The sequence below is a fragment of the Panthera tigris genome, chromosome D1 (assembly GCF_018350195.1).
Source record: "Panthera tigris isolate Pti1 chromosome D1, P.tigris_Pti1_mat1.1, whole genome shotgun sequence".
NCBI lineage: Eukaryota > Metazoa > Chordata > Mammalia > Carnivora > Felidae > Panthera > Panthera tigris.
This window is the reverse complement of record NC_056669.1, coordinates 110,818,976-110,957,927: the sequence shown is the minus strand read 5'-3', so window position 1 is coordinate 110,957,927 and position 138,952 is coordinate 110,818,976. Positions and strand designations below refer to the sequence as shown.

The following is a 138,952-nucleotide window of genomic DNA, read 5'->3' as shown; positions in this document are numbered from 1 at the left end:
TGCTGTCCTGTGAGCAGAGGCCCTCCGTGCTGGCAGCTCCGGCTCCTTGGAGGAGACGCGTCACACCCCAGATTTCTCCTCCTCCATGCAGCCTCCCTGCTTCACTCCAGCCTGCCTAAAGCAGGAGGGGTCGAGGCCCCTCAGCATTTCCTCAAGGCTAGCACTTTGTGAGTGTTCTTGGTTCGTAATTTGAATCCTACAAGCTTCCTAAAGAACGTGGGAGGGGAGGCCAGGGCCTACAAGGGGGCAGGGAGAGCAGCCCAGCGCTGAGGCCTGGGAGGGAGCCGAAAGGCCACCGGAGCCCCAGGGCCTCAGACGCCCTTGCGGGATGCTGAGATGCCCCCTCCCCACTTGGAGCCTCGGGCACTTTCCGCTTGGGACTGCCGAAGCCACCTCTGCCTCCCCGGGTCCACACCCTAGAAGATCCTCATCCACCGGCCTGCCCAGCTCCTGGGGTCGCCCTCCCGCCCCCACCCACACCCGGCAGACTCCGTCTCACCCCCTCTGAAATCTCAGTCTTCCCACCTCCCTGCCGGCCCCCCACTTGCCCCTGACGACCCATTCTCGGGGCCTGCTCGGCGCCCGTGTCCCAGGCCGCCTCCCCGGGCTGAGCGGCAACCCACAGCCCCCTGTTGCAATGAGAACCAAGATCACGGCCCTTGCTTGGCCTGGCCGCAGCATAACAAGCTACCCCAGAGCTAGCGACTTAAAACAACGGTTTTCTCAAAAACCGTGCACCAGGAATTTGTACAGGACCTGGCAGGGGATTCTGCAGACCAGGGGCCTTACAACAACAGAGACCTGCCGTCTCGCCATCTGGGGGCCAGAAGTCTGAAATCAAGGTGTTGGCGGGCCCGAGCTCCCTCTGGAGGCTCTGGAGAGGTCCTTCCTGCCTGTTCCGGCTTCTGGAGCTTCCAGTTCTGGGCTTGTGGCCCCATCCCTCTGGCCTCTGCCTCTGACTTCACGTGGCCTCTCCTCTGTGTCTCTGTCTGAATTTCCCTCATCTTACGGGGACACTGGTGGTTGGGTTTAGGGCCCATCCTAAGCGGATGAGACCTTATCTGAATTAATTACCTCTGCAAAGCACCTATGTCTAACACTGTCACATTTAGAGGTTCAGAGCGGGCATGAATTTGGCAGGGGAGGGGGGGAGCCCGTAGAAACAAATGAGGGAAGCAGGGCAGGGCCAACAAAGAGGGAAACAAACACGTGATTGCAGTGGAGTCTGGGGTGTGAGCCGTATGCTAGCTCCTTCCCACCTGAAATCACGGGGTCCCTGCTTTTGTACCCCCTTATCGGTCAGTCCCTGCCTACAGACTGCCCGAGGGGACAGCAGATCCTTCCAGGCACAGTCAGGCAAAGTGGCTCCTTTCCAGGAAAGGTAAGGAGCTGGGGGGCTCGGCCGTGAGCAGCCGGGAGGTAGAGACCCCCTGGAAAAGGGATCTGGGTGGGGACCACCAGCATCCACCACACCCACAGATTTTCCTAGCCTTCCAGGCTTATTCATGGAGTAATGAATGACATAATGATGTGTGCGGGGCCAGCTCCCCCTCTCTCCCCAAGACTGGGATCTTCGAGGACAGGGGGGTGTCCCCAAGACCCACCCTGGGTCCCTAGCAGGCAACCTGAGGAGCCTTTGCTGCCCTCGCTAGGTGTGGAAGTTCAGCGTGTGTTCTCCCCCAAGCCTCAAGTTCACACCCCCCAGCCCGTGCTGAACAGAGACCCCGAGCCAGCTGGTCAACCATCTCACAGCGGGACTCACGGAAAGAGAACTTCCCGGTGCCATGGTCAGGGCGCTTAGCCACTGACTCTCCACCCCCCTGCCCCCCGCCCCCCCCCCGGCTTCTCCCACCCCCGGGCACCCGCCACCCTCCCTACTTTCCATCTCTGTGAACCAGAGGACTCTAGGGACGTCGCGTGAACAGGATTTGTCCTTTGGTGTTTGCCCTGCTTGTTTCGCTTCGCATAATGTCCTCAAGGTCCCTTCGTGTTACAGCACAACATCCTTCCTTGTTAAGGCTGAGCAATATCCCCTCGTGTGGATGGACCACGTTTATACGTTCAGATGTCGATGGACACGCGGGATGCCTCCACCTTTTAGCTCTCGAGTTTTCCACAGCCGCTGTACCACGTTCCCTTGCCGTCGACAGGGCACGAGGGGTCCGGTGTCCCTGCGTCCTCGCCCACACTTGTCTTTTCCGTTTTATTGATGGAGCCATCCCGATGGGTGTGAGGCGTATCTCATTGTGGTGTTGATTCGCACTTGCCTGAGGATTAGTGGTGTTGAGCATCTTTTCATGTGCTTATTGGCCTTTTATTCGACCGTCTTCTTTGCAGAACTGTCTATTCAGGCCCTTTGCTTGGGTTTTAATCAGCCTGTTGTCGGGTTTTCGCTCTGTGTGTGTTCTGGGTATTGATCCCCGGTTAGACAGACGAGGTGCTTGGTGCCGGATAAGGGCCCTTGTTCTCACCTGGCAGGTAGCTGACTGGCCTCCAAGCCTCTCTTTCTCAGCGCTCTGGGCCTCTGATGGTGAGCTGGGTTTTCCTGTCGATGGAGAAGCTGGAGGATGGCCCCTGGGATGAGGTGGGGTGTTTCTTGCCAGGCTGGTCCCCCGCGTGGCCGCTCCTTGGTGCTCCTGGGCAGAGACCAGGGTGCCCTGGGTTCACATCCGGGGTGATGTGACGTTTTTCACTTCATGAGCTCGCTTTCACGCCATCGTGCCCAGCCTCCCCCAGGAGCCCCCCGGCGTGTACACGAGGGGTCATGTGGACTGTGGCTGTAGTGCCTTTGAGGGGTGGGTCTCACACTCTGGACGGCCTTCCACACTCCTGGTGCCCGGGACTCGCTGGGGCTGGTGGTGCCATCCTTCTGAGGTGTCCCGAACCCAGACTGGGGACCAAGTCAGCCTCGGTCCGGGTACTCTGCAACCCCTCCTTCCCCTGCACACACACACACGCACACACGCACACGCACACACACACGCACGGTCACACGGTTGACCGGATGACCCTAGGAGCTCCAGGATTTGTACCTATGGGGTCAGCCTTGGGCCCCCGTGGTCAGGTCACCGCCCAGGGGTGCTCTCTCTGGCTCCGGAGCCCCAGTGCCCACACCTTTGCCTCTGGCCTTGGACAGCAACCATCCCCCGAGCTGCCCCCATTGGTCCCGAGATGTCCCTCTGTGTTGTCAGCCCCTGGACTCTCCAGCCGAGGTTGGGGGTGGGGGGTCCAGGCCAGAAGCAGGGGAGGCAGCGGGGGAAAGCCTGGGTCTGGGGTGAGTTTTGAGCAACGAGATTGAACCCCACTGAGTCCTGTGTCTTCAACCGCAGGAGGGAAATAATAGTAATAAGGCCTCCCGGCAGGTCGTTTGGGGGCTAAGGGAGGTGAGACAGTGCTCCCGAAATCTCACACGCTCAGGGGCCACTAGGGCTGCCACGACTCAGCCCCAGGGGGCTGTGTCATCCCGAGCTCTGGGTTCCTCTCGCACGACTTAAAAAAAAATTTTTTAATGTTTATTTATTTTTGAGAGAGAGACAGAGACAGAGACAGAGCTCCGGGGACAGAGCAGCAGAGAGAGAAGGAGACACAGAATCTGAAGCAGGCTCCAGGCTCCGAGCTGTCAGCACAGAGCCCGACGCGGGGCTGGAACCCACGAACCGTGAGATCATGACCTGAGCCGAAGTCGGACGCCCAACCGACTGAGCCACCCAGGGGCCCCCTCCCGTGTGACTTTAACTGCTCCTACAAACCTCGTGTACTTTTACTTGCCTGATATTTTCGTTGCCACCGATCCCTCCGTTACTTAAATAATTTGGAGACTACAGTACCCGCTGAAATGGAAAAACGCTGTCCCTTGCCAGACGCAGGAGGTAGGTAACCCCTGGGAACAAACACAAAATGCAAGATACAGTTACCTGCCCAAAGCTCTGAGCCTGGGGCTCACTATTTCTCTTTCTGTCTCTCTCTCTCTCTCTTTTTTTTAAAGAGGGAGATTTGCAAGTGTTAGAAAAGTGTTAAGAGCTCGCTGTCACCAAACAGAAACTTTCTCCTCTTAAAGAGCATGGCCTAAAGGGACTCTCTCCCTGTGACATTCCAAGTGATTTAATGGCACCCTCGTCCCACCTAAAATCAGCCCTCCTGCTGGGGGCCAGCGGGAGACCCTGCCCTTGGATAACACCCCCTTAACACACACAAAGGGCAAAGACAGCCGAGTCCCTGGGCCGATGGGGAGCGCCCAGGGCGCCCTCTCCACACCGCCCCGCTGGCACCTGCCCCTCCCTGTGCACGCGCCCGCACTCTTGGATCAAATACAAAACGGTAGATGGAGGTTTGAGGATGGTTGTGACTTCTTTGGCTCTCCTCGCAGCGAGTGTCCCCTCCCCTTCTGGCCACCCCCCAGCAGAAGTACACCGTGTGCCTTGTAAGGCTGGGTCACGAGAGGCGGTCCAGCCTCCGTCTAGTTCACGGGCCCCTTGTCCTTGCAACCTGGAGCCACGGCATCTGGAGCCCGGCGACCCGAGGCGGCCATGTTGGGCGGAAGCCCGAGCTGCACGAAGAGGCCTGTGTCCTTGCTGTGCGGCGACGGTCCTCGCTGTGTCTGGAGCTCAGACTCTCGCAGCCCAGGCACGGGACATGGAAAGAAACTTCCAGCCGCTTGCCTTCTGGGCCGAGGCTCCAGGTATCTTGCAGCCAAGACAAGCTACCTCGTGTCGTGTCCAAGTTCCTCACGACAGACTCCGTTAGCCCGGGAAAATGGTTGTTGCCTTATTTTTTTTAATGTTTCTTTATTTTTTAGAGAGAGAGTGAGCACGGGGGTGGGGCGCAGAGAGGGAGACAGGGCATCCAAAGCCGGCTCCAGGCTCTGAGCTGTCAGCCGTGAACCCACTGTGGGGCTCGAACTCACAAACCATGAGATCGTGACCTGAGCCGAAGTCAGACACTCAACCGACTGAGCCCCCCGGGCGCCCCCATTGTCGCCTTCTGCACTAAGTTTTGAGGGAGGGGATACAAGGAGCAGGCTGTGACAGGGCGGGAGGGGCGGCTTGGTCCTTAAGCGTCTGACTTCAGCTCAGGTCGTGATCTCATGGTTCGTGGGTTCGAGCCCCGCATCGGGCTCTGTGCTGACGGGGAGGGGCCTGCCTGGGATCCTCTGTCTGCCTCCCTGTCTCTGCACCGCCCCCCCATTCACGCTCCCTCTCAAAAATAAACAAATAGAAAGGACATTTCTGGAAGAGACGCAGTTAAAGGCACAGGAACCAATCTTAAAAATGAGTTTTAAATGTTCAGTAGACGCATTTTTGTTTTTTTAAAGGATGATGGTTGAGCCTTCTGTCTGCAGGACCACCCAGAAGAAATACCTTCCAACTCGTCTGTCTCGCTGCTTTCCTGTGGTCCTGCCCCTGGGCCTTTGCACACTCGCCCTGCTAGCCCTCGGGTGGGGGGGCACTTCTTCTTTCCACCTGCCCTCTCTGGGCACCAGCTCACTCACAGGCCGCACGGATAAGCCGGTCTCCTTGTCACCCTCCCCTTGAGGCAACTGCGTCTGCTTGGGATTCTCCCTCTCTCTCTGCCCCTCCCCCACTTGTTCTCTCTCTCTTTCAAAAATAAACATTAAAAAAAAATTGTTTTAATTCTACCTTTTGGGAAAAAAAAAAAAAAAAAGACCGGTAGATGTCTAAATTGGCCACAGGCCCTTCCTGTTTCCACGGAGCCTCCTCAGGGTCCGGCTGCAGCTCTCCCGCCAGGGGGTGGAGTCTGTTTCCCCTCCTTGAACCCGGCCGTCCTCCTCCCGCTGAGGTTAACAGAGCAGGAGCCGCACAGGAATCTACACGGAGGCCTGGAGCCCAGAACAAGGTGTGCGAACCGCAACCAGCCTCCGGGCCGGGACAGGCCCCGCTTGCCTGCAGGCCTGTGGTCAGGGCCTCCCCAAACACTCACACTTCCCAGGGAGGCCCCTGGCCTCTTCCCAGCTCCTTGACACGAGCCCAGGAGTCGTGGGCCTTCAACAGAGGAGCAAACAGTGCCTGCCAAGCCCCCCGGCCCTTTGAAACCGGCCTGATTTGTACTTCAGAGCTAATGTGATTAGAAATGAGATTGTCACCAGGATATGTTAATGGGTTCAAACAGCTCCCCGTCACCTTCCTGGGGGGCTGCCCCAGATGACTGGAGCCTGGTGTCTCCAGAGCTCTGGAGGGCGCTGGGGGGCTCCAGGGAGGCTCTGAGGGGCTCTAGGGAGTTCTAGGAGGCTCTAGAGGGAAGTCTGGGGGGCTCTAGGATGCTCTGGGGAAGGTCTGGGGGGCTCTGGAAGGCCCTTGGAGCTCTAGACGGCTTTGGGAAACTCTGGGGGGCTCTGAGGGGCTCTAGGAGTCTTTGGGGGACTCTGAGAGGCTCCGGGCAGAGCCTGGGCTGGGGCTGGGGCCCCCGCTTTGCTGAGATCCTTGCTCCTGGGTCTTATGAGAGGCCCTACAGCCCCGTGTGATGATGGGCACCGTGGGTGTCTCCTCTCGCAGGTGAAGATCAGGCTAAAAAGCCAGAGTTTGCCTGGCCAGTGGGTGGGGGGAGCACACTCGGCCCCCGAATTCCTTTAACCCTGTACTCTCCTTAAGCCCTTCTCCCCATCGAGAGGAAAAGAGAATGTCCAGGCTGGAAAGACAAGGAGGTTCACAGGTGTCGCCTCTTGTCCCTCCCGAGCAAGTGGAAGTCAGAGGGTGCGGTCCTGGGGCAGCTGTAACAAATCGCCATATGCCCTGGGGGCTTAAAACGGCAGAAGGTTCTCTCCTGGTCCGGAGGCCAGAAGTCTGAGATCCAGGTGCCCTGCTCCCTCCGGAGACGCTGGGGGAGGGCCCTTCCTGTTCTTCCAGGTTCTGGGGGCTCCGGCGCTCCTGGGGGCGGCCGCCAGCCTCCAGCCTCTGCCTGCGTCTCCGCTGGCCTTCTCTGTTCTGTCTCTGCTTCTGCTTCTCCTCCCGTGAGGACACCTGCCATTAGGTTTGGGGCCCACTCTAAACCCAGACTGATCTCACCCCAAGATCCTCACCTTAATTACAGCTGCACAGACCCCTTTTCCGAATAAGGTCACACACGCACAGGTACCTTGTGGGGTTAAAACTTGGGCACATCTTTTGGGGGGGGGGCACCGTTCAATGCATTACAGAAAGGGGCCGCAAGCCCAGCCCCACCCCAGCCAGCCTCCTGGACTCCAGGTGGAAGAGACAGGGAGCTGCTGGCTGGCCCCACCCAAGGCCACGGCCCAGACACAGCCGACAGAGGGGCAAGCCCAGGCATGGGTGCCGCGCGCGATTCGAGCAGAGACCGAAGCCGGTCTGGGAGGGCGGGGGCGAAAAGAAACAGCTCTCGTCGCCCAGCCCGCGAGGTCCCTGCCGCCTCCCCAGCCCCATCTGCCCCCCTGTCCTCCATCCTTGTCCAAGAGGCCCCAGGGCCTTTGCACTTGCTCACTCGGCCTGGAGTGTTCTTGCCCCAGATCTTCACAGGCGGGCTCCTCTGAATCCGAAAGCCTCCTCCCTGCCCCCAGCTAAAGCTCCCTCCCACAGCCCCTGCCTCGGTGCCTCCTATCAGCAAACCAAAGCATCAAGTTCGTGTCTGTTGTGCGTCTCCCCTAGACTTGGAGCCCCGCGAGGGCACGTTCCTGCCCACCTCATGTCTCTCCTTCACCACTGCATCCCTGGCGTCGTGGCAGGGGACGTTTTTTGGGCGGAGGAGTGAGCACGGGCACAGGCGGATGCCCCCTCCCCGGCAGCTCTTGTCTGGGGCAGCGGCCCCACGCTCCCCGTCCCCTCCTGTCTCCTCTGCAGGCTCTGGGGACCTTGAGGACAGTCGGGTCCTGGCTCCCAGCAGGCCACTCCCGCCCCGCCCCCGGGATGGCCTGGTCCAGCCAGGTGGGAGCCGGGTAGAGCCCTGGGAGGGCCCAGCTGCCTTCACACCTGGTGTGGCAGGATAATCCTGGCTGCTTGCTGGGGTGTGTGTGCCCGACCCGGAGCCTTTTGGTGACAAATGTGCATTTTTGTGAGCAAGATGGCCTCAGGAAATCTCTACCTATTCATGCGCAAACAGCAGGCCTTGAGCAGCAAGGGTCAGAGGGTGCTGGCCCCTCTCCTGTGGGGCTCTCTCTCATCCAGCTGGGCGTGGGGGACAAGGCCCTGGGTCCCCGAGGTGCCACAGCCTCTGCCTCTGCCTCTAGTCTGTCACTGGACCTTGATCCACACCTTGAATACTCCCAGTGACGGGCGCCTCACTCTCGAGACCAGATGGACTGCGTTCGTGAGACGGAACAGAGCTTAATGTTTCGCCGGTGACCTTGGGGGGTGATACCTCGTCCTCCCTGGGGACACACAAGAGTTATCAGGTAAAATCCCGGCCGGCCAGTTAAATCTGAGTTTCGTCTTTCTAACGTAAGTATATCCCAAAGACGGCACGGTTTACTGGATTTGGGATGTACTTGTATGAACAAATTATTCGATCTTGATCTGAAATTCAAATATGACTGGGCGTCCTGTTTTTTTTTTTTTACTTGCTAAATCTGGCAACTCTGGCCCCCAGTTCTTTTCTCTGGAGCCTTGAGGACTCTTGGATACTCAGGGCGGGTCTTATGGAGGGAATGTGACCCTCTGTGTCAACTGTACTTAAAAAAAAAGAGAGCAGGGCAGAGGGTGAGGCCCCGGGGGACTTTGGGTTCAGCCTACCTGTTGGAGTTCCACTTCTGGGTCCTGCCCACAGGCTGCGCAGAAGCTGTTTTTCTGCTCACTGTAGCATGAGAAGCACGTTTCTCGAGTCCCCTGGGATCACGCATGTCCAGGGATGCTGGTCCCCCCCCCCCGCCGCCCCCCGGGACCCCTCAGGCACAGCAGGGGGGGTCCTCTGCCAACTCCTGGCCCTCTGCCCTCTCGTCTTCTGGAGTCTCCGTCCTTCTGGCTGGATCGTCACCCTCCAGTCCCCGGTGGGGAGGGAGGGGGCCGGCCCACTTGTCCCCCTCCCTTGCCCTGAGGACGATGTTCCGTGCTATCCTGGCTCGAACCCTGGCTCTCGGTTTCTTCCCCGGGGACCTTGCTGGTGCATGATTCCGAGCAAACCGTCCCAAAGCAGACTCTGGACATGTGGCACGTTGAGGGCCTCCCGTGATTGGGCGTCCGCTCAGCTCTTGGCCCAGAGGGGCGCGGGGCTCTCACGATTGAGCGTACATTTCCTGCCGCCGATCTGCCCGGCGCTATTCCGGTGAAGGACCAGACACCCTGGCCCCACGGAGCTCACGTTCTGGTCTGGGGGACAGGCGGTAAAGGAAACAAGAGGGGCGCCTGGGTGGCTCAGTCGGTTAAGCATCTGACTTCGGCTCAGGTCATGATCTCGCGGTTCGTGAGTTCCAGCCCCGCATCGGGCTCTGTGCTGACAGCTGGGAGCCTGAAGATGCGGGGCCTCAGTTTTAATTCAGGAAAGCCCTTGCTGAGAACGAGTGTGGCCTCTGAACATTGGCGTGAGGGCAGAAGCCAGCAGGTGGACCTAGGGGGTGCCAGGCAGAGGGCACGGGGGGACTGAGACTGGGTGGGGCGGGGGGGGAGGGCTACAGGAGCCGGTGAGGGGGCGGGGGGGTGGCCGAGGCAGGCACCCGCCTCTCCTGGGGGTGAAGGGGGAGCCGCTGGGCGGTCTGAGCAGAGCAGGGAGGTGGGAGAGGAGGGCGGGCAGAGTGGGGAGCTAGCTCTTTGCAAACACCGTGCTGTCCCAGCTCGTGGGGACAGCCGGGCCACCTCCCTGCCCTTGACTTTGATGACCAGTGAGCCTTCAGATTGGAAATGCGTTTGTTTTTCCCCTTTTCAGTGAATGACTTATTTTCCGGTTTATAAAATGCACCCACCACACTTGCTCATGAGCTCACAGACCCAGAGAAAGAACGTAAGGAATTTCCCAGCAGCACGGGTGCCAATGTCACCCCCTCCCCACAGCCAGGCATTTCTGCCCGGCCCCCTCACCCCTGCCGGGCCCAGCGCCCAGAGGTCCCAAGCCAGCGGCAACCCCGCGGGGCCCCACAAGCGGGCCCCGTGGGAGCAGATTCCAGGCCTAAAGATCCACCCTCGCCTTGGGCCACCCCATCCCGGAAAGGTCCGCTGCCCGGCTCGCCCGTGGGCTGGCTGCTGGCAAAACAGGGGACAGCATGGGTCTCCAGGGACGTCAGGCCATCAGCTGAGCCCTGGGGCGTGGGGGCGGGGGGGCAGCAGGACGAGACCCAACCAGAAGAGAGGAGGCGGCAGACAGAGGCCGGGAGCGCCCCTGACCCCGGGGAGGGGCGTCCGCCCAGCTCTGCTGTGCAATCTCGGACAAATCGCTTAATCCCTCTGTTCTGTACGTCAGCCAGCTGCGAAACAAGCACTTAGGAGGCTGGGAGCCTTCATTAAGCCGCCCTGGCAAAGGCCTCCGAGGCCGCAGATGAAAGAAGGCCACTACTGAGGCACAAAGTGTGCCTGCCCGTGACCCTCTCGGCCCAAGTGCGAGCGGAGGGAGGAGGCGGCTGACGTCATTCGGCCCCTAGCGCCCACCTGGCCTGCTCTGGGGCGAGGCTGGGCCCCTACAGCCCTGCAGGGTCTCCCTCCCGGCCCTGTCCCCTCCCTGTGCCTCACTGGGCAACACGGCGGGCATGTGGCCTTCAGAGGCGGCTGCTCTCGGGGCCAAACAGGAGGCCAGAGGCCGCAGCAGGTGTTAGGAGACACCTGTCTGGGACCGGTGTTCTCGGCTGTGCCCCGGCCGGCCTGGCCCGCTGTGTCCTCGGCCAGGACTGCCCCCGTGCCTCGGCCCGGATGTCCCCCTTCTCTCCCCTCTCGTAAGCCCTGCTCGTCCTGCAAGGCCCCCCTCTCACCTCCCCCTGCACGGCTGCTGGCCTCTGGCTTCCGTGACCTGGTTCCTGGGTGCTCGGGACCCCTGACGGGCATGTCGGCGTGTGTTTCCCCCATCCCTTGAGCCCGCCCACCTCAGACCCTGGGCTGGCTCCCTTGTCTCCTGGCCTGCCCACATCCCATCAACGTAGAGACTCTGGTGTTCTCGAAGCATCTCTCCAGCCAAAAGCAACCCCATTCCCTCTGGGGTCCTGCGCCCAAAGCCCACGCCGGTGGGGCGTGCGGCCTCGAGGGGTGTGACATGGGGTTCCCACGGGGCCTGGCCGTTCCGCTCTGGGGACGTGCCCACAAGGCTGGAGACACGTGTCCTCGCAAAAACCCGGACATGAACGTTCAGAACGGCACTCTTCACAGCCACCGAAAGACAGAAGCCACCCCCATGTCCAAGCGATGAACGGATAAACAACATGCGATCCGTCCGCACAGCGGAGTAGGACTCAGCCACAAAAAGGCAGAAAGCCCGGATATCTGCTACGGCGTGGACAGACCTGGGAGGCGGTCACTAAGTGAAAGAAGCTGGACAGAAGGCCACGAACTGCATGACTCTGTCTGCACGAGATGTCCCGACTGGGTCAGTCGCAGGGACAGAAAGCAGACTGGTGGTTCCCGGGGTAAGGTGGGGGTGGGGGGACCGGGGATCCCCTGTGCCTGGTGCAGCGTTCATCGTTCGTGTGGGGGGATGAGAACGTTCTGGAATTAGATGATGGTCGCACAGCATGGGGAATGTACTCACTACTCCTGAATTGTGCATGTTGAAACAGTTAAAATGGTAAATCTTTTTTTTTTAATGTTTATTTTTGAGACGGAGAGAGTCAGAGCATGAGCGGGAGAGGGGCAGAGAGAGAGGGAGACACAGAATTCGAAACAGGCTCCAGGCTCCGAGCTGTCAGTACCGAGCCCGATGCGGGGCTCGAACTCATGAACCGTGAGATCATGACCTGAGCCGAAGTCGGACGCTTATCCGGCTGAGCCACCCAGGTGCCCCTAAAATGGTAAATCTTATGTGTACAGGTGTTTTCCACAATAAGCAGAAATGTCACACTTCCAAAAGGAGACACCATCGGTGTGCACTGGAGGGGACAGTTAAGTGACACTCAGTTCACATCCCGCGACGTCAAAATGATGCAGAAAGATGGCCCCGTGATATGGAAAAGAGCAGGTCAGCCACAGTTGGAATACAAAGGGTTTGAAAAGTTTAAGTGTTTGTGATTCTGTGTGGAAGTTCTAGAAGGATCCTCCCCAAACTTCTCAGGCTGATTATCTCTCGGTGATGGGATTCTAGAAAGGCTGTATGTCTCCCGGGTGGCTCACTAGGCTAAGCGTCCGACTTCGGCTCAGGTCACGATCTCACGGTTCGTGGGTTCGAGCCCCGCGTCGGGCTCTGTGCCGACAGCTCAGAGCCCGGAGCCTGCTTGGGATTCTGGGTCTCCCTCTCTCTCTCTCTGCCCCTCCCCGGCTCACATGCTGTCTGTCTGTCTCTCTCAAAAAGCAAACAAATAAACATTTTGTAAAAAAATCTTTAGAAGGGCAGTGTGTGAGCACATTCATTCTATTTCTAAAATGTCCGCAGCAAACTTTTGTAACCAGAAAACGTTTCGGACGCGGACAAAGGAGAAAGCGTCATGATTTCTCTAAAGTCCTGCCAATGCTTCCTGGGGTACAGAGGTGCGGGGGGTCGGCAGGGGACAGTAGGGAGGCCCCTCCCCAGCCCAAGTGACCCACATGTCTCCCCCCACTGTCCCTTCCCGGCCAGGGGGCCCAGAAGCTGAGGAGGGCCCCTGTGGACAGCGGGAGAAGGTGTTTCCTGCCCAGGAAAGGCCAACAACTTTTCTCTGAGGACCAGCGGTATAGCATTCATTCATTCATTCATTCACTCACTCACGCCGCTCTTGGTCCCGACACTCGCTCCGTGCCTGCTCAGGCCCCACGTGAGAGTCTGGGCAGCCGGGAGGCTGGTTGAGGCAGGAAGGATGCAGGGATAGAAGGAAGGGCGGCCAGGCAAGCGTCAGCCCTCGCACCAGCCTCCCGGCAGTTTGCGACAGAGCGCTGGACCACCCACCTGGGCTGAGGGGCGATGCATGGCTGCGGAGGGGAGCCCAGAAAGTTCTCCCAGGGAGGGGCCCCAGACCAGACATATCCTGTTCCCCAAACAGGGGGCCTCAGAGACCACCCCCTAGCCCACCGCCCTGCTCTCCCTTGCAGTGGACTTGACTTTAATCTGGTGAGCGGACAAGCGATGAGGCCCTACTGTGCGCCAGGCCCCGGGTGCCGGGAGTGAGACACGGGGCCTGCTGGGGCCTCTGTTTGACGGTGGCTTTCCGGGAAAGCCATCCGGGAAACTAGATATTCACAGAAAATACCTGTAAAATCTAAGTCACTCCCCTGCCCCGAAACTCCAGCGGCGCCCCACACAAGGTCCACACACCCTGTGGGACTGGGCGTGGCCGTGCTCCCCGACTCCCGTCTGCCCCGCTCCCCTTGTTCGCCACCCTCCAGCCATACTGCCCGTTCAGGCCGATTCTTCAAGGCTCCAAGCTCTTTCTACCCCAGGGCCTTTGCTCTTGCTGTTACCCATCACACGGAACACAGTAGGTGCTCGATAAGTTTTTGTTGAATGCACGGGTGACTAGAAAAAATAGGGTGTTGCTGACCCCCCGAAATACTGCCCGGACTCCTGCGACAGGGCTCTGATCAGGGCAGCCCTCCAGTCTCGACCGCACGTATTTTTTTTTTTTCTTTCTTTTTTTTTTTTTAACCGTGGTGAGAATCCGCAGTCATTGCTCGGCTCGGCACTAATCCTGAATTAGTGAGGCACCACGGTCCTTTGGTGTTAACATTCTCTGAAGTTCGGCTCAGAAAAAAAAAAAGAAAAATGAAAAGGAAGGCCTCCCCCCTCCCCCCCCCCCCCCACCAAAGAAAGGCACAAGTGAGCATCGCAGAGTTGGGGGCGAGTCAAGACCAAAGAAGAAAGCAGAACCTGGCCCCGATGTTTGGCCCAGGCGGCCTTTGAGGGCCAGCTGTGCCCGGTGCGTTTGTAGTGGGGGCGGCACAGCCTGCCAGATGTTCCGCGGGACGACTGGCACTTCAAACGCCCAGGCTCCAGCCCGTTACCTGAGCAGGCTTTGTGCATTTCAAAGGGGAAGCCACTGGAACTTTCCCTGTAATCATTAGGCCCCAACTTGTCTTTCATGGGCCATGCTGCACGGGGAGTCCCGACCGTTACCAGGTTCTGATGGCCTTGGAGCCCACCTGGAGAGCCCCACCCGCGGCTACCTGCCTCGTGAGCTCTCGCGGCCCCGGGGACGCCCAGGACCCCGTCTGGCCGCAGTGTGGACCGGGAGGGCAGAGGCCGCCCGCACCCACCTGCGTGGCCGCGGTGTCAGGCTCCTGGGGCGGGCGTCCCGATTCTACCACCTGCCGGTCGGCAGACCTGGGGCGCGTCCCCGGGCCTCCCCGACCCTCCGTCGGGGGGGTTGCAAAAAATCACGACACGGCCTATGTGGCAGGCGTGCGGGGAGCTGCGAAGCACTGGCATTTTCTAAACAACAGAAGCCGGAACGAACGTGTGGCGGCTTGAATAGTATCTTTGCGAAATTCGTGTCCACTCAGAACCTCAGAACGTGACCTCATTTGGAATAAGGATCTTCCCGGCTTGGGGGGGGCTAAATCCAACGACCGTTGTCCTTCAAGAGGCAGAAGGGAAGAAGGCCCGGAAGAGAAAGCCACGCGTGGGAGGAGATGACGGAGGCGGGGCCGGGGGGGACGTGGTCACAGCCCGGGGACCCCTGGAGCCCCAGGAGCTGGAGAGGCAGGAAGGACCCTCCCCAGAGCCCCCAGACTCTGGCCCGCAGACTGGGAGAGAATACATTTCTGTGCCTTTAAACCTGTAAGCGTGCAATCCTTTATCACAGCCCGGCTGGCAAACGATTCAAAAGGCAAATTGTCGCTACTCTAAGCGATGCTCCGTGCAGCCGAGGCGTCTCAGCGGAACCCCGGGCCCGACGCCCCGCGGTGGCCTCTTTCGACGGGCAGCACTCTCTGCTTCCAAAGCAAGCATAGGAGGAGTAGGCAGCAAGGGAAACAGGTTTGGGGGTGACAGAGCCGGGCTCGAAGCATGGCTCTGACCCCTGCCCGGCCGTGGGACTCTGAGAAGTCACGGCTCCTCTCTGAACCCCAGTCACTTCCCCTGTGACGTGGGGACCGTTACATCCACCCTCAGGGTCTCCGTGATGATGAAACCAGATCAGGATGGGAAGCACTCTGGGCCTAAGCGCTCAGTAAAAGCGTGTATTGGTGACCCGTTAGTTAGCTAATTGTCGCGTAGCAAACAGCCCCAGGAGCAGTGGTAGAAACCAGGGTGAGCGCTGACTGCCTCCCGCAGTGGCCACGCGTCCGAGCGTGGGAGAAGCTTAGCTGCGTGTTTCCGGCTCGAGATCTCTCATGAGGTTGGACCCAAGCAGCTGGCCGGGGCTGCAGTGTCTTCCGAAGGCTGGCCTGGGACTTCGAGACGGCCCACCCGCACGGCTCCTGGCGGGGGACCTCGGTTCCTCGACACGGTGGCCTCTCCCGAAGGCTGCTTGGGTGACCTCACAACATGGCCGCCAGCTTCCCGGAGCAAGTGATCCGAGGGAAGACAAGGTGGAGACGACAGGTCGTCTGCTTGTCGTATACACAGCGCGTCCTTTCTGCCACATTCTACCGGCCACACAGCGCATCAGTGCGGGAGGGGAGGGGACTGCCCAAGGGCACAGATCCCAGAGGCCGGATCCGTGGAGGCCATCTTGGAGGCGGGCTGTCCTGGGGTCTAGGACCAAGATGTTCTCGGGAAGGCGGTGGCCCTATCCTCCAGAGGTGCCTTGCGTCCAGCCTGCCAGGAGCTGGAAGGCTAATCGGGCCCCATGCCCGGCCGCTGGGCTGCAGTTTTATTTGTCTGAATCCCCCCACGTCTCACCGTGTCTCCCTCGCGTGGACGCGCAGGGCCAGCGTCATCGACTCCATTTAGTGGGGTCACAAAGCTCGTTTGGGCAGGACTGCTGGCCCAGAGCCGAGTCAGCCCCCCCCCCAGAGGCGTCCCCCCTCGCTCCCGGGGTTTCAGCCTAAAGACTGAAGTGAAGGTGTATCGGCTCGGGCCCCGGAGCCCCCCCCACGTTCTGGGGGGACAGTGGGCGGGACCGGAGGCCTGTAGCAGCGGCACCTTGGGCCCTCACCAGGGGCCCGACGACAGCCTCTCTGGCCGGTCCCCGGGAGCGTGCGTGTGTGAGTGCCTGCGTGTGAATGCGATTTATACACGGGCCTGGGCACAAGTACGCCCGGAATCTGTTCAATCACCGACACGTACCCAAGACTTGCACGTGATGCACGTGCAGGTGTAAAAACAGCGAAGCAGGCAAATGCCCCGCTGGGAGCGGACACCCTGGTCGGGCGGGGGGGACAAAGAATGAGCAGGGGTTTGAGAACATCAGCGCACCCAATGGTCCTACGCTGGAAAGGAAACTGAGGCCCGGAGGAGGATGGGGACCGTGCGCGCGTTCACGGATGCCGCTGCAACCTCAAGGGCGAAACTGTAGTTTATTTAAGGTTTGATGGGTAAGGAAACTACCCCTCCCCCACTGTGAGGCCCAGGTACATTATGTGACCGGGACCTGGCCAACCAGTGCTTTGAGGTCCTCCGGCTGCAGTGATTGGTTCGGGGACGGCTCGTGACCCAAACTCATCCAATCAGGGGGAAGCCCTGGACTTGGCTTGGCGGGGGAGGGGGGGGGGCGGGTGTTCTGGCTCCCTGCCCGCTGGGGCGGGACCGCCCTGGAGCCAGCCTGGGGGACGTTACCGGGACACCGTGGCCGGCAAACTAGGGCTCAGTGATACCCTTTGAACTCCTGGAACAAACCACACCTGATGGCAGCTCTCCCTGCCTACATCTTCTTTGTTTGAGGCAATAAGCCTCCCCTCCACTTTTTCCCTGAACAACTGGGGTTGAGTTTGCCTTCACCTACGACTCCAGGGGTTCTAGCTAATTCGCCTTCCACATCGGCCACCAGGCCAGTCCGTCTTCCGGAATGAGCTGCTGTCCCTGCTGCCCAGGGTGAAGCAAAATTGCACGGGGTGGGTTCCCCCCCACCCCAGCCTCCTCTGTGGTGGCTCCTACCACATGGGGACCCGGCCACTTAGGAGGGGCTCGGCCTCTGAGGACCAGGACCACAAAGGCTGGGCTCTTCCCCCCACCCCACCCCCACCCCGGGGCACGCGGCCCAGCGTTACGGGTAGGCCACTGGCTCCAGCCGTGGCCGTTGCTAAACTACACACCCACCCTGGGAACCGGTAACACGTGACCCCAGGTGTGGCCACGGGACTCGTCCTGGCCAGCGAAGTGGCCACTCCGGACAGCAGCCCCGAGAGCCGGCCAGTGCTTCACCGCGCCCCTGCCCCCGGCAGGGGTGCAAACCTGGGGTGAGCTGAGCCCGCCATCCGCCCAGCTCCCTGGGCACAACTCGAGGTAGAGCCCCCCTTCCAAACCCGGATGGGCACCGGGCTGGAAGGAGAGACACGGCTTCCTCTCCGAGCTGCTGTGATTTGGGGGGGTGTTTGCTCCTGCGGCCCAGCCCGGGCTTTCCCGACCGGCCACCATCCAGAGGGGGAGAAGCTATAGCCGCCGTCCCCCCGGGAGCCCCGTGACTGCGTCTTGCGGAAGGCATGTCCGTGGGAGAGACACAGGACTCGGAAGCAGGTGTGGGCGTCTTCTCCACCCTCGTGTCCCGTCCTCCAGCTCAGGGTGGGGCGCTCTGTGGCGCTAGGACTGGGGCTGGCCTACCTCGGCCCGCGGACCCGCTTTGGCCGTTCGTGGCGTCGCCTGCGGCCGCTTTCCTGCTGCAGTGGGGGCCTGAGTGGTTTGGATGGAGACGAAGTTAGCCAAAGATGTGTACTATCTGTGTCTTCACAGCAGTTTGCTGATTCCTCTGCCCAGGAGACGGTGGGGCCCAGAGCTAGAGGAATCTGGATCCCTGGACCGGCGCGTGGCCCTCCCCCAGGGGAGCACCCCCATCAAGCGATCGGGTAAGCAGCAGATAAACGTTTACGTGATCACCCCACTGATCTTGGTAGCCCGTTCTAGAAACTGGCATTAGAGTGATCGGTACACGGCAGTCACCACCCGAGGCCAGCAGCCACGGGCCAGTGGGAAGAACACCGGCTTCCGTGTCAGGGACCTGACTTCTGTTCACTCGTTCGTTCGTTCGTTCACTCAGCGAAGAGCCTGAGCTCCGGTTATGACCCCGGCACTACCGGATGCTGGGACAGTGCGGTGACTTGGACAAGATTCCTGTCCACACGTGCGCTTTGCTAAGGCAGCGGAGACCCCGCTCTTGACTCGTTTTGTACGTCCTTTCCCTCCCCTGCCTCAGCTGCACCCCCCACCCCGTGAGATGAGGCATCTCTCCAGAGACCCCGACTCCTGTGATCCCCTGTGACTGTCCAAGGCGCGGGCTTCGGATTGAGTTGTGACCCCCCAAAAGATACGCTCGAGTCCTACCCCTATGCCTTGCATTTGACCTTATTTGGAAACAGGGTCTTTGCAGGTATAATTGGTACATTAAGATGGGGTCACGGTGGATCCGGGTGGGCCCTACTCCAATGACCAGTGTCCTTACAAGAGAAAACGAGACACACAGACGCACAGTGGGAACACCACATGACACGTGAAGACAGGGACAGAGATTGGCTGGACGTCTACGAGCCTAGGGACCCCTAGGGTCACCAGCAACCACCAGAAGCTGGAAGAGGCCAGAAGGTGCCCCCCCCCCCCCATAGCCTTCAGAGAGAGCACGGCCCTGCCTTGATTTTGAACTTCTGCCCTTCAGGACCATGACAGAATACATTTCCATTATTTTAAGCCGCCTAGTTTGTGGTCATTTGTTATGGCCACCCCAGGACACCGATTCAGTGGCTCATGTGAAGGGCCAGCCAGGGTCTGCCTGGGCCCTGAGATCCCAGAGCTGAGCAGGGTTGACGGGTCCCTTGTTCATAACGTCCCTCTGGGAAGGAACCACCCGAAGAGACTGAGATGAGTCACCGTCCAATGTCTGATCTCCTCTTGGGGACCCCTGGATGGAATTCACGGGGCTTATGAACTAGGAGGAGAAAGAGGTGACGTGTTTATTAAATTCACCACTTTCTCCGTTTACGAGGGCGGGCGAACCACGGGACGTCAACACGGCCCTCGACCTTGTGGTCTCGAGGGGTTTCGGGTGTTTCTATGTCATCGTGCAGTGGAATAATCTTAGAGGGTCAATTATCCTCACTGCCCCTCCTCAGTGATGGTGGCTGTTGGATCTCCCACACAATCTTGCTGTTGATGTATCCGGAAAGAGGCACAGAATTCCCTGGGGGGCCCGGGTGGCTCCATCGGTTGAGCGTCCGACTTCGGCTCGGGTCACGATCTCACGGTTCGTGGGTTCGAGCCCCGCGTCGGGCTCTGGGCTGACGGCTCGGAGCCTGGAGCCCGCCTCGGAGTCTGTGTCTCCCTCTCTCTCTGCCCCTCCCCTGCTCGTGTTCTGTGTCTCTCTCAAAAATGAACATTAAACACAAGCACAGAATTTCCTCAATCCCAAAATCATCTTTCAAATGTGTTTTGATAGCTGCCTTTGAGTATAATCGGTTACCACTGTCCGCCTTACGTATCTTACTCTAAACACTTCAAACTATTATTCAGGGAAGGGGTCGTCGTTGGAAATAGGTTGACCGTCTCTGCTGTAAAGGAGTAGAATCCTCAGCCTTGAGCTGGGCGTGTGGCCCCCGGGGTTCAGACGCCCAGGCAGCCACAAGGCCACGGCGAGAGCGGGGAGAAGCCGCGCGTTGTGTCCCGAAGAGGCAGGTGTCCTCGCCGCGAGCTCGCTGCTGTTTGCGCCTCCTGTGGCTTGACCTGCGCTCCTGTGGCTGCACCGTCTCGTAGTGCACAGGTGAGGACAGAATGTCTGGGGAATGGGTGGGTGGTGGGGCGACGAGGTAGAAGGAGCCAGGCCTCTAGGGGTCCCTCGGGGCTCAGACAGTTTCGTGAGGCAGACGCAAACTTCTGACCTGAGTCTTGCTCGTTTTGGAAACTTTTAAAGGACAGAACTGAATCGAAGGCTACTCAGTGCAGAGCCTGAGGCAAGGACCCAACCCACCTTTCAGAAAATGGGTGACGCTGGGATGGGCCCCCCCCCCCCCGCCTGCCAGCTTCTCTGTCCTGCAACCATGCCCAGAGGAGCAGATTCTCCGAAGCCCCACTTTCTTCTGGCCTTTGGACCTTCGAGCTGCGGCCAGGAAGCGGCATTCGGGGGCTCCTGCACATAAGCCTCCTGCTAACCCCTGCGCCATGCAGTGGGGGACATGCCCTTGGGGCCTCCCCAGCATCGGGGAGCGGGAGGCACGGGGCAGTAGCGCTGGCAAAAGCATAAGCCCTCAGCCATGAGATAGAAGGTTCTTGGAAGCAAGTCCCAAACGACAAAAGATCTGCTGCAGCCCCTGCCTTGACTCTGGGCTGGCCTGGGCTTGCTTAGACCAAGAGCATGTGGCAGAAGTGACCGGGGGCCAGTTGCAGGCCCAGGCCTCGAGGGGCCCGCCAGCTTCCGCTAGCCTTCTCTTGGCGACCCGAGCCATCACGCCAAGAGGCTCGGCTGTCCCGCTGGGAGGACCCTGCGGTGAGACAGAGGTGCCCCGGCAACTCCCAGCCTGCACAGCTATAGCCCAGCAGGGGCACCTGCTGTGGAGGTGAAGCCGTCCAGAATGTTCCAGCAGGGGCCCTGGGGAGAGGCGCCCATGGGAGGCGCCCCGCCCACCACGGGGAGTGGAAATGAGCTGTGCCCACTGAGCCCTTCCCAGGCTGCGGAATGGGGAACGAGAAAATGGGGGGCCGGGGGGGGTGACTGGTCGGGGGGGAAGCTCGCCGAAACCCCGGCCGTCCCATAAACACCCCAAAACGCTTGGTTAAGAAATCAGAGAAACCGTGATTTCGCCCTACTGCGGATGCCACCCCTAAGTACATTTGACCCCTCCCCATCCCATTGCCAAGTTCGTCTGCACCCCTCCCTGCAAACACTCCCAGGTGGGCACAGGATGGTGAGCTGCAGAACCAGGTCTGGATTGGACAGAGAGCCTCTCCCGCCCAACTCACACTCCTGGCACATCTCACACTCAAGGGGGGAGACCCCAGAGGGTCCCCGGCACACAGGCCAGCGAGGGGGTCCCCAGACAGAGGCCTTTCCTTCACCGACAGTCCATTTGGAGGAAAAGGAAGTCGCTCCGAGGAAGCCCCTGGAAAAGCCCCAGGGAAGGCCAGGGGAGCCTGGGGCGGAGAAGGGAGAATTTCTTCTGCAAAAGGTCACTGGTCTGCATTCCCTCACTGCTTTTGCAGCCCGCCGGCCTGTGAAAAGGTCTTTATTCTTCTCCCGGCGCTCCCCAAACAGCCGAGCTGTTTGCAATGTGGACTCCGGGGTGCCGGGGGAGCAAGGGGCCCAGCTCTCCGTCGGGTTGTCCTCCGCTTCCTCTTCGGGGGGGGGACCTGGGCAGGCCCTCCCGCCTCTCGGGGCCTCCGCTCCCTCCTCCGTGAAATGGGCACAGCGTCCCCCTGTCTGCTGTGTTGCTGAGAAGATTCAGGAGACTGTTTCAAAGGGCCCGCCCACTTTGGGGGCCTAATGGTGGTCCGTCATCTGCCAAATCCCGGGTGCAGCCTCCGGGGTCCGGTGGTGGCGGCAGGGCGGAAAGCCCCCCAGAGACCCGGGGTTCCCAATTTGTAGGCGTCTGGCCCCATAAGCCACCGAGGCCTCCGCAGGGGCCGGTCACCTGCGTCTGAGGCTCCCGCCACCGCTTAACAACAGCAAGTTCATTGCCGCCCCAGGGGCTCAGCCCTGTCCTAATGGGCTGGTCCCCCGGGGGAGGGTCCTGCCCTTTGAAGAGAGTCTTTATGGTAATTGTGGTAATGGGTAAGTGGCCTGGGGGGGGGGGGCAGGTAGGAACCCCCACCCCCACCCGAAGGATATAATCAAATTAACCCGGAAAACAAATCACTTTCGATCACGGAGCCACTGATCAGACTCCAAGGCCACAAAGCCACTAAAGGCTCAGGAAGAAGGCCAGGGTTGGGGAGGGGGGCGCTTGGCTGGTCCCCAAGCCTTTGGGACATGGGCTGATCACAGGCACAGATGGGGTGGGCCCTGGGCCGCCTTCCCCCCCTCCAGCAGCCAGGCTGTGCTGACCTTGAGCCGCACCCCGCCCCCATCAGCAAGGCGGATGTGGGGGCACCTGTTACACTAATGGAAGAGGGGAAGTTCCTCTGGGGCTCTGTGCGTGCAAGTGTGCATGCGGGGGTACAGGCGGCGTCTACTGGCCGGCTGTCATTTAAGCACAGACTGGGGCATCCTCTGTCAGCGTACAGATGGACTGGGGGCCCCGTCTGCAGATGCAGTGTTTTCCAGGAGGCTCATGGGCACAGCCCTGGCCTCCAGGTCGTGCTCCAGCCCCCCTTTCTCCTGGTCTGTCCCCATGAGCGGCAGACCTGCTCTGAGGTCCCGGGATAAACGCCAACCGGCCCCTTGACCTCACTCCCCCACCAGCACTTTTGCAGCAACCCCCCCCACCCCCGCTGGGGCCTGCGCACCTCCCTCCCGTACTCCGTGGACCCGCCCGGCCCAGGCCAGCGCCCCCCCAGAACCCCGAGCCTGTGTGCTGCCCCTTCTCAGTGCCCAGCTTGATAGACCCTCCTCGTCCCACTGCCATCAGAGCCTCAGTGTCCATCGGTCCGTCTCCCTGTGCCTCCTCCCTGTGGATCCCCTCCTTGGGGCTGTCTTCTGGGCCCCCAGACCCACGGCGTGGAGGAACGACGCCCTCGGGTCCCCGGATGCCCGCACAGCGCCCTCCGGGGGTGACAGCTCCGAGCCAGGTGGGAGGAGGCCTCGCCGTGGGGACAGCCGAGGGCCCCGGGAGGCCCCGGGCTCCTGTGCACAGAGGCCGCCTTGGGGAGCCCAGCAGCCACACGGGCACACGCCGGCCGGGTCCCCCGTTCCTGGGCGCAGGATGTCCAGCGACAGTATGGTTGCTTGAAGCCACTAAGCTCGGGGGGCGACACCGTCTGTGTGTTTCACTTGTTGTGTGTATTTGTTGTTTGTTGCACGCACGTTCACACTCGAACACGCTCTGGCCCACACTCATGCACGTCACACACCACCTCTTACACACCCACACGCACACCCGCACACCCGTGTGCACGCGCACACAGCCTCACGCTGCAGTTGAAGCCACGTGAGGGCAGCCTTCGCTTGGTCGCCGACCAGCCGAGCCCCGGGCGGGCTGGGGGGTCGCTGAGGGCGCCGGGCGAGGGTTCAGGTGATTCAGACCCGCAGAGATCGGAAAGCAAGGCGCCTGCAGCCCTTGGGGCGCCTTGAGCCCCAGGGAACGTTGCCGCCGGGGCCCCGGTTGCCCTCTGCGGCCACAGGAAGGGGCATGACAGGCCTCCGGGCCCCCCCCCCCCATGCCAGGAGAGGAGGCGCCGCCCTCCCCCCGCCGAACCCCGTGACCAGCCCGACGGCCTCATCTGTCTCCTCTGTTCATCTTCTGCTTCTCTGACTCTCAAACGGCCCCTTAATTGGCCATTTGGCCCCTAATTTAGGGACGATGAGGATCAGCCCCCCAAGCAGCATTTCAGACGGCGGCCAGAGGTCTGGAGCCCCTCCTTGGGGTCCCCGGATCTTTCGACTTGGTCACACAAAGGTCAGCCCTGTGTCCTGGCACGGGTGCCTGGGTGGCCTCTGACCTTCAGCTCTTCAACCTGACCCTGGCGATTCAGAGCCGAGGCGCTCAGCGGAAATGGCGAGGAAGGACCCACCCAGTAGTGTGCAGAGAGAGGGCCCTCACGTGCCTGGAGCTTCTAGAACTTCCCTCTGTGGGCACCTGCTGGGCACCGTTTCCTTGTTGGCTCCGGGAGTACAGAAACCGGTACAGACCCACCCCAGCCGGGGTCACCGTGGCTTCGTGGCTGTTCGGCTGAGCCGGCAGGAGGCAGGTGCCGTGGCTGCCGATTCCACCTGTCTCTCGCTTGCTCCTGGGTGTATGTGCACGGTGTGCAAGCCGGCCTCCTGGTCCCCACACCGAGGGTGACCCCAGGACCGTGATTCTGTAGTGCTGCTCTGAAGGATCCTTGGGCACGGGCACGGGCAGGTCCGCCTTGTACAGCTGTGCGGGTTGTGCCCTGCACAAGGGCTCCTCCCGGCTCAAGTCTGGCCTGCCCGCTGAGGCTGCAAGGCTGCGTCTGCCCAGAGCGAGGGGGACCTTTCCCAGTTGCACACGAATGCCTTAGAGGCCGGGGACCAGCTAGCTGTTGGTAGGCCCTCCGAGGGGGCCTTGGGTCCCATGCCCTGCCCGGCTACAACACAGATACGGCCTCAGGGGAGCCAGGCTTGCTCTCTGGGCCTCAGTTTCCCCCTGGGAAACACGCATTTCGCAGCTCCCTCCATCCCTGAAACGCCAGGACGGCCAGGACGCGGCACACAGTAGGGGCCCTGTAGCGTGAACTTGGCCGCTGTGGCTGCCTGTGGCATCGGGACGGGGCTGGATAATCTGTTCGCCCAACAGGCAGGCCGAGCAGGTATTAGCCGGTACCTGCCGGCTTACCTCAGCCTCTCAGACATTCACAGAACCCACGCCCGCGCCAACGCTCCCCGTTGGCTTATCCACACCTGCAAGGCATTGATGTGGCCCGTCTGATGTGTGTGCTCTGAAACCGAAGCCCCCTTCGCTGTGGGCCTGAGGAGCGTCAGCCTGAGGCCCCAGGAAGGGGGGCCCCACCCCACACAGGGCGCCTGGTCCCCCGCGTACCCCCTCGGCGTCGTGCAGCACCCCCCCCCCCATTGCCCTGGCCAGGTCCTCCCCACCTTTGTTCCAGGTCAGCCCCAAGGCCATAGCCCTGTGGAATGCCGCACCTCTGAAGGGTAATAGCCCCCCACGAAGCGGCCAGCATTGTCCCCTTGTCCCCGGGCCTCCCAGCTGCCTCCCACCTCAGGGCAATTTATGGGGTCACGCACCACCTCAAGGGGGCAATTCTCTGCCCTGGTGTAAACGGGCTCTCCCAAAGTGCTTTACAACCTGCTTGTAGCCCCCGGGGACAGCCCGAGGCCCGGTGGCCGTTCCATTTGGCACCCAGGTCGGGGGGCAGGCGGGGAAGGCCAGGTCCTGCCACCGGGAGCCCCAGCCCTCCTGCGCTGCTTTTCTGGTGGTGTTGACAGAAGTCACCTATGGTCATTTTCGAAGCAACACCAGCAGGACAGGAGCGTGAACCCCACCCCTCCAGGTAACACCCTCCACTTCTCTGTGCCTCAGGCTCCTTAGGTGTGGAAAGGGGGTAATCAGAGCTGCTTTTCAAAATTGGTTGGCAGATGTCAAGCACTCGACACTTTATCAGCACGCAAGTGGGAATTGCCCGCAATCTCACCTTCCCGAGGTGCCCTCCGCAGCCCCCCGCCCGCCCAAGTCTCTGCCTCCTTGCATTGTGGGAAATAGCATACGCACCCAACAGTGCAGGCAAGACAGGGCAGGCCCACGAATACTTGCACAGCGGAGACCCACAGAACCCACAGCCAGGCAAGAGGCAGAGCGGCTCTGGGGTCCAGAACCCTCCCTCCTGCCCAGCCCCCCGCCGACCCCAGCCCAGCACCGCCCCCCAGCCCCTACTCGGCATCCTGGACTTTTCTGACTTTTGCAAATCATTTCCTTGCTTCCATCCGGACAAGCCTCTCTCTCTCTCTCTCTCTCTCTGTCTCTCTTTTAAAGGATTCTTTATTTAAAAAAATTTTTTTAATGTTTATTTTTGAGAGACAGAGAGACAGAGCACAAGCGGGGGAGGGGCAGAGAGAGAGGGAGACACAGAATCCGACGCAGGCTCCGGGCTCTGAGCTGTCGGCACAGAGCCTGACGTGGGGTTGAACTCACAAACGGTGAGATCATGACTTGAGCCGAAGTCGGATGCTCAAGCTCAACCGACTGAGCCACCCAGGCGCCCCCAAGGGATTCTTTATTTTAGTTTTTTAAGTCTATTTATGTATTTTGAGAGAGACAGAGACGGCATGAGTGGGTGAGGGACAGAGAGAGAGAGAGCACTGTCAGCACAGAGCCCAATGCGGGGCTCGAACTCACGGACCTGAGTCGGACGCTTAACCGACGGAGCCCCCCAGGCGCCCCCCGAGAGCTTCTGAAAGACAGTCGTTGTCTGCCTGTGTCTTGCCTCCTCCCTCTTCACATTCGTGAGCTGTCGGCAGGCGGCCCCATGACCTTGTAGTTCACCCACTTCCCTTGGCGGTATAATGCGCGAACAGTGCAAACGTGCCCCAGTCCGCGTGTCCGTGCCCTTGCACACGCACTTGGGCTGTTTCAGGCGGCGGCTGTGGGAATGTAGCTGCTCGGGCTGGATGGGTCGGGAGTGAAATTGGGCTCACAGCTCACGGAGAGCTTCAGCTTTACCAGAAGATACCACACGGAGCCAGCATTTTGCTGCAGGAACACGGGGCGCCTGGGTGGCTCAATCGGTTAGGCGTCCGACCTCGGCTCAGGTCACGACGCCACCATTCGTGAGTTCGAGCCCCGCGTCGGGCTCCGTGCGGACGACTCGGAGCCCGGAGCCTGCTTCGGATTCTGCGTCTCCCTCCCTCTCTGCCCCTCCCCTGCTCACGCTCTGTCTCTGTCCCAAAAATGAAGACACATGAAAACAAATCAAGACGGGCAGCGGTGGGGGCAGTGCGTGCCCACACAGAGGTACAACCGAAAGGCTTTCCTGTGAACGCTTATGTGCGCAGAGAACATTCCAGAAAGGAGACAGCCTACAGCCCGGCCTGTCAGCAAGGAGACCGCTGAGAAGCGAGGGGGCTACTTTCGCGATTCACTTCATTCGCTTCTTTACCGTCGGCTCCTGGCGCCGTGGGCACGTAGGCGCTGTCGTGGAGCCTGGTTTTACTAAGTGCCGTGAACCCCCACCGCACCCCCGACGCCCTCCTCTCCCCTCCTGCCACGCGGGGCTGTGCTCACGCTGAGCTCGAGGCCCTCCCGCATACATTTCTGCACTGAGGGGCCGTGTTTCGGGTCCCTGGCTGCCCAGGGCCCAGGCACAGAGAGAGAGGTTCTGGAAAACAGCGCACTCGGCTCACCGCTTTGCTCCCGGTTCGAGGCAGGCCCTCGGTGCGTCATCCCTGATGACGCGGCCCCCTCGCCCCTTGCTGCCTGCCCCCCTCCACTTGCTTGACAGGTGGGAGAGCCAGGACAGGGCCACACGGTCGAGGCGGGGTGCCCGCCACTCCTCCTGGGGAGGAGCTACCCCGGCCTCGGCAAAGGTCCTCTCTCTCCAGCTTCCTTCCCCAGCGCACCCCTCTGCCCGGCCCCCGAGTTATCGAGGCAGGCTGCCCATCTCGCGTCACCTCGCCGCGCACCGCGGCCTTGCGCCAGGGTCCCTGAGCCCCAGGGACCGAGAGAGACGCGGTTTTGATGGACAGAACCTCCCGAGGCCCGGGTGTCTTGCCAGTACGGCCCCCGCCCCCTCCTAAAAGTGTCCGCATCACGACGGAAGCCCCCAAGGAGGGCCGTGATTTGCTCCCCAGTGGCCGGGTTGGGCGGCCGGGAGGCACGGCTGGAAAGTTCCGGCGTCCGTTGTGTGCCAAGCACGGGGCCGGAGACTTCCACATCTCGCCTCGGTGGTTACCCTTGAGCGCAGCCCTGTTGTACCGTAGGGGAAACCGAGGCTCGGGGTCCAGGGAGCCTCACACCGCAGGTCAATATCAGACCCAGGAGCACACAGAGTGAGCCCGCCCCTGAGCCGTAAGGGGCTCCCCCTCCCTCCCCCTGGAAGGATCACAGGTGCAGCCCCCAATTTGTTCCCTGTCCATTAACAACCCCGACCTCTGAACCATACTGGGCGTCAAGGAATTAGGGCAGAGATATGCCACCTTTTGGGAGCTGACACCCCTATTCTTATTTAATTCCACCCCGCCTCCGTCAGTCCCTCCAAGTGTGAGCTGGCAAACATCTGTCCTGTAAATCAAAGCGCCCACAAGGGACTCGCTGGCTTTGACGGGCCTCTGAGAATTTCACGGAGCCCTTTGGAGAAGGCACCGTCGGGAGCTGCGAAAGCATTTGAAAAAGTTAAAAGCCTTCTTGGGTAGCGCAACGTGGCCCGGGGAGCCTGGCTCTGCGCGGGGGTCACAGCCTCAGGCAGCCAGGCGAGGACAGGTCCCCTGACCCCCCTGCCCCCCCCCCCCCCGGGGAAAACCTGGGGACGGTTCCGGCTGGAGAAGCCTGAGTGGAAGGCCATTGTGCCGGCCTCTCGGGTTTTGTTTGGGAGGAAGGGGACACCCGGGGACCCGTGAGACGGTGCCGTCTGCGTGCCTTTGACCACTGGAGCCGCACGGACGTCCCCGTATGTGGTCACTCGCCGTTGACGTGGCGTTTCAGTGACCGGTTGGAGTCGCTCAGCCGTGCCACAGGAATCCTTTGTCCGCCGGCCCCGAGGGAATAGCTAAACAGTATTGCTGACTGATCTAGTGACTTCTGTGTTGTGACTATAGAAGGGATCCATGGCAGGGGCGCCTGGGGGGCTCGGACTGTTAAGCCTCCGACTTCGGCTCAGGTCGCGATCTCGCGGTTCGTGGGTTCGAGCCCCGCGTCGGGCTCTGCGCGGACAGCTCGGAGCCCGGAGCCTGCTTCGGGTTCTGTGTCTGCCTCTCTCTCTGCCCCTCCTCCACTCGTGCTCGATCTCTCTCTCAAAACTAAATTAGGAAGAGCAGAGGGGTACAAAAATCAGAAATGAAATAGGCGAATTCTATCGCTTTCTAAAACTGTACCTCGGGGCATGTTTTGGGGTTCTTTTCTTGCTCTCACACAATCAAATTCTACTGTGTATTTAGTTTGGTGCCGTTTTCTTCACGCGGCCTTGTACGGTGGCAATTTGAGGTGGGGGCCCAGTGTTTGCACGTACCCCCATTCATCTGACCGGTTCATTGAGCCCTTGCCTTTTCCAATCCGCTTCAGACCCACGGATTCCCTCCCTCAGCCTTGCCTGCGAGGGGAAACCAAGGCCCAGGTTCCACACAAACCGTCCGGAAGCATCCCTGCCCCCTGCCAGGACGAGCATCCGAGGCCAGCCTCAGGGGCGTCTGGGCCTGCTTAGCTCTCTGCCGGCTGGCTTCCGCCCCGAGGACTCCCATCACGCCCCCCACCACGCCCCTACCCGGGAGCGAGCGTGTTCCCCTGTCTCTGCGGGAGGCCTCTCCGGTACCACCCCTCTCCCGGGGCGAAGGAGCCACCTCAGCTGGGGCTCGGCGTGCTGTAGTGGGACAAGCATTGACCGATGGAGCCTGCAACGTGTCCCCAGTAGGTGGGTCCCCCTGAATCCTGTGGGTGTGACCTTATTTGGACAAAGGGTCTTTGTACATGTACTCAAGTGAAGGATCCCAAGATGAGATCATCCCGGATTATCCGGGAGGGGGGGCCCTAAGTCCAGTGACAAGTGTCCCTGTAAGGAAGGAGCCAGGAGTGGGAGATGTGAGACACAGGTGGCGGGGCGGGAGGGGGAGGGGTGCGCGGGACGGAGCAGAGGGCTGCGGCCACAAGCCCGGGGACACCCGGAGCCCCAGCAGCTGGAGTTACAGGAAGGACCCTGCCCCTCAGAGCATCTGGGAGGATCAGCCCAGTCTCCATTCTCATCTGGGAGTTCCGGCCTCCGGAGCGAAGACCGAATCGGTTGCTGCTGCCCAGGGAGGGGGCCTTTGTTCCCACAGCCCCAGGACGCTAACGCAGGGGTCCGCGGGTTCTGACCTGGAATCCCAGCCCCCGTGCTTGCGGGCTGTGCGGCCGTGGGTGGGAGTCCCCACGGCCCTCCCGGTAGGTGTGAGACTCCAGGTGAAACAGAGCCTGGCACAGAGTAGGTGCCCAGGGAATGGCCGCCGGTGTTCTCGCAGATGCTGACTGTCGGTGGGCTGGGCCATTTCGAGTTAAAGAGCACCGAACGCCATGTCCCTACCCCTCGGGAGCGTCCCACGTGAGCTGGTGGGAGGCAGGTCGTAGTGATGCCTGGGGCACGGGTGGTCCTGGGGCCGCTCAGGGGCTGTGTGAGGTGCCTCTGCCGTGGCCCCCCCACCCCCCACCCCGCCTGGCATCAGACTCCACACCAGTAAGGGACAGAGGAGTCGGAGCTGGCCACCCCTCGCCGGGGCATCACATAAGCACATTCCGGGCCACTGGTCCTGAGTGCAAGACAGACGGATGCCATGAGTCCAACTGTCTTGTGAGGAGGCCTCCAGAAGGAACCCTGAAGACAAACAAAATCATGGGACTCAGACGCTGATGATGAGAGCGAAGTTTCGCCCACGAGGGGCCAGGCTTTCCACGCTGATGACGTGGTCACATCACTGCCTGGCCGGTGTCTGAGGGGCACACCCTGCCCCCCCCATTACTGACACCCTCGGGGACGCAGGCCGGCCCAGCCTGCTGAGCCATGATCATCCAGAGGCAGGGCAGAAATCGAGTTCGTGTCTGCCCCTAGCCATTGACCGTGGGGAGTGAGCCCGTGGCTCTGCTTGAAGATCGAGGTACGGCCACCTTCCTGGGGCCACGGAGCGGCCACTGCCAGGGTCAGGCGCCGGCATTCCTGTCCAAGGACCACCAGGCACTTACTGAGGCTGGTGATGAGCTGTGCCTGGTGAGGAGAGGCCTGTGCGTGGAGGGCACAATGCCTGACCGCCTCCAAGGCCAGGCTTGGGCTCCCAGGACCCGGTCCCTCCACAGGGCTGATTCCTGGCCTCCCGGGGTCATGAGCCTCTTGGAGAAGGTGTTGAGAACTGTCCGTAGGACATGAGATACCAAGGGTTCACGGGTCCGAATTAACACGGGGGTGCCGTCGAGACTTGAACAGGGCTTACGGGTGGATATTTGTGGGAGAGGAGAATGGAGGCAGGTGTGTAGACAAAAGGGGACATGGGGGGGGGGTTGGAAAGAAGAAGAGAAAGGGGGTAGAGCTGGAGGAGGGGCGTGGGTTGGGGGCCCCTCCGATCTCTACTGGTGAGGACCATCTGGGTGACTGTCCCCAGGCCTCAGTCTCCCCGTCTGTAGAGTGGGGCTGGGTCAGGCCCTTGCACACACACACTGCATTCTATAGACGGTGGGGAAACAGGAATCAGACCGGAAACAAGGGGGTCAGGGGGAGGGGTGTCACCCGAGAGTTGACGGGTCAGCCCGGGAATGACAGGTAAGGCTGGAACAACCCCGGGGTGGGGGGGGACCCAGAGGCAAGGGCTGGCGGCGGCTGAGTCCAGACCGGCCCTGGGCAAGGCTTCGGGAAGAGGTCCCTTCTTGTCACAGCTGAAGCACGAGGGGTCTGGGTTGGGGCTCCCGCCCCCCCCCCAGAGGTGCCTGGCGAGGAGCCCAGCCCGCCTCGGGGGACCCCTCGAGCCTTTGCTAAGCCTCTCCTCACACAGCCCTCTGCAGGGTCTCGTCCCATTTCCTAGATGGGGAAACCGGGTCAAGTGCTTGTCCCAAGGCACACGGCAGGAGCCTCTGGAAGGAATCTCCGGCCCCCTTCGTCTGTGGTATGTGCGGCCAGAAACCCTAGCCGGAACTGAGCCCCGAGCATCTGTTTAAATGCCTCAAAACAGAAATACCTCTGTTGTCCGCTGACCTGCTGGGAAGGCAGGCCCGGAAGCCCAGGAGGCCGAAGCCACCGCTCTCCTGTCCTTCCTCCCTTCCTTCTCTCCTCCTTCCTTAAGCCATGTTTATCGTGCAACTATACGCCAGGGCTGTGCGGGGCTGAGGGGCGACGGCCGTGACCGAGACCTCCACGGCCCCAGCCACGGCGCCTGCCGAACAGACTGCGGGCGTCAGGTCACCCGCGCACTCACGAACACACACTCGGGCAGGCACGCTCATCCACGGGCACGCACTCGGGCATCTGCTCACGCTCAGGCCCAGGCCCGGGAGGGTTCGCGCGTGTGCCCGCGCACAGGGTCTGGTGGCGCCGGTCACCGGCAATCGGACCGTGCAGAATGCTCTGGAACTGGACTTCTGAAGGTCTCTTTTCTCCCTAAAAGGGCTGTTGCCTGGGACCTGGGTGCAGATTTGCTTCTGAGATCTTACACGAGAGAAACCACTTCAAACAAGGTGCTGAGTTCCCAGTACAGAGTAAGACCCCCAAAATCGTTTCCCATTAAAGAAGAAGAAGAGGGGGGAAAAAAAAAGGCATTACTTATAACCAAGTGACAGAAGACTGAGTCACTATCTACTTGCACAGAGTAGGATGGGGTGGGGTGGAGAGAGGGTTCCTGAGGGAATGACAAGACTTTGGGGTCATTCTCCAGGGAATGGCTGCCTCGGAAACTATGTCCTCTGCCTGTGACATCAGGGACGCAACACGACTCCCGTTTATCTAGGAGACATGCCCCAAAGGACCCAAAATAGCCACACTTCTTCTCCACACCCCACTTGGTGCTGCCACTATGGGTGGGCCCCGTGGCTTCCCAAGCCTTGGTTTCCTGCTCTGGAAAATGGGACGTACGACAGTGGCCACACGCATTCATGGCACTCTTGTAGAGCCCCCCGGGGACGGTGGCTGGGAACCGGGTGCGTGGGCTGCAAACTGCGACCCAAGCAAGGCCTGCCACAAACTGGTACCAGGCAGGTGGGGTGGGTTTCCCCCTCCGTTTTTTTTTTTTTTTTTTTTTTTTGAGAAAGTCCACACCTCCAGAGAAGTTTCTAGAGCGGTGTAAAGAACGCCCATCCCCCTTTCGCCTGTATCACGGCCCTTCCTGCCACAGTGGCATTCTCACTGCCTCGTACACACGCATTTATTTTCCTGAACCGTCGGAACGCGAGTCGTGGCCAGGACTACGCGAGAGGACTCTGGCACGGGGCTCTGGAACGCAAGGACACTGTGTACATAACCAGGATGTGAGCGCCCGACCCAGGACGCCTAACCACGCAGGTGCTAACTAACCAATGAGAGTCCGTATCCAAAGGTCCCCAGGGGTCTCAGCGGTGCCCTTTACGGCAACTTACTTCCCGGTTACTTTCCAAAAATTGAGGGGAAAGTCACGTAACATAGTGTGAGCCGTTTCATTTACTTATCTATTTTAAGATTTTTTAAGTAACATTTTAAGTAACCTCTACACTCAATGCGGAGCTCGAACTCACAACCCTGAGGCCAAGAGTCACACACTCCACTGAATAAGCCAGCCAGGTGCCCCCAGGGTCAACCATTTTAAAGTGTAATATTTGTTTATTTTTATTTATTTTTATGTTTTTATTTACTTTTGAGACAGAGGGAGACGGAGCATGAACATGGGAGGGGCAGAGAGAGAGGGAGACACAGAATCGGAAGCAGGCTCCAGGCTCCGAGCTGTCAGCACAGAGCCAGACGTGGGGCTCGAACTCACGGAGTGCGAGATCATGACCTGAGCCGAAGTCAGACGCTTAACCACTGAGCCACCCAGGCGCCCCCAAAGTGTAATATTTAGGGGCATGTGGGTAGCTCAGCCAGTTAAGCATCTGACTCTTAATTTCGACTCAAGTCATGGTCTCGTGGTTCATGAGATCGAAACCTGTCTTGGGCTAGATCGTGGACAACATGGAACCTACTTAGGATTCTCATTCTCTCTCTCTCAAAATAAATAAGTAAACTTAAAAAAAAATAAAGTGTAAAATTCAAGGGCACCTGGCTGGCTAAGTCACAGGAGCACACGACTCTTGATCTCAGGGTTGTGGGTTCAAGCCCTGCGCTGGGTATAGAGATAACTTAAAAATAAAATCTTAAAAAAATAATGGGTTAAGCGTAAAATCCAGCATTGCATTTACTGCCTTCACAGCCACCAGAAAAGGACACTCCTGACCCGCCAGTCAGTCGGCCAGTCCCCGGGGCACCTCCTCCCCAACCCCCTGGAATGACCAGTCTGCTCAAGCAGGTGTCTTAAAATATTTTTTAAAATGTTTATTTAGTTATCGTGAGAGAGAGAGGGAGGGGGGGGGGAGGAAGAGAGAGAAAGAGAGAGAGAGAATCTCAAGCAGGATCCACACTCTCAGCTCAGGAGCCTGACACAGGGCTCGATCTCATGAATCGTGAGACCATGAGCCAAGACCAAGAGTTGGATGCTCCGCTGACTGAGCCACCCAGGCGCCCCTCAAGCAGGTGTTTTTTTTTTTTTTAATTTTTAAATGTTTATTTATTTTTGAGAGAGAGAGAGAGCAAGCAGGGGAGGAGCAGAGAGAGAGAGAGAGAGAGAGAGAGAGAGATGGGGACAGAATCCGAAGCAGGCTCCAGGCCCTGAGCTGTCAGCACAGAGCCCGATGCGGGGCTCGAACCCACGAACCACGAGATCATGACCTGAGCCAAGTCAGAGGCTTCACCGACTGAGCCACCCAGGCGCCCCATCCCAAGCAGGTGTTTTTAAGAAGGAGCCATCAGCACGTGGGGTTTTTCTTTTTTAAAAAGACTTTATTACAAATCAAATGTCACACTGGAGTCTGGGTGTGCTCCGGGAGGGAAGGGACGTTGCGGTGATAGAGTGTGTTTCTGGTCCCTTCTCTGCTGCCCACACGCCGAACGTCTTTGGGCAAATCTTTCCTCCTCTCTGGTTCTTAATTCTGTTCATTTGCTGATCCGGGGCTTCTAAGAAATTGTCTTAAAGGTCCCATCCAACCCTTGAATGAATCACGTGACCAGGCATCGCGCTTCAGTGCCCCTAGCCTCCGGGAATATCTGTCCTGCTCGAGGGTCTCCTCCCAGGCCTGGGGGAAAGGGCCAAGTGCGCAGAAGTGCTGTCCTTGGGTGGGGGGGGGGGTGGGATCTCACTCGGGCCTTCTCTCTCTCTCTCTCTCTCTCTCTCTCTCTCTCTCTCTCTCTCTCTCGGAGCCTGGCTTTGCGCCTCGGTGTTTCACCTGCCAGATGGGTCAACAGCTGACTCCTGGTGCTACCGCAGGAACTCTGTGAGAAATGGCTTTGCAAAGCAGACCCCTCCCCGGAGGTGAGGACTTCTAGGTCGGCGAGGCAGGCGGACTGGCTCCGGTCCCGGGTGAAAGTCGCTGCCCGTCCTCCTCCTGCCCCAGTGGGTTTCTTTCTCTCATGGACGCCTCTCCAAGAGGCCTTCCGGCATTCCCAAGGTCATGGGGAAAACGAGAGTGGGTAGGGCAGTGTCCGAAACAGCTCCTGAAATGTACTTATGGTGCAGGGGACAGTCTCCGGGATGGGTCCACTGCTGGGGACTTCTGGGGAAAGTTCCTGTTTGCGCTACTCCCGCTGGCCCCAACAATCCTGCAACAGAAATGTCAACCTTCACCCACATGGGGCCCCCCTGCTTGCATCACTGGGTGCCCCAAGCACATGCCCTCCGGCTGGGTTAGGAGCCCTGCCTCTGGGGTGACATGGGGCAAGGGAAGGTCTGATGCCTGAGGTCTGACCCATCAGGAGTGCCCAGAAAGTGTTGGCAGATCAACGAACAATCAGTACAGGGAGGGAAGCCAGGGATGGGTGGAAGGAAGGACGGACAGAATGAGCAAGGAAAGGATAGACAAACGGAGAGGCCAATGCATTCATAGCCGCATCGACGCCTCCTGGTTCCTTTAAGTGATTCGGGCACTATTTCTTGACCCCCAACGACACGTCAGCTTCTGCTCAAGTCACCGAGGGGCAAGGCTGTGTCAGGAGCGGAGCCGACTGAACCGGGGCGGGGGTGGGGTGGCCTCTTGCGGTCCTGCCGGCCAGGGGGCCCACTGCGTCAGGAGGGCTTCCGCTCAGCGGCTCCGGGGCTCTCCGGTGTCCGTATTTTAATGCTATGGCTTTTGGAGGCATCACTGTTGGCACAGTTCAAGTTTTCTCACGAAGCTACTTTTTGTTTTCTTTCACTCGGTGACATTTACCACGTTCTCGCGTTGCTCAGATATCGATACACCGACAGGTCCAAACATTTTCCATTGAACGCGCTTTGACGAATAGAATCCACGTACAGAAATCAGCTTTGCAGCCACGTTGGCCAGAATTCCTTGGTCCCAGGAAAGAGTGCCGGCTCCTGTATCACAGATGAGAAAGGAAGGCCCAACCACACCCAGGTCCTGCCCGACAGGGGAGCTGGGCCAGTGGGTGGGTCTCGGGCCCTGGGGTGGCATGGGGGGTCTGAATCGGCGGCAAAAGAGGCTTCCGGTCCCAGGACCTGTGGTACTTGCTGTGGCTGTGACTTCAACACAGTCTCAGACTGGGGGAGGTCGTGCCTTCCTTTAGGTGTGGATAGAGCAGAGTAGCTTCTCGAATTCCAGGAGAAAGCTGCCACATCCCACCCCACTCCAGTGTTTGTACATGGGCAGGGTCCTACCTGGGAAGAAAGACCATGTGACCCAGTCATTCCCCTCCTGAAAGTGCACAGGTGGGATAGATGTCTCTCTGGATTTCGTCCCGCACGTGACGTGAGAGGGGAGACTGGAAACAACCTAAATGTCCAACGGTAGGGGACAGACTACACACTCACGGCACCCCACTGAGATCTGCCAGTGTCGAAGGGGGCTGTAAAAGAGGTTTAATGCCCTGGGAGACGTTCACAATAAGAGGGAGAAAGGAGGATATAATTCAAATGCTGTTTCTTTTTAAAATTCTTTTAATGTTTTTATTTATTTTCAAGACAGAGAGAGACAGAGCATGAGCAGGGGAGGGGCAGAGAGAGAGGGAGACACAGAATCCGAAGCAGGCTCCAGGCTCCGAGCTGTCAGCACAGAGCCCAACGCAGGGCTCGAACTCACAGACCGTGAGATCGTGACCTGAGCCAAAGTCGGATGCTCAACCAACTGAGCCACCCAGGCGCCCCTGTTTTCTTTTTCTTTTCTTTTTTTTTTAAGATAAATATATACTTTTTAAAAGTCTGAGGAAGACATTCACCCAAATAGAAGCAGCTCACAATGCGGTCATGATATGCTAGGTTTCAGACTTGTCCCTGGTGTGTTTTTCTGTACTTTTCAAATTCGCAACCACAAGCGAGTGCTACTTTTGCAGAAAATATCCAAACTCCACTGAGGCATAACTTAAAACGCACGCTAATTTTAAGGGCACCATTCAGTGAATTTTGACCGATGTCATTGTCTGTTACCACCCCGGTCAAGAAAAAGGACATTCCCATCATCCCAGAAAGCTTCCTCCTGCCCCTTTCTGGTCAATCCCAACCCCCATCTCCTGCCTCAGGCAACTACCGATCAGCTCTTTGTCACCATAGATTAGACTGGTTTTTTCCCAGTGTGTCCACTACATTTTAAAATAAGCACTAAACGTGAGGCAAAGAGAGCCAGAGAGCAGCCTTCAAATAAATAACAACAGCTACCCCTTCTTCTGCACCCACATATGCTAGGCGGTTTCTACATAGGTATTTATCTCTCCTTCGCTAACGATATCTTTGCCAGTCCTCACATTAACTCATTTGGAGCTTACAGCGTTCCTTTTGCTGTTTACAAATAAGGAAACTGAGGCTCAAAGAAGGCTTCCCTTTTCCACTCTGATAATGGCCTCTGCCAATCTCCCAAAAAGGGGCTGAGAGGTACCCCTTTTTCGGAATAACGATGGAAATAGGGGAAAAAACGGGTCTCGATGATGCAGAATGCTTTGGGGGGGGGGATGATGCGTGTTCTAGCATATTCTAACAAAAGTATTGAACTGTCTCAGGTGTCCCTGAGTTCCAGTCTTGGCTCGGCCAGGAACCAGTGGCTTCCCCCAACCCGAGTATTCACAGCCCTTCCTGTCCCGGGTTTGTTATGGCAGCTTTTACTTTCTAAGGAAGATTTTTACCACCACCCAGAAGTTTCTGTAATTACAAAGAACTCAACAGCGGGGAGGGGGCAGGGGATTTGGGAGGGGCATGAGGAGGTACTTATGTACTTAAGAAGGCATGTTTGACATTGTAACGTAAATTTCTACCCATAAAGTGAAAAGAAAAACAGCTATTTTCATAGTGTAAAGACTGGAAGTGAACGAGAACAAGATTTTTCTTGGCCGTTGGGACGCGCGCGTTTAGAAACAACGAAAATCTCTCATTTGCCACAGGAGCAGTTCGGACAAGCCAAGGGCGTCCCCAGAAAAAGCGTTTAGGGCAGTTGAAACGATCCCAGTTAACATCACAAGCCAAGCTCTGCTGGTCACCTGGGCCCGAGACCCCTGGGGCCTGGGCGGCCTGGGCACCGTGGCGAGGACGCCTCAGACTCTTGCCCCTCCCCTCGGCGAATGAAATCTCAGCCAGGGTGGGTCACCTGGTTCAGTCACCACCAGAAGAATCCGCATCATCCCATCCCAGCATATTGGGGGCTGCGTGGTGTCCCCAGCAGGGGGACCGACCTCACCTTCTCCCGGCCCCTCTCACCTGGAGCGTTGGCCGCAGCGCCCCCTGCTGGCCAGCACCGCCTTCCCTCTGCCCCTCTTGGCTTCCTCCCACCAGAACACCAGGGGTTCCCCCGCAGACCTGCCGGGGCTCCCGCCTAGCCCACCTGGGTGCAAACACTTGCGACCTGTCTGGACAAGCCTCAGTTTCCCCAGATGCAGCGTGGGCTCGTCACCCAAACTTTCCGATGAACTGCGTGGTGCACAGCAGACACTTGGTGGGTGGCCGCCACTCTTCACGAACCACGTCCTCTGTACTTTATGTCCACTCTCCCAGGCGACCCCGGGACAAAGCTCAGAGCGGCCACGAGGAGGCAACAGGCCCAGCAGGTCCCTGACCAGTCCAGGGAGTGGCCGGGCACGGATCTGTGGCGAAGAGGGTCCCACCCTGGAGCCCACACCCCCACTCTCAGAGGCCACAGCACCTCTCAGAGACCAGGCCTGGCCCGGATTTACAAGCTTAATGGCCTGGGTTCCAATTCCAGGTCCACTACTCACCGGATGCCTGCCACTTTTCTGAGGCTCTCGTCTCCTATCTGTTCCAGGAGGCGGGGACAGAATACCGTGGACGCTCTTCGAGGGGGTTAAGCCGAGATCGCCCGCACTGTGCTTCGAGCAGGGCCTGGGCATAGGAAGCTGATGCCTCGACCGCCTTCCTGAACTCCGTGATCACTGTGGCCAGTCTTCCCACCGTGGCCCTAGGAGGGGCAGCAGAGGAGTGGGGGGTGGAGCCAGAGGCTGGTACCCCCCCCAGACCGATTTGGGGGGCACCCCCCCCCAACGCAGCCTCTGCCGTCCTCCTCTCTGCCGCGCATTTATCCAGGATCTTTAAAACGAAAGCTGCAGGGGAGGGCAATTAAGTTTCATAGGGGCCGCTGTCGATTTAAAGCCACAGGGGGGAAGTAATTAGATTTAACAGAAGCCGTGGCTTTCTGAACCAAGGCACGCAGCGTGGGGGTCCTGGTCTAGAGAGCCTTTGAGATGATGTCTTCTTGCAAAGCCTCTCCTGGTGACATTTTCTGCGCGCTCCGTCATTAACGCCAGTCATTGGGGATTGAACATGGCCTTTACTCATTGAAATTCATTAAGCCTGGCATGGCTTTGCCTCCCCGTGTCTCTACCGTTTGCCCGCCCATTGCCCTGGTGCTGAGACAGCCCGGCCTCTCCCCAAAACTGGCGTCCTGGGGCCCCACACCCAGGAGCGTGGGGGTTTGGAGAGGAAACCGGGAAACATGTGCGGAAGGGTCCCCAAGAGCACCCTCTCCTTCCCGCCGTGGCATTCTCTGGACGCTGTTGTCCTTTCTGCAAGCATCGTTAGAGAAAGTCTGCGTTGTGCAGGAACCACTTAACCAAGTGGCCCCAATTTCCCCTTCTGGTGCGCGCTCCCGTCCCAGCAGCGCCCCGCACCGCTGTTCTCCCCCCTCCCCTTCCTCCGACCGCGTTGTTCTCCCCTGGCCCCCCAAGACAGCGCGCCCTGGCACCGGAGAAGAGCTCGGGGACCCGAGGACCGGATCAAGGACAAAAGGCACCCCAAACGCAGAGGGGCCTCCCTGCGCGGCGCCTGGCCCGAGCCGGGAAGCCCGCGTTTCCCCGCCCGCAGCTGGCAGGCCCCCGCGGAGGCGCCTCCGCGGCGACCGCTTCAGCTCGGGGCACCGCCGCCGCCGCCGGCCCAGAGGCCGAAACCGGGCCCGAAGCGCCATCTAGCGCTCGCCGCGCGCCACTCCCCCATTGTTCCTCCCGGGACTCGAGCCCGGCCCCCCGTCGGGGGGCAATTTACCGGGGTAAAAGGGGGCGGGAGGGGGGCAGGGATCGCGAGAACATAAAACCAGGAAAACGTGAGCTAGTCCGAGCTGCAGGGGGAAATTCTAATGGACAGCTTTACATCTGGAGATATGACGGCTAGGACCGTCGCGGGAGGGAGCGGAGAGCAGGCTTTTAAGGGGAGAGCGCTCCACAGCCCAGGCGAGGCTGCTCCAGACCGGGAGCGAGGGATGCAAAACTCAGCTGGTCACGGGGTTCGGGCTCCCCGCTCCTGCTAACGCCCCGAGACGAGCGCATTCCCCGGGGGAGCCGGGGGCCCGGGGGCGGGGCCGGGGGTCTCCTTTATTGCTTTATAAAACCAAACTCGCCCAGCCAAGAGCGACCTGGCCCCCGGCCCCGCCATCGCGCTGCGAGGAGGAGCTCCCCCGAACCCTCCGGTGAAGCGGGGCTACTCCTCCCCCCGGTCCGGGAGGCCTGGGCGGGGTCACCCGGGCGGGGTCCGGGGAGGGGCTGGGGCAGGAGGCGGGGTGTGAGTGGGTGTGTGCGGGGGGCGGAGGGCTGATGCAATCCTGATAAGAAATGCTCGGGAGTCGCGGGCACCCACCCGCCGGGCGGGTAAGACGCGCTATATAAGGTCGCTGGCCTGGAGCCACCGCGCCGTCGGAGCAGGAGCGCTGAGCGCCCAGGCGCCCGGAGCGCACCGTTGCTCGAGGGACGCACCCCGTCTCGGCACGCACAGCCCTGCTACCGCCCAGCCTCCCGCACCCTCGCCGCCAGAACTGCGCCCCGAGCCCGAGGGAGGTGCCATGCGGAGCGCGCCGAGCCAGTGCGCGGTAACCCGCGCCCTGGTCCTAGCCGGTCTCTGGCTGGCAGCAGCCGGGCGCCCCCTAGCCTTCTCGGACGCGGGGCCTCACGTGCACTACGGCTGGGGTGAGCCCATCCGCCTGCGGCACCTGTACACCGCCGGCCCCCACGGCCTCTCCAGCTGCTTCCTGCGCATCCGAGCCGACGGGGGGGTTGACTGCGCGCGGAGCCAGAGCGCGCACAGTGAGTGCCCACCCGCCCCGGTGCCCCTTCTTCCCTTTACGTCCTGCGGGAACCCTACATCGTGGCGCCTCTGCGTTTTGCTCCCTGCCCGGGGTCCCTGACGGCGCGGGGAGGTGGGGGATGAGGGCACCGGCACGTGGACCCAGCGCAGCCACGCGTTATCCTTCACTCGCCACCTTCGGTTCCCGCACACCCCCCGCTCCCAGGAACCTGGGTGCTCCATTCCCTCCCCAGGGTCCCAGCCTGCACGCGGAGGTGGAGCGGGGAGGGCGTGGGCCCGCGCGCCGACCGCATCCACGTGCTGTGGGCCCAGAGGGTCCCGGCTGCAGCCTCTGCTTCCCTCACGCGCAGGTTTGGTGGAGATCAGGGCAGTCGCTCTGCGGACCGTGGCCATCAAGGGCGTGCACAGCGTCCGGTACCTCTGCATGGGCGCCGACGGCAGGATGCAAGGGCTGGTACGTGTCTCCCCCCGGGGGTACGCGCTGGGGCGCGGGACCTGCACCGGGCCCCAGGCCAAGCCTGGCTGGGAGAGGGGGGCGGTGCGCGCCGAATCGAATCCGGGGTTTCCTCGCTCTCGCCGCCGGTCCGGCACGGTGCTCGGAAGGGAAGACGGCAAAGGGCCAGATTAATGTAAAGTGCGACTTCTTTTCCACGGAGGCTTCCGGTCCTGGCTGGTGGCCACAGGGCGGACGAGAGCTGCCTTTGCATTTGCAATTGAGCCGCAGGCCGGCCCAGTGGGACAGAGGAAACGCGGGACCCGGCTTGCTTTGATATTAAACAGGGAAACCCACCTCGGGCCTTTGCAGTCTCGGCCTGCGCGTGGGTGGTCCTCGCCTCCGTTTCCTTCCCTAGGCTGAAAAATGAAAGGAAAGAACGAGAAAGGATATTCACAACTTGGATCTTTTTTAAAAAGGCAATCTTCAAATGAGTCAGGAATAAAAAAAAAAAAAATCACATCTGGGATTGGGAAGGTTTTCAGCTAATTAGTTTTTATCTGCTACCAGTGTGGTTTCGGCAGACGCCTTGGAATCCCGTTCCAGTGGCGTGTTGGCCCCGGTGTGGGTCACCTGTACTGCAGAGGCTTTGCGGGGAGGGCGCTGGGGGGAACGGGCTGGGAAGGCCCAGGTGACCATCGAGGTCTCGGGGCAGGAAGTGTGCGTTTGCTGGGTCCTGGTCTCTGGGAACAAAGGCGGGGGAGTTCAAAGGGAGCCCGCGCCCCTCCCGCGCCCCCGGGCGCACAGAAGAGGCTGTGTGAGGTCCCGGCCCGGCGCTGGGCCTCAATGCAGCCCCGCTGGGCCGGGGCCTCGGACGCTGGAGGGGGACGGAGGGGGGCGGGGAGGCCGCGCCTCCCGGGATGCCCCCGCCCCCCAGAAAAGATGCAGAGGCCGGGCCTCCCCCGCAGCGCGAATCTTTCTGGTGTCCGCCTTGTTTTGTGGCCCCGAGGCCAGTGTATTCGATCTACACCCAGAGTGCCTGCTTCAGGTTTTATGGCGGAGTCCTGCGGGAAAGGACAAGAGTGGAGGGAAAGAAGGGAGGTGGTCGCTTGCTGAAAGCTGACACCCACTCCAAACCCGCAGTTGCAACTTTTGTTATTGCGACAGTTGGGGGGCGGGGGGTGGGGGGGGTGGGGGGGAGTTGTGGCCGGAGGACCCGGGGGCGCAGATGGGTCCACCCACCATTCAGTCCAAGCTGGGGGGGGGGGGAGGGATGTCCCTTAACCGAAAATCCTGTTCTGCCTCTTGATCCCTTGTTTTTGTTTTATTTTTATTATTTTTTAAGACAAATTCCGCTTTCTCCAAGAAACTTGAAGTCATTTCATTTTCTGTGCGGAGTAGAGTGTGGGGCGCGAGTTCCGCCCAAAGGCCCAGCAGCGTTCGCTTTTCCTTCCCTTGTTTATTTATCGGTTTGCATTTCCCCGACGTCTGGTGGCTCTGTCCCAGTGCACGGGTCAGGGGGGGCCAGGACCTGTTGCTTCATTAGACTTGAGCCTTATCAGCGCCTTATCAGCATCGCACTCACTCACCTGCAGTTCAGCGACCTTTGTAGGCTTGGGCACGAAGGAGACTGGGTGCCTCCCGGGGTTGTTTACAGCCCAGCCCTCCTGGCTCCCCGCCTGGGGCTGTCCTCTGTGTCCCCCACGGGGTAATGACCTTCCCCCAGCTTGGCACAGGACTTGGCCCACCGCTGCCTCTCAGCTACCAGGGTTCTGGGACCCCGGGGGCTGCTTTCTGCCCTTCCGGTGGCATTTCCGGCCACCCGCTGGGTGCAGGCTCCGTCTTGGGCCAGGGGGGAGGGGGCTGCCTTTATCCTGATAATCCTGGCAGGCTGCCTGGAAGGCCCTCCGCCTCTGAATGAGGGAGCCCTGATGTTTCCTACCAGGGCATCAGACAAAAAGGCCTCTGGGTCGCCCGCTGTTACTCAGGCCTCAATGGGGAGTAGATGCTTTAACCTGGGCCCCAGGTTGGATTGGGACAGCACACCTAGTTTAACAGTGTCTCCCAAAGTGCCGGTGGGTGCCAGGAACCTCTTGATGTCAATAGTTGTGCATTTAACGGAAAGGGTGAGGGGCCCAGTATACATATCGCACCTCCGATTTTGTGCATATCAGAACAAGACCAAGTTTAAGTGACGTGATTTAGAGAGAGACCCAAAAGACCCATGTAACGTGTATACAGATATTGAGTATATACGTGACAAGTATTCCTGAAGTCTACGTGTGTCGAAAGGTTATAAAGGTATATAAAACATCTATATGTATAAATTTATAAAGTATATATGATATGTTCTATATTTAACATTTATTGTTATAATTGTTCACATTTATTTTTTTTTTTAATTTTTTTAGTGTTTATTATTTTGAGGGGAGGGAGACACAGAATCCGAAGCGGGCTCCAGATTCCGAGCTGTCAGCCCAGAGCCCGACGCGGGGCTCGAACTCACAAGCCGTGAGATCACGACCTGAGCCGAAGTCGGACGCTTAACCGACTGAGCCACCCAGAGGCCCCTGATTTTTCACATTTATATATTAGTACACGCTCACTGTGTATAGTCATTAGTGTAATGCATACCTTAATAATACAAGAATATATTTGCATACATAACCATGGACTTTAGACACCTTCATGCTTTATAGAACCTCTAACTCTATGTGCAGATACATATGACCATCACACAGACCCAAGTGGAAGTATGCACCACAGGTGCTCGCCTGTGCCCGGTTTCCCTGCTCCTTCTGGGGGGGGGCACCCCCAGGGGGCACCCACAGGTGCTCACGGCTGTCTCTTTTCTCCCCAGCTTCAGTACTCTGCTGGGGACTGTGCCTTCCAAGAGGAGATCCGCCCCGACGGCTACAACGTGTACTGGTCCGAGAAGCACCGTCTCCCCGTCTCTTTGAGTAGTGCCATACAGAGGCAGCTGTACAAGGGCAGAGGGTTTTTGCCCCTGTCCCATTTCTTGCCCATGCTGCCCGGCAGCCCAGCAGAGCCCAGGGACCTCCAGGACCACGTGGAGTCGGAGAGGTTTTCTTCACCCCTGGAAACAGACAGCATGGACCCTTTTGGGATTGCCACCAAAATGGGGCTAGTGAAGAGTCCCAGCTTCCAAAAGTAACTGAGGCTCTGGCCTCCCTCCCTCCCTCCCCCACCTGTAGAGGCCAGGACCCCAGACCTGGCGTGTTTGCAAAGTGGGTTCCGGCTGTGGTTCCACAAGTACAACCCTGTTCCTTTTAGCTTTAGGAAGAAACGTAGAGAATTTGTACGTAAACAGAGTTTTACATTGGCTGTGCCAGCTCTTAGCGGATAGACTTGTATGATCGTGAGATTGTAAGCCCTCCCGCACCCAGCACCTTCACCATTGCTGGATGATTGGCTGTGGGGCCCTGATACTGCTTGAATATCTCCACTGACCCGGGAGCTCACTACCTTTGGGAAGGTACTTACCGCCAAGCTGAAATTTCCTGCAGTTCTCCGTCGTCTCCAGCGGGGTGGGGGTGGGGGGGCAGCCGGAAGACAAGACGTCATTCTTGTACGGCTGATAGCTTTGTGGAACCTTGGGTAACTTGGACTCCAGCCACAGGAGAATTGATGGAAGGTGGCAACTCCAAGGAGGTTCATTGACTCTCCCCAACCCCCCCCCCCCCCCCCCCCCCCCCCCCCAGGACAGAACCGACCGACGACCCGCCAGGCTTCAGGAACAGGGAGAGCCCACAGGCCGCCTCCAGCCTGGGTAAATCTTGAGAACTCCCTACTACAGCTGGTTCTGGGACAGATCACCGTCACCAGACTCCTTGGCAATCTGCCCAGGGCACACTGGGAAGTCACTTGCTGCCCCCCGGACGGCCAGCGCCCTGCACGAACCCACCGCGTGCCGGGGCTCAGACTGGTTCCCCCGAGTGCACGGCCACCTTGCCACCTGCTCAGAGGGACGGGACGCGAGGACAGTGCCGGCAGCCCTTGCCTTGACGATGCGGGTTTCCGCGGGATCCCATGTGCTTGGGTCACGTGGGTTTCCCACGAGCGCCCCTCGGGACGGAAACCCACAGGCCTACCCCCTTCCCGCTCCCACACACGATGCTGTGGCTCCAGCGTTCTCTGCCCCCTTAAGCGCCGTGGGTACGGACCAGAGAGGAGCCCGCACCATCTTCTGGGGCTGCTTCCATTTCCCCAGCCCCGTGCCGGCACCACGTCTTGCCGTGCCACGGGACTCGACGTGCCACGGGACTCGACGGCCTCCCTCCTTAGGCAGACCGGAGCATTTCATTCAAAGAGCCAGAGGAGGTTGGACTCACAGCCCCAGATCTCGGCCAGTCACTTGCAGAAGCAGCCGGGGAGAGGGGGCCTTTTCCCCAGCACTTAGTTTCCCACGCGGTATTTATGAGTAATTTATTTTGTTTGATATGTACATCTCTTTATTTTCTTACTTTATTTATACCGCCCCCCGAGTTGTATTTATGACGTACGTGAGTTTTGTTTTCTACATTAAAGCACAATTTGTACCAGAAGCTGCATTTCGTTAGCCACCTGGGTGTCTGTGAGGAAGAGCGGGGGGGCCGGGAAGGGAAGCGATCCCGGCGCTGGGCTCAGAGGACACGCTTCGTGCGCAGGCTACGTTTAAAACTGCACTTTGTATGGGAGCTCCTGGGTCATTGTCACCGTCCCCTAAGCTGAGGCTCGGGTGGGTTGAACAATAGATTAGGTTAAACCCAGAGGTGGAGGCTGGTTGGAGCCGGCTTCCCTTCCTGCCTGGGTGCCAGCCTCCTACACGTTAGGGCAGCCACGGCATTGGAGTGTGTGTGTGTGTGTGTGTGTGTGTGTGTGTTCGTTCAGATGCCGGAAACAAGCCCCAACTAGCAGTGGCCTGACTGTCTCACCCGCAGCATACTGACATTCGTGGCCACAGTATTCTCTGTCGGGGGCGGGGGCTCCTGAGTGCTTAGATGACGAACAGGGACCCTGGTCTCCAGCCACTAGATGTCAGCAGCAACCCCTCATTAGACAGCCAAAAACTGAAAGCAGTTGGCGGCATGTTTGGGGGCAAAATTCCCCTACTAGCCGTTCATCCTGGAGCAAATCCTCGACCTCTCTGAGCCTCGATTTCCCCACGAGGAGGGGAACGGCCACGTGGTGCCTGGTGGGGACAAGGGTCCAGTTACTGGGCGGGTTATGTCAGCCGTTGCTGCCATGAAGATCGTAGTTAAAGACTACCGACGCCTCTCACGCCCCTGGCGAAGGGTCCTCACTCTTGAATGCCTCGTCACGCGACAATGTGGGCTGGACGACGCCCGCTGTGACCAGCAGGTAGCATCGTCTACCCCCTTGTTCCACAGGTGAGGGAGGACAGGACCAGCGAGGGAGGGCACTCATCCGAAGTCGCACAGTCCAGAAGCAGCATGGCAGAAGGGCTGTGGGGTCAGGCCATGAGCCCCCCCTGTGTCACCTCCAGGAAGTCAGGCCAACCCTCAGCCTGCCTCCTGGTGTGGCCGGTGAGATGAACCACGTCTGCACCGCGGGACTGTTGGGAGAATCGAATGGAATTATGTCTGCAAGACGCCTGGTATACAAGCAGCCCTCGCCAGGACTAGAACTCTTGGCCCTGGACGATGATTTCCACTGGCTCTTAAATCTGGTTGCACGTTGAAATCACCTAGGGAAAAATACGACAGCTAGGCCCCGTCCTCAGAGGTCCTGGTTTAACTGGAATGGGTGTGGCCTGGACATTAGGACTTTGTAAAGCTCCCCGTGATTCAAATGTGCAGCGGAGGATGAGAGCCACAGGAAGACAGTTTCCATTTGATCCTTTGTGCTCTGGAGACCAATGCTTCAGGGGGAAAATGATGTGGCGTTTCCTCCCTGCAGCACAGCTGACAATAATGAGTAAATGCACAGCTTTGTAAACTAATTCACACTAGAGTGTTGATGGTTGGTACATTTTCACTGTCTCTGTGGAGGACCGTCCATCCATACGAATGGATGACGTGGGCCCTCTGGCAGGAGATGAGGATTATTTTTCAAGGCTGCACCCTTGTACTCACCCCCCCCCCCACCCGCCTCTGCTCCACATTCAGGAAGGAGGGTTTGCCTTTTTGCCGCATCTCCCTTCCCTGCCTCGGACAACGTTGTCAAAATTTAGCAAATAAAAACACAGCAGCGCCCGGTTCCATTTGAATTTCAGGCAAGCAACACATTTTTTAGTATAAGTCCGTCCCACGCAGTAGGAGATATACTTACACTAAGAAACGATTCACCGCTCACCTGAAATTCGGATTTAACTGGGCGCCCTGGATCGTACCCAGCAGCTTTAGACCCACCGCACCGAAAGGGGGTCAAATGGCGAGAGAGTCGCGGGGGCAGTTCAATTGGATAAGCCTGTCCAGGGGTGAGAGCCCAGAAGCAGAATCCAGAAGAGTTCTTCCTTTGGGCCGTTTCCCCACCTGTGAAGGGAGGATCCTTAGGTTATGTCACTCTTGGGGGTGACGCGCCTTACTGAACGGCCCCACCTGGCTTCGGGCGTGCTGCAGGGGGGTGGCCGGTGGGGGGGTGGGTGGCGGGAACTGCTCGGCTTTTGGCGTCTCCTCCCCTGGAAACGACAGATGGTCCCCAGCGGCTCCAGGCTTTTCTATCCTCCTGCACCCTCAGCAGGAATGACAGACGTCCTGTCCCAGCGACAGCTCCTACCAGGGTCCCAGAACCCTTCTGCTGTCCCGAGTTTATTTATTCCCCACCAGATCTCTGCGGCCCAGGGCCCGGGGGGCTCGTATTGGCCAGCCCTGCACCCTCCCCGACGGTCCTTCAAGAGAAAGGAGCCTCGTGGCCTAACACGCTTAGCCCTGGCTTCACCAGTCTGATGGCCGCCGTTCCTTTCTGAGGTTCCGAGTCTTTTTCTGCTATTATTTCTTCAGAGAACCCAACTTTGCCGCCCTTTGGAGGCCAGGATGGCAACACCTTGTCCCGATTTCCCCTCCGTCTGGGCCGGGCTGTGTTTCTCCTTCATTCCAGCCTGTCTGTGGAGGAAGGCTGGACTCCACCACTTTCCTTGTCCTCCAGCACCCCAAAATGTGACCGGATTTGGAGATGGGACCTTTAAACGAGGTGATGAAGGGGGCACCTGGGTGGCTCGGTCGGTGAAGCATCTGACTTCGGCTCAGGTCACGATCTCATGGTTCATGCGTTCGAGCCCCTGTCGGGCTCCGGGCTGACGGCTCGGAGCCTGGAGCCGGCTTCGGATCCTCTCTCTCCCCCTCTCTCTGCCCCTCCCCCGCTCACGCTCTGTCTCTCTCTCTCTCTCTCTCTCTCTCTCAAAAGTAAAGAAACATGTAAAAAAAATTAACATAAAAGGTGATTAAGTCATGCGGACCTCATGAGAAGAGAGGAGCAGGACGCACAGGGAGAAGATCCATCCGTGAGCCGGGGAGAGAGGCCTCCTGAGCGACCCAACCTCGGCCTTCCAGCCTCCAGAACAGAGACAACAAACGAGTGTTCGAGCCTCGCCACATCTATAGCATTTTGTCCCTGGGCTCGTAGCAAACCCCTGTCTGTCTCCATGTGGTCTGTTCGTGAAGACACGGTGAGGGGGTTTGAACCCGCCCCCGCCCCGTCGCTCCCAGAGCGAAGTCTCCCCGAGCAGGTTCCCTGCTTCCCCTCCTCCGGGCTCACGGAAGGCCCTGGAAGGTATTGTGCTGTGTTGCAGGCAAGAGACAGAGTGCCCCGGGGCTCTGGCTCCGAGGCCTGTCTCCGGGACGTGCCCGCACGGTGAGGGCTGGAGGGACACCCAGGTGAGGCGGGCTCCTTTTTGCCCAGGTGGAGAAGGCAAACTCTATTCCTAGGGCCATGGAGGGTCACAGGGGGTCACCCGGCCCCGGGGATGCACGTCCCTGGGAAGCGCCATCCGCCGTGGGGTGTAGAACAGAATGGGGGACGTCATCGCCGGAGTCCCCCAGGCCACGTGGGTGGGGTGCGGTCTCTGTGGCAGTCAGGGCTCAGGGACAGCGGGGGGAGAGCGGGGGTCCCGGGAGGAGTCCTCACCGGCCCCAGCTCTGACACCAGCGGCTGACCCCCTGGGCCCTTCGGGGGGGCCCCATCTTCCCGCCTGTTGACTGGGGGTCCTTGGATTCCATTTAGAGGGGTGTGTATTTTTCTTTATTAGCCAAGGTGTGGGCAGGGCCTCACTCCCTCCAGAGGCTGTAGGGGGGAGGATGCTTCCTGCCTCCTCCAGCTTCTGGGGGGCTCCAGGCGTCCCTGGGCTGATGGCTGCGCCCCTCCGGCCTCTGCCTCTGGCTTCATGTGGCCTCTCTTCAGTGCGTCTCCTTTTCTGCGTTACCATGTGACACCTGCCATTGGATTTAGGGCCCAGGTGGGTAATCCAGAACGATCCCGTCTCAAGATCTTTACATCTGCCACGATACTTTTCCCAACTAAGGTCACATTCTTTGGTTCTGGGGGTTAAGAGGTGGACACATCGTCCTGGGGAGCATCATTCAACCCACGACCGATGGAAAGTTGAGAGGAATTGCCGTGTCGGAAAGGGTACGCACGTTACGCGTCTTTCCAGAGGCCGCCGGATTGCACTCTTCAATTTGTCCAGGGACAATGCTTATGCACACGTGTGCAGTCAGATCCCTCAGAACCACCGCAACTGTTTACTTTAGGAAGGACGGGGGGCCGACGGTGAGGGCGCCAGGCCTGGAGTTTCACCCACGACCGACACCAGCCCGGGACTGGCAGGGCCCCGGCGGGGTGGGCGCGGGAGAGGCCCGAGGCAGGTTGGGGGTGGGTGGGGGTCACCTCCTTCCTCGTCAGCTGTCCAGCCCTGTGGATCCTGGGCCCCCAGGTAGCACGGAGGGAGCCCAGGCCCAGGTGAAGCCTGGATCCAACACTGGCCCTGCATAAAGCGTCTGAGAGCTGGGGGCAGCTGGGCTCAGACCAGAGCAGGTTGATGGGAGGAGTTCTAGAGTGCTCTCCCTGGGAGACCTGGGACTCGGGGCTCGGCGATCGTGCTCCTCATCGGAGCTGGGTGATGTCAGTCGGCCCAGGTTTCCTTCTCCTTATGTGATCGGAGTGCTCCCAGCTGGACAGGGGCAGTGAGTGGGTCAGGACCTGCTCTAATGGGGGCTGGGCGGCTAGAGGCTGGGGTAGGCGGTAATGGAGGGAGGCCATGTGGTCTGGGGTGGCTTTCACATCTGCCCCTTAGAAGCCACGTGGCCCCCTCGCCCCCAGAGCCTCAGTGTCCACGCTGAGTGATACTGATAACATCCCCCCAGGGCACATTTTTAAGAATTACGAGTGATAACCTAAGAAGAGGTTCTGACACACAGATAAGTGGGTCCTTATCGTCATTATTGTGGCCTGGCTGGGGAAACGGAAGCTCAGGATAAGAATGTTCTAGCCCCGTGAAAGGGCCGCCAGTAGGGATTTCCCGAGCCCGGCGGCAGGTGGCCCGGAGCCGAGCTGGGAGACGCGGCCCGAAGCGCAACGGCGCCCCCCAGTGGCGGGTGCGCGAACGGCCCGCGCGCGGCCGACTCAGGCCTCCTGCCTGCTAGGGTCCCCGTCCACCTGCCCGGTTAGTTTCGCGGAGAACCTCTGATTCTGGACCCCAGGAAAGCGCGGAGGGAGGGGAAGGCTCCTTCCCTTCTTCCACCCGCCGTTAGACACGCGCCTGGAAAACAATACATAAATATACACGTTTATAGATATAAATCTTTATACTGACAAAAACGAACATATATGTGTGTATATCTATGAATATATTTATTGCACTTCCTGCATGCCAGGCACCCATCGTCCCATCATGCCTGCGAGGCGGGGAGGGGACCAGTATTCTTCCCATTTTACAGATGAGCAAATGGAGGCGAGTCCCACTAATGCCCGGTCGGTGAGACTGAATTTCAGACGCTGAGAAAAGCTGGTTTCCTCGAGCAGCACCACACACCCGAGTAGAGGAGGGAATGGAAACAAGGGTCTGGGCTTTACTGCTGCAGAGCTCAGAGTGAGTGTGCTCAGGTTTCGGGAGCCCCAGCCTCGCCTCCCGGGGTCACTGTCCCGTTGGGAGGCAGATCTTCAGGCCGGGAGATAGAAGAGCTCTCCCAGGCTGGGCAGGGGAGCGAAAGCCCAGAGAGGGGCGCTGGGGCCAGAAGGCCCCTGCAGGCCGTGCTCCAACATGCCAGGCAAACAGGGCCAAGGGGACGTCTGGCCCCTCCTCCCTCCCATGGCCCCGGCGGTGGGGGGGGCCTTCCCAGCCAGCCACCTGCCAGCTGAGCTCTTCCGCTCATTCCTTCGACCCCATGTACGGAGCGTCTACGCTGCGCTAGACCCTTGGCAAAGTAAGCTCGCAACTTTGGCACCTGCAAAGATTCAGACGTTCGTATTTTCTTTGACACCTTCGCCGCCTTTGAAAATCACAGTTTGGGAGACCCCCTCCTCCTCCTCCTCCTCCTCCTCCTCCTCCTCCTCCTCCTCCCCCAGCCCGGGCCCGGCTCATGCTAGACTCCGTGCAAGTGGGAAGCAGCCAGCCCTTCGGGGCAGAAGCCACTGAGATGTCAGGGTGTCTCTGTCACTCAGCACAACCGAGCCCGAGCTGACACAAGGGTGCGCGGGAGAGGTCGGTCCCCTCTGGGCGGAAGTAAGTACCGCTGCCGGATCTTTGTGCCACTTTACCCCCGATTGTCTCTGCCTCTCCATACGCGTATGACTCTCGCTCTGAGACCGGCTGGCCTTTGAGGACTTCTGGGGGGGGGGGGGCCTGCCTGCCCAGACTCTCCTTGTCTCCTCCTTGCATTTGGAAGCACTGGACGTGTCCCCGTGGATCCCAGAGCAGTCAGGAAGATGGAGGGATTCGGAGCTGGAGGGCCTGGGTAGGTGAGCTCCGACCCAAATCTCAGAGCGGGGCCCCCCAGGGGTGGAGGCTGACCCCTGCCGGCCAGGGCCCTTCTGTAGGGCGGGAGTGCTGGGGGACGCCTCTTGGTCGCGGGTCACAGCACCAGACCCCCAGTCTCTCTGCATGTCTCCTGGCTTGTAGCTGTCAGAGGCTCCGAGCGGGCAGGTAGAAAACGGCCCTTCCGGCTGGGAACGCACAGGGGTGCAGCCGCTGGAGAGAACAGTATGGGGTTTCCGCAAAAAGCTAAAAATAGAACTAACCCGTGATCCAGTTAAGGCGCTGCTGGATATTTACCCCTCGAAATACAAAACCGCTATTGCAAAGGGGTACGTGCGCCCCCACGTTTATAGCAGCATTACTTACGATAGCCAAATCATGGAAGCAGCTCAAGTGTCCACTGGCTGATGAATGGGTAAAGAAGACGTGGTATATATACACGATGAAATGGAAAAGAATGAAATCTTGCCATTTGCAACCGCATGGATGCAGCTAGAGAGTATAATGCTAAGCGAGATGAGTCAGACAAAGGCAAATACCATATGATTTCATTCATATGTGGAATTTAAGAAACAAAACAAATGAGCAAAGAAAGAGAGAGGCAAATCAAGAAACAGACTCCTCATTATAGAGAATAAACTGATGGTCACCAGAGGGAGGTGGGTGGGGGGCATGGGGGAAACAGGTGAGGGGATTAAGAGTACACTCATCATGGCGGGGGGGGGGGGGGGCGCCTGTGTGGCTCAGTCATTTAAGCGTCAGAATCTTGATTTTGGCTCAGGTCATGATCTCACGGTTTGTGGGTTCGAGCCCCGTGTAGGGTTCCACGCTGTCAGTGGAGCCTGCTTGGGATTCTCTTTCCCTCTCTCTCTGCTTCTCCCCCCACTGTCAAAAAATAAATAAACTTAAAAAAAAACAAACAAACAGAGTCCACTTATCATGACGGGCACTGAGTAACGAATGTATACAATTGTTGAATCACTATATTGTATACGTGAAAATTACATAACGCTTTACGTTAACTATACCAGAATAAAAATAAAAACTGAATAAAAACAATAGTGGGTTAAAAACAAGAAGAAAAAAGAAAACGGTCCTTCTGAGCAGGCTCCCGCGTTTTCTCCTTTGGGGAAGGAACAGAGGGGAATTAGCCGAAGAGCCTGCCAGGGACCCAAAGCGTGGATTCTCTGTCTCCTGTCCCAGGGGTCAAACTGGGATTTGAAAGCCTCCAAAATGCCTCTTTTTCCAATTGTGTCTTCCTTTATTTTTGATGAATAAAGAATGAGAGGGAGATTTATTTCCTGGAAGTCGTCGCCTAAATGACTTCCTTTTAAGAATTTGAAACTGCTTTTTTTTCCTTCTGATTGTACAAGGCACATTTGCTCCACAACGAAAAGAAAAATCAAACACAGAAACACATCAAGGAGAAGATAAAGATTACTCATCATCTCGTCAACCCATTAGCCAGAAATGAGCACTCCAGCTCTGTAGCAAAGCACAGAATTAATCTGTAATGGGATGAGGACCCTATGCTTGCAGGTTATTATTAATTTTTTAAAGTTTATTTATTTTGAGAGACAGCGCGCTAGTGGGGGAGAGGCAGAGAGAGAGGGAGAGAGAGAGAATCCCAGGCAGGCTCTGCCGTGTCAGCACTGTTAGTGCACAAAGCCCAACACGGGGCTCAAACCCACAAACCACGAGACCGTGACCTGAGCCGAAATCAAGAGTCTGACGCTTAACCGACTGAGCCACCCAGGCACCCCTGCAGATTTTTTTTTTTTAACGTTTATTTATTTTTGAGACAGAGAGAGACAGAGCATGAATGGGGGAGGGGCAGAGAGAGAGGGAGACACAGAAACAGAAGGAGGCGCCAGGCTGCGAGCCGTCAGCCCAGAGCCCGACGCGGGGCTCGAACTCACGGACCGCGAGATCGTGACCTGAGCTGAAGTCAGACGCTCAACCGACTGAGCCACCCAGGCGCCCCACCCCTGCAGATTTTGAAACATATATTGAAACTGGTCGAGAGGCCTGAAGTTTTTTTGGTCTTTTGTTTTTTACTGCCTTGGGAACAAATGACACATTTTGTTTTTATCTCGCTTTTTTTTTTTTTTTTTTTTCCTAACAAAATGGATGTGTTTCCAGGTTAACAACTGTAAATCTGCACATTCAGGTTCATTTTGCTTAGTTTTGCAGACTGGCGAATATTTTGCTGCAGATATAGGTAAAATTTAAAAAAAAATCAATTCCAGTAAGCGAATACTTTTCAATGAACTTGGATGAATTTCGTTTTTCTCTTTACTTATATTGACTTGGTTCCGTTTGAACCTGAACAAGAATACGTGAAACGTTACAATTTTTTAAAGTGTGTTTTACTTGTTAATACGGTGGATTCCCAGGAGTTGATTATACTATCCCCTTGATACTCTTGTTATAAGTTAAATATTTAATAATAGTGTTTTGAAGCCATTAGAATTAATATAATCAAGGCAAGAAAGTTCTACACCTTTGAAAACCTTTTTAGTTTTCATTATACCTAAACAAATTTATGAATTCTTATTCCATTCAATTAAATGGAGAAATTTCAGTTCCTAAGAGCTACCCAAACAAATACCACGTTTTCTAAAAAACTCAAAAACATAACAGGGAGAAATATTAATTCAGAGTATTTCTACCTACTTTTTAATGGGTTCAGGTATTGAAAAGGACACCAAATTTGAAACTTATTTAAGAATTTTGAGGGACACCTGGGTGGCTCAGTCAGTTAAGCATCCGACTTTGGCTCAGGTCATGATCTCATGGTTCCTGGGTTCCAGCCCTGTGTCAGGTTCTGTGCTGACAACTCAGAGCCTGGAGCCTGCTTCGGATTCTGTGTCTCCCTCTCTCTCTGCTCCTCCCCAGCTCACTCTCTGTCTCTCTCACAAAAATAAATAAACATTTTAAACGATTTTTAAAAATCAGCTGAAGATAATCCTTATTAAAAAGAAGAATTTTGAAGTAAATTATTTGTACTTGAAAATTGCCTTTTTCTACCTTTGAGGCCATGTTTTAAAAGTCTTGTCCTTGTTTGAAAATGAAGCTACTTGTGAACAAGTACTGAAAATCCAAGATAACAGGGGTGCCTGGGTGGCTCAGTGGGGTAAGTATTTGACTCTTAATTTTGGCTCAGGTCAGGATCTCACAATTCGTGGGTTCAAGCCCCGCATCGGAGCCTGCTTGGGATTCTCTGTCTCCCTCTCTCTCTCTCTCTCAAAAATAAATAAATCAACATTAAAAAAAAAAGAAGAAAAGAAAATCTAAGACGACATAACCAATCTCTGACCCTTTAACGTTAAAACAGTCTGGGTTCAAGACAGTATTTTAGGAACATAACCATGGAACACAGTGGGGGAAGATCTCTCCAAAGTTGTTTTTTTTTTTTCTTTTTTTTCCCCCAAACAATAGTTTGAATCAAATTGTGTTGTTTCTGTAGCACATATAATCTTTCAAAGCTGTATAAAATCATTTAAAAGTTTGAAATGAAGATTCATACCGTTCTGTATACGACTTCATGCCCACAAATTTTATTCTGTAATTGGTCTCTTCCTCATCACGTATTCTTTTCCCATGGCAAAAAATATAGTTTATTTCATTTTCTTTCAGCTGATGAGGTTTATGTTCAAAAAACCTATTTTATGTATGTAACAATGAAAGAACCACTCCCTTATTTGGGACAGATTTGTAATATAAAGTTTTATTACTCATTAATAGGCAGGGAGGAGGATATGAAATTGTATGTGTATTGCCATTTTCACCTGAAAATTCGAAGAAAATAATGTAACAAAATTAGCAAAAATTAATTGGCGGCCAGAGTGCTGGGAGAGTGGATTCATTTGCTTGCTTGTTTTGTCCCTTTTCCTACATCCCAAATGTTTTGTGGTTTTATTTGCTGATAAAAAAAAAAAAAAAAAAAAAACAACCTAAGAATGAAAAGATGTTTAAAGAACAAACTCATTTCATCTTCTGAAAATCATAGTTCATGGGGCTCTCTTAAGACTTAGGTTCACTGTGCAACCACGGACACTCAGAAAAAAATATAAAAGAGGATAGTTTAAAATTACCGTGATTCCAAAATCTAGATCTAGTCCCTGTGAACATTTTGGTGGCGTGCTTTCATTCTTTTTAAAAGGAGAACCGCTTAATGTAATTGGAATTGGAGGATACGTGCAATTCTTTTTCCCCGTGAACCTCAGGAGCATTTTCCATGACCTCACTTTCGCTTCCAACATTATTTCTGGCGGCCGCTGGAGTCGTCACCGTGCTGCGGGGAACATCGGTGCGCGTCCTGGAGGCGAAGTGACAAGGTCTCGGGCACAGACCCCCCGTTCTCCACACTGCCCGACCAGTGCGTTCCGCCCTCAAGCCCTGCGCCCGTTGCTTATCCATTTTAGTAAGCTCTTTACAAACAAGAAACGTGATTGCCTTAGTCATGACGTTCGTGAGACACACACCTCTGGATTGTTCCTTAGCTTTTAACGCTATCGCCACTTTGGGCATGCACGGATTTGCATTCTCACGGAGTGAAATATACTGCTTTTCCCTTTAGGATTTCCTCCACGGCTCCGGCGTAGAAACTGCAACTCGCGCTCACCTGGAGTCGCGCCCCACCCAGAACGCGAAGCCTTGGGGCGCGAAGGGGCCGCTGGACCTCGCCGGCCCCGGCCCCGCCCTCCCGCGGCCGGCGCGCATGCGTCCTGGCGCCCCGGGCGCCGGCTGGGCCCTCCCGCGTGCCGTCCTTACCCGGCCTGCCCCGCGCCGCCGTCCCCGGAAGTGGCCTCGCCTCCGCGGCGGCGGCGGCGGTGAGTGGGCGCCCGGGGCGCGCGGGGTGGCGGCCGCCGCGCGAGGGGCAGGGCGGGCCGGGCGCGCCCGCCATGGCCGGGAGTCAGGACGTGTTCGACGCCATCGTGATGGCGGACGAGAGGTGGGTGGCGGGGCCGGGCCGGCGCCCGTTCTCGGCCGCGGAGGCTGCGCGGGCCTGCCGGGCCGCGGGCGTCGGGGGGAGCGCGGTGGGGCCGCGAAGGCCGCGGACGCCTGTGGGGCCGCGAGGCTGTGGCTGCCCCTTTCCCGCTCGGCCGCGCGCCACGTGCCCAGCTGCTGCCCCAGACCCGCCTCCCGCTTCGGGGCGGCCCCGAGCATCTGCTCGGCCTGCTGACTGCCTTCCTCCGGGGACGCCCCGTACTTGGGTGGGACGGGCCTTTGCCATCTGGGCGCTGCCCCCTTTCCTTGTTCCGTGGTGGCGGGACATACGGCCGCATTCATGGGCACGCTGATAAATGTGTCAGACGTCATCCCTTTGCCTCCAGGGCCCCCGGGGGAGTGCCGAGGGCTGTGACGGCGGGGACCTGTGCGGCTTTGTGGCCGGCCCACTGGAGACACCAGTAGACCTCAGCCCCGAAAGAGAGCGGACATTGAACAATCAGCCGCTGACGTTTATTTAGAGCTTTCTGTGAACCCAACACTGGGCCAAGTGTTGCATCCGCGTGTACTGTTTTAGCCCTGCTTGTGAGTCAGACCCTATAGCTCCCCCTGCGTCGCGGAGGAGGCGAGGGCACTTCCCGCGGTCGCACAGCCAGAAAGTGGGAGCTGTACGTTGCCTCATCGGGGGCTCCAGCAAACTTACTTTGTTCTTGGTGATCGCAGGTTAGGATGATACCAGTTCCGCTGTTGAGCCCTCAGGGTCAGAGCCTTGACTGTGTTCCAGGCACCGCTGCGGCGGCGCATTTTGCGGTGATCTGATAGCATTTCTCCCTCCCGGTGTACTGGGTTGTGATGGAAAGCCCTGTGTATTCCGTAGGGTGTTTTGAAGCAACTGAGCTCATAGACCCACAGAACTCACCTGGCTGCAGACGAGCGTCACCTCGGAGGTTTCAAAAAAAGTAGATTCCTGGGCCTTACTCCAGATTTACCAAATTATCGGCGGCGGTGGGGGCCAAGGCTCTTGAATTTGTATCTTTAAAAATTTCCTGTGGGGGCGCCCGGGGGGCTCAGTTGGTGAAGTGTCCGACTTCGGCTCAGGTCACGATCTCACGGTTTGTGGGTTCGAGCCCCGCGTCGGGCTCTGTGCTGACAGCTGGGAGCCTGGAGCCTGCTTCCGATTCCGTGTCCCCCTCTCTCTCTGCCCCTCCCCACCTTGTGCTCTGCCTCTGTCTCTCTCGTCTCTCTCTCTCTCAAAAAAAAAAAAATAAATAAGCATTAAAATTTTTTTCCCTCTGTTTCTGGTATCTTACCAGGTTTGGGAATCACAAATTGACACCCCCCCCCCCCCCACGTAGAAGAGGCAAATTGGGTTTCAAGAGGGGCAGTGACTTGCAGCCAGAGACCGACCAACTTAGGATTGGAACCTAAGTTTTCTTTTTGTACTATTTTAAACAGTTGCTCTTTTCTTTTTTCTTTTCTTTTCTTTTCTTTTCTTTTCTTTTCTTTCTCTGCTTTCTTTTCATTCTTTTTTTTTTTAAGATTATTTATTTATTTATTTTGAGAGAGACAGTGAGCAGGGGAGGGGGGCGAGAGAGAGGGAGAAAGAAAATCTCAAGCAGGCTCTACGCTGTCAGTGGGAAGCCCACCTCAGGACTCGAACTCGGGGATCACGACCTGAGCTGAAATCAAGAGTCGGATGGTTAATCGACTGAACCACCCCGGGCGCCCCTGGAACCTAAGCTTTCTGACTTACGTTCCACATTGTCTCTATTATACAGTGTCTCGCCTTGCTGAGTCTGGGTAACGTGGGAGAGAAGGATTTGTCCAGGAAAAACACTCTCCTTCCTGTTTGTTTGATCAGGCTGGTCTCTCCCTTACAGGTTTCATGGGGAAGGATATCAGGAAGGCTACGAAGAAGGCAGTAGCTTGGGTATAATTGAAGGAAGACGGTACGGCACGTTACACGGAGCCAAAATTGGGTCCGAGGTAAGCGAGAACCCCCCATTGAGAAATGAGCCCTTTTCGTGTAGTTGATAATTCGCTTTGATGATCCATATGGTACAGCCAGAGCATCAGGCCTCCCCAAACAGCAACCGTCTAGACAGTGCGGATAGAGAAATGTTCTTGGTACGGAGCGACAGAGCAGATTGCCGTACAGGGACGCCTGGTCTCCTTGCGCTCTGCGGGTACCGCGGCTCGTACAGGTTGGAGTTCTGCGGCAGCCCCGGGTCGGGCAGGTCTGCTGGCGCCGTTGTCCCAACAGCATCCGCTCACTCCACGTCTCCGCGTCACACTTCGGTGGTTCTCGCAAGGTTTCAAAGCTGTTCGTTATTTTCTTTCAGGTTTTTAAGGTTTATTTAATTAGAGAGAGAGACAGCGTGGGTGGGGGAGGGGCAGAGAGAAAGGGAGAGCGAGAATCCCACGCAGGCTCCGCACCGTCAGCACAGAGCCGGACGTCACAAGACTGAGATCGTGACCCGAGCCGAGATCAAGAGTCCGATGCTTAACCGACTGAGCCACCCAGGCGCCCCTCAAAGCTTTTCATTATTGTTATTTTCGTTTTGGTGATCTGTGGTCCGTGGTTATGCCTTGCTGAACGCTCAGGTGTTGGTTAGCATTTTTTAGCAATAAAGTATTTTTAATTAGGGTATGTACATTGTTTTTTTTTTTTTTAAGGCAAAATCAATTGCACACGTAATACAGCACAGCGTGTTTTGCATAACAAGTTAATACATAACTTGCAAATGCACTGGGAAAGCAAAGCATCGTCTGTTGCGGCGGTCTGGAACCGAACCTGCAGGGTCTCTGAGGTGTGCCTTTATAAAGACAATGAAACTGCCGCCCGAGGAATGAGGAAACAAGTCCTCGGTCGCCTCTGTTTATGCCGGAGTATCCCGTAGTGGCGCCCTGTGTCTTAAGCCAGCTGAGTCCTTACCTTGTGTCCTATGACAGCATTCCGTTTCCATTCCCCTTGAAAGTCCACGGAGTCCATAGTTTTCCTTCTCTTCTGCCCTTCGTGGCGGATGACCGGCTCTAAATGGCCAAGCCAGTGGCAGTCATGACTGCATTAGATGTCTGTTGCGGTAAAGCTGATCCCCACAGGCGCTGTGGGCCGCAGACAACACGTGCTCATCATGTCACGCGCATTCTGAGGGTCGGGAGCCCAGGAGCAGCGGGACCGGGTGCTTCTCGCTCCAGGCCGCATGGCGCTGGGGTCAGGATATCAGCCAGGCCTACAGCCATGTGAAGGCTCGACTGGGGCCGGGAGCCCCCCCCCCCCCCCCTCCAGGATGGCTCGCTCACACCGCAGTGCCGGCCACGTGGACCTCCCCATAGGCTGCTCGAGTGTCCTGGTGACGCTTGGCGCGAGCGATCCGAGACAGCAAGGCAGAAGCGACGCTGTCCGTCACGCCTAAATTCAGAAGCCGTGTGCTGCCTTCTCTTCCGCGTTCTGCTGGCTGCGTGGGCCGGCTTGCTGCGGTTAGAGGGGACCACACGGGACACGCCTCCCAGGGTGCCGGGCCCGTGGGGCCTTCTTGCGAGGCTGCCACCCCGCTGATGGCTCGGCCTCTTGACTTCCGTTGCGTGAGGCCCAGCAGATGCTTCCAGAACCTGTGGCGCAAGAGGCACCACTGCCCTCCGTCCCCCCCTTGAGTTTTGAGAGCGTGAAGATTAGATCAAGTGTAGCTGGTTGCTGATTCATTTCACTCTTAAATGTTTTTATAAATTCACAGATTGGGTGCTATCAGGGGTTTGCTTTCGCTTGGCGATGTCTCCTGCACGGTTGTGCCACCGAGAAAGACAGGTAAAGTTGAAGATTTCTTTCTTTTCCAGCATGTGGACCAGGAGTCCTGGTTCCACAGCTCACTGTGACTTTGGACAGTTAATGCGTCCGTCTCCTCATGTCCAAAGTGGAAAAACAATCAGGCCAGACTTGAATGTTGTCGCGATATTTACACGGAATGGTAAATAGAGAGTGCGGGCCCTGGTTTTGGTGTTCGATGAGCAAGGTTCTGATTACTTCTGAGGAGTTTTTGGCGCCCTCTGCCTTTTCCTGGAATCTTAGATACCCGGCCAGTAAGATAATGTTCAAATTGATGACATCTTCTTGCTCATCTTTCCCCTGGGCTTCTGATAAGCGCTGTAGGATGTTCTTGGTGTGAACAGGGCTCAGGAATGGTGACTGTGTTGTCATTAGTTTTTTTGATGCAGCTGCTAGGTCTGCCTGTGTGATAAGGCATTGAGTATGTTTGACCTGAGTCTGGCACTTGGAGGCACCTAGTAAACGTTGGCCGTGTTTTGTATCGTTCGTACTCTTTTTAAACGCTCCCTACTGTGTGCTACCTGCTCAAGCCCCCGCGGCCCCGTTGCACATCTGTCTTTGCCCTAAGCTGGAAACGAGCCTTAAGGCAAAAGGCACCCGTGGTCTGGCTGTCCTCCTGCTCGCGGGCCCCTGCGTCATGCTGTTGTCTGGTGGCTTTGCCTGGCCTGGGAGGGGCCCTAGGACAGTGGATAACAGAGCAGGGAGGGTGGCATTCCCCCGTCGGAGTGACTCATTGTCTCATTTGAAATAACTTTGAAGTTCTAGAATTTGGGCCGCCTCCATATCCGAATGTGAGGAGAGGAATGCCGGTGGCTGACCGTGGGTGATGCCGAGATCGCCCGCGGTGGGCTGCCTCCATTGAGTCCCCATGAGTAGCCCAGGGTGGACCGGATGTGGAGTTAGCCCGGGGCACCTCTCCGGGGGTTGGGGGGGGGGGGCAGGGATGGTCCTCTGAGGACTGCGGGAGCAGTCGGGAAGCGAGCGGTCGGCGTCTTGTGGCACCCCTGGGAGGCAGTCCCAGCTGAGCTTGGCTCTCCGTCTGGGTCTGGTCCACGAGAGGACAGGACGGGGAGAGGCAGCGCTTGGCGCTCTCTATCAGTCTCCCCTTCTCTCCAGCTCTGACGCGTGCTGGCTTCCGGAGGAGAGCCGCGCTGTGTGGAGGGGTCCCACAGCCAGGGCCTGCCGCCCCCGCCCCCCATGGGGGCTCCTGAGTCCTTCCTTTTTGTTTTCTTAAAGTTTATTTATTTTGGGAGCGAGAGATTGAGCCTGTGCGTGGAGGGGAGGGGCAGAGAGAGAAGGGGAATCCCGAGCAGGCTCCGCACCGTCAGCGCAGAGCCCGGTGTGGGGCTCGAACTCACGAACTTTGAGGTCATGACCTGAGCCGAAATTGAGAGTGGGACGCTTAACCCACCGAGCCACCCAGGCGCCCCTAATTTCTTCAAGCCGTGCACGCAGCCCCTTGTCAGGAGAAAGCCCTTGCAGCCCCCTCGCTGCCGCCCCTGCTGCACCAGCACAGCCGGAGGGGCTCTTTGAAACACAGTCTAAAAGCCTTTCTCACCGAGCTGTGGTTCCCAGGTTTTTGCACTTAAAAGAAATTTTTTTAGTTTATTTTTGAGAGAGAAACAGAGCATGAGTCGGGGAGGGGCAGAGGGAGGGGGAGACACAGGATCCGAAGCAGGATCCAAGCTCTGAGCTGTCGGCACAGAGCCCGATGCGGGGCTTGAACCCATGAATCGCGAGATTACGACCTGAGCCGAAGTTGGGTACTCAACCCACTGAGCCACTCAGGCGCCCCCGCAGGTTTTTGCATTTTTATGTCAGTATGATTTTAAAAAATTTAAAAGTTTTTTTAATGTTTTATTTATTTTTGAGAGAGAGAGAGGCAGAACATGAGAGGGAGAGACAGAGAGGGAGGCCCAGAATCCGAAGCAGGCTCTGTGTAGGCTCTGAGCTGTCAGCACAGAGCCCGATGCGGGGCTCGAAGCCACGAACCACAAGACCATGACCTGAGCCCAAGTCGGACGCTTAACTGACTGAGCCCCCCAGGCGCCCCCTGTCAGTACAGGTTTTAAATGGTTGTTTCAATGTGCACACGTGTGAACAGTCTCCCCCAGCCCCCGGGGGTGGGCCCCGGCCTCCAGGGTCCGGGGGAAGCGGAGAGACTTAACCCTTGCAGAGTCCAGTACTTTCCCTCCGTCCTGGGTACTGAGCTTTATGGAGATGACTGTGCCCCAGAAAGCCTGTGATGCGGCCGGCAGGTGTGCGTGTTCCAGGCGAGGACGCCGAGGCTCAGACACGTCCCACAGCCGCCCCGCCTCCCGGCAGAGCTTTGTCTCGCCGGGAGAGGGGACCGAACCCGGACCCCTGACCCTGATTCCTGCCCTTGGGAGGGAGGGGCTTGCCGGTTTACTTGCCGCCCAACTCGCCAGGGCTGTGAGCGCGAACGTGTCGAGGTCCCGAAAATCCCAGGCCCCAGAGCAGGCTGGGTCGTGCCCCGGCACTCTTTTCTTGTCTGGTTTTGTCTGTCCCCGCGTCTGTGACCTAGAGAAGCCGTGGTTGCTGTGGTCGTGGCGGGCGCTTGCTCCCTGGCCGGGAGACAGGTCTCTCCGTAGCGTCATACACCCCGATGGCGAGTGTGGGGTGTGGGCGAGAGCACGTGGCTAGGTAAATACATATTATTGAGTGTAGCGAGAAATTAACCGTCTGGCTTCTGAACCCAGGCACGCTTCCCACGCCCACCGCTTTCAAGTACGCGATCGGCAAAGCTGTTACATAAGCGGAGCCCATTATGTAAAAGGGACTAAAAGTCTTTATTTCTGTGCTTTACAGCAAAAAGATGAAGGCCTTAGAATCGTTGATTGGAATGATTCAGAAGTTCCCTTACGATGACCCTACGTATGATAAACTTCACGAAGACTTAGACAGAATTAGAGGGAAATTTAAACAGGTCTGTCCCCTGCATGTCTCTCTTCGATTCGGAAGCGCGTTTCTCCGGCGGCTGGTGCGTGGTCTCGGGGCTCACGTCGCTCGTGGTCTGGGGGCTGCGTGCGCCCTGTAAGCGGCATTTCTGCATCTCCGCGTAAGAAAAGGGAAGACGGCCTAGAGAACGGGGTTAGGACTTCGTTAGGGGGTGGGGTCGTGGAGTCGAGAAGCTGCAGGTAGAAAGTTTTGTTCTGATTTGTGAGTAAAAATACGTAAGGTTTTAAAAAATACATCCTTTTTCTTTTGTGTTTTCAGCTTTGTTCACTACTGAATGTTCAGCCGGACTTTAAAATTAGTGCGGAAGGTTCTGGACTTTCATTTTGAGGATGACAGATGAACAAAGACGAAACATCAAGGAACAGATGTCCGTATGTTAAGTGTTTAAAAATGTGATTCAAGGCAAAACAATGATGGAGTATTCATTGTTCTGGGGGGAGGGATCCAGTTCGGGCGGTGAAAGGGCTTCCTTCTCCCTAGGGGCCTCCTGTGTCGCCTCGATGCTCCCCCCGCGGTCCCTCTACACAGGCCCGGCCTTTGTCGGGTCCCGTCCACGCTGCGGTCTGAGCGGGTCCCCCCCCGGCCTCGGGAGGCCTCTCCCTTGCGGTGCAGGGTCCGCTGGCCTTGCGGCCCCCTCCAGTGGACGGGCCCGGCCGGTTCTAGACTGGGGGTGGCCCTGGCTGCGATTTCCCCCCCCGAGCCTGAAATCAGCACTCAGAAGAACAGGTCTTTAACAGCCGAGAGCACCACGGCTGGCCTGACGGGAGATGGCGGCGGCGTGCCCAGCACAGTGACCTTCGTTGACCCGTAAGATGTGCCAGCGCCGGGTGATGTGCTTCCCCTGTTCCGGTTAATCCCTTCAGTGATCCCACTTCACAGATGAGGAGACCGAGACCCGCGGGGACTGCCCGGTCCAAGGGCGCCCGGCAAGCAGAGCTGGGGCTCCGTCCTGCGCCCGCCTGTCACCGCCGTCTGGTGCTGCCTGCCCTGGAACGCGCCTTCGCAGCCATGGAGCAGGGTCGCTGCTCTCGGGCCCGGTGTGCCCAGGTCCCCGCTGGGGAGTCCACCACGACCGGCTGACGTGGGCACCTGGCTCGGAGCGGGTTCCGAGGGAGCCTGGACACGCTCTTCGCACGGCCTCTCTCTGCATCGGAATGGGGCTTTGCAGCGTTGAGCGTGGGTAAGGGGAAGATACTTCAAGGACTAGATGTCAGGCCACTGTCGTGCGTACGCAGAAAGTTTGGGAGCCTTACGTTGAGGACGCTGTGTTTTCCTGTCGTACGAGTTCCTTTTCCTTCTGCCCGTACCTGGCGGGCATCCGAATACACCGTGAGGTCTGGATTGCTGGAGCAGGTGACGCAAGGTCGTGGCTCCTGGGCGTCCCTCTGCCCGTGCGTCTGCGCACCCCCGGGGGGTGGGGGGCAGGGTTGCCGGCAGGTCCCGCCTGCTCCTGTCCGCGGCAGTGCGGCCGAAAGTGACTCGTGAGATTGATAAGGGGTAACCGCGAATCGTCCCGGTTTTTAAATACGTTCCAGAGCGTCTTAGCGACGGCTGTCGTGCCACCCGGGCCGGTGGTCGTGAGAGCCTGCCGAGAGACCCGAGGCCGGGGGGCCTCGAAGGAGCGGGGTGCTGGCTGTTTTCTTTCCTCTGGTTCCGTTGCCCTGGCGAGTGTGCTGAGGACCGGAGAGGTGGCTTCAGCTGGTGAAGGTGGACACTCGGGCTCGAGCCTGCCACGCTGTCGCAGGCGGGAGCGTCACCGCGCACGTCCCTGTCTCCGCCCCAGCCGGCTTCCGGGGCGCTCGCCTGCTCGTGCACCGCCTCGCGGCCGGACCCTGCGGCCACAGACACCGACCGCGGGCGTCCCTCGCCGGTGGGATGGGGGGCTTTGGTGGTTTTCCCTGGGGGACTGTTTTCTGAGTGTTCTGTTTTGATAATGTATTACTGTTACAAGCGGAGAGCAGAATAAATAGATTGCAAAGCAGAAGGCCTTCTGGTCCTGTTTGTAATGTGACATCCAGCAAATCAACTACTTTCTGGTATTTGGGATTTAGGTACAAAAGCAGGGAGGCATGGAGTCGGCCCGGGCGCAGCTTCCTGCCGTGTTTCTGTCCACGCGCCTCCTTAAAACACGGACAGGTGGTTCTTGGGAGAGAGTAGCGCCCTGTGATGTTTGGGAAGGGTCAGCTCCCGCCGCCCCGGGCCCGGCCACCTGTCCGCAGTGCCTACTGTTCCCCTGCCCAGACCCGCCGTGTCCCTCTCTGTCAGCCTCTCCCGCCGCGGGTGTTAGCGTGGGCCAAAGGCGGCCTTTCCCTCTTCCCTCTCCGCACGGGAGGCTGAGCTGCCTCCCCCGTTTCCTTCAGAGGCTCTGGACCCGGGCTGCCCCCGTGCCCGCCCAGCTCCTTCGCAGACAACTGGACCCGGTGTCTGGGAACCCTTGGCCGCCTCGGACGCTCCTTGATTATGGCACAGACCCAGGCCACCTTGACGCTTGCGCTCCGTGCCAGGGGATGTCATCTGCACTGACTGGTTCAGGCGTGAGCATGGCTCCCCTCGGCTGATGAGACGCGAGTGGAAGTCTTCTGGGGCTTCCTGGGAAAGGTTATAGCGCTCCAGAGAGAACATATCTGTTTCGGAAGCTGTCCCATGGAACTCTTGTCCCGTGGACGTGACCCACCCCTGGAATCGCGGCAGGAGACTTGCACCTGGCTACGGACGAAACCACACTTGGGCATGGTGTGGCAGGAGCCGGCGAGGACCCGGCCCTGGTGGCACCGAGCAGCTGACGGCCAGCCCCTGAGCCGCATTGCTTCTGGACTTGACGTTACATGAGCTGACGAATGTCCCCGAGTTCAAGGCTGTTGGGGTTGGGTTTCCGTTCACAGGCAAGGTTTCCTGCTTGTGTTCCCCCGTCCCATCCGATCCTGTCCTGGGCACCTAGTTCTCTCGGATGTTAACCTTTGTCCGTGTTGGCCTTGAGTTTGGGAGCTGTCCGGCTTGGGTTTTGTTTCTTTCTGGTGGGTTCATTGTTCCCCCAAGGCTTTGGCCTGCTCCCTCTTTCCTGTTGGAAACCCCCATCATGTTTTGTGCCACCATTAGCCCACTGGGGCCACCATAACAGACACCGTGGACTGAGGCTCAGCCAATAGACATGTCCTGTCCCCGCCCCCCTCCCCCCCCCCCCCCCCCCCCCCATCCTGGATGCTGGAGCCCGAGGTCCAGGCGTGGGCAGGACCAGGCCTCCCAAGGCCTCTCCCCTTGTGTGTGGACGGCCGTCCTCTCCGTGTCCTCACAGGGCCGTCCCTCTGTGCGTGTCTGTGTCCTGATCCCCTCTTCTTACAAGGACCCCGGTCACACGGGATCAGGGCCCACCCTTGCCTTAAGGTGAGCATGTTACCATAATCACCTCTGTGAAGACCCATCTCCAGATACAGACCCTCTGTCAGGGCATCAACGTCGGAAATTCTGGGGACACCATTCAGCCCATAGCAGCCACCCGCATGGCTGCTGGGAAAGACTGCTGACTTAGGACTTGGGAGAGAAGAAGGCGTTTCACCTGGAGCTGCTTCATCGAATTCTGGAATGTGAGTGATCGGGACCTAGGGCAATGCCTGCTGCCTAAAAGAGTGCCACTTTTCACTTCTTACTTACGTCGTATTCATCTCACTTTTTCTCTCCCCAGGGGTGAGGAAAGAATTCAGAGACGCTCAGGGAGCCTGTCGGTGGGGTGGGGTGTTCAGTATAAGGGAACGGGAAGGTGGGCAGGGAAGGCTTCCTGGAGGAGGTGCCCTTCATCCCACTGCTTTTGTGAATTTTCATCGGACCTCAGCGCCACGGAGAATCTCCCGCTGTGCTTGTGAACAGCAGTGGAATATGGAGGTAACCAAAAATGAGTTAGCCTGGAGCTCATCCTCCTTCCTAGATCAGTCCCAGTCCTGGATGAATGAAGTGGGCAGCTGGTCTCTGACTCAGGAAACTCAAGTCACCAAGCAAGTACTGTTGACCAGAGAAGAGTGGGCGCGATGTTCATTTCCTTACAGGGTACGAGTCCCACAGTTGAGGGCCCTGCCACGAAAGGGTCAGTGGCTTGTCTGAGTTGACTAAGTGGCCCCGCTGGGGCTTTGCAGATTCATTGTCCGAATAGGAAGTTCACTCCTAACTTCGGGGGCTTCTAACTCTCTTCTTCGTGCCTGATTAAAGCCTCCCCCCCCCCCACCTCCCCCTACCCCCACCAGCATCAAGGTGCTTGCCGTTTGTCCCTTGGGGACCCCTGTGGAGACCACACTTTGGCCGCGTCTCTTCGGGCGCTGTAGCAGATCAGCGGGGCCTTGGGTGGCGGGTCCAGAGGTTCCGTCGTGGGTGATTCCCGAACGTGACCTTGTTTGCGCTGCTCAAGAGTGATGGGCCAGGGAGCGCAGGCACCCGGGAGCGCTCGCTGAACCCAAGGCTCAGTGACAGGTCGGCTCCGTCTTTCCCACCAGGATTCAGCGAGCATGTGCCGTAGCAGTGGGGGAGTGCCCCCGGAATGGCGGGGTGCTCGCTGAACCTGCCCCCCGGTTTGCGAGCTCTGACTCGTCTGTCGTGGGTTGAATTGTGTCCCCCACAAAGAGCTGTGCTGCAGTGCTCGCCCCGGGTACCTGTGGATGCAGCCTGATTTGGAAGTAGGGTGTCGGCAGGTGCGATTAAGGCACGAGGGGGGATGGGTCCCACCCAAGTGACCGGCCTCAATGAGGAGGGGGGACGCACGGGGAGGAGATGCCGTGTGAGGCAGACACGCAGGCGGGGCCGAGGTCGCAGCCCTAAGATGGAGAAGACCAGGAGTGCCAGCAGCCACTGGAGGCAGGGAGAGAGCATGGGCCGTCCCACACCTTGGTTTCAGACCTCCAGCCTCCACAGCTCAGCCCCAGCATTTATATCGGCAACACATTAAATCCAGGAAAGGCAGAAAACGTATGGACACTGCTGGGGGTAAGAATCCTTGAAAACCAAATGACAGGATGGCCATATCAGACTGACTTAAACAGTAAAGGACAGCGATGGTCTCCTGGAACAAAAGGGCTCTCACTGGCTTCAGGAAAGGCTCGATCCAGCAGCTTGTCCGGAGAGCTGGTACCTTCTTTCTGGTTTCCCATAAGACCTGCTTCAAGCTTAGATGCCACCCCAAGGCCCACAGCAGCTCCCACAGGGTGGTGGGAGAGCCGCCCCGGTGCCCAGGGTCCCGTGGAGGACAGGGGAGGGCTCCCTTTTTCAGAAGCCCCAGGAAACCTCTCTCCCTGTGTCATTGGCTCTGTTAGACTCCGCATTTACCCTCGAGCCTGCCACCCTTCAACACCACCACCCCTGGGCGGGGGCGGGCAGATGTGCTGTTGGGTTTGAGCCCATCTGGGCCTGTCCTGGAGCTGGGGATGGGGTCACTCTCACCCACACCACAGAGCAGAAGGACCGGCACCGGGTGGGGGGATTGGGGCTGGTGCGAAGAACGGCAACTGTCCCCTTTATGAGCCCAAAGACGAAGCAAGTGTGGCCTTGCTGCTGCCACCCAGAGAGCCACCGTTGGGTTTGGGGGTCTGTCTTTCCACACCCGGGTGACGCACGGGCTGATGATGGCCTCTACTGAGCATGACTGTGTCGGGCGCCGTGCTAAGTACCTCACACCCTCGGGCCATCTAGCCCTCACCTCCCGAAAGCACCGGGCTGAGGTTACTGAGCTCCAGGTCCGGGCTGGGCCAGGCCTCAGATGCCGAGCAGGGTGCAGACCCCACCCTGCCCTCCGTCCGGCATCCGTTCTCCTGGACACACTTATTCCCATTTTCCAGGTGAGAAAGTTGAAGCTCAGAGAGGGAAAGGTTGCAGAGCTGAGATCCAGCCCCCAGGCCTTTTACGCCCAGACACGCGTGCTCACGGACGCAGGCCCGCGCGTGTGTGAGCGTGCTCTCTAAACCGCCGTGGGTCACCTCGCACGTCCGCTGCCCGGAGGAGGGCAGCCTGGCTCGCCGGCCAGGACACCGCCCTGACTCTGGGGACCACGGACAGAAGCCTGGCACGGGGGTGGACGTGGCCTCGGCCGCTGGGCCTCCTGGCGGAGCTGAGCTTCAAGCGCACGTGCTGGCCGTCACGCGAAGCTTCGTGCGTTTTCTTCAGGCCCGCTTTTGAAGACTGTGCCCTTCTCTGCAAGGTGGCCGAGCCAGCGGACAGGAGCGCGGGCTTCGGACACACGATCTGGCCCCTGGGCCTGACTTGGTCGGTTCCTGGCTGTGTGATCCAGGCCCCGTCGCTTCCCCTCTCCGGGCCCTGGTCTCCTCATCTACAACAGGAGGCTGAAAATCGCCACCCTCGGCCCCTGTGCGGCCCACTGCCCGTCGGGGCCCACGAGGCCCGGCTGGCACGCGGCCGTGCTCATTCATTTACCGTCGTCCGCGCCCGCTTCTGCCCAGGGGCGTAGTCGAGAGGGACGGAGGACACGTGGCCGGCGGAGCCGCAGCCACCGGCTCTGGCCCTTTGTGTGGACTCTGCCCACGCTTGGCCCCCAAGATGGAGAAGCTTGTAGCTGTGGGAACGCAGGGCCCGCTCACCAGTGGTTTCAAGAGCTGGGGAGGCTGTAAGGCGGGCCCAGTGCCTGGTCTGCAGCTCGCGCTTGGGGCGTCTGAGCTGTTACCCTCCCGTGCCGGACGGAGAAGGAAGCCCTCGGAGGGCCGGGGTCTGAGGCGCGCAGTGATCCCCCAGGTTGGCCCGCTGGCTCTTAAGAAGACTGAGACGTTGGCCCGTCTGCGCTGCCTGCAGCGGAAAATTAAAAGGATTAACGGACGCGGCCTTCTTTGAGAGGCTCGAGGCCCACCGAAGCCCCTTTAGGAGGGCTTCATATTTCTCCCCCCCCCAACCTCCTTGTGGGCCCCTGGGAGTGGTGGTGACAATGCCCCCGGATGTGGGCCTCAAGGCCCTCGGCCCGGAGCTGCCCGCCCACCGTCCGCCAGCTATTGTCTGCCGGGCCGCAGTGTGGCTCGGGGCCGGGGGGCCGGTGGGCCAGGGGACTGTGGGAACGGATTAGAGGCCCTGGGTCCGAGTCCCCCTCTGCATAAACTCCTGATCAAAGGCATTCCTGGGATGACAGAGCCCTGTGTGCCGCAGAGGCCTGTCCAGCCCGCGGGGCGTGTGCTTCACGCGGCCAGCTACCCCGACACGTGTGGGAGCCCACACCGCGAGCGGCCTGCGGTGTGACCGTCGTCCCCCCGCCAGACACAGAGCCAAGGCGCGGGGGCAGCGAGGCTTCCAGGAGGCCCCCGGCACCACGGGCTCGGGTGGGTCCCGGGAGCCTGAGGTGTGGCCGTAGTTCCCGGGGGCCCGGCAGCGCCCACCTCTGCAGACACAGCCGGCTGCTTGCCCCCCGGGGCCCCTGGGGCCACTCCTCCTGACACGGGGGTTTGCCCATGGCGCCCGGGTTCGGCCAGAGCCGTCCCTCTGCAGCGCACGACACAAGCTGGGGTCGGCCCGCGGGCCCGGCCTGTTGCCCCTTCTGTCCTGTTCCCACTTCCGCTTCTGAGCACCCCCGTCTGCCAGGCTGGGAGTAGGGCGGCAGAGAAGGGACAGCGAGGTGTCCGTCCTCAAGGACTCCTAGCCCGGAGTGGGGAACACTCAGGTGTCGTGACTCCTGGACCTTCCAGAGCCACCTGCCGGGGGCGGGGGTGGCAGTGCCTGCAGGGGGGCCTTGAAGGGGAGCAGAGGGGAGGGCACTTCAGGCGCAGAGCTGGAGGCAGGAGATAGTCTGGTGTGTCTGTAGTCCCCGGGGGTGGAGACTCGGGTTGGAGCTTCTGAGGCTGGGGGAACGTAGGTCGGGGGGGAGACTTGGGGGGGGGAGTGGGGCGTGAGCCCGGGAGAGGTGAGGTGAGGAGGGAGAGGTGGGGTGAGGGGAGAGGCGGTGTGAGGTGGGAGGGGTGAGCGGGAGTGAGGTGGGTCAGGTGGGGAGAGGGGGAAAGAGGGTAGACAGGGGTGAAGGAGGAGAGGTGGCTCGGGTCTCGGGCCCTTGGACCAAGCTGGAAGGAGCTAGAAGCCTCCAAAGGTCTGGGTCCAGGTGGTCAGGAGGCAGTGGGCCCAGCGAGGAGGGTCTTTCCGGCTGGGGAGAGGGGGCAGCGCGGAGCCTTCGTCTCAGAGGCCCCTCGAAGGCCGGCTTCTACCCGGAATACAGGGTGGCAGACCCCTCCACCTGCCGCCCCTGCCCTGCACAGGGGCTTGGGCTCCCCTCCCCCACTTGCTGGATTTCCGCTGGAACCTGATGCCGTGAGGTTGTTACCCCTGCCCCCCGAAACCGCTCCTCAGGACACACCTGGCTGGTCCCCCGGGCTGGGCGCCTATGATGGGGCACATCCGGACACTTGCAGGACGCCGCCCCGGCTCTGACCCCCTCCCGGAGTGCGTGTGGCATGGGCCGTGTGTCCGCCGTCAGGCCTGGGGCCGCCGTGGGGAGCGCAGTCACCCTGGTCCCGCCACCCCCCGCCTGCTCCCGGCCGCCCCAGTGCCTGGAGCACCAACTAGCCGATCTGGAGGCTCCCCGCTGGGGTGAGGGGCACCCTCAGGGGCGGGGCTGGTATACAGCAGGAGCCTCATAAAGGCCACGGCGAACTGATCTGATAAGGAGCGCTATCCTTGGCAAGTGAACCAGCTTCCCTCCTGAGCAGTCACGAGCCCGACAGCCCCGGGGTGGGTGACACGTTGGGGACCCCAGACTCCGAGAAGAGACCCGGGCCCCATGGCGGGGCCCAAGGCCCGCTGACGCCTCCCCAGTCCGCTCCCCGCCTCCACCTGGGCTGGAAACGAGGCCGGCCACGTGCATCCGAAGCCGAGGCGGACGTCACAGGTGTCCGCTGGGCCTCCCAGGTCACTAGGTCCGTGTGAAAGGCCACCGGCCTGCGGCCCAAACACGCGCGCTGTGCTCTTCTCCCTGAGCTGGGGGCGCCTCAGGACCGTGATTCACCAAAAGCAAACACCAGTTTGCGCCAGAGGAGGGTTAGTGAATGCCGGCTTGTTTATTTTCCTATCTGCAGATAGCCTGGGAGGGGGCTGGCGGAGCGTGGGCCGGGAACCAGCCCCGAGCCGCCTGCAAAGACACTGACCAGCCGCTCTCCAGGGCTCCACCCTGGGGTCCCAGCGGCCCCTCCCACCGCATGCCCCCGTCTGGACTTCCTTCCTCCCAGCCGAGAGCATCACTTACTCCCCTCTGGGTCACCGGGGGACCTCTGGCAATGTTGGGTTCTGGCCGTGACACCTGGGGACTGTCCCGCCATCTGTTGGGAAGAGGCCAGGGACACGGCTAAATACCGCACAGTGCACAGGGCGGCCCCCACCCCCACGACAGGAGGACCTGGCCCCAGATGTGGACGGCTCCGAGGTGCGAACCCCCGCGCCCAGTCCGGGAACCGGCCGCTTGGGCACCTGTTCGTCGGCACCGGGCCCCCCCCACCCCGGCCCTGGCTCCCTACCCACCCCAGGAAACAGACAGACACGGCAGCGGGGTTTTACCAATTTTATTTCTAGACTTTTCACGTTTGTCTTTTGTTTTCTGCTGGCAACGTGCCGGTTACACGTCTGTGCCGGGAAACGCCGCAGGGTGCAACCGAGATACACACAGACCACAGCTGCCCACCCGCCAAGAGACCCTCACAGACTTGCTGGTCACAGGACAGACCCCGCCGTGCTCCCCGGACCGGCCACGGCCTTCGAGCACACACGACGTTCACACCCCCCCACCAGGACCGACCGTCCCTCAAGGGCCCCGTTTGGTTCAGACACAGAGATGCCGCAGCCAGAAGGGTTGAGGCAAGCGGAGGCAGTGCTCCTGCAGGGGCGGGGCGGGGCGGGGCGGGGCGGGTTCGGGGCCTGCCAGTGGCCTGGGAGCACACAGGCTGACCCCGCTGGGGCAGGGGCCGCAGATGGTGCAAATCCTTGGAGTCGAGCAGCGTGCCAGGCGACACGGGAACACGGCACTGTTAGCTGGCCTCACTGAGGCTTGGAGTCCTTTGACATTAGCATCACGCTGTACTGAAGAGAGCAACACACAGAAAACGCGGGTACAGAATGACAGATGCCACACGGCCGGAGCTGTAACCCGGTCCCGAAGCCGCTCTGAGCGTCCAGAATGACGGAGCCCCGCAGCGCAGCACCACGCGGCACGTTAGGACACACTCGTCACAATAATTATAATAATGCAACTTTCATAGCTACACGCAAAGAACGACGCGGCTGTAAGAACCACAGTGGTGGTACGTCCCAGGTCAGGAGGGCAGCCCAGCATCACAGGCGCAGGGAGGAGGAGGCGGACGTGACCCGGGCCTCGGGGATGCCGGGCTGCGCGCACGAACGCGGCCCGGAGCCCATCCCGCCGGGCCCGTTTGGGGACCCCGTCCGCGTGTCTGTTCGCCGAAGCAGGAGGCCGCGGGCCAGACGGGGCCTGACCGCCTGGTCTACACATGGCTAAGAGAAGCATGAGGTATCGTGAAACAGGAACCTTTTTGGAATAGAGCAGTAATCACATTAAGTCAAAATTGATCACATAAAAAAAAAAAAAAAAATCTACAAAAAAAAAAAAAGGCATCCTTAATACATTTTTCTATGAGAAAATTAAAACTAGAACATGGCAGTATATGACATCGTAAAACAAAACAAAACAAACTGATCCTCCAATAGCAGCAAAACAATGTGAAAGAGACACAGAAAAGCAACGTGAATCTGTTTCCAAACCGGGTGCTGGGAAGTCATCGGTAGCAGCGAATCAGGAAGCGGAGTGGCAGCCTGCCCGTCGCGTGGTCCCGCCCTCAGCCCTCCGCGCACACGCACCTCGCGCCCTCGCCAAGCACCAGCCCTGGGCTCTCGCTACCTCCCGACACTCCCTACGCAGTCGTTACAAAAAAGGTACACAGCCAAGATGTGCAAATTGTCTACGGGTTGCTAACCTTTCTTAAAAGGAGGGGACAAGGGGACAAGGATGTGGGGGGGGGGGGCTGAACTGGTTTCGAGTACCCTAATTTTCCGCCTAACTGATGCCTCTCGGATCGGGTTCCCGCCCTGGGAACCCAACGGCACAATCCATGCTGTGTTTTTCTTTTTCTCAGGACTTTTGTTCTCTCTCCTATAAAAAAGGACCTAACGGTTATACACTGTGTGAAACCCTTAACACCAAAGGCAGAAAGTTGTGTGTGTGTGTGTGTGTGTGTGTGTGTGTGTGTGTTTAAATCAAGGGGAGATTACATTACTTTATAAATCATACTGGCCTTACGAACATCCTCTGCAATAAATATTCTTTTTAGCCTTAACTATAAATTATATATTTTAGTGTTTCAAAACCTTCCTAACCCTTAAACTACACCTTCTCGAGGTAAACCTTTAAAGGCCCCTACTCTCAAACACCAGTTGGCACCAAAGGATTCCTAAACTTACGCTACCCTACAGAGAAAGAAACGCATCATCCTGGCAATGTAAGAATGCACTTCTTGACTGGAAGCTCGCCTTCGAGAACACCCCCTCTCGCTAACTCCACAGTGACATGCGCTTGCCTCGCAATCCCGTCTGCACCCAAGTACGTGAATATTCCCAAACCATTCCATTAAGAAACTGCCCCCCCCACCTCCACACACAACATAAACAGAGAGATTCGTTGAAAGTGCTTTGAAATGGAATGGTTCTAGAATATCGAGAAGGAAAAAATGGTTCTAGAGCACCGGAGAGGAAAAATGGTTCTAGAGCTTAACGTTAAACAGGAAAAAGAGTTCTAGAACATTAAAGAGGAGAAATGGTTCTAGAATATTGAAGAGGGAAAATGGTTCTAGAATATTGAGAAGGGGGGGGGGGGCGGAAAGGAGCCGTGGATTTCACCTGGATGTGAGCAGGCTGTGGGTCTGTGGGGTGAGAAACCGGCATCTCCTAAACAGGCCACTACAAAAATATGAAGATTATAAAAATAGAATATATTACGTCGCGGTTGCGGGTTCTCTTTTACGGTAGCGCAGGCCAGGAGTCGGAGCTGGATTTCTGCGGCCGCCGGTGCCCGGCCACCCGCCCCGGGTCGGGCCACAGGCGGAGGGAGGGTCAGCACGCGGCCGTGCTGAGCTCTACGCTACGCTAACCGAGGTTACGCCAGCCACTGACAGGTGAGGAGGTTACGCGCCTACCTACGGGATAAAATGAACGCGCACAAATGACTTACTCATAAAGTGACTACATGCCCAAGCAAGCGAGTTGTGGGACGCCTAGAACCGCCTTAAAGCTGTGCTCCTTCAGAACAGCACACGAACACGTTTGCTACCTACGACCCTCTTCCGCTTCAGAAATGGTTTCTTGGCTTTTCTCTCGTTTTTACCGTGTTTTCATGCTTTTCTTTCTTTTTTTTTTTTTTTTTTTTTTTGCCGTCGTTTTGTTTTAAACACAGAAAGAATCAAATCTAATCCTCCCCTGCAGACTTGTTCCTTGTGTTAATGCCTATCCTTACGACACAGAGACACAAACACGTTCGCATACGACCTAGTTGATTATGGGGTATAAGATTCTCTATTTTTGTAGCACAGCCTCCCCCCACCCCCTCCCCCCAGCTCAGGGTTATGCAAATACTATTTTTTTTTCTCTCCTTTTTTTTTTCTTTTCTTTTTTTTTCTTTTTTTTTTTTTTAAAGACAGCTTCTCGGATACTTTTTTTTTCTTTTGCTTATGTCAGAGACGGAAGGGAGAAAGAGCAAAGGAAAAAAACCGACAGTAAAGGAGAAGGAAGCTTTCCCTTCTGGTCGTGACCGGTCCTGGCGAGGAGCGGTCCTGTCCAGGGAGCACCCGGGGCCGGCCCCTCCCGCGCCACGCACGCGCGCCCTCAAATGTTCACGTCTCGAACGTCGGTGGGTGTGCAGGCCAGGTCGGCCTCCTCCTCCTCCTCCTCCTCCTCCGCCGCCTTGGGGTCTAGGCTCTGCTGCTGGGCCTGGCGCAGGCTGGACTCCAGCAGGGCCTCGATCTGCTCCTGGCACGCCCGGAGGCAGTCCTGGCCAGACGGGAGACAGGGAGACAGGGGGTGCTCAGAAGGGGGCCTGTGGCCAAGGCCCTCCTGCAAACGCCAAGACCTGGACCACCTTGTGAAAGTGAGGCTAATCTAAGTCACTGCCTCCCCGCAGTCGGGTGGAACCCCAGGACCCACCGGCATGGGCTCTGCTTGGCCCCCGGCTGCCCCGGCCTGAGGAGCCCCCGTGCTTCCCGGGCTACGGAGTCCCCACTCGGGTCCGAAGGCCCCGGAGGCCACAGGGCTGCCGGCTGTCTCCCGTGCCCACCTGGTGCCTCCCTGGCCTGTCCCGAGCGCCCCCCTCTCCACCCCAGGACCCTGGCCCCCCGCTGGAATCACTCTGCCAGGCTCTCATCCTGGCTCCCTGTTCCCACCAGCCCGAACTCAGCACTATTTGACCCAGGACAGAGAGGCCCTCTGAGCCCTGCTTTTGGGACTTAACCTCTGCCGTGTCAGCCCCTGCGGTGAACCCAGCCTTCCGAGATGAATGGCTGTCAGAAGCGTTAGGCCGTGCATGACTGAGAATGAGCGTTGGGTGGCCCCGGGGGGACTCGGACCCTCTATCCCCCTCTGTCCTCACCCGCTTGGCCTGCACCCTGGGAGACACGCTGGCCTGGCCCAGCGTGCACCCCCGCAATCCCGCGGCCCTCCTCTGCCAGCAATCACCCCGAGTTCTCGATGCCCAAGAAGGGATCTTGGGGAGTCCGGGGCTTCTCGTGATCTCGTGGTGGCCGGTCTGCCCGCAGCTCAAAAGTGCAGGTGTCAGGCTTTGTCCCAACCCTGGGACCCTGGGACCCTGGGACCCTGGGATGCCACACTGGGGCTTCTGTTCTGGAAGCAGGTAGTCTCTGGCCCAGCCCGGAAGACAGATCAGAGCCTTTCCCCAGAGGAACAGGTGCACCGCGGGCCCACCTGGGGAGGGTGCTGCGAAACGGGTGTCCAGCGCCCCAGAGAAGGGGATCCAGGCCAGCAAAGCTTCCGAGCGAACCCTGGGGGACCTGCCACATTTACGGAGCCATACGCTTCCGCGCGGAGGGCTCTCCTACACCACCGGTTCAGTATTTGTCGTGGCTGGTGAGGAAAGCGGTGCAGGTGCAAAAAGCCAGTTTTACGGATGAGGAAACTGAGGCTCGAAAGGCCTGGTGTTGGACCCAGGGCAGAGGGAGGCAGCAAGGGACTTGTTTCCTCCTCGCAGCCAGCAGCCTCGGCCCAGAAGAGCCGCCTCTGGCAGCCGGGAGCCAGCTCGGAGCAAGGGCAGACGCGGCTCATGCCCCAGGAAGACGCGGGGCCCCGCCCGCCACCCAGTGTTTTCCGGACGTTTGTCGCCGGGTGACCAGACTAGCGAATTGCAGCCTCAACCGATTTCTCCCCCGTCTGTCAGCTGAGATCTTGTTTCAGATCTAATTGACACGATCTCTATGCAAATAAGGGGTCGTGCAGTGATTTCCTACAACTGTCTGTGCCCAGCACCGTCTGTGGGGTCTCTCTCTGAAGGGGAGAGGCAGGGGTCATCTTTCCGGGACACCCCATCCCTCTGGGGGCCCAGGAAGCACTGAGACTGAGGGAGCCCCCCCCCCCCAAGCCCCCACCGCCTCCGGGAGCCGCCTGCTCCCAACAGGGAGATGAGCAGGCATGCCGCCTCCTCCAGGCAGCCGGCAGTGCTGGGCAGCGGACGGGCAAGCTTCTGCCCCGCAGCCCGGCTTTTCTTCCCCAAATCATGCGGGGAGGTGGCAGCCGCTAGGGCCCACGACGGAGCCTCCAGGCACTCGAGGGTGGGCCACCAGAAGGCAGCCGGCGTCCGAGCCAGACCCGGACCGGGGTCAGGGCGGTCACTGGCTCCCATAAGGCACGCCCAGCAGGGCCGAGGGCTGACCTGTCATCCTCGCTGGTCTAATCTGGTAAAGGCCACAAACCCTTGTAATTGTTATTTTCACTCTTTCTTTTAAGACAAAAACGGAATCGGGAATAAAACAATGGCATTTGTAAGCAGGAAGGACACCACGGACTCCGGCTCGGGCTGTAATAGCACCAGGCACTCAAAAAGGGCCGTAAAACACAAGGTTGTCTCCACGGGCCTTTGTTGCGTCTGGAGACCTCACAGGAGCCCTTTTAAAGCCTCCATTTATGAGCCATCCGCATTGTTGCACAGACAAAGCTGGACGGAGCCACAGCTCCACATGCCATTAGGGCACGGATCATTGACGGGCCTGCCTTGTGGCCCCGCTCCCTGGACGGCTCACCGGGAGGGGTTTATGGCTCCTGCCTGCTCCTGGGAAACCTGAGGACCCTCCTGGCCTGCCAGCAAGTATTGCGAGATGCTTCTCCTTCCAAAGGGGCCCCAGGAGGGTGGGGTGAGGCCGGCACCCGGTCAGCCTGGGGCCAGGGCTCTGTATGACCAGGTCCCTTGCATCTGAGCACAGGGCACCCCCCGCCCTCCCCCATCACGTTTGGGGGCCTTGGCATGAGCCATGGCATTTCCCATCAAGGAACTGGCTTTGGACCCCCGGGTGCTAGAAGTTTCTAGTACCCGGTGCTGAGCAGGCCAGCCAAGCCAGCGTAGGAGCGGCGCAACTGATGGCTTACCGCGTCGCACTTGATCACTTTGGAGAGGAACCGGGTGAGGCGCGGATAGGACAGGAAGCTGTTGGAGCTTCCCAGGGGCAGGCCTTGCACCGCGGCCAGCACGCTCCCCGCTGCCACCATGGAAGGCGGGTTGGAAATGAACTTCACGTCTGCAGAAGAAAGGGAGAGAGGCGAGGGGCTGTGAGCGGGTGGCGGCGGGGAGGGGGGCCTCCACGGGACCCCGTGGTCCCACCAGCCTCGCATCAGGGTGCGGAGGCCGGGAGAGCACAAGCCGGGCCTGGAGTGCACCCAGCTGGAGCTGGGACACCGGCAGAGAACAAACCGCCAAGGCCTGCGGGGAGGGGCGTCGCTATACTGGAGCCCTGGGAACGTGTTGCTTATTCACATTCTAAAAGGTGACAAACCTACAAGGGAGAAGGCATGCTGCGGGGCCACAGGGACCCGCCAGGCCTCCAGGGACCCAGCCTGTACTCTCGGAGGGGCGCACCTGTCTCACCTTCCCCAAGGCAGCCCTCTGGGCATGTGCAGGGGGCAGTAGTCAGTGGTCCTGCAGTGGTGGCCTTGGATGCTTATCCTCTGTGTATCTCCCTCCTGGGACGTGGCGTTACCTCATTACTCCACCCGCCAGCACGCCGTCCCTCTGCCCCAGGCACAGCTCAGCGAGGGCGGAACCCCTGCCTTTGCTCCGAGGGTGAGGCCAGCACTTGCCACACTTGTTACGGAAAGGTGGGAAAGCAGGAAGGATGTTTAAGCAGCCACGTGGTGCCCCGTGGGCTGCCATTCTGTGACACAGAGCCAGGAATTCTTGGTGGGGGAGGCCACCGAGTTCCGAATCTCGATCAGGGGGCTCAGCCCCTTTGCCTCATCTTACACGCATGGGGCACAGGACCGGGCTGGGTGAGCTGAGCGTGAAAGGAGGGGACCTCGTGGGCCAGGGTGCGTGTCCCCAGCAGCCTAGCTGAGGCTTCGTCCTGGGAGGAGACATCAGGCTGTACCGTTGCCAGCAAAGCAGGCTGGGGAAGAAAGGAGCCACCCTGGAGGGGGAACAGAGCCCGCTGCCGGGCACCGTGGAAACTTGAAAAAGAAATACCTAACAAGGCCCGCCCCCCTCTTTCCCTCTTTAAATGGGAGCATTTCCAGGGCGCCTGGATGGCTCAGTCGGTTAAGCGTCCGACTTTGGCCTAGGTCATGATCTTGCAATTTGTGAGTTTGTGAACTTGTGAGCCCCACGTCAGGCTCTGTGCCAACAGCTCGAAGCCTGGAGCCTGCTTCAGATTCTGTGTCTCCCTCTCTCTCTGCCCCTCCCCTGCTCGTGCTGTCTCTCTCTGTCTCTCAAAAACAAATAAATGTTAAAAAAAAATTTTTAAAGGAAAAATATATTAAATAAATGGGAGCATTTCCACCCAGTCTGTGAGTGGAGAGCCATGAATGAAAAGCTTGTCATTGAGGCACATCAGGGCTGCAGGAGCCCCTGGGTGGATCAGTCGGTTAAGCATCGACTTCGGCTCAGGTCGTGATCTCCCAGTTCCCAAGTTCGAGCCCTGCATCGGGCTTTCTGCTGTCAGCGCGGAGCCTGCTTGGGATCCCCTGTCCCCCCCCTCTGTCTCCCCCTCCCCTGCTCACACGCGTGCTCTCAAAAATAAACATTAAAAAAAAGTTGCTGCAGTCCCAGCAACAATTTGGTTGGAGCTCGAGACTCCCGTCCAAGACGGATGGTGTAACAGGGGGAGGGCTCGCTCCTGAAGCCCACGTCCCCACTGAAGCGTATGTGTGCGTTTGCGGTGTGGGGCTTATGTGTGTAGATAAGGAATGTGTGTGTGTGTGTGTGTGTGTGTGTGCATGCGCGCACGGCGCAGGGCTTACGTATGTAGGTAAGGAACAACCTGACTATATCGTCCAACACTTCGACTCGGCGCCCAGTGCAAAGAGCCTGGGGCAGCCGCTGGGGCTGTGCGGGTTTGCTGACACTTGCTCAGACCCACCCGTTAGACTCGATTTTTCTTTCCGCTTCCAACACCACCTGTAGTTTCTTTACCCAGCCCACTGCGATTCCCCGGAAGGCTCTAGTGCACACACAGGCATATACGTTAACAGAAAACCCACCGCGGTGCGGGGGATACGTGCACATCTGCAGATACGCGGGAGGCCCAGTTTGCAGGCACACACAGTACGGAGAGCAGAGTCCCCCCCCCCCTCACGACACCGTTCAGCGGCACCTTTGCCCCGTGGAGGACAAAAACATCTTTGGGGGCCTTTGCTTACACTTCCCCCTCACGCCAGTCTGTTTCTGTTTCTGAGCTGCCATTGCGTTACTCCAGAGAGAGCGGTCCCCTCGTGACCAAGGGCCCGGCTGCGCCTCGGCTATGTTGCAACCGTGCAGGTGAGGATTTGGACTGAGAATCTTTCCAAGGAGGGACGTGGACGGGCAGGTGACCCTCTCCTCCCCCGGCCGCCTGTCTCCCGCGGTGGGGGGCGGGGGGCGGGGGGCGGGGGGGCCCGCCCTGGAGGTAATGCACGTGAAAAGCTGTCGCAGCCAGCCAGCCATCGCTGCACCTTCCCTCCGGGTGGACCCCAGGCACCGGGGCCTGGGATGCACCCTGCAGGCCCCAGGTTGGGGGCGGGGGGTGGTGGTGCTGGCTGGGCACGGTCTCAGAGGCCCCGCGTGCTTACGCACGGCGGCCCGCGGCAGCTGGACAGCCAGCACCAAAGCGCGTTTACGGCCTCCGCACCAGGCTCGCTCGCCTCACTGCCCGCGCCCCACGAGGGCTCCACACCCCACTTCCGCGGGGTTCTGGGAGAGGGGAAACTCCAGGCTGCCCCAGCCATCCTGGGGGGGGAGGGTGTACAAGAACCGTTCCTCGCATGATCTCCAGGAAACTTTGCCATTTCTCTGAACCACTTTCAGCTCCTTAAAAGGCTGCCTGGAAGTCTCCGGAGGCCTCTCTCTTCTGAGGCGCCCCAGCCAGAGAACGCCTCCCTGCCTGCTTGAGGGGCTGGCCCCCGGAGGCCGAGGGGACGGCCCGCGGGAGGCTCCCTACCCCTGCCAGAGGGCTGGAGCCACCACCCCGCAGATCCGTCGGGGCCCACGGTGTGCCCCCCCACTCCCCTTGCTTGGAAGGGCTCAGAGGAGGGGTTCGTGCCTCGTGCAGGAGGACGAGCAGGGTGGAGAAGCCGGCAGACTCTCGCCTGACCCGGAAATCCCAGCCACCAGAGCACCCGGACAGCGGGAGGGTGCCGGGAGATGTCGGAACAGGGGCTCTACCGCTCCCGGGCAGGGAGTGAAAGAGGCCAACCTCCCCCACTTTGATGTCGCGTGGCCCACAGACTGGGGGAGCCCCACACGACGTGGCAGCTGAGGCCTGACCCGGGGCAGAGGTGGCCCCGTGTGGAGCTGGCTGGGGTGAGGACGTGGGTCCCCAGGCAGGGTTCTCCAGGTCTGCTGGGCCCAGTCCACGTGATCAGAGGGAGAAAGAAAGGGGTCGGCGTCAGGGTCAGGGCCCGGGGGAGACAAGGCAACACCGGGCGCGAGTCTGCGCGCGTCTGCCTGCCCTGACTTCTGAACGGCTGGCTGTCCCAGGGCCCGGGCCAGGGCAGTGTCAGGCAGGGGCCTCCAGGGACCATCCAGAGCCCTGCCAGCGGGGGAGAAGACTGGCCCCCTGCTGCCAACCATGGCGGCCCAAGCCCGGGCCGATCTGAAGCCCCTCCCAGGGCTCAGCTGAGCCCAGCCGGCCCGAGGCACCCCTGGCGGGGCCTCTGGCGGCCAAGCTGTGCTGCTGGCCGCCCCCGCACGAGGGCTGCTGCTGGCCGCCCAGAGCACGTGGTGCAGGCACCGCGGGCCGGCACTCCCCACCCCTGTAGGCGCCCCTGGCAGGTGGCCCAGCCCGGGAGAGGCCAGAAGGGGGCCCCTTGAGGACATGGGGAAGGACTTGTGTGTGTGTGTGTGTGTGTGTGTTGGGGGGGGGCGGGAGGACGGGAGCGGGGAGGCAGGCTGGGCAGCCGAGGTCAACCTCTCTCAGCATGGAGTGGCCGCGGCCTGGCCACCCACCCACACCCATCCCCGAGGCGCTGCGTGGTGGCCGTGGCCAGCCTCCGCTGCCCGACCCCAGGAGGGCACCCCCCCCCCAGCCCATCTAGCCCCAGCGCACAGCCCAAGGAAGGAAAAGGAGCCCCTGTGAGAGGCCCCCCGGGAGACCGGGGCCAGCAGGACCCAGCTGCCCTACCTGTGGCACAGAGGGCGACGAAGGTCTGCGCGTGCTTCCGGATGATCTGTTTGTTCTCCTCGGCCACGGGCATTTTGGAGAGGAAGTGCTCGATGAAATCGTGCGGGGTCATCGCGGCCAGGTTCCACTTGAGCTTGTTCACCAGGAGCAGCTCCATTTGCTGCGAACGTGGGGTGACCCAGGGTAAAGAGAGGTGCAGGGGCAGCCCCTGCCCCTCCCCTCCGTGGGGCACGGCCCAGGAGAGAAGGGACAAGGGATGCTGGGGGCCCAGGAGGTGGGGGAGAGCAGGCCATCCCCAAAGAGGTCCCAAAAGAGAAAGTGACGTGGAAAAAAAGCCCAATGTTCCCAGGTCGGGCCAAAAAATGACCCCCACCTGGGACGCAAGACCTGGTAGCCAGCGCGGGCCGCCAGCGTCGTCGCCGCTAGAGGGCGCGCGCCGCCCACTTTTCGGCCGCGCCAGGGGCGCAGACGAGTGGGAGTCGGAGCGACCGCGAGCGGTGGGGCGCCGCAGCTGGGGGGCGGCGGGGGTCCCGCCCGCTCCTCGAGGGGGGCCCCACCGAGCGGCCGCCCGCCCATGGGGCATAGCGCGTGTCGGCGGCCCGCGGGGCCTCCTGCCCTCTGCACCTCCCCCACCCCCGGGGTCCTGGGGGTCCTGGGGCGTCGGTGGGCGGTGGGGGGTCCCAGGTTACCAGCAGCTCGTCGGGCCGGATGGAGTTGTCAGTGTAGATGCACAGCTTCTCGGCCGTCAGCGGAATGGTCTCCTTCATCTTGGAGGCCACGAACATGCAGGTGGCCCCCAGCAGCTGCAGGCGGCTCTTTTTCACGGGCTCCAGCGACAGGAAGCGGTCCAGGTAGTTCATGGCCAGCGGGAAGACCTCTTCCTCGCACTTCTGCTCCTCACAGACCTGCCGGGGCACGGGGGCCGTGACCGCCGCCGCCGCCGGGCCCCCTCCGCGGAGACCCCGCGGTCCCCCCCCCCCCCACTCCCACCGGGCTCGCGCTGGGGCTACGGGTCGTCCCGAGCGCGGCGGGTCGGGGCAGGGGGCGGCAGAAGCGGCGGCTGCCGCGCCCCCCTCCCCGGCGTGTCCCCAGTGCCCACCCTCCCCGAAACTGAAAGGGAAAGTCCCAGCGAGGCTGGCACGGTGGGGGCGGGTGTGGGCACGGCTGGCGGCGTGCGCCGCGCGCGGGCGGCCGGCCCCGGGGACCCCGGCCCGCGTGGGTGCTCCGGGGACCGCCGGGCCGGGGCTCGCTCCAAATGGGGTGCGGGGCCGCGGGGCGGGCCGCGGGGCCGGGCGCCGCGCTCACAGCGCCTGCGAGACACAAAGGTGGCGTCCCAGGCCGCCGCGCCGCATTTCCCCAGACGTCATCTTTTCAAAAAATATTTAAAAATATTAAAAAAATAACTGGGTACATAAAAAACCCCTGAAAATGACCCTCGGGCGGCCCTTTACCCAGGCCGGGGGTCTAGAGCTCGTTGCAGACTCCGGGGAGAGCCCCAGGAATTCAAACTCGGTGGCCCCCCCTTCCCCCTGGGCGCGGGCGCCGTTTCCCTCTCGCAAGGGCACCACGCCGCACTTTCAAAAATTATTTTAAAATATCTGCGGGTCCCCTGGGCGCCCACCGGAGACCTGAAAATGTGCCCCGGGCCGCCGGCTTGCTCCAGGCAGGCCCCCCAAGCCGAGACCCCTGCAGACCGGGGTCAATCCCCAGCGTCTTGGGGGCCACGCGACCTTGCAGCTCGGCGTGCTCTCCGGCCCAGGCTGGCCGTGCGGGGCGCCCCGGGACTCGCAGCTTGAACAAAGGGGCCCCTCTTCCCGAGCGGGGTCCCCCCCAAGCTGCCCGCGCTCCGTCCCCGCGCCCCTCCCTCCGGTTCCCGGCGGCCGCGCGGCCCCTCGCGGCGGCCCCAGCGCCTCGCCGGCCGCTCCCCGCCCCCACCCTGCCCCCAATTATTAATAAACACTTTTGCTTTGCAATAAAAGAACAAAGATGGCGCATAATACTGGCACGAGCGGCCCTTGCATACGTGTCCGTGGATATTAATTTAAAAATCAAATCTATGCCCCCTCCCCCTGGAGCAGGCGGCTCGCGGCCGTGCAGGCAGAGAGGAGGCGAGGGGGCTCGGGCGCAGGCAGGGGCCACAAAGGGCGCCCAGGCCGCCGGCCCGCACCCTCGAGCCAACGGGGGTGCCCCTGGCATTGGCTTTCCCCGAAGGGGACCCCTCCCCGACCGCTCCACCCCCACCCCCCCGCCAGGATAGGGAATCTCAATCGACCCCACCCCCACCTCCTCCCCGTTCAAAAAATACCCACAATATCTATATATTGTGAAAATGCGGTTCCTAGCAACACCCCGGCAAACTTCAAAGTTGAGGTGGGAGAGAAGGGAGGGAGACGAGCGGCAAAGAAATGTGGGTTTGGGCAACAAGTTGCAGGAAAGGTCCTAAGAAGGCGGCCCGAAGCCCCGCACCTCCAGCATCCAGGTGGCCACGATCTTCCGCATGGACGGCAGGATCTCCTTCTGCACACACTTGAAGTAGGACACCGAGGGCGCGCAGGTCTCCTCCGCCTTGAGCATGGCCCGCAGCACCCGGTCGTTGAGGAGGTTGGCATCGGGGTACGCCCGGCGGATGGTCTCCACCTCGCAGCATAAGAGTTGGTGTGCCATGGCTGGGGCTCTGCTGGGCGGCCTGGGGACGGCGGTGGGTCCCGGGTCGGTCCGCGCTCGGCTTTAGCTCCCGCTGTCCCGCGCTCCCTCGAGCTCGTCTGCCCCTCGCCGGAGCGCGCGGACGCTGCTGCTCGCTGCTACTGCGCCGACAGCCCTCTGGAGGCTCCAGGACTTTGCAACTTCCAACAAAACTCCCCTGTAGTCCGTGTGACGTTACTGTTGTTAAGCAGAGATCAAAGCCGGGCAGAGAATGGGAGCGGGCGGGGGGGAGGGGGGGCGGGCGCAGGGGGAGGGGGCGCGGGCTCCGAGCGCCGGGGAGCGGAGAGGGGCAGAGCCCAAAAGCCATCCCGGAGGCGCCGCGCCTGCCCCGCGGCGGAGTTGCCCCCGAAGCCTGGTTTTCATAGAAATGCAAATCGCCCGAGGCTGCCTTTCTCCCCGCCGGGGAAGAGGGGTGCAAGGGTGTCTGCCCTCCCCGTGTGGGTCCCCTGGGATTTGGGGAGTGGGTGGAGGTGGCTTTGCAGGGGGGACAACGGGGGGGGGGGCGGGCCACACGCAGCCAGGGGAGAGCGCATGGGGGGGGGGGGGCGGACTCTGGGGCCCGGCGACACCCTATACACGAGCCGGGAGAATGGGCGCATTTCCGAAAACGCCACGAGGGCACCCACGGGCGGACAGGCGGCCAAGGAATCTCAGCGTCTACATCTTCTTTCATTTTCATTAACACGTGTAAATTTCAGGAACCATTTAGCATTCAGGGACGCGGAGCAGAGTCCGCGACCCTGGTGGAGGCTTCATTCCCGCGCCAGGGGGGGTCGTTGCAAATGCCCGAAGGGGTATCCCTAAACCCTAAAGGGATTTCAGCCTAGCATGAGCTCGCTCAAAAAATAAAATAAATAAAATAAATGCCCGAAAATTCCAGCAGCAGCCCAAGATGGTGGCCAGCATTTCCTTCATCCTGTCCTCCTCGCCTGGGGGATCTGCGAGTTGGCTCCCTACCTTGACCAGTACATCCTTTTAGGGATCCCCAATCTCCCCAGCCCCCCACCCCCGTCCCGGCAATTTAACAGCTAGAAAAACACCCCGGATGGAAGGCTGCGAAAACAAGTTGTCTCTGTCCTGCCTCATTTTTTAATTAAAAATAAATTAAATCGCTGGAAATATTAGTCGCGTCTCTGTGACAAGACCACCGGAAGCTTCCTAATCGGTTTTGCTGGGGGGTGTGGACACCTCTGCACCTTTTACAATCAGCCCCGGGCTGCATTCGTGAGCCTGTGGGGGGATGGCAGGGGCTGGCAAAAATTAGAACAATTCCAAGTTAAAGAAATGGGTGTACTGATCTGGTTTTAAACAAAATCTATACGTATTTGTGGTTATACCAGAGGGAACCCAATGTTATCGCTAAACTAAGAGATATACAAAAGAACACAGAAAAGTGGTCTTGAAAAAGTTTTTAAGATTTAGTCTTCTTCGGTTGCTTTTTTTTTTTTTTTTAAATAAAAGGACATTTTGCCCTGTCTTAACTTTTAAAAAAAGTTTTTACACTACCTGCCCCCACTTAAGAAAACTGTCCATTTACTTCCCTCTGGACATAGTGGAGCGTCATCAAACCGTCGTATCCTCTTAGCAGTAAAGGCTCAAAAAATACGGATGAAAAAGCCCCCTCCTCTTCGCCAAGGGCACACGCAGCAAGACAGGACACCCCCCCCCCCCCCACTTCCAGGGCTGATTCTTCCCGCTCCCCCTCCCCCGCCGGGTATTAGGGTTACGAATATTCCGGGTCCAGGAGGGTAATTACCCCCGGCTCACGCCTCGTAAGCGGTGGGTGGCCCGAGCGGGGAGCGCCCACCGCCGTGTCCCCCTCCCCGGGCACCCACGCTCGCCTTGGCCCCGGGCACGCCGGTGCCTCGCAGCAGCAGCCCGCGCACGAGGGCGGCCCGACTGCTTTTTCATTCATAAAATCCCGACCGGGCGGCTGCCCCGATGATTTATGGGGCTGCGCGCTCTCACCGGGCCGCTTCTGCCCCGGGGGGCGAGGGGACCGAGCCCCGCGAGCGCCTCGGTCCGGTCCGGCCCGGGGCGGCGGGCGACGGCGAGGGGCAGCGGGTCATAAAGAGGCTCGCCCACTACGGCTAAACGGGCTCCGGGTCCGGGAGGGAGCTTCCCCCTAACCCGGGAGAAAGACAGAGGAAACTGGAATTAGCATGAGCCAATGGGGGCGCGGCGCTGTTACTAGGCGGACCGGGCAGATCTCGACTAGGAACTTCGTTGATTTCCCCGCTCAGGGACGGGCGCAAAAGTGCAAGCCCGGCCGGCGAGCGTGAAGAGCCGTCCAGGAACCCGCGGGGGAGGCGCAGGAATTTGGGGCCTGGCGGGGAACGCCAGCGGCCCAGCCCCCACCCCGGGGAGCCCAGAAACGCGTCCCTGGGGCTGCAGAGGGGGCCGGCAGCTCCGGGCCCTTAAGGGCGGCCGCTTCTAGGAGAGCCGAGGGCGCGTTTTTATTTTAGTGTGTGTGTGTGTGTGTGTGTGTGTGTCCCAAAGAGAAAAGCAACTTAAAAAAAAAAAAAACTTTTCTGTTGCAGTTTAATTTTGCACTGCCTTTAAAAAACCCCACCACGAAGCAGGAACTGCGAGTCCTGGGCTCATTTAAAGTGCTCTGCGCTTATTTCTCGGTGACTATTTGGAGACAAAGGGCCAGCGGCCCAATCGGGAAGGCACTACGTTGGTTGGAAAGAAAATCCCAAAGTGACCGAAATCACCTTCCCGCTTTCCTGGCCCCCTCGCTCACCACCCCCAGGGGAGACGGCGGCCGCGGTGGATCTTCGGCCCCGAGAGGGCGAATTCCGCGGCCGGCGCGTTTGCCACCGTCCCTGGCTGTGGGAACCTTCATTCAGGCGGGGGAAGGGAGCGCGTTCATTCAGGAACCGGCCCGCCGCGGCGCCGACCCCTGGACGCACTGCGGCTGCGCGCCGGCCCGCGGTGGGGCTTTGGGGAGGGGGGTGCGAGGCCCAGTGGAGCTCTTCCCCCGGCCTCGACCTCCCGCAGCCGCCCACCCCACACGGGACCCGAGCTGGCGCACCCAGGTGGGGTCACCTGCAGCCGCATACCTGGCGGCAACTTGAAAGGACCTGGCTCCAGCTCCGCGAGTTTTCCATTGTTAAGCCCTTAAGTCGCTCTGGAAAACGCTTCCGAATGCTGGCCACGGGGTCCCCCGGCGCGGGGGCTCCCCTTCCCCCACCCTGCTCGCCTCGGGCGCGCCCGGAGCTCCACGTGCCTGCCGCAGTAGCTCCGCCTGGGCTCTGCGGTGCCCACCCGGGCGCTCCAAAGCTGCGGGGCGTGCCGGGACGAACTCCGGCTCCGGCGCCCACCTGGGAACCGTCCCACGTTGGGAACGGGGGCAGCCGCACCTCCCACCGTCCCAAGCCGCCCATGTGCGTTTCCGCCCCTGAGAGTTAATTCCAGCCGCACACGGACTAACCCCCTACCCGAGTCCCGGTCGTCCGCCTGGCGGGATGCGGGGACGGGGCACTCCGCTCCCAGCTCTGAGGGCTGTGGGCACGATGTGCCCGGAGTTAAAGAGCAAACCCCAACAGGTGTGGGGGTGGTGGCTCACAACGCCCCCGCTTTCCCTAGGAAGAAGGTGCAGTCTTAGGGGTGAAAGAAGAATCCAACGCCTTGAACTTCGTCCCTCAAAACGCATCGCCTGGTGTCCTGAGCTATTGTATGAAACCCCAAAGTTCGCTAGGGATTCCCTGGACTCTTGGCTCAGGCCCCTGGCCGGTCTCTAGCCAAGTGTCGCGGAGTGGGAGCCCAGCCCGAGCAGATAACCACCTCCAACCGAGGTAAAGAAATCGGTTGGGGGGGCGGGGGTAATGACCTAGGAGGCCAAGTTGTGTCCGCGTGTCCCGGGGCCAGGCAGGGCCAAGGCCTATCCGAGGTGGAGCAGACCCCGCCCCTGACCAGGGCGCGGAGCGCCGCTGCGGAGACTCGCGGGGGCGCCGCGGAAGCAAGCGGGGTGGCTCATCGGCGCCGGACCTTCCCGGACGAGGACCCGCACTGATACCCTTGTGGACTCCCGCGTGCTCCCGCCCCGCCCGGGAAGGGCTCGACGCCCCCTCATTGGCCTTGGAGGACTTGTCACTCGCTCCCCAACCCCGCGCTTTCCCGGAGACCTTGTTGGGGGAGGACCCCACACCCTCGTGCCTGTTCTCTGTGCCCTTGGAATGCCCCAAAGCGTTCCCAGCCTTCGCTTTGGCCTTGGGGGTGGGTGGAGGGATGGCCGGGGTCTTTATTATGGGGAACCTCCGAGTCCTGGGGCTCCAGACACTTGCCAGGAGGGGAAAGGGAAAGACAATTTTTTTTTCCAGGTGCGCAAATTGGGTTGCACGCCCAACGCCCAGCACCCCTGCTCTTGGGTCCCTTGGCCTCGCGCCGTCAGGGCTGGGGGCGGATCGCGGGTCTGGACCCTCTGGGGAGTTCTGGGCATGCGGAGTCCGAGGGGCCCACAGGGCCGCGGTCTATCACCAAACCCCGCCGGGGTGCTTGCGCGGGGTTCGACCTACTCCCGCGAGTCCTGGGCGATGCGGCGGGGGGCCGGGGTGCGGTCCGATTGGGGAGAGATGGGAGGCGAGAGCGCGCGCCCGGGAACCTGGGCCTTGGCTCCGGAGCAGCTCAGGGCCGCGCCGCGCATTCCGCACATTCCCGCCCGGCCTCGGTTCCGCCGCCACGTGGTTGCTCTGCGCGCCGCGCTTACCGTAGGGCTTGGAGAAGGCGCGCATCCGCGGCCCCGGAGCGCGTGCAGACCTCCCAGGGTGCGGGGCGCGGAGGCCAGTTCCAGCCGCCCTACCCAGCAGCCCTCGCCTCTCTCTCCTCTCCAGAGATCGCTTTTCTTGTTGTTTGTTGTTTTTTGTGTTGTTAAACGTAACGAGAGTTGTACTGCTGGAGTGATGACATACTCATTTGTAAAGGCGGGCCGGAAGAGTCTCAGGCCCCACTGCTATTTGTAATTGGGTGACTGTCCATCTGAGGAACACGGCCGAACCAGACGAGTGAGTGCCTTCCCAGCGGTGACAAAGCTCGTCAGAGGAGCTGCGGCTTCGGATCGTTTTCTCCTCCTTTTCCTTCTTCAAACTCAGTGGGTGGCTCAGTCGATTGGGAAGCTGGGAGGAGCTTAGCCCATAGGGAAAAGCCCAATAAGCTGGCTATAACTATTTTTTTTTTGTTTTGTTTTGTTAAGTCCTTAAGGGTCTTTTTCTGAGGATCGGTTCCAGATAAAGACTCCAGCGTATCCCTGGATCCTGAGCAGCAGACCTTGAGGGACAGGATGCCTGCCTCTGCCTCCTGGGTCCCGCTGGAACCCATAGGACTGGGGCTAGGCTGAGGTCCCTCCCCCCTGCTGGGAGGGGTGAGAGGGCTCCAGATAGCACCACCCCTCCCAATCCCCAGTGGACAGATGGCTCTCCCCACAATCACCAAAGGGGGGATGGGGGTGGGAGGGAAAGGCTGTCCCCCTCCCCCCCCAAAATGTGAGGCATGCCCATTTTTGCCCAGGACCTACTGCAAAGTTTGGAGAGCCATCCTTCACTCAGGTACCTGTCCTCATTCCTCGCTTCTCCTGCAAGGTACCCCACCCCCAAGCTCATTGCTATTATGCATTTAACCTTCCAAACCTCAGAAACACACTTGGTGGGTGGGGAAACTGAGGCGCCTTATCCAGCCTCATGCGGCCGGGCAGCGTGTCTGTGCCCTTAGCCTGCACCTCCCTCGGTGTCGTGGGCACCGTCAGAACAATTTCAGGGGCCTTTGAAGCCGGTAAGGATAATAATCTACTTTTTCAAGAATTCACGCAAAGCCGAGCCCTTTTTTCAAGATCTCAGGAAGTTTGCAGCCACGTTTGCGAAGCGGCCAAGCCCGTCACCCACGTGCATCTGCCAGGAGCCGTGCAGTCTTGGGGAAACCCCTGTCTTCATGTGTAAAACGGGGCATGGCCTCACTCTTCCCAAGGCCACGGAGCAGGGCAATTAAGGTAATATGTGTGAAGCAGTGAGCAGCCCGGCCTGGCCTGGTGTATGTCAAGGCCTGTTAAATGTATTCATTCATGTATTTGTTCTTGTGCAGAAGGAAGGCCATGCGATGCGTGGTGTATGTGGAATTGATTAAACATCTCCGTTTACATTCAGAAAGGGGATTTAAAAATGACTCTCTAGTCTGTAAGCTTGCTCTTACTTGCTGAGTTCTCCTGAGCTGGCCGTGGACAGGAGACCCAAATCCTAGAATGCATTTTTAAATTAAAGAGAAGTCGAGCTGTATTAATCTTCCCTCCTTCCTTCTCACCCTGGAAAAGGAGTAGACGAGCTTACTTAAAAAGGAAGCGCGTCCATCAGGGGCACAGGCGGCCATACAAGAACGAAGGATATAAAGTGGGGGGGGGGGGCGGTTCTGCTGGGTCCAAGAGGGCCGGTCCCGCAAGGCGCTGCTCAGGTCTCTGGATGAACAGGGCTTGTGCCTGACATCCCTTTGCGTAAAAAGAGCCACTCTCTACTCAAGGGGAAGCGGGGAGGCAATCACAAGTGACATTGGCCAAAGGCGTGGGTCAAAGTGACGTGGCTAGAAGCCGAGAGGCACAAGTGGAAGAAGCCGGGAGGCTGACCGTGTCAGCCCACGGCCGGGGCACCGCCTGCCCACGGGGAGGATGGAGAGGGTCAAGGAGCCTGGCGTAAACATTTAACTGTAGTTGGAGCCTCAGGAGGAGAGAGGGCCCCTGGGCCTGCCCGCCTGGCGGGGGTGGGGGAGGTGGGATTCCTGTGCCCCCAGGACCCTGGGTATCTATTGCCCTTTGCGCCTTTGGACTGAGCTGCCTGGTTTCCTTCTGACCCAGAGACAAGGCTGGAAGTACCAGCTGGAGAGCTTTCAGGCAAAATGCAACGTTAGATGCAGCCGACAGCTGACATCCCGCCAGCTCCCAGGGCCTTCCCGGCTCCCTTCCCTCTCCTGCTTCAGTACTGAGCATGTAGGACGCCCTCAGCAAGGAGCACCTTGCCCGGGAGGTGTCTGTCCTTGACCCAGAGGGATGCGCTGACCTTTAGTCCTCACGCTGGGGGCGGGGGACCGACTCCTGGGCAGCTGGGGAGGGTGGTATGGGGATTAGGACCCTGAGCCGGGTGTGGAATAAAGACCTCGGTATTACATCCAGCCCCATGGTGTTTCCTTAGCCGACCATCCACAGAATATTTACCAATACCAGAGAGAAGGGGTGGGGTAGGGTGGGCCAGCTGAGTCCTCAGCCTCTACCTTCAGCCTCAACCCTCCCCTGGCCTTGGAGAGACCGCTGTTACAAAGGGCCACACACCGGGGGCCTTAAAATGACGGACATTTGTTCTGTCGCGGCCTGGAGGCCAGTGTCCCAAATCGAGAAGCAGGGCCACGCTCCCCCCAGAGGCTCCGGGGGAGGCTCCTTCCTGCCTCTTTCAGCTTCTGGGGGCTTCAGGTGTCCCTGGGCTGGTGGCTGAACCCCTCCAGCCTCTGCCTCTGTCTTCCTGTGGCCACTCTTCTGTGTTCTCTCTTCCTCTCTTATAAGGACACTTCCTTGGATTTAGGACCCACACGGATAACCCGAGATGATATCATCTCAAGATCCTTCGCTTGGTTACATCTGCAAAGACCTTTTTTTTTTTTTTTTTTTTTTCCCCAAATAAGGTCAGATTCGCAGGCTCTGGTGGTGGGGAGGTAGACATGTCTTTTTGGGGGGCACCGTTTAACCCGCTAGGGCTGGGGAGAGGGAGAAACAGGGGGTGTGCTTGGTGGCCGCTTAGAATAGACAGTCACATCCTTGTGTTTGCCAAGGACTTGGTTTGAGTCAGGCCTTATTAACTGTTTGGGGGCAGGGAGACAGACATCAAACATGACTGAGTCACAGTCTCTGTCCTCCAGGGGCTTTCCATGGACACCTGAGATATAGTGCCTGGAAATTGCTTCTGAGTGAGAGTTCATGGCCAAATTGGCAGGTGCCTTCTGCAGGCCACCACTGTCCTCTCCGGACATAGAGGTACCGAGCATTCTGATTGCCATTAGCATTCGGACGGGGGCGAAGAGAAAGGCTTCACCCAAGAATGAGGAAGGGCACAGAATGAACAGGCAAGGAGGCAGGAGAGAATGTTCTAGATGTTTGAACAGCACAGAGAAAACCCTAAGGGAGAAAAGTGCAGGGTATTCTCTTCCCTCAAAAGCAAAGAGTCTCGGGGGCCTGGGTGGCTCGACTGGTTGGGCGTCCGACTTCGGCTCAGGTCACGATCTCGTGGTCTGTGGGTTTGAGCCTCAACTCGGGCTCTGTGCTGAGAGGTCAGAGCCTGGAGCCTGCTTCGGATTCTGTGTCTCCCTCTCTGCTTCTCCCCTGCTTGTGCTCTGTCTCTCTCTCTGTCTCAAAAATAAACATTAAAAAAAAATTACCCCCTTTACCCCCATTTTACAGATGAGGAAATCGAGGCCGGCAGGCTCATGTGGCCATGGCGGAGCTGGGATGCCTCCTGGCTCTGTCTGACTCTAAAATCCAGGAGGAAGAGGCACATCACAAAGCACCTAGAATTGCGAGGTTCACTTTTTTTAAAAAACAGCTTTATTGAGATATAATTTACATAGTGTAAAGGTCACTCATTTAAAGTGTACAAGCCAGTGGTTTTCAGTCTATCCCCAGAGTTGCGCAGCCATCGCCAAGATCTCATCATAGGACATTTTCGTCACCCCCCAAAGAAGCCTTGTGTTCACGTGGTGGTCCTTGGGTTTTTCCTCCACACCCCCCCGCCCCCATCAGAATCATGCCCTCCTGAGTGCCCATGAGCAAGGGTTCGTGTGGTTTCTTGTGTCTCTTTTTGTAGCAGGGCTCATCCTGAGCGCACCTCCGGTTGGGGGTCGGTTCTCGGGCGTTAGCTCTCTGGGACCCAGGAGAACTGAGACAGACGTGGACACTTTGAGAGAGGATCTCTCAACCATTTGGTGCCTCCTGCCTCACCCTTGTCCCTGCTTCCATATTTCCTCCTTTTCCTTCCGCAGGGAGCTCAGAGCGTCTGGAACCACAGGCATTTATAAGGAATGTTTTTGGCTGTGACTTAAGAACCTCTGTAGGATCAGCTCCTAAGTAGCTGTGCGTCCTAAGTAGCCGTGCGTCCTATGTAGCCGTGCGTCCTAAGTAGCCGTGTGTCCTGTGTAGCCGTGCGTCCTATGTAGCCGTGCGTCCTAAGTAGCCGTGTGTCCTAAGTAGCCGTGTGTCCTGTGTAGCCGTGCGTCCTGTGTAGCCATGCATCCTAAGTAGCCGTGCGTCCTAAGTAGCCATGCGTCCTAAGTAGCCATGCATCCTAAGTGGCCGTGCGTCCTAAGTAGCCGTGAGTCCTGTGTAGCCGTGCGTCCTAAGTAGCCGTGTGTCCTGTGTAGCTGTGCGTCCTGTGTAGCCGTGCGTCCTAAGTAGCCATGTGTCCTAAGTAGCTGTGCGTCCTGTGTAGCCGTGCGTCCTGTGTAGCTGTGCATCCTGTGTAGCCATGCGTCCTAAGTAGCCATGCGTCCTATGTAGCCGTGCGTCCTAAGTAGCCGTGCATCCTAAGTGGCCGTGCGTCCTATGTAGCCGTGCGTCCTAAGTAGCCGTGAGTCCTGTGTAGCCGTGCGTCCTAAGTAGCCGTGCGTCCTGTGTAGCCGTGCGTCCTATGTAGCTGTGCGTCCTAAGTAGCCGTGCGTCCTGTGTAGCCGTGCGTCCTATGTAGCCGTGAGTCCTGTGTAGCCGTGCGTCCTAAGTAGCCGTGCGTCCTGTGTAGCCGTGCGTCCTATGTAGCCGTGCGTCCTAAGTAGCCGTGCATCCTATGTAGCCGTGCGTCCTAAGTAGCCGTGCATCCTAAGTGGCCGTGCGTCCTAAGTAGCCATGCGTCCTAAGTAGCCGTGCGTCCATCCATGCCCTGTGAAGCTAGAGGGGAGGGTAGACATTGCCAGGAACCCTGGCACAGGTATCTACGGTGCCTCGGCTCTGATTCTCACTGACTCAACCCGCACCTTTAGCGTCCCAGACGTAACCCAGGGGGTCAACCTGAAAAAGAGAAAATAATCTTAGGGCCTCTGTTCAGAGCAGGCACCGTCCCCACTGTCAAGGAGCGTGGATAAGTGGACCTACCCACAGGGGCCGCGTGAGTCCCATAATAGGGCAGTGGCCAATGGCGGGGGAGCAGGAAGGAAGAAACCAGGGAACCTCCCGCGAACTCGCCCGAGGGTGATTGCGGGTGTGTATGAGTTACCTACTGCTGTGTAACAAATCAGCCCGGCACCCAGCAACGTACAACAGCCGGCATTTTCTCGAGCAGTGGCTGAAGGTCAGGAAGCCGGGAGATGCCTGGTCAAGCGGCCTGGCTCCAGGTGCCTCGTGAGGCTGCAGTGAGGTGTCCGCGGGGCTGCCTCACCTCCTGGTCCTCACACACGGCTTGGAAATGGAGACAGCCCAAAACAGAGGCTGCAGCCTTTCACGGCCTCATCAGAAAGGTGGAATGCTATTGCTCTGCCACATGCTGTTGGTCACATAGACCGGTCCTGGAGCACTGTGGGGGGGGGGGGGGCGGGGCGCTGCACAGGGACATGAATGATGCAGGAGGCCATTCCGGAGGCTCGTGGAACTGGGTGGGGTTTCCAGGTTGAGGAAGTGCGCGCATAGGGGCACAGGTGGGGACAGAGCCGTGGGCGGGGTGGGAGACGTTGAGTTGTGCCCGGTCTAGGTGCGGCTTAAGCTGATTGTTTCCCGCATGAATCCCGCAACTTTGTCCTTGTCAGGTGCACATGCAAGTGCGGGGCTGTGTCTGTTCTGTCCCTGAGGTCACGGGGTCTGGTGACAGGGCCCGGGCCGGGGCAGTCATCCACAGAGTCGTGGTGGGGACGGTACAGAGTCCTCGCGGGGCAGGACGTGGGGCGTGTCTTACTTCCCCCCGTGCCTGCCTGTTTTCTGCCTCTGGGTTTCCTTTTCTACCTAAATCCATCAGCGCTGGTGTTTGTTGATTGCCACACAACCCGACGAGCTGGGCACCAGCGCTGAGAGCGCTCGCAAGCTGCGTCCGGCGGGACCCACGGCACCCCTGCCACGTATGTGCCTGTGAGAGTCACCCTTGAGGCGAGCTCGTGTCCGATAACCGGGGGTGGGGGACAGAACTTCTGGTGTATTCGGAGGATGAGAGAACATCGAGGGGAAAAAGCAAGACACAAACATATCCAGGCATCACTAGCTCAACTGTAGGACAGACACAGCTGGCTCGAAGGACGTAGGACGAGACGGGAGGAGCTGAGACTTGGGGGGAAGGGGGGATGGGAACGATGTTTTCCCCTTCCGTCTATATTTTAGTTTTGTGTTCTTTTTTGTTTTTCTGTTCAGATAGCGCATGACTTTTGTTTGTTTATTTATTTGAAAGAGAGAGGATGCAAGTGAAGGAGGGGGAGAGAGAGAGAGAGAGAGAGAGAGAGAGAGAGAGTCCCACAAGGGGGAGAGAGAGAGAGAGAGGAGTGGAGCTCACCCAAAGCAGGGCTTGCGTTTTACTCGAAGCGGGGCTCGAGCCTCCCGACGTGGGACTCGAACTCACGAACCGTGAGATCATGACCTGAGCCCCGCAGGTGCCCTTATTTTTATATTCTATGTGTTTTCCATCCACTGTATTCTCTTATGAACAAATATTGTTTTAGAAACGAGAAAAAGGAATCCAACCAGAAACAACTCCAAAGATACTTGGGCGTTTTCCAGCAAACCCCCCCACCCGTCCCCCCAGTGGTTGTCCTTGGAACCCCTGAACCAGACCCTGTAGTTCATCAGGCAGTAACCACATGGGGATCCTTTCCATCTCGGATGAGCGGCCCCGGCCCCAGTCATCAGCTCGGGAGAATCCTAAATTCTCAGGACAAATTCTTCCAGCGGACGAAGGAGCGGGAGGCTGGTGTGTTAGGTAGAGTTTAGTCGGCCCCAGGGTAGACACTTTGTAAATGCGAGGCCAGGCCTTCCCAGCACCGGGTGGTGACCACTTAGGAGCAGGGGAGGCCTGGACTCTGCCTCCTAGGATGCCGGGCGTGGGCTGAAAGCAGGAGGGGTGCAAACGGGAACCACCAGATGCAGCCTAAAATGTGCCGTGCTCTCTCCTCTCTGGCCACCTGGGCTGGGGCCCAAAGAGCGGCCATCTTTCCTGAGTAAACTTTAAAAAAAATGGGGCTCCTGGGGGGCTCCGTCGGTTGAACGTCTCACTCTTGGTTTCAGCTCAGGTCACGACCTCACGGTTCGTGAGTTCAAAGCCCTGCATCGGGCTCTGTGCTGACAGTGCAGAGCCTGCTTGGGATTCTGTTTCTCTCTCTCTCTCTCTCTCTCTCTCTCTCTCTCTCTCTGCCTCCCTCCCCGTATTAAGTCCAACAGGACACGTACGAGATGTACCCGGCGAAACGCACGGAGCTCTGATGAGCGAAATCAAAGATCTGACCAGGTGAGGAGAGATTCACGTCCACGCCCGGGAAGACCACCGGTCAAGCTATCGGCTCTTCCCAGCTTGGTGTGCAGGTTCGAAGCAGTTACGATCCAGCTCCCGGCGCGTTATTCTGCGGACGTTGGCACACTGATGCTACAACGTCCTTGGTGACGCGAAAGACGCAGGACAGCCAGCTCAGTGCTGAAGCAGGACCCGCCGGAAGGCCCATGTTCCTCAACTTCAAGACTGACCATAAAGCCGGCTCGTAGAGTAGAGCCCCGGTTGTGACCATCGTCCCCGGGTCTGTGTACCTGCTCCCGTCCCCCACCCGCCCTGCCTGCCGCCCTTGAGCACTCTGCCTCATGATGTCACTCCCCGGCAGGTGCCCTCGGGGGCTGCCCAACCCCCTCCCCCGCCCAGAAGATGTTCTACAATCACCAGCCCGGCCCTCCCAGGAGCCCACGGAAGGGAGAGCCCTCCATGAGCCTGGCCTCCAAGAAAGACCTCTCCTGGGAGGCTTTGGAGTCTGGAAAAGCAAGCTCTGGGCTTTGACACAGAGGCGGGCTGAGGGCTGGGGATCTGTCTGCCAAGGAGGCTCTCGGAAATCACAAGAGCCCAGGGGCTCCTGGCCTTCGGGGTCCCCTCGACGACGTGCCCCGCACCGGAGCACCAGGGCCCCAGGACGGCCCAAGGCCGACCTTGGCGGGGCGGGGGAGGCGTTGCTGGCACCCGTCCGGGGCCCTCCGCGTGGGCGTTTGTCGTGGGACCCCGGCTTGCGAGGCACAAACCCTCGTCACAAGAGCGCGGGGAGGAAAGTATAGGGAGGCTGCCCGGGAACTTTGCAAAATTGGGAAAGTGAGTGTGTTCCCCGTAGCAGAGCGCGTTGGGCCGTCCCCTCGCCCCTGATTAAGGGGAACTGGTGTTTGTGGGGGCGTTCAGCAAGAGGCCTCTGATTGGGAGACAATTTTGTGGCTTCGGCCTGTAATTTGGATTCGAGGGATTGGGCACAGTTAATGTCATAAACTTGCAAACCTCCGCCTGGGACCAGACGCCGCCCGCACAGGGGGCCATCAAAGCTGGCAGTCCAAAGGCTCTGCTCCTGGGGCCGCGGCCGGCCGGGGAGGCTGGGCCCTCTCATGGCTGGCTTTGAAAATCCTGAAAGACAAGCCATCGGTCTTGTTCACCGCCGAGATGGAAATGCACGCCGCTGTCGGCTTTTGCTTCTGTTAGATGTGGGTGTTCGAGATTATCCGCGTCCTCAACTATACACTTTCTGAGGCAGACGGGAGCCATCCTTAGCCCACCTGGGGGCCTGGCACGCTATCGTGCTTCGCACAGCTATGCTGGACCAGAGAAGGAAGGAAGGAAGGAAGGAAGGAAGGAAGGAAGGAAGGAAGGAAGGGTTAGAAGATGTGTGTTTGGCTTGAAGAGCGATGGCTACGGCCCGTCCAGGTCGGGTGTTGGCCCCAAGAGATCTTCCTGATGGTCAGGGTCATCTGAATGTCACCAGGAACACAAGGGCTCTTTGTGGCTAGTGACCACATCAGTACATTTCTCCTGCTTCCTAAATCACCGAGGTTGGGCCACGGAGAAGACAGACAGACGCTAAGCGTCTGTGTGCGCGTGTGTTAAATGTCGTGGGTAAATTGGGAGGAGGGCAGCGATGGTTGGGGAGGCTGACGGAGAGACGGATGGGAGTGGGGAGAGGGAGGGGGGTGGGGGTGGGGTGGAGGAGTCAGTAGCCACCTGTGGGACCCCCTCGCTGTCCCTTCAGGCTCCCCGGACCTGCATTCCCCACCGTCGCCCTCGAGAACATACATATGTTCTACGCTGGTACCTGTATGGTCTCCGATGGTCTGGTTTTATACCTGTATATCTTTGGTTCAGCTCCCCCTGCCTCCCATGTGACCAAAGTGGGGTCAATTCCCTGCTCCCCTCCATCTGGCCGGGGGAAGGGCAGGAATTTTCTAGCAGGCACCCTTACCAGGACACAGAAGGCAGACAAACCAGCAGCCCAGGAGACTCCAAGAGACGCGAATGAGTTTCTACGGTGCAACTTTCTGGTCCCGACTCAAAGTCAGATCTAATCAGGGGCCGGTCGGTTAGCTGAGCTGACACTATCGATGGGGAAGCAGGCTCCGTTTCTTCCCCTTCCTAAAGGTTAACAAAGATACGCAAACATCTAGGGCTAAGTATACCTTCCGGTGTGACTTCAGCAGGGCATGTGATTTTTGATAACATCTCTGGACCCGATGATAATGGAGTCCAAGTTGGTTTCCCCAGTTAAGCGGGGACCCTGAGCGATGGCAACCGGGGGAGCGGGGCTCCAGTGACGGACCACCACGCTCTCCTGCCCGACTCTGCACAGTGACTTCAAGAAGAAGTAGAAAGAGCCTGCTTATCTACCTGGCCAACCGGAGGGGGCTTACCCTTTTACTAACTACAGCTGAACTGGGTAAGCTTTCCTACGCTGGGGTAAATTCAGGTGGCTTCAAAGTTTGCACTCTTAGAAATAACATCCTTGTGGGGCGCCTGGGTGGCGCAGTCGGTTAAGCGTCCGACTTCAGCCAGGTCACGATCTCGCGGTCCGTGAGTTCGAGCCCCGCGTCGGGCTCTGGGCTGATGGCTCGGAGCCTGGAGCCTGTTTCCGATTCCGTGTCTCCCTCTCTCTCTGCCCCTCCCCCGTTCATGCTCTGTCTCTCTCTGTCCCAAAAATAAATAAAAAACGTTGAAAAAAAAATTAAAAAAAAAAAAAAGAAATAACATCCTTGTACAAAACACGTCTCTTTTGCTCAGTCTGATTTCCAGCAGGCTCATGAGACTGCCCTGTGAGACGTTCATAAAGTTGCCGTAAAAAGATTGGGAGATCTTTTGGGAAAATCTTTTTGGGGCGCCTGGGTGACTCAGTCGGTCGGTTAAGCATCCGACTTCGGCCCAGGTCGTGCTCTCACTGCTTGTGGGTTTGAGCCTCGAGTGGGGCTTTGTGCTGACAGCTCAGAGCCCGGAGCCTGCTTCTGCTTCTGTGTCTCCCTCTCTCTCTCTCTCTCTCTCTCTCTCTCTCTCTCTGCACCTCTCCTACTTGGGCTTGGTGTCTCTCTCTCTCTCTCTCAAAAATAAATAAACATTAAAAAAAATTAAAAAAAAAAGATTCTGAGATCAAATTCATTGGGTAAATCCCACCTGCTCTTGGAGATTCTCAGTGCATGTTGTGCGAAAAGGCACTGAGAAGTCCTGCAGCACAGAGGCATGCTTGCTTGTGACCAGGACACTTTTTGTGTCACATCTGCTGACATCCTTCGTCAGGCTTCCAAAAGTCTTGCTTGGGAAACACTACCTCGGAGCATATTTTCAAAAGTCACATAAAAGAGTACAAATAGCTTGTCTTTTCTCCTCAGTGGGACGAAAAGGGCGGTCAGAGTACTCGCCGGACAGAAGCAGATTGTGGTGGACACTGTCGGTGTGGGGGGTGGGGGCGCTGATTTCCCACGGCTCCCTCACCCCAGGGCCCTACCACTTTGTTTCTTTTTGGCTGGATTCACAGCCCCGATCGTGACACTTCCATATTTTTCAGCGTTCTTTAATTGCCGGTGAAGAAGCTTTGCATTTTTCCACATGCCTGTTTGTTATCTGAATCTTCTGGCGTAGAATTTGTATTTCCTTCTTCTTTGACCGTTTATTGAGTTGAGACTGGGTATCGATCTCGTATATTTTATAGTGACGGTTCCTTCATAGACCTGGAGGGTTCACCATATTTATCTATGTTTATTCCTCACGTTCCACACCCTTGCTGTAACTCGTTTTTGCATTTTATCACTCAAAAATACGGTTATAGAAGGAGCTCATTTTTTAAATTTAATTTACATCCAAGTTAGTTAGCATCTAGTGCAACAATGATTTCAGGAGTAGATTCCTTAGTGCCCCTCCCCCATTTAGCCCCTCCCCCCCCACCCCCTCCAGTAACCCTCTGTTCTCCATATTTATGAGTCTCTTATGCTTTGTCCCCTCCCTGTTTTTATATTATTTTTGTTTCCCTTCCCTTATGTTCATCTGTTCTGTGTCTTAAAGTCCTCATATGAGTGAAGTCATATATTTGTCTTTCTCTAATTTCACTTAGCATAATACCCTCCAGTTCCATCCATGTAGTTGCAAATGGCAAGATTTCATTCTTTTTGATGGCCGAGTAAGACTCCATTGTATCTATATACCACATCTTTATCCATTCATCCATCGATGGCCATTTGGGCTCTTTCCATCCTTTGGCTGTTGTCGATAGTGCTGCTGTAACCATGGGGGTGCGTGTGTCCCTTCGAAACAGCACACCTGTATCCCATGGATAAATGCCTCGTAGTGGGATTGCTGGGTCGTAGGGTAGTTCTATTTTTAGTTTTTTGAGGACGCTCCGTACTGTTTTCCAGAGTGGCTGCACCAGCTTGCATTCCCACCAACAAGGCAAAAGAGACCCTCTCTCTCCGCATCCTCGCCAACATCTGTTGTTGCCTGAATTGCTCATGTGAGCCATTCTGACCGGTGTGAGGTGGTGTCTCAGTGTGGTTTTGATGTGTATTTTCCTGATGATGAGTGATGCTGAGCATTTTTTCATGTGTCGGTCGGCCATCTGGAGGTCTTCTCTGGAGAAGTGTCTATTCATGTCTTTTGCCCATTTCTTTTCTGAATTATTTTTTGGGTGTTGAGTTTGATAACTTCTTTATAGATTTTGGATACTAACCCTTTATCTGTCATTTGCACTTATCTTCTCCCATTCTGTCGGTTGCCTTTTAGTTTTGCTGATTGTTTCCTTCGCTGTGCAGAAGCTTTTTATCTTGATGAGGTCCCAGTAGTTCATTTTTGCTTTTGTTTCCCTTGCCTCTGGAGACGTGTGGAGTAAGAAGTTGCTGTGGCCAAGATCAAAGAGGTTTTTGCCTCCTTTCTCCTCGAGGATTTTGATGGCTTCCTGTCTTATGTTTAGGTCTTCCATCCATTTTGAGTTTATTTTTGTGTCTGGTGTAAGAAAGTGGTCCGGGTTCATTCTTCTGCGGGTCGCTGTCCAGTTTTCCCAGCACCACTTGCTGAAGAGACTGCCTTTATTCCATTGGACATTCTTTCCTGCTTTGTCAAAGATTAGTTGGCCGTACGTTTGTGGGTCCACTTCTGGGGTCTCTATTCTGTTCCATGGATCTGAGTGTCTGTTTTTGTGCCAGGCCCATACTGTCTTGATGATGACAGCTTTGTGATACGGCTTGAAGTCGGAGAAGTTCATTTTTAAAAAACATATTCAAGCCCTTCTGTCTTGTCTCCAATGAAATACTTCCATTTCTTTTCTCAGAATTTGCTTCTTTTACATGGATGGGAAAAACGCTATTCTGTGTTCCTTTAAGCTTGTTAGAATAAATCTGAGAAAATAAAATATTCCCAACATACAAGTAATACATGTTCATAATGGAAAAAAAAAATAAGAAAAAAAAGAGAGAGAGAGAGAGAGCACTGGTCATATCACCGCCCAGATCCATTGGCCATAGTTTTTTGTAGCTCTTCTCAGACTTTTCTCAGGGCTTATATACGAGTGTAGAAATCTTTCGAACTTTAATTTCTTCCAGTGAGCACACCCATGTACGTGCATGTACACACATGTTTACACGTGCACGAGCACACACCTGTGCGTGCACACACCCTTCTGCCTCCCGCCGCTTCAAGGGGAATTTTGGAATTTCAAGGGCAATCGTAGATCTCACCACGAATGGATCGTATTCCTTAAAGTACCGGAGAAAAAGCTCTGGGCTTTATAGTAAATCGGATGGTGTGCAGGGAAACGGGCTCGTTGGGAAGAGAAGCCCCGACTCATGGTTTTTGCTGATTGATCTCTGTGCTGTAAACTGACCCCCAACCCCAAACCCTGCCGAGTTCAAGCTCTGAATGACCTTCACGAGGGCTTGTGAATTTCCTGGATTTTCTTAGCCATCAGCTCTCACCTGTCGGCAGGGACGGGCTCATCACCGTTACTGTTTCTTCTGCTCTCTGCTTCCTGTTTCCCTCTTCTTAGGCTCTTATGGCTGTTGAATAAGCGTTTTGCGTTCCCCGCGTAAACAGATACGCAGTTATTTGATTTTTAATTGCTCTCGAAATCTCTTTTAGGTTACATGCACATTCCAGTTGCGTGATATGCCCGTAAGGCACGGTTGATACACGTTTTTTTTTACGTGCCGTCATCTTCCCGAATTGGTTTACGAGGCTCTGGTTTTAGGAAAGGGTTGAAACGGCTCAAGGAAGGGCAGGCGAGGCTCAGGTCTGCATCGGGGTGGGAACGGCAGCCAGAACCACGGGCGGCTGGACCTGGTAGGCGAGACGGGGGCTTTGTTGAGAGGGGGGCATTCTGAGAGCGGAAAGACCCTTGCCCTGTCCCCCTACGGCACCCAGGAAAGTGGCAGGCGCCCGACAGGTTGGCTCTGAAGGCCAGGCTCGGGGTTGGAGAAGGGGGTCTGGGGTGGGACTCAGGTCATCGGATCCCCGTGTCCATACTGGGCGTGGCAGGATAGAGCTCCCCGTCAAATGGCCAGCCAGGCCAGCTTGCGGGTGACCCAGATGGCCCAAAGGTCAGGAGCTTCTGTCCCATCCCAGGATTGTGTAAGCGGATCACCCCGGCTTGGCCTGTTCAGCCAGGACTTGGCCCGGGACCCCCACATTCCTGTGTGGTGCCGCCATTTTACATGTGCCCCGGCCACCTGTGTGTCCAGCCTCCTGACACTGCCCCCCACCTCCCCACCGGCAGCCTCCCCGTTGGGGCGGGTCCTCCTTCCATCCCTCCAGCTCCAGCAAAAAGTTGGCGGTCAACCTTGACCCGCGTTTCCACTCACACCCACGTCTAGGCCAGCGGCGAGGCCTTTCCGCCTCACTGCCCAAGTCGGTCTAGACCCTGGCCACCCCTCACCCCTCCCCTGCTGTTTTTCTCCCGGAGCCACCACGGCCTCTGGGCCGGATCATGGCGATGTCCCCACCCCCCCCCCCCCCCCCATGGCTCCTCGGTGGCCGAGTCAGGCTGCGTCCCGCTGTGGGAACAAAATCACCACCCTCGCTGTCGGAGACAACAAAGCCCTCTTGCTCGTTTGTCGAGTGGGTCAGCGAGGGGCTCAGCTCCGGGCCGTCCCAGGGGCCCAGGCACGACTGTCTCAGACGAGGTGGCGGGTCACGGAGCCAGAGGGGGCACGTAGCTGACCAAGCGCGCTCTGGCTTTGAAAGTGCCCGTTCGGGAGGGGCACTGCTTTTGCAGACACTTCACTGGTCTCCAGGTGCAGTCCTGTCCTGTGCCTGGAGGGAGACAGGGCTGGAGCATTCGTGGCTGGCCCCGATCCCCCTGCAGCCTCTGCAAGCAGTTCCCCATGTCGCTCAGAGGAAAGCCAGAGTCCTCCAATGCCCCCAGGTCCCGTCCTTCTTCACCCTTCCTGCTCTCCCTGTCCTTCCCCACTGTGATTTCCTGTGGCCCAGCCTCCTGGCAGGTCTCCCAGCACATCAGACAGGCCCCTGCCTCAGGACCTTTGCACTGGCCGCTCCCCCAGCTCTCAGCACAGCTGGCTCTCTCATGGACTTGAACTCTCCAGATGTGACCTTCTCAGTGCAGCCTTCCCTGCCCAGAGCACCCCTCTGCCCAGCGTGTGCCGCCCCCTCCCCACTTCTTTTCTCTGGGATGCATTGCTTTTTGACATGCCCTGCAAGTCACTTATTTGTGTGTGCATTTGGACGTGACCTCCACGGGGCGGGGCCCGGGTCCGTCCAGGGCCACCTGGTCCCCTCCTGTATCCCAGGGCCGTGACTGGCTCCGGGGAGTCGTTCTCTGCCTGCCTGCTGGAGGGACGAATGCGCTGAGTACTGAGTGCTGAGTACTGAGTACATCAGGGATTTTACTAAGTGATACATTTCACGTGTGTCTTCAAGAGGTAGCCCCGCCTCGAATATCATTCCTGAGACTGGATTTCTTGCCCCCGTGGGTTCGAAGTGAGACCCGCGTTTGATGTGGAGGGAACTCGTGGCCCAGAAAGGAATGCTGGGGAGCAGCTGGAGACTGCCAAGGCTTGCGAGCCAGGAGATGAGGGAAGGCCACGCGGGGCCCACGCAGAGCCCCGGGCTGGGCTGTCACGAGCCTGCTGGTCCTCAGGACGGGGGACATTTTAAAGCTCGAGAGTCCGCTGGACGGCCGCCTTCTCGCCGCGTGCTCACACGGCGGAGAGAGAGCGCGAGGGAGCTCTCGTCTCCCTCTTAAGAGGGTGCGAATCCTGTCTCGGGGCCCCCCCACCTTCGTGATCTCATCTGACCTTAACCACCGCCCACAGACCCAGCTCCAAGCACCACACATGGTGGGGGGGGGATGCGCTTCAACGCAGGGATTTCAGGGGGACACAGACAGTCCACAGCAGTCCACTTGGGCTCACGTGGCTCAGTGGTACTGGGAGGTCCCCTCCTCACCCCAGGGGCTCCGTTCTGGGCTACGAATGGGAGACATGCGGAGACAGACCACCCAGCAGTTGAGGGCTGGCAGTGTTAGGTGCCCCCCAATGCCTCCTGGCCCCTCGGGAATTTGGTTATCATCTCGTGGCTTCTGCAGACCAGCATCGAGGCATCTTCGAATCTGGGAAGCCAGCCTGTCCGTCTGTCCCCCTGTAAGTGGCGAGGCGGGGCCTCCCCAGGCGCAGGGCAAAAATCACGGTTCAGGAACTGAAAATAAGGTGGTTAGCAGTAACGTAGAAGGCTTTGCGCGGAGCAGGACTTAAAACAAGAAAAAAGAGCAAGAAACAAAAAACCAGCTCGTAAAAATCTGTTTTAAACACCTCAGCGGAAGTCATTGCTTTAAAATACTCGTGTTGTTCCTAAGTTCAATAAAACCTTTATTAACTTAATTATTGCCGCCCCCTCCCCCCCCCCCCCCATACACACTCTTATATTTGCTCTCAATACAAATATCTAAACGACTCTTTCAGACGTTCCCAAATCAAGCCTTTCATCTTCCCGGGGCAAATGTCACCTGCCGATTTGCCAATGGGCTTGTTTTTGGTCAACAGACCGCAGCACTCGATGATGCTCGGCAGAGTCTCTGTCTGTGCCCTGCTTCCAGGCCCGCTGCAGGCCCGCTGGAAGAGGCTCGGGCAGAACTTCAAATAAGGCTTTTTATTTATTTGGTTTTTTAATTGATCGAGGGTATGTGTCGTGGGGGAGCAGAGAGGGGAGACACCAAGCTTCTTCTTCGTCCTGTCTTAAGCTTGCATCGCTTGGAAGGTTGCAAGGCATGGGGAGCTTGGTGTGGCCGTCCCGGGGGGCCTCCCCGCTCTACGGCTGGACCTGGGACCTCAGAGGGGCGTGTGCATGCCTGCTGCCCTCTCTCAGCCCGCTCGGGGTCCCTTCTGATGCCCCTAGCCCTTCTCCCCCTCTCCCGTGCCACCTGCCGCAGTCCCCGGCAACCCGGGTCAGGCCCTCGCCTGAGGGCTACCCAGCATCTCCTGCGCCGGACTGGGTGGGGGACCATTTGCTTTCCCTGCCTGGAGCTTTGGGCCAAGTGGGGACGGGCTCCCATGCAGACCATCACAAAACAACGGGCCACGATCAAGAGGTAGAGGCCGTGCTTGGTGGAGAGGGCAGGTCAGTTTGGGGGATGAGGATCTCCTGTGAGTGAGGGTCAGAGTTCCTTGGGGGGAGGGTGGGAAGGGCACGGTAGGTAGAGTAGGAGGCATGACCTCGAGGGGTGGGCTGAGCCAGAGCTGGGAAGGGGGGGGGCACCAGGCCAGGGAGCTTGGGTTTCTTTCAGGGATGCTGAGGGGACGCCCAGCGTTCTGGGGTGAACTTCTTACAGGGTGAACGGGGCTGAGACAGGAAGTCCTGTCGGGAAGGGCGGGGAGGGATTCTGACTCCGCAATAGAAGGCCGGGCTCCTGGGACCGTTTGGCCCCCTCTCTGAATCCTCATGGGAAGATCCCTCTCCTCAAACAGTAAAACGAGAACCTTCTTGAGGAGAGGAGGGTCGGGGCACCTGGGTGGCTCAGTCGGTTAAGCGTCTGACCTCGGCTCAGGTCACGATCTCACCGTTCGTGGGTTCGAGCCCCACGTCGGGCTCTGTGCCGACGGCTGGGAGCCTGGAGCCTGCTTGGGATTCTGGGTCTCCCCGTCTCTCTGCCCCTCCCCCGCCCTCTCTTCCAACAATAAACAAACCTTAAAAAATTTAAAAGAAAGGAGAGAAGCGTCTCATTGGCTCCGTGTCCTTCCCCAGGAGGGACTGTCTCTGCGTATCCAGCTGGCCTCTGTTAGCCGCCGTCGGTTCCGGGGACCCCACGTGCCAAGGCATAGTGCCACTGTCACGATGCTAAAGTAAAGCAGAGCCCTGTCCCGTGCAGGCACCTTTCTGTGCCAGGTGTCTTTCCAGCTGGCCAAGTGCCCCCTAAACACCAAGGCGTGAGGCCGTGGCCTCCTTGACACGACCACCCACTAACACAATGGCGGTGGCACAGCCCTTGGGGGTCAGGGGTCCCTCACCTGGGGTCTGTGGACTTGGAGGGGATCTTCGTTTCTGCGAACCCCCGGCTGCTCGTGGGTATTTTGAAGGCGGGCGGCAGTGAAGCGGCAGAGTGAGTGTCTTTGCGGCCAATAGAAACCGCGGACGGCTTCACACCACGGCGGTTGCAGATGCCTTGAGATGTCGTTTTCGCTCGGCACCCCTCGAAATCATACAAGTTTCTCGACCTGCCGCTGGGTTTTATTCGAGGTGTCCGCAAAGCAGAGCAGTTTCTAGATCACGCGTTAATTGGGAGAAAAGTCTTTGGTTGGCTGCCTTGGGTGCAGCGCGGTTCGCTTCGTCTGTCATCCCACATGTTTTGTGTTCGGCATTTACCAGCAACGTTCTGAGCTTTCCAGAGAATTCAACGCCGCCCAAGAGTCCACGCTGCAGAAAAAGGCTCGGAGCCCCTGCCCTGGTTATCTCTTGGCTCCTTACTAAGGAGTGAGACGTGTAGACCTGAGCCCTGGAGTCAGAAGCCTTCCAGGTGATTCTGTGTGGGTGTGATGTGCGGAGGAGGACATGATCGCTAGAATGAACACAACATTTAAAAACGTTGCGGAGGGGCGCCTGGGGGGCTCTGTCGGTTCAGCGTCCGATTTCGGCTCAGGTCACGATCTCGCGGTCCGTGAGTTCGAGCCCCGCGTCGGGCTCTGTGCCGACAGCTCGGAGCCTGGAGCCTGCTTCCGATTCTCTCTCTCCCCACCTCCTCTGCCCCTACCCCACTCTCTCTCTCTCTCTCTCAAAAATAAATAAACATCTTTTAAAAATGTCATGGAGAGACACGAATAGCCCACGCACCTGAGAATATGCCCCAGGCCATCTGCTCACGGCAGACGGGGGACAGGTTCACCTGGGCCTTGCCCATCGGGCCACCTCACCCTCATCCGCCTATCCAGACGTTTCCTATCCTTCAAAGCCCTGCTGGGCCTCGCCTCCTTCAGGAAGGCTGCCTGGAGTCGTGGCCAGGCCCAGCTCCCATGGTGGAGGGATGCCCAGGGCCCTGCCCACTCACTGCTGGTCCCGCCGGAGGCTCACGGAGGGTGGCGGGTCTCCCCACCCCCACCGGCTGTCCTGGCCGGTGAACCCTTGGGAAGGGATCCTGCTCGGAGAGAGTCCCAGCGCCCACCCCTCTGCCGGATGCGCGCGGTGCAGGAATACCCTGGCGACAGGTTCGGGAAGAGACCTCCCATCGTCCCGGGAGAGTGGGGAAAGCCAGGAAACAATGGGTCTCCGGGCACTTGCTTACCAGGCTGTGCGGGCTCCGCCTCCCTCTCCACCAGTGTTGCCGGGCCCCTCGGCCTCACTCACCGTCGCTGAGCCGGTCACGTCCCGTGACCATGGGAAGTGTCTAGCGGCTATGAGCAAGCACAGGGCGTCCCACTATGAATACCCCGGAACCCCCAGATCTCCCTGAGGCCCCCCAGACCCTGTGAGGTTCCCCCAGAACCCCCAGACTTCTGTGGTCCCCCAGATTCTCCTGGCCCACCCAGACCCCTCGAGGACCCCAGCTCCCAGATGCCCCCCAGACCCTCAGGGCCCCCCCAGGCCCCCTGCCTGGGCAGGTGGTTAGGATCGGCCTGGCTGGGGGACCCTTCCCATCCATGAGCCCCCCAGCCAGGGGCTTCTCCGGCCAAGCGGGGCTTCCCTCCGCCTTCAGCCACGTCCTCTGGTGGTCGGCACTTTTTCTGGGCCGGTGCGGAGCAGAAACGCGGCAGGGGATCTGGGGCCCCACGAGCTGGCTTTGAACTTGAGCCCCGTCCCTCCCGCACCGTTGCCAGCTCTCTGGGCCTCACTTCTCCACCCGTGGAAGTGGCCAAAGGTGGTGAGCCCGCAGTGTGTGAGCCTCAAGGGCTGAGCTCAGGACAGGTGCATCCGTGTCTCCCCTGTGAGCACCGGGGTCCTGCCTCTGGGAAAGGCCGGGGACGCGGACACCAGTAGAGAGATCTGTCGGAGCCAGAGCTGTTCTGCTCCCAGGTCCCCTCTTTCTGTTCCCTTCTAGGGTGGCAGGCAGAGAACTCACAGCTTCCCTGCCGCCCTGGGTGTCCAAGTAGGACATTTATTTATTTTTGAGAGACAGAGTACAAGCGGGGGAAGGGCAGAGAGAGAGGGAGGCACAGAATCCGAAGCGGGCTCCAGGCTCCGAGCTGTCAGCACAGAGCCCGACGCGGGGCTCGAACCCACGAACCGCGAGATCATGACCTGAGCCAAAGTCAGACTCTTAACTGACTGAGCCGCCCAGGCTCCCCTATGTGGGTTTCTGGTTAAAATGTTCATTTTTAGCAAATTGTACCATCAGAGAGGAAACTCCCAAAGAATGGAGGAGGAGGATGAGGAGGAGGGAAGGGGGGGAGGGGAGGAGCAGGAGGAGCTGTGTTTACACTCTAGAAAACGACCACTTGCAGAAAGCAACCTTCCCAGCCACGGTGGCCGGAGCGCGCTTCTGACTTCGGACGCAGACGAATCCACTGACTTAACGGGCACCTTCCCTTGAACCGCCCCCACCCTCACTCGCCCTACCCGAATCGCTCTTCAGGCAGTTGGGGTCTGTGTGGGCTGCGGTCCCAGATTCTCAGAACCAAGTTTTGAGGCGTGGGCTAGCAGGCAGAGCAAAACCTTTGGAGTCAGGGGGCCCCTGGCGTGCGTTTCACAACTCGCAGCGGATTCCCGTGGGTCTTGAGATCTGTGGTGCTTTCGTGGACCGCGTGGGCCGCGTCTTGTCTGACAGTCCCGATTCCTCGCCGTTGCCTACCCGGAAACCCCAGGCGCACGCTGTCTGGGAGGGCCGGCCGGGCGTGGCCCCCCCATCACGAAGGCGACGGTCGTGCGTACACACGGGCTCCGACTTGCTCTGCCCCTCGGAGTCAGGGCACGGAGGCCAGGAGGAGAACGACCCTGAGCCCAGATGCTTCCACCTCATTCTCTGCCTGGACTCTGGTCCCCGAGTGTAAAACCCGGGCAGTTGCCTCAGTCGGCCGCGTCACGGTTAAGACGTGACCTCCAACGTTTGCCCATTTCGCCCCCAGATGTTTCCTGGTTTGAAGGGGCTTGAAGGGGCTCTGCCCCCGCTCACTGCTTCTCAGCTCCCAGCGTAGGACTTACAGGTAGGCCTGGGCATCAGGCATCACCAAGCGCCCCTGGTTAAGGTGGTTGGTGCAGAGTAACCCCTGAGAGCAGAGCCCCCCTGATGGGATTTTGGTGTTCGATCACTCCCCATGGCGATGAGGATCCCGTTCCTTGGCAGGGGGGCCGGGACCAGGGCGTGATGATCCTGGACCACGACCTCCAAGGCTGTCACCTGTGTTACCCGGGGTCGGGGGGAGGTGCACAAGGGAAGCGGGGCGTTGGGCTGTGTGGGCAGGCGGTGGCCCTCGAATAGTGTGGAGTGGACTGCCCCCTGATAATGGCTCCTACGAGCCTTGGGACAGGAAGCCACAGGTTTAGAGTGGCTGACGGACAATTCCAGTCACCCTGGGGAAGCCCCGGGGGGCCTCTGGCAACATTAGGAGATTTCCGTCTCCTGTGGGGTGGATCTCCTGGAAAATCAGACCCAGAATCTGGTTTTGGGAGGGGCAGAGTTCAAAGGAGATGACTGTCCAACCTCGACAGGTGTGCTTGGTCCCCGTCAGGTCCCGACCGGGTGGGAGCGGTCCTTTGAGATGGGGGGATGGGAGGAGCCAGGGAACACTGCACCCCCAGGCTCCCCTGAACCCTCTATTCCAGCAGAAACGGTCTCCCTAACCCTCGACAGAGGGGAGATGCCCCTTTGCCAAGAGATCCCACAACATCTCACTCGTGGTGCTTGAGACTTGTCCTGGCCATCACCCCTCCATACATCGAGGCTGATAAGCTGACCAGGCTGACCACTCGGGTCTCAGCAAGACCCGAGGGGAGAGATACGTTTCCTGCTTTGAGAGGAAAGAGCCTATGCAGAATGAGAGAGGGAGAGAGAGAGAGAGAGAGAGAGAGAGAGAGAGAGAGGAGGAGCTGGCCAACAGATACTAATGGGAACCAGGGAAATATACATGGCAGCTTGGGTCACAGATGCCAATCCCATTCATTAATTCACTGACTGATTAAAGGAGAGTTGAGTCCCCTGGAGGAAAGATCCTGTAATGTCACTGCCAGTTTATGGCAGTAGTCATTTCCCTGACCCTTCCCCAAAGTGACACGTGCCCGTGCACTGAGGAAAGGGGGTACCCAGACTTGCAAGGATTGTTGGATGGAGGGTCTGAAACCAGGAGACCTGAAGCTCCATCACTTACAGTGGGGGGCTTGTGGAGGCCAGGTGATAAGTGGGGTTCCTGCCCAAGCCTATCCCACAGTGGATGGGAGGATGCACCCTGTGGTCATTTCCCCAGCCCCTTATAGTGTTTTTGGACTAGCTGGACTTCCACGTTGGCAGGATCTCAACTTTGACGCAAAAGTCCGTCCCCCGCCTCCGCCCCCAGCTTGTGGAAAAAGAGCCACTCGGTGGGAAGAGCCAGGTAGAACTGCCCCCTCCTGGAGAAGACGGCAAACCAAAGCAATGACACAACCAGGAGTAATCGTGAAGATTTCGCTCATCGCCAAAAACTTAAGGATGCCGGGGTGCTGCCTCATCACATCTGTATTTCCCATCCCCTGGCCCCTGCAAACACCAGGTAGGTCACAGTGCACCAGGCTCTCGTAAACCTACCCCCCACTGGAGCTCCTGGGCCAGATGTGGGGATTCGCAGGAGCAGAATACCCTGGTCGTGAAGATCTCCCAGTGATACATTTTCTCAGGTGCGATTGGTCCAAAAACATCTTATTTCAATTCTTTTTTTTTTTTTTGACAAAACATCATCACTGGATGTAACATTCTGAATTTACAAGTCTTTTCTTTCGATATTTCAAATGTCTCTTACTGCTTTCCACGGGGTCCTCTGATCTCTGTTGTTTCTGATGAGGTGCCAGCCACCATTTGTTGCCTATGTGCAATGTGCTTTTTGCTCTGGCTGCTTTTTAGATTTTCTCCTTCTCTTTGTTTTTCAGTGGTTTGACTACGATGTACATGGATGCAGTTTGTGTGTCTGTGGGGTTTGTTTTGTAATTCTCTTGTTTGGGATAAAAGCGAGTTTCTTGGATCTGTAAGTTGGTTTTGTCTTCCCTTTTATATGGAGATCATCAACTTTGGGAAATTTTTTTATTTGATTTCTTCAAACATTTTTCTCTGCCTCGTGTTCAGCTTTTTCTTTCTGGGGTGCAATTATACAGATGCTGGGCCGTTTGGTTTTGTTCCGGGGGTCTTTTTTTTGTCTTTTTTTTTTATTGGATAGTTTATATTGATCTGTCTTCAGATCACCCCTTCTTTTATTTCTAATATTCTTTTAAGTAAATCCATTCACTTTTTCATTTATTATTGAAATAATAAAGAGATTTCCAAGATTTCCAATCCTCTCACTCATTGGGACCATATTTTCCTTTACGTCCTTGAACTTCTTTATAATAATAGCTTCAAGGTCTGTATGTGCTAAGTCTAACATCTGGGCCATCTCCGGGTCGCTTTCAATTGACTGCTTTTTCCCTTGAGTATTGTTGTTTGGCACGTCTGGAATTTTTTTGCTATTATATGGAGCTGCATATTGTATGTGGCCTTGTCTATGACACGTGGTAGATATTTGGGATTCTTAGACTTGCCTCTGAGTGGTGCTGGTTTTTATTCTAGTAGGTGGTTGGATTCTTGGCTGACAGTGTGAACTTGCATAGACTTGGATCTGGTGTTTCCCCCTAAGTCAACTTGACTCGTCCTTCAAATTCTGCTTCCCAGCCACATGAAAGGCCCTTGTTGAGACTTGTTTTAGGCTGTGTTAGAGACTCAGACCAAACCTTACTCTACGTTATGGTTTTTACTCCTAAGGCATGACTTCTCTGATGTCTCTTAATTCTAGGACATAAATGAAACCTCTCCTTTCTTGCTGGCCTTTCTCCAGTATGTCTCAACACTGTTTGGCCTCGCAAACCCATAGCAGCTGCTGTCATAGAATTCTCCTGTAGTCTTTCTCTGCTCACGCACAGCCCCGCCCGTGGCCAAGGATTTGCAATAACCACAGAAATGTCTGAGGTGCCCTCGCTTGGCACAACTCCCTCCTCTGGTGTCCTGACCACAGATTCGAGTTATTTTGGCAGCCTCTTCAGTTCAGTGAGATCTCCAAACTCCGCTCTGCTCCTGCCTCTTGCGCCACATTCAGGAAATTTTCCCTAGGCAGAGGGCCAGGGAAGTGATGGGATCACCTCACGGGTATTCTTTCTCTTGGGGATCACAGTCTTTGCTGCCTGTTGCCCAGACATTGTCGTTTCATATTCTCCCCTCCCCATCCCCCCCAACTTTGTAGTTGTTTATAGAGGGAAGTTTACTCTGGTAGTGTCTTCTCCATCCTGGAGCCAGAAGAAGTTGGATGAAATGCCTCTGTTGATACAGTGGATGTGTTCTCCTCCCTCTCCATCAGTGAGGAGCATAAAAAGCGACTTGTCATTACGTGGGAAGGACAGCAGTACACATTCACTATCTTACTCCAGATCCAGGAGATTAACGCTCCTGTTCTCCAAACAAGATACCTCACGGGGTCCACAGCCACCTCGATATTCTGTAGACAATGCCTCTCTGTTAAACTGATAGCATGTGATAACTGGAGCTGGTGAACAGGGAGTGGCAAGCACCCCAGAGGCCCAGGTAAGATACGTGCATGCCCAGCAAGTGGGAGACAAGCTCATGAAAACATGAAGGGCTGCACATCAATGAAATGAGTGGGGATCCAGTGTCTGGGGCCTGCTGGGACAGCCCCTCTAAGGCAAAGGACAATCTGTTGTCCATCTAGCATCTCCTACTATGAAGAAAGGAGTGTAACACGTAATGTCTTTGGATGGGGGGGAGGTGACATATATCACACTTCAGAATTCTGAAGTTTGTTGAGTGGTTCAGAAGGTGGTCTGTGGGACCTGGCAATGGACTCCTCGGCGGGTGGAGGCTGCAGGACAGGCTTCTCTGCCACGAGGGACATGTGATTTATCAGCTAGTGGGTCCCGATTGTCTCCACAGGCAGGGTGTGCAGAAAGCCTCTCTGAGACAGTCTCAACATGCACCTGTCGAGTTCTGGACCAGACGCGCTTTTTACAACAGAGATGACTTGCCCTTGAAAAACAGCTCATGGCACGTCATTGGGCTGCAGTCACGATCACGCACCTGGCCATGGGGTCCTAAGCGACTGCCGCTGGAGGTGATAGACACAGTGCCTCAGGGACTGGATGTCAGCAGCTCTGGGAGGCGTGAATAAGTGACTCAGACAGGTACGGGGACTCCCATGTTGCCCGCCTCCGGTGTGCCTATATCTCTCCCTTAACTCGCACCTATGACCTTTAATTGTTTTTAATATTTATTTTATTTTGGGGAGAGAGACCGAACGTGAGCAGGGGAGGGGCAGAAAGGGAGGGACACACAGAATCCGCAGCAGGCTCCAGGCTCCGAGCCGCCAGCACAGAGCCCGACGCTGGGGCTCGAACCCACCAACCGTGGGATCACGACCTGAGCCGAAGTCGGATGCGCCCCCCAGCCGCCCCATCCCTGTGATCTCATGAAGATGTGCTCTACGACAAGTTGGTTGAAGAGAGAAGAGCTTAAACCTGGTTCACAGAAGGGCCGGCACAGTAACTTGATGCTCGCTGAAAACTGACTGTTTTTATTTTCCCTTTCCCAGTTTTTTCATTTAGATTCTAGTTAGCATGCAGCGTACTATTCGTTTCAAGGGTAGGATTACAGATTCCTCACTTACGTACGCTGACTTCTTTTATAATACATCGGCACCGAGGAGTGGCCCTGGGAGAGAGTGGAGCGGAGGAATCTGCACGGAGAGAGCAGTGTCCTAAACTAAGAATACGCACAGGGCTCTGGACACGGGGAAATGGTTCGGCTCACTGGACAGGAGCCTGGAAGGAACAAGCGGGTCTAGAGGAAGGGCCCGCAGACGGACCTGTGTGAGTGGGCAAAGCTGTGCGGATCTTCGGTGCCCAGGGGAAGCCTGTCCCCCAGAGCAGGCTCTCCACGGCCAGGTGAGCGGATGACAGCCAGTCTTTCTCTAAATACTCCAATACCCAGGCTGGACGTCCGCCCTTTCAGCAGCACAGACGAATGTCGAGCCTGCAACCAGTGCCCGTTCGTGGAGGGCACGAGGTAACTAACTACCTCATGGCAAGCGGCTTACGTCGGACGTCTTACAATCTGGAGGAGAGAGCTACGACCCCTCCAGATACGGATTTGCCTTCTGTGCTCCGTGCGTGGCTGGCGTCGGAGGGCTTACAGAATGTACCACCACCGCTCTTCTTCCCAGCCTTGCTTGCTGTCCTCTACGGCGTGTTGCCCCCGTAAGGGACTCCCACTGAAGCCTTTTCTCCAGTCTCTGCCTTCTGGGGACCCCAAGCTAAAAGCGTTGGAAACTAGAACCCTACGCCACTGGTGGCCAAGGCCAGCCCTCTGACAGTGTTTCCTGGGTCCTCACCGTGTGCCAGGTAGAGTTTTAGAGCAAGGGGTGCGCTGATGAGTTAGACAGACGGCCTCTGCCCCCACCCCGTGGACAGGGCGTTCTAGAGTGGGAGACAGACAACAGGTACAGGAAGAGATAATAAAGCAAAGGAAATAGGGCCATGGAAGAGATTGGGGGTGACAGCAGGTGATGGTGGGGAAGAAGCTGGTGGGGGCCGAGGGCATTTGTGGGGAGCTCTGAGTCGGGCAAAGGACGAGGCCAAGTGACCCTCGGCGGTGAAGTGTCCTGTGCAGAGGGGACAGCAGAGACCTCACCGGGCAGATGACAGGCACTTTCATTCCAGCCTGTTGGGTGTATGGAACTAAAAAGTCTTCAACTTCACCTAATACTCCTGAGAAAGTGGCTTAGCAGGATTACACAGCGGCCCGGAGCACGGGAGAGCTGGGAGCTTCAGAGCACACATGAGCCTCTATCTGTTTTTCCTGCCAAGTGGACACCAGCCGAGCAAGAAAACCACGTTTCAAAGATGGCAGATCAAAACGCTGAACAAAATGATGTGCGTCCCAAACCCCTTTATTAGAGACCAGTCTAGTTAAGATGAGTCAGGTCTTTCCACCTCATTATGGTACGGAAGGATGAGTAGAAGACGGAGAACCCAAGACCGCTCCTTGGCTGTCCATTAAGACCGCTCCTTGGCTGTCCCGTTGTGTTTCCGAGCCACCTAAGCCAGGAGCGGTGGGTACCACAATCGTCACAAAATGATGCTGTCGGTGGTGGGGACGTGAACAGGAATCTGCGGGAGCCAGCCCAGGTACAGTGCCCTTCCCAGAAACTATGTCGGGAAGGAGTGTGTTCAGACCTCACGGCTATCTCGTGGCACGGTAAGTGGCCCATGGAAATCAAGAGGCTTTGTGAGGGTTCAAAAGCCGGCGTGGCGGAGACAGGGACGTCGCAGGGACCGCCATTGCCGGAAGGGACAAAGTTCAGACAACGCCCACGGCATTTTATTGCAGAAAGGAAGGCATCCGATTGGATCCCATAATAACACTCTACGTTTGTGGTCTATTTTCCTCTGAGGATCTCAAAACATTTTCAAGCATTAATTAAGTTTCACAACGATTCGATGCAGTGGGTGGAATCAGACCCATTTCTCAGCCGGGTCATCTGAGGCCCATTACGGTGAGCTGACCCGCTGAGGGCCTTGGGCTCCGACGTTTGTGTCTGCAGCGCCGCCTCGCCTGCTTTGTGTTCATGTCTCCAGATCAGAGAGGGCCGTGAACGAACGTTTCCACAAAGGTACTCGGAAACCAGTCGCGTAACAAATTCCCCGGGCAAGCCCTTGGCGGGCGTCTGTGGCTGCTGCGTGATCAAGTTCGGTCATCACAACCAGTCACCCGAGGTATTTTTTACACGCCTCTGTGAAAAGTCGTTGCAGGGGGGTATTGGACAGCGGGAGGTTGGCCCCCAGGAGCAGCGCGAAAGGGCCCCTTTCTCATGGCCCGACACAGGCTCCCTCCCGGGCTGTGGGAGCCACAGGTATGCTGATAATTTCCCATCGTGCTGCCGCGAGGCTATAAAATGTCTTTTCATCTTAAGTTACATACGTATCCAACACAGAAGAAGACTGTTATTACAAAGGCCACCACACAGGGGGAAGAAAAGGTTTCATTTGTTCTGAATATCCGCACTAAGCACTTTCGATGCCTTTTAAGGGGCTCCTGCGTACTAAGAAAGGGGAAACAATGCACAAGAGTCCTTTTAAAAACGCAACCTGGCTGTGGCTAATGTTGGGTCTGGTGAGGCATCTATTGTCCATCAGGCAAGGGCTGTGCGATCATAATCCAACCTGTGATGTCTGCGCTTGCTTCCTGTTCGAGCCAACAGGCAGCTTATGCAAAGCGACCGTTGGTATCCCTATGGAGGCTGGGGGCAGGGACGGAGTCTCGTACGTTTGCCTCAAAAACTCCGCTCCTGACAGCGGGGGACATTTGCAGTAACTACGTCATGCCTTGGATGTTTTTTCTCCCCGCTTCTTCGGGAAGACAAACGGGTGGTTCCTCGGACGGGGAGATTTATAGGTAACTGAAGGAAGCATGCGGTAAAAGAGTGAATTCTCTGTTTTTAATGCTCCCCACGATCAAGGGCCTTTTTCACCGAGGTACCCCACTGCACTCCGTCCTTCCACATTCTTTCTTCTTGACTGGCTCTCAAAAGACCCGTTTCATCGAGGAAGAAAACCCCCAGCATCTTAGATGATGGTTGCTGATTCTGACACATAGATACGTTGTCTGTTAAACAGAGAGCTTTGGCTCGGGCCGTATCGAACAACTGACCCCGGGGGGGGGAGCAGATGTGCAGACACGCAGCCTCGTTCCCAAAGGGGGATCTCGGGGGAGGCCAGCCCATAGATTCGGAGCCCATCCCCCAGGGGAATCCAGACGGATTCAGGTGCTCGGTCTTGTCTGTGACCTTCTTGGTGACCTGTGTTCAGTCAGTGACTTCTTAGGAAGGCTTCGGCTGCGTGGGGAGAAGTGTAAGTCCCCAGTCTCTGTCCCCAGGGCCACCCATACGGAGCCGGTGTCCGAGGCCCGCCACCGTCCCTCCGTGGGATCCTTCCAGTTTGTGATCCCATCTGTCCCTCTGCTGGGGAGGAGGAAGGTGGCCTGCCTGGGGAGTCGAGGAATTCAGTCCAGGCCGGGTTTTGGCTTGAAGGACTTAGGCTGAGAATTTACTGGGTCCTGTGGGGGGGGGGGGTCTCAGGACCCCTGAGGGGCTCAGTTCGTGAAGCTTCAGACTTCAGCTCAGGTCATGATATCGCGGTTCGTGGATTCAAGCCCCGGATCAGGCTCTGTGCTGACAGCTCGGGGCTTGGAGCTGCTTCGGATTTGGTGTCTCCCCCTCTCTCTGCCTCTTCCTCACTCACGCTCCCCCCCTCTCTCTCTCTGTCTCAAAAATGAATTAAAAAATATATATATAAAAAAGGAAAATCTCTGCGGGGAGGGACAGGAACTTATGTGAGTTATGTAAGGCAAGTGAGGTGTTTGAGGCACAAGAATGTTCCAGATCAACGATTCATTCTGTCTTGGAGAAGCCAGAATGATGAGGTGGCTGGATTGTGAAGGAAAAAGGCAACGTCAGTGACAGGTGGGTCGTCACAAAGTGCCACACACGGGGTCTTAAACATTCATTGTCTCTCAGGCCCGGGAGACAGTGTGGACGGCTGGCCTCTCCCTGTGTCCTCACAGGGTCGTCCATGTGTATGTCTGTGTCCTGATCTCCTTCCAAATTATATGGGAAGAGGGCCCACGTTAATGACCTCATTTTACCTTAATTACCTCAGGAAAGGCCCAACTCCAAATAAGGTCACATTCTCAGGTACGGAGACTTAGAAACTTAACGTACAAATATTTATTTATTTATATATTTATTAAATGTTTTTATTTATTTTTGAGACAGAAAGAGACAGAGCATGAGCAGGGGAGGGGCAGAGAGAGACGGAGACGCAGAATCCGAAGCAGGCTCCAGGCTCCGAGCTGTCAGCACAGAGCCCGACGCGGGGCTCGAACCCACGGACTGCGAGATCATGACCTGAGCCAAAGTCGGACGCTCAACCGACTGAGCCACCCAGGCGCCCCTAACATACGAATATTTGGAGGACACACTTTAGCCTGCAACAAGGGAGAAGGAGGTCTTTCTACTGAAGACATAGAGGGAGCAAAGTCAGAGATACAAAAGGGAAGGGTCTTGGGTCAGCTTTCCTAGACACAGAGCCTGAGGCAAGGGTTTGGATCCACATGATTTATTGAGCGAAGGCTCTCAAGAGAAAGGAAGGGGTAGGGGGGCAGGTCAGAAAGTTGGTGGTCCTAGCCCGAGACTGACCTCAGCCTTTGGTACCCTACCGCACTCCATCCTTCCACGTTCTGGGCTCCAAATCTACTGGCCCATCTTTCAGGGGGCTCTGGACTGTCAGCTGTACCATAAACTTGGTCCCGCCTGGAGGGCCACCATGGGGGTCTTCTCCCACTTCTCACATGGGGTCTTCTCACATGGGGGGGTCTTCTCACATGGGGTGACCACTGTGCCATGTTGAGGATCCCATGCGGTTGAGGGAACTCTCTGGACAAGAGGGTGGCCGTGAATCCTAAGCAGCCAGCATCAGAGGCTTGGGATGCTCATGGCGGCCAAGCCAATAGGGAGAGCTGGGCGAGCACCCATGGCTTCCCAGAGGCACCGTGAGCTGGCGGGGGAGAAAGTGGCTACTCTGGTGGGCTGACCACGGGCGCCTAAAGTGGCAGAGTCCCAGCTGGCAAAGAACGGCCGGAAAGCTGTGGATCTGTCCAGACTTGAACTGGAGGAGGGGAGTTTCCGTCTGACCTGTGTCAGCCATCCTGCGTCTGGTGTCTTCTTCATAAACACACGGATCTGCCCGCCCGGCTGAGGCAGGAACAGGAAGCGGCAGGCCCCCACTTGAGGCCTCCCCTGGCCAGGCCGGCCTGGGAAACGGGGGAGGCAGCAGCCATGCCTCCCATGGCCTTTCTGTCCCGCCACCCTCGCCCGCCCCGCGGCCCGACGTGTCGTAAGGGACCCTGCGAGACAGGTGAAGAGAAAACACGTGTGGGCCAGCCACGGACCAGCCTCTACGCCCACAGAGCTGTTTCCGCCCACCCCACCCCCCTCTTTGGGCTCTTCTCAAAAAAGAGGCGATTTAAATCTGACGAATAAATCAAAATGGATCGAATACATAAGCGGACCCGTGCTTCTCTGCAGAGGTTCCGGCTGCCAGCGGAGACCGCGCAAGAGGGGAGGCACGACCCTGGGGCAGGGCGAGTCCTGAGCCAAAAGCCGGCACAGGGCCCCTCTCCCTAAGAGGGACGGAGGGCAGGACGTTGTGGGACGCACAGCCCGGGCGGTTTTTAGAGTGAAGAGCAGGGATGAAACCAGGTAGGTTTGTCGCTTCTTCAGTCCTCCAGCTGGTGCCGTCTACACCCGCGCGGTCGGCTCCATGCATAACTGGTTTGAGCGAAACCTTCCTGGCTTCATTACCATCATGACCGACGACCGGAGAATGATAACGCGCTTGACTTTTCCGAGAACCCGTGAACTTCCGCCGGGGCTGAATTTGGCAGGGAGGGGCACGTCCGACCTGGGAGTTCAGGCGCTCGGTGGCCGCGTCCCACGGGGTGGGGGTGGGGGGGGGGACTGCCAGACGGCAAACATTCTGGTCTATTAATTTTACAAAACAATGATGTTTTTAAAACCGAAGGACATAAAGACAGACGAAGAAGGAAAGGGAGAAATGCTAATTTAACCCGAGCTGACTTTTTTTTTTTTTTTTTTAAAGCTGACTTTACGGCACGACAGAAGTCTGGAAAAGATAAAGCGTCAAGTTCAAATGTATGGAGCTTACTTTTCGTTTGCATCAAAGCAAACCAAACATGGAGAAGGCCTATATGCAGAGCTAACCTACTCAATACTCCATTGATCCTTTTTCTCCCCCCCGACCGACTGCTGGGGACCACGGATGCCTCGGCCTCTTAAATAACGCTCGGAACAGCGGGCCGATTGTGCGGCCGGCCCAGCGCTGCCCCAGGTAGCCGATAACTTCCTGTGTTGAAATGATGGCTTGGAGATTTCATCACGATATCCCTGCACGGCAGGAAATATCATCTTACCGACCTGCCATTTCTTAAAGTAATCGGCGAGAGTGCCATTAAAGTCGATGTCTTAATTAAGCCAAGCATTAGGCAAGGAATTGCAGGCATCCGAAGGCTTAGCCGTCCTGTGGGATCACGACGGCCGGCCAGCTGCCTCTGTAGGGACCGGGGCAGCCGGGCTGCGGGGTGGGCGCGGCCGACGTGGTGCCTCGCTCGGGCTGACCGGGCTTCTCCGTCACGGAGCCTATGTTGGGGGAAACTGAGGTCACGCGGGGGCCGCCGTGGCCCTGTGTAGCCAGGGAGCGATGTGCCTGGGATCCCAGGCCGTTCTGCCCACCCCCCACCCCGCCCACCACTAAAGCTGAGTTGGCCACGACTACCCGGAGGGCCCCCCCATCCCCACCCCCCACCCCTGCCCCAGCGCAGACCTGCCTTCTGCCTCTGGCTTCTCGGCATTTTGTTTCACTGCCTCTGCTCTGTGTTCAACTCTGGAAAATGGGATTCGTTCTCCTGCAACGTTGAGTGAGCCTGCGTGTCGGCGATAAGCGGCCGTAAAATGCAACTTTGGTGAATCAGAAAGAGCGCTGATCCAGAGCCTGTGACTGGGTCTTGGGCCTGGCCCCACCTTGCCCGCTGGTCCGTACCGTGCGATGGCCCCGGCCTTTGGGGGAGCGGAAGGGCCGAGAGGAAAGGGTAGGAAAGGTTCCCGAACCCCCGAGCCCCTGTGCCCGTGCAGACGAAGATCGTCATCGAAACAAGGACACCCACCTTCGTCTGCTTGGGCTGCGTGGCAGGATGCCACAATCCCTCTGCTAAGGGTCCGGAGGCCGGCGGGCTTCGGTTTCTGGAAAGGACCTGCTTTCTGGCTGGCAGATGACGCCTTTTCACCGTGTCCTCACGTAGGAGAGGGGAAAGGGGAGGGGAGAAGTCCCTGTCCCCCTCCTTATCGGGTCACCGTCCTGTCTGATCAGGACTCCACCCGTATGACCTCGTCCGGCCTTAGTCGCCTCCAAAAAGCCCTGTCTCCAGATCCAGCCACATCGGGGTTAGGGCTTTAGCGTATGAGTTTGGGGCGGACACAGCCCAGGCCTCACGGAGTTGCTGTGTGTTCCGGGAGGTAAGAGCCTGATCGGCTGATTTCGGCTCAGGTCATGATCTCACGGTTTGCGGGTTCCAGCCCCGTGTGGGGCTCTGTGCTATCAGTGGCACCTGCTCGGGCTTCTCTCTCTCTCTCTCTCTCTCTCTCTCTCTCTCTGCCTCTTCCCTGCACCTGTGCGTGCGCTCTCGCTTTCTCGAAATAAACTAAACACAATTTGTTTTAAAAAAGAACCTTCCTTTCCTCCTCGTGCCTCCTGTCACCTCTCTTCCGCTATCGGCGGGGGGGGGGGTGGCGCACAGGTGGGCTCACACGGGGGGGGGGTGACACTGGCAGCCCCCGGCCCTGGGGATCTGCCTGTGCTGGACCCGGAGCCGTCCCCGGGCACGTGTGTGGTAGGAGCACCCCTGCGGCCACCGTGCAGACCGGGCCGGGGGCGAGAGCGGATCCCCTGGGCTCCACGTGGCCCACCCCAGGTTGGGGGCCGCCCCCCTGCATCGGGCCTGTCTCATGGGGGTGAACCCGAGGCGTGGACGGCGTGAGGAGGGCAGGGAGTGACCAGCACCCCCGAGTTCTGGTTTGTTCGTGTCCACCTACGCGGAGAGGCCAGGGGCCCCCTTCGCGGACTCTGTCTCTTCTTCCACCCTTTTCCGCTCCGACCCCGCGTTCCCATTCTATTGCTTTTCGGGGGAGGCGGGGGCCGGAGCAAAGCGCCACAAAATAAGGGACTCAAGACAGCAGATCTGTCCTCCCCACAGCCCTGCAGGCCACAAGGCCAAGATCAACGTCGCTGGGCCGAAACCGGGCCGCCAGAAGGGCCGCGTGCCCTACGGAGCCCGTCCCTGCCTCTCCCTGCCTCTGTGGCCGCCCCCCTCCTCCTCGTCTTGCGTCAGACCTCCCCCTGCCCCCCCCCGAGAGGACCCCTGCGCTTACATTTAGGGTCTGCGTAATCGGGTGGTCTTTTCCCACCTGGGGATCCTCAACATAGTCGCATCTGCAGACTCCCCTTTTCCTTATAAGGTGACGTTAACAGGCTCCAGGAGTGACGACCTGACGTCTCCAGGGGGCCAAGTTCACCTCCCACCTGCCCCCGGGCGGGTGCTCAGTCAGGGCTCCTCGTGAGAAGGGAAGCGGCCGGCAGAGACGCAGGGGTGAGGGGCACTGTCTCGGTCCCTTCCCGTGTGGCCTCCCTCTGCCGGCTCCTGGCCCCGTCGTCCTTTCTGGGCCCCGTCACCTGCCGGGACAAGCCCTCACGTCCAGACGTCCCACGCGTCCTCCACGGCTGCCCACATGGAGGGTTTCTCCCGTTGGCTGGCCTCGTCTACACAGCAGGCAGTAGAGGAGGAGAACAGACGGTCCAGCCACTGCCCCCAGCGGTGCTCCGACCATGCTGGTCCAGAACTACTCTGCCCTTCGTCAGGCCCTGGTTCCCGAGCCGTGACTTACGCTGGGGACCCTGGCTCCTCGCTGCCCACTCGTGGCCGGGACCCTGGGCTGTGCACCTGAACTTGCCACAGGCCTCCTTGCCTCCGTGCCTCACCCCTCGACCCTCAGCTTGGAAACTCGCAGCGCGTATTTACTTATCCACCGCGACTAACAAACTACCCCGCAAACTTAGCGCCTTCAAGCGAGAATAAGCACTTATTACCACACTGGGCTAGGAACTTGGGCGCAAGTCAAGATGAGTGGTCTTGGCTCGGGCTCTCCCGTGAGCTTGCAGCCCAGGGGTTGGGCGAGGCTGCCTGAAGACTCCACAGGGGCTGGAGGATGGACCTTCAAGATGGCGCACTCACGCGGCCCCAGCTCCCCGCCACGCGGGCCTCTCCACGGGCCTGCTTGCGTGTCCTCGCGCCATGGCGGCCAGCTTCCCCCAGCGTGCTGATCTGGGAGACCCGGCCCTCCCAAGTCACACACCAGCCTGGCCACACTCCCGGTCAGCGTGAGAGGAGCCCGCAGAGGACGCGAATCCCAAGTGACGAGGAGATTCGTCGGGGCCAGCTTGGAGGCTGGCCGTCACCCCGCCTCTCGGCCACACCAGGGCCACCTTCTTTTCTCAGACAACAGGAGGCCAGCTCCTTGGTCCTTTTCCTCCTTAGGGAGAGCACACTGAGCCTGGCCGGTCCCGAAGGACTCTGCCTGCTGGGCCTGGAGTCGGGGACGCTGTCGTAGCTCTCTGGGCACGGGGGCAATGCTCGACCATTTTGCCTTCCTGTACTTGGCACGGATGGGTCATCTGCAGGTTTTAACCAGGTGGGCACAGGTGTCTTCCTTAAGCCCCACGCGGGTGGCCTCTCCTACCTTCTCTCCCCTCCATGAGGCAGGGCTGAACCAGGGGGACAAACGTCCCCTGTGAACACCTCACTGGCTGCCAGTGGCCTCTGGAGAAACGACCCCTCCAGAGCCTCCTGGGCTCAAGGTTGGGGCCCCTGGCTGGAGCTCCCCCGCCCCGACCCCCAGTCTAACGCAGGGTCAGGGGGCACCGTGCTCCTGGGGACACAGTCTGACTTTCTGAAGCTCCCCAGCAGGCGAGTAGTGAAAGGTAATTCCGTGGCCGCGGGGCTCGCGGGATGTGCATGGAAGGAAGTGGACCCGTCTCCCTAGTCACAGTCCTGGGGGCTCCCCCTCCTCCCGAGGGCACAAGGACGCAGAGCGCGTGCGCGAGTCAGGGGCTCACACCTGCGGGATACGTGTACTCACAGGAGGCCTTGGCGGTTATAGGCGCTCATGGCTATTTTTTTTTTTTTTTTTTTTGGTCTAAACAAAACCATGGCTGCATCGGTAATAACAGTAACCTTAAGGACAATCATTTTATTGATTAAAAAAAATTTCTAATGTTTGAGAGAGAGAGAGAGAGAGAGAGACAGAGCATGAGCAGGGGAGGGGCAGAGAGAGAGGGAGACACAGACTCCGAAGCAGGCTCCGGGCTCTGAGCTGTCCGCACAGAGCCCGACGCCGGTCTCGAACTCACGAACTGTGGGATCATGACCTGCACTGAAATCAAGAGTCGGACGCTTAACCGGCTGAGCCACCCGGGCGCCCCCCAGGGACAATCACTTTATTTATTTTTTATTTTTTTTTTAAATTTTTTTTTCAACGTTTTTTATTTATTTTTGGGACAGAGAGAGACAGAGCATGAACGGGGGAGGGGCAGAGAGAGAGGGAGACACAGAATCGGGAACAGGCTCCAGGCTCCAAGCCATCGGCCCAGAGCCTGATGCGGGGCTCGAACTCACGGACCGCAAGATCATGACCTGGCTGAAGTCGGACGCTTAACCGACTGCGCCACCCAGGCGCCCCAGGGACAATCACTTTAAAAGGCTGGCATGACGTTGTAGCTTCTCAGACTTGGCACACTGCCCCTAGGTCGGCTTGGAGCCAGGGGAGAGTGGGGACTCGTGTCATTCCCTCCCCCCAGGCGTGCGGAGTCCAGGGTGTGAGACGGCCGTGCCCCGGGGAGTCTGCTCCGTGTCAGACTTCCCCGGGATGCTGCAGGGAAGGACAGGCAGCCTGTCCTACGGCTTGAATTGGGTCCCCAGGCGTTGGAGCCCTAACACCCCCTCCACCCTGTGACTGTGACCTTGTTTGGAAATAAGGTCTTTGCAAATGATCGAGTTAAGGTGAGGTCATTAGGGTGGGCCCCAGCCCATCAGGACACAGCCACGCACAGAGGGACAACCCTGTGAAGAGGCAGGGGGAGGATGGCTGTCTCCACGCAAGGAGAGAGGCCTCAGAGGACCCGGCCCTGCCCCCGCCTGGACCTCGGGCTCCGGTCTCCAGGACGGGGGGACCGGGTGACAGGACACGTCTCTGGTGTGAGCCCCTGTCTGTGGGACTGATACGTCCTGTGAATCGGTCTTCGGCATGTCGTGGAGGCTGGCAGGGGCCCTGCAGGCTGGAGCTGCCTTTTGGAAGGAGATTGCCCCCCGGGGCCTGAGGTCCGTGCTCCTGAGCCACCCCTGCCCCACCCCGCCGCGATCGGGGCTGTGAGGTGGGTGGGGGCTGGGGCCCCCACGGGCTCCTTCCCGGCAGGCTCACTATGTGGCTTTGGTTTCCATGTGAGGGACAGAGAGATGGTGGCGGGGACGGCCAAGGGGAGACCCTAGCTGATACTGTTGCTGCTGCCCGGGCCATGGCATCTCCCAGAAGGAGGCAGGTCTGTGTGTGCGTGTGTGCATGGATGTGTGTGTGCATGGATGTGTGTGCGTGTATGAGAGAGGCTTCCGGGGACAAGTGACAGCCCTGAGCCTCGCAGGAGGAAGAGGGGGCAGGGTCTGGGTGAGGCTGGGGGAGGGGCACCGCAGGAAGAGGACGTAGCGGGAGCAAAGGTGTGAAGGCGAGAAATGGGGTCTGTGGCCACCGCGTCTCAACGCTCCCTCCAGGGCCCGGTGCTTCTGCAGGACGGAGGAACCGGGACAGGGATGTCCCATCGATAAAGACCCAACCAAGGGAAAGCCCTTGGCTTGTGCCGAAATTGACCACACACGTTCTTGGTAGTGGGACAATCAGTCAGCACGGGTTGGATGGCAGGAGTCGCTGGTGACCGCTGGGGTTTCCCAGGCCCCGCACTGGGCTTTGGGCACACCCTCCCCTCCGCTCCCTCATGACCCCCTGACGTTGATGTCACCCTCCTTTCTCTGACTTTGTGACTCCAAAGTCTCTGGAGCCAGCAGAGCCGTGGGTCCTAAGCCCGCCCTGGTGACCGCTGCCTTGTGCTGTCCCCTGGTGCGGCCCCAGGATGGCCCTGAGGAGGGCTGATGGCTTGGGGACCCGGTCGTCAAAGGCTCAAAAGTCAAACCAGGGGATAAAGGGGGCGCCTGGTGCTTTCCCTGCGCATTGTGGGAGGACTGTGGGCCCCGGAGGGAAAGCTGGAGGCTCCCCGTTGCCCTCCTGCCAGCCCCGCGGCGCCCCTGTGTAGGATCCCCGGGTGGGGGTGCGGGGAGTGGGGGAAGGAGCCGCTTTGGAGGCCGCTGCCTTTCCCGGGGTCACCGCGTCCCCCCGTCCATGTCTCCATCACACTTAGAGTGCAGACAGCCCTCACCTGGCCGCACGGCAGGCCCCCTGGGACAGCGGTGAAGGAGGAAGTCAGGCCCCTCACCCCTTTTCTGGCTGCACCCCTCTGGGTTTGTCTAAAGCTTCCACGTGATTCTGAGAAGGAGCCACGTTTGAGAAGTACCAGGCCAGGCGCCAGGTAGAGTTACTTAAACCAGGACCCCGACAGGGTGTGCAGAATGTGGCAGGGGTGTGCCCTCCAAGCGAGGGTCCCCCTGCCCCTGGGAGACACGAGAGCCGCCTAGCCAAGGTCCCTGCCAGAGACTCTAATCTAGACGAGGGGTCCGCATGCTGGTTAACAGGCCGCGGAGGCCAGTTGAGCCCCTCCAGCAGGTGGGGGCAGGGCCCCCGCAGCCCCCCAGCACCGAGGGTCTCAATGTGTGACGGGAGGGGGAATCGTGCGGCCAGATTTGGCGTTTGCCTGGATTCTGAGCGCTCCGACGGTGGAAGAGAGCGGGGTGCGGGGCGCGGGCGGGGGACCGTCTGAATTCATTTAGAGCTGCCAGAACGTGACTCAAAGCAAAAACGACTTCAATGGCTCTATAAAAAGAACGCCCAAATCCTCTTAGACAGACAAAAAAGCATTTTGATGATTTCAGTATAAATGAATCTGGAACATAAGGATTAAATTTCTCTGAGGATCCTCGAGAATCGAAGATGGTAAGAAGGGGAAGAACGAGTGGAGAACATGACCGCTTTTGGAGAATTTCTCAGGGAGGATGTGGCTTGTTACGGTGCCCAGAAGCAGAGCTTTGTGTTTCCCAAGGGCCAGGGCAACGACACGGGGGCTTGGAGGAAGGTCTTCCTTCTCTGGCGGATCAGGGCCCCCCGCGTGACCCCATTTTACCCTGATCACGTCTTTCAAGACCTGCATACTGGACGCGGCTACATTTTGGGAGTCCTGGAGGTCACGACCGCAGAAGATGAATCTGGGGGCAGACACGGGGCAGCTCGTGACAGTTCTCATCGGGGTATTTGCGGAGGCCAGCCCGGGGGGTCACCTGTGTTCCTTCCAGATCTACAATCCCAAGAGCCTGCCACAGTCTGATTATGACAATCCGGTCTCGGAGAGGAAACGACATCCTGGGGTCACCGCGTGCGGAAGGGGTGGGGGACATTGGAAGGGACCCCACGCTCCTCCGCCAGAGCAAGAAGCGATGTCAGGACGTGACGGCGGGCACCGTGTGTCTCCCCGCTCATTCTGTCATTTACTTCATGTAGTGGAGCTTTTTTCTTTTTTTATCCTTTTTATATTTTTAGTCATAATGCAAACCTTCCCCTTGGGTGGCTATGAACGAGTTCTTCCCGGTCCCCCTCCAGCCACGATTTGTTTCTTTTCTTTTCTCATTTGAGCCTTTGGTCCACTTGGGTTTTATGCCGGTGTCCGCAGTGAGCTCTCCCCACACCGCTGTTTGGCCATGTTCCCCCCCCCCCCAACGCTGACCCCAGATGCCTTTTCTTCCCTAGAGACCCGTCTGAGCTCCGAGTCTCTCTGGGCCTCCTGCCCCACGTCTTGGGCCAGCCCGTCCATTCGCTCCTGGCCCCACACCGTTTTAGTGACCGGTCCTTTGTAATCGGCTGTCCAACCTGCCAAGATAATGCCCCTCTTTGCTCCCCTTCTTTTCCAGGGTTTCTCTCTTACACATTTTTCTGCAGGAAGGTTAGCACTGCCTTGTCTGGTCAGAGGAAAACAGCTGTTTGTGTTTTCATTGGGGTCAGGAGAACTTCATACATCAACGTAGATGGAGTGACTTCAAGAACCTGGCTGCCTCTCCAATTGTCTCCTGACCTTCAATAGTTTTTTATGGTTTTCCCACGTAGATCTAAACTTGCTTGTTATGTTTATTCCTAATATTTTATCTTTTTTAAAAAAATAAGCTGGGGGTGCCTGGGTGGCTCAGTTGGTTAAGCGTCCGACTTCAGCTCAGGTCATGATCTCACGGTCTGTGAGTTCGAGCCCCGCGTCAGGCTCTGTGCTGACAGCTCAGAGCCTGGAGCCTGTTTCAGATTCTGTGTCTCCCTGTCTCTGACCCTCCCCTGTTCATGCTCTGTCTCTCTGTGTCTCAAAAATAAATAAACGTTAAAAAAAAAATTAAAAATAAATAAATAAATAAATAAGCTGAAACTCAGGTGTTCTCTTCCAAAATAGCCCTGGGATGCGTGTGTGTGTGTGTGTGTGTGTGCGTGAAAGCTATTTTTTTTTAAATATAGTTGTTCCCTTGCTCATTTCTTTTATTGCTTAGAATGGCTTTTCAATGGATTTTCAAAAATAAAAGCAAATCATCTACAAAGAATAAGACTTTGTCTCCTCTTTGATTTCTATATTTTTAATTACATCAAATTTTTAAAAATGTTTTATTTAATTTTGAGAGAGAGAGAGAGAGAGAGAGCAGGGGAGGGGCAGAGAGAGAGGGAGAGAGAATCCGAAGCAGGGTCAGGCTCTGATCTGTCAGCACAGAACCCAGTGAAGGGCTTGAACCTACGAACTGTGAGATCGCGACATGAGCTGAAGTCGGACACTTAACCGACTGAGCCACCCAGTCGCCCTATACTTTTAACATCTTTTCTAATCGTATTTGCTAGTAATTCTGGAACAATGCAGCAGAGAGCTTTAGAGTTTCCCGGTTGAGCATGAGGCTGGCCAGGATAGATATATTTTGTCATATTAGAGACACTGGCAACTATTCTTACTTTATCGACTACGTTATCAGGAATTTTGTCATGTGCTTCTCCAACTGTGGAAACAATCATCTGATTTCCCCCACTAGATCAACTAATATGATCAATTGTATCAACGCATCTCCTAACTTTGTACCGGCTTGGTTCATTAAGGTGCCTCTAGATTCTGTCTGTTTATATTTTATTTTGGATTTCCCCTATGACATTTACAAGAGATATTTATCTAAGCCTTCAGCAAGTTTTGGTATCAATGTTATACTTGCTTTATGAAAATAGTTTGAAAGTTTTCTTTCTCGTTGGCTCCACAGAGTTTTTAACGGCATTGGGATGAAAGGTTTAAGAGGAGTGGTGTTTGGTGTTTTTTCTTTGGGTGGGGGAGTTTATATCATTTGCTTTTAAAAATAATGCTCTAGTGAAAATCCTTTTATATTTGTCTTTATACACTTACATGTGTTTTTGGGTTAGATTAATTCCTTGATGTGTAATTGCTATCAAAGAGGATCCAGCTTAAAGTTTGATTTATAGGGGCACACAGAACCCACATGTGCTATGAAGGCCGGAAGACATGATGCTTCCAACAACCTCTACCCTCTTTTGTCTTTGCCAATTTGATAGACAAAACAAAAACAAATAATAAGGTTGGGTGCCTTTTTGTATTTTTACTGGTAATTAGATTTTTTCCTGTGAATTGCCTGTTCATGTCTTTTCTACATTTTCCAATAGCTGTTCCCTCTTTTCTCATTGATTTTTAAGAGCTCTTTATATATCAGGGATCCTTAACCATCCCCTGGAATATGTTATCCTAGATCGGCCTGAGTCCTCCTGCTGAATGGACTTTGTTATAAAAATTATGTAGTGACTCTGTGTTATCTAAATTTACTCTACTGGGCAGTGGCCAAAGTGCGGGTGAGTCAGCCTTGGGTCATGCAGAGAACTTGAACTAGTTGATTGAACATCTACAACTAACTTGAGGAACTTGACTCAACTCTTCTGGGTCCAGTTCCAACAAACTCTTACAATGCTGGGAAAAAAAAAACTCCCCAAAACAAACATGCCAGCAGCTCCCATTGATCGGAAACATACCACAGATACACGTAATTCTGGTCACCGAAATGCATTTCCTGGGGAGGGTTAGAGGAAGCATCAGTCCATTGGGTCGTTGCTCTAAGAAGGGAAAGGAGCCACAGTGCAAGTTTTAAAAGTCCCAATTCAGCCAGGTTTGCTATCAGGTTGTGTTTACCGATGTGCTGTAGATTTCCGAAGAAACCCACGGTTGAGATGCAAGAGAAGTTTCATGGCCTTTCCTGTTGGCTCTCACCCCGGGGTGTGGCTGGGAGTCCTGATGGGCTCCAGCTCTTGACTGATAACCTCACAGGGCAGGGGTGGAGGGAGAGTCATCTGATCAGGGATCCACGCAAACAGTTTGGTGTGGTTTGCAAACAGCTTTTAAAATGAAGCAAACCAGCCACATCTCTTTGGAAGCTACATCTTTTGCCTCAAACTTCAGCCCTGGCCCCCCACGTGTCCCAGCAGGAAGGAACACAGCAATGAGTCAAAGGGACGGGTGAAAAATGTCAGGTAACACCCTGTGGGGAGAGCACGGCCCTGCGCCCTTGTGACAAACAATCCTTTATGCTTCGGGCATTGACTTGGTGTCAGGCACTGTGTGTGGCCCCAAGGGGACACAGGTGTGAAGGGTAACAAGAATACGATCACAGTGACAACAAAAGCGAGCCTTCCTTTTCCGGTACTGGCTCTCCGGGGAAGCGTGTTGTACTGTTATACTCTCATCTGGTCTGAAGAAGTCAGCAGGTGCTATGGACACCCCAATTTGTAGATGAAGAAAGGAGGCATGGAGAGGCCGAGTGACCTTCTCAAGGTTGCCTTCCTGGGAAGCCTGAACCCACACCCATGTTCTATGCCACACCACCTCCCAAAACAACCAGTCGTGGGCACGCGCCTCTGAGCGTGGCGATGCTGTGGAGAACGTGAATCAATGGCTTAGGGCGCCTGCTGTGATGGGGAACAGATAGGGAGGTGATCAGGCTCGGACTGACTGAGCCAGCCAGAGGACATCAGGGAAGACTGTGGGTCTGGGAGAATGAGCCAGATGTTGGCAGGAAGAAGAGAAAGGGGGTAGGAAGAGGGTGGGCCTTCCAGGGGATGGGGTAGTCTGAGGCAAGAGGCAGAACCACTGAGAAAACAAAGGGTTGGGCGCCCGGGTGCTCAGTCGGTTGAGCGTCCAACTTTGGCTCAGGTCATGATCTCGCGGATTGTGGGTTCGAGCCCCGCGTCCGGCTCTGTGCGGACAGCTCGGAGCCCGGAGCCTGCTTCCGATTCCGTGTCTCCCTCTCTCTCTGCCCCTCCCCTGCTCACGCTCTGTCTCTCTCAAGTGAATAAATGTTAAAAAAAATTAAAACATTAAAAAAAAAAAAAAGAAAAGAAGAAACGAAGGGCATCCAGGGCTGGTGAGGAGGGCCAGCGGGTATAATGAGAGTCGGCAGAGGCTGGAGGGAGGTCTCTCGGGGCCACCTCGCTGAGCTTGGCCTTGGTATCTCAGCAATGGGAAACACTGCAGCTTTGATTAGACTCGTGATGTAGAAAGCCCACGATGACAGCAGACAGGAGGGAAAGGCGGGGGAGCCCTCAATGTTCCCCACACAGCTCACCACCTAGGATCCCACGCGGAAAGTCTGGGCCGTGAGGAGTTACTGGTCCAGGCGACTCCCTGACTAGCCCAAGGGTGTACACGTTTGCTGAATGAATGAGGCTTAGAGGCCGAATTGTCACACTGGCTACAATATGTGTCCCCCACGAACAGAAATGATACAGGTTGGCTGTCGGCTGTCAGACAGCTGTGTAGCCCAGCTCTGTCAACAGACCCCCCACCAAGGGTCTCCTCTGTGTAATGACACTGGACATTCGTATACGAACGTGAGTTTTGAGGCTAAAGCCTGATGTCACAGTTCGCAGAGTAGTTGCTAGTATATCACTCCGATTGCTGCAAGGGAAGGTTGGTCCGTGAGGCTGAGAACAGATGCTGTTATAAGTGTCTAGGCAAAGCCATCTGCCATAAGCTTTGGTTCACGGCTCCTTTTTGCCTCATTCGCTGCCATAGTTTATGTCTGTGGGTCTACATTAAAATTACAAGATGCTTGGGGCACCTGGGTGGCTCAGTCGGTTAAGTGTCCGACTTCAGCTCAGGTCGCGATCTCGCGGTCCGTGAGTTCGAGCCCCGAGTCGGGCTCTGTGCTGACAGCTCAGAGCCTGGAGCCTGCTTCCGATTCTGTGTCTCCCTCTCTCTCTGCCCCTCCTCCCCCGTTCATGCTCTGTCTCTCTCTGTCTCAAAGATAAATAAACGTTAAAAAAATTAAAAATAAATAAAAATAAAAGTAAAAACATGGCACTTAAACAAATCTTGCGTTGTTCTGGGATTTAAAACGCAAGCCAACAAATAAGCAAAAAAAACCCCAAACTCACCGATACAGAACAAGATGGGAGAAATGGGATAGTAGCCAGAAGACAAAGTATCCTGAAAATGATCTACTACAGAATCCAGGGGAGAAAATGTCGGGAAACTGATCAACATTGACAAAGAAGCAGGAAATAAGAAAGTGGCCAACTGTCTGATTGAACTCCGTAAAATTTCCATATCCGTTAAGTCCCCAACCACTGACTATAAGCAATTGCATAAGATTCAACTTAGTATGGATTCTACATGCCAAGACAGAAACAAAATAAATGACCGGAGGTACATGCACACAATAATAGAATAAGGAGGCAAACAGGACTGAATATCCTGCCTATAATAATAAATATAAATGAAATAGATTCTCTTGTTAAGAAGACTCTAAAATTGAACAACACAATCCACATATGTGCCATTTCTGGACAATGAACCTAAGAAAGCGTTTTCCAAAGGTAAGAAGTAATGAATGAATAGGTCCATACACACTAAGAAAAAGCAAATAAAAATAAATCAGGAGCCACAATAATAATATGGGCCCAAGTAAAACTCAACAGCAAAAGCACAAGCAGACTGAAAAAGGCAATTTTATTTAAAAATATTTTTAATCTTTATTTTTGAGAGAGAGAGAGACAGCATGTGAGTGGGGGAGGGGCAGAGAGAGAGGGAGACCGAGAATCCGAAGCAGCTCCAGGCTCCGAGCTGTCAGCACAGAGCCTGACGCGGGGCTCGAACCCATGAACTGCGAGATCATGACCTGAGCCAAAGTCGGATGCCCAGCTGACTGAGCCACCCAAGTGCCCCAAGGCAATTTTATTTTGATGAATAGTACAAGTCACATACTGACTCAAGCCTTTTGGTAATAGATAATTATGTCCCAAAATATATAATGCAAAATTGTTGGAAACGTAAGGGCAGAAACCCGCCAAGGCCCAGCATCTTTTTTCCGCACTTGGAACCCCAAAACTCCAAAGGGTGAAACTTCGTCAGCCTGATGCCCATTAGGTAGCCAGAGTGGATCTGAACTGATGCGAGGTTGTTCCAACGCGATGTCACTTAGTGTTAATATTTGTATATTTCACTGAAAAAAGAGCCACCTTCTGTGGGAGTTTTATGTAAAAACCATATGCTACCTTTCTGAAAACTAAAAAATTCTGAATTCTGAATCATTGTCTACTAGTGGATAAGTCTGTGGACCCATAGTAAGGAAATCTATGTAGTAGGTAAAAAATAGAGCGACAATATAATAAATTAATAGAATTTTTATATGTGTGAGTACACAGACGTATCCACAAATAAATTCTGTACCCCACAAGTAGAGAGTGAACATTTTCTGGCTCGTATGTCATATTTACATAAGTCACATGCTATGATTACAAAGCAATACAACCAGAAACTTATAATCCAACCACATGGTTTTAAAAAAACACTCTTCTGACTTTAACTAAATTAAAAAAATAAATAAAAAGTAAAAATGAAAACAGTCTTCTAAATTAGGACAAGGCAGAAGTAAAAACTGAAAATACAGACATGTTGATGTTCGTGGGATGAGGTCAAGGCTGCTTTCAGAGACAGATTAAGTGCTCTCGTTATTAAAAAGGGAAACAGGGGTGCCTGGGTGGCTCAGTCGGTTGAGCGACCGACTTCGGCTCAGGCCACGATCTCACGGTTTGTGAGTTCGAGCCCCACGTCGGGCTCTGTGCTGACAGCTCGGAGCCTGGAGCCTGCTTCGGATTCTGTGTCTCCCTCTCTCTCTGCCCCTCTCCTGCTAGCACTCTCTCTCTCTTTTCTCTCTCTCAAAAATAAATAAACATTAAAAAAAATTTAAAAAAAGAGTTGGACGCTCAACCGATTGAGCCACCCAGGCACTCTTGGTCCCCTTTTAAAAAATTAAAAACATGTCTGTGCAGCTCAGAAAAAAGCCTGCAACTTCATGCAAGAGTGGGGGACAGTGGTACATTCTTTTCTCTATTTTCTAACTGTTCTAGAGGCAACACACATTGGTTTTGTAACAAGAAAGTGCTTTTTAAAAAAATATCCGGAAATACAAGCCACTGAACAACGGAGCCACCGTTTGCTAGAAAACATACATCCAGGGCCTTAAGTACCCTAGACACACGTGGCCCCTTTCTTGTCACCCAGCACGGCTTAACCCAGCCGAGGTCTTGTCCTCACGCCGACAATGGCATCTTCCCAGCTGACCGTGAACCATTGTCATGTGGTCAGATGCCGCCCAGAAAGCACTGATTCAAGAACCTCGGCATCCCGTCTGTCACGTTGGCCCCAGGGACAGGGACCTCGTCCTGCCATGGTGAGTGTGGGGCCCCAGTCCTGGTGGGGACAGAGCTGTTTCAGGAAGGCGGAACTGATTTTCCCTCCTGGCTCCTCACCAGGTCACATGCCTGTAAATCCTATGCTTTGCAACCACCGGAAACCTGGGATTACAGCCGACTGGGTCTCCCATGGATGGAGGGAGTTGCTGTTCATGATCTCCTCCAAAGACATGTGTCACTTTCCAGAGTCCAAATGAACTTGCGTAGAGTGGATTCTCCGGTCCCGTGTGCAACGACCAACGACTTTTACAACCTGCCATTTTTAGGAGTGCTTCTCAAGTTCTCTACTTACACATCCAAAACGTTTAAGAGCAATGAGAACCAAAGACATTTTGTAACAAAGCTTGGTGTTATTCTGTCGTAGGTGCCCATCTGAAACACGGCTACCCAAAATGGCTAACCCGCCTCAATTTAAGCCTGACCGTATCCTTGTATCACAGGTGTCTCCCAGATTCACGTTTCGAGTTGTTCAGAACATCTTACCTTTGTGTCTTAGTGTCCTAGGAC

At 57.6% G+C, this 138,952-nt stretch overlaps 3 protein-coding genes across 3 annotated transcripts; 2 read left to right on the top strand and 1 right to left on the bottom strand.

Annotated features, from left to right (window-relative positions):
* Positions 1-40,850: 40,850 nt before the first annotated feature.
* Positions 40,851-44,700, top strand: FGF19 (fibroblast growth factor 19). Its single transcript, XM_042959641.1, has 3 exons — positions 40,851-41,091; positions 41,443-41,546; positions 44,386-44,700. Exons 1-3 carry the CDS (start codon positions 40,851-40,853, stop codon positions 44,698-44,700), a joined length of 660 nt encoding a protein of 219 aa, XP_042815575.1.
* A 12,598-nt stretch (positions 44,701-57,298) lies between these two features.
* Positions 57,299-66,194, top strand: LTO1 (LTO1 maturation factor of ABCE1). The gene is made up of 5 exons (XM_042958997.1): positions 57,299-57,412; positions 59,289-59,394; positions 61,143-61,213; positions 64,061-64,178; positions 64,469-66,194. The coding sequence occupies exons 1-5, from the start codon at positions 57,363-57,365 to the stop codon at positions 64,535-64,537; spliced, it is 414 nt and encodes a 137-aa protein (XP_042814931.1). The 5' UTR covers positions 57,299-57,362; the 3' UTR covers positions 64,538-66,194.
* Positions 66,195-76,867: 10,673 nt separating this feature from the next.
* Positions 76,868-86,910, bottom strand: CCND1 (cyclin D1). Its single transcript, XM_042959425.1, has 5 exons — positions 86,497-86,910; positions 84,720-84,935; positions 84,031-84,190; positions 79,811-79,959; positions 76,868-77,212 (listed from the first exon to the last, which is right to left on the bottom strand). The coding sequence occupies exons 1-5, from the start codon at positions 86,692-86,694 to the stop codon at positions 77,048-77,050; spliced, it is 888 nt and encodes a 295-aa protein (XP_042815359.1). The 5' UTR covers positions 86,695-86,910; the 3' UTR covers positions 76,868-77,047.
* Between the last annotated feature and the right edge of the window lie 52,042 nt (positions 86,911-138,952).

Coding starts and splice junctions, on each gene's coding strand:
- FGF19 (XM_042959641.1), top strand. CDS start 40,851: ATGCGGAGCGCGCCGAGCCAGTGCGCGGTAACCCGCGCCCTGGTCCTA. Junction 41,092..41,442: donor GCGGAGCCAGAGCGCGCACA/GTGAGTGCCCAC, acceptor CCTCACGCGCAG/GTTTGGTGGAGATCAGGGCA. Junction 41,547..44,385: donor ACGGCAGGATGCAAGGGCTG/GTACGTGTCTCC, acceptor TTTTCTCCCCAG/CTTCAGTACTCTGCTGGGGA.
- LTO1 (XM_042958997.1), top strand. CDS start 57,363: ATGGCCGGGAGTCAGGACGTGTTCGACGCCATCGTGATGGCGGACGAG. Junction 61,214..64,060: donor TGTGCCACCGAGAAAGACAG/GTAAAGTTGAAG, acceptor TGTGCTTTACAG/CAAAAAGATGAAGGCCTTAG. Junction 64,179..64,468: donor TTAGAGGGAAATTTAAACAG/GTCTGTCCCCTG, acceptor TTGTGTTTTCAG/CTTTGTTCACTACTGAATGT.
- CCND1 (XM_042959425.1), bottom strand. CDS start 86,694: ATGGCACACCAACTCTTATGCTGCGAGGTGGAGACCATCCGCCGGGCG. Junction 84,191..84,719: donor TCCGGCCCGACGAGCTGCTG/GTAACCTGGGAC, acceptor CCACGTTCGCAG/CAAATGGAGCTGCTCCTGGT. Junction 79,960..84,030: donor CGTCGCCCTCTGTGCCACAG/GTAGGGCAGCTG, acceptor TTTCTTCTGCAG/ACGTGAAGTTCATTTCCAAC.